At 50.6% G+C, this 142,967-nt stretch overlaps 3 protein-coding genes across 5 annotated transcripts; all 3 read left to right on the top strand.

Moving 5' to 3' along the window:
• Positions 1-39,976: 39,976 nt before the first annotated feature.
• LOC136581168 (olfactomedin-like) lies at positions 39,977-45,090 on the top strand. The gene is made up of 5 exons (XM_066582150.1): positions 39,977-40,021; positions 40,249-40,401; positions 42,349-42,564; positions 43,159-43,318; positions 44,267-45,090. The coding sequence occupies exons 1-5, from the start codon at positions 39,977-39,979 to the stop codon at positions 45,088-45,090; spliced, it is 1,398 nt and encodes a 465-aa protein (XP_066438247.1).
• A 14,093-nt stretch (positions 45,091-59,183) lies between these two features.
• On the top strand, positions 59,184-86,859 carry HNRNPUL1 (heterogeneous nuclear ribonucleoprotein U like 1). Of its 2 annotated transcripts, XM_066582006.1 has the most exons (15): positions 59,184-59,353; positions 65,285-65,428; positions 67,985-68,135; positions 68,765-68,841; positions 73,362-73,501; positions 73,592-73,691; positions 76,589-76,701; positions 78,711-78,977; positions 79,055-79,177; positions 80,757-80,885; positions 80,968-81,136; positions 81,297-81,611; positions 82,309-82,511; positions 82,591-83,004; positions 86,137-86,859. In XM_066582006.1, exons 1-15 carry the CDS (start codon positions 59,278-59,280, stop codon positions 86,296-86,298), a joined length of 2,583 nt encoding a protein of 860 aa, XP_066438103.1. In that variant the 5' UTR covers positions 59,184-59,277; the 3' UTR covers positions 86,299-86,859. The 2 variants fall into 2 exon arrangements, with proteins under 2 accessions (XP_066438103.1, XP_066438104.1); XM_066582007.1 differs by lacking the exon at positions 65,285-65,428.
• An 11,597-nt stretch (positions 86,860-98,456) lies between these two features.
• On the top strand, positions 98,457-122,794 carry CCDC97 (coiled-coil domain containing 97). Of its 2 annotated transcripts, none has more exons than XM_066582004.1 (5): positions 98,457-98,704; positions 99,770-100,267; positions 102,091-102,345; positions 119,820-119,946; positions 121,237-122,794. In XM_066582004.1, the coding sequence occupies exons 1-5, from the start codon at positions 98,617-98,619 to the stop codon at positions 121,373-121,375; spliced, it is 1,107 nt and encodes a 368-aa protein (XP_066438101.1). In that variant the 5' UTR covers positions 98,457-98,616; the 3' UTR covers positions 121,376-122,794. The 2 variants fall into 2 exon arrangements, with proteins under 2 accessions (XP_066438101.1, XP_066438102.1); XM_066582005.1 differs by lacking the exon at positions 98,457-98,704 and adding an exon at positions 98,990-99,100.
• The last annotated feature ends 20,173 nt before the right edge of the window (positions 122,795-142,967 follow it).

Genomic DNA, 142,967 nt, shown 5'->3' with positions numbered 1-142,967 from the left:
CCACTAAATTCACCCAATGTGCCGTCAGGGAGATATAGTGGCCCTGCCCGCCTGTGCTTGTCCACGTGTCCGTTGTTAAGTGGACCTTGCCAGTAACCGCGTTGGTGAGGGCGCGTACAATGTTGCGGGAGACGTGGTCGTGCAGGACTGGGACGGCACATCGGGAAAAGTAGTGGCAACTGGGAACCGAGTAGCGCGGGGCCGCCGCCGATTTATATACTCAGGTGACACCTGATCTCCCCAGCCACTCACTGCAGGGGGGTGGTATAGGGCTTGAACGTCGCAGGGGGAAGTTGTAATGCCTTCCCTGTCTTTCTATTGGCCAGAAAAGCGCGCTAACGTCTCAGAGATGAAAGTGAAAGTAACCCGAACATCGCGTGGTACTCGTCACGAGTAACGAGCATCTCGAACACGCTAATACTCGAACGAGTATCAAGCTCGGACGAGTACGTTCGCTCATCTCTAAAAAATACATGATGTTAATGTGCAGCGTCCGAGAAACAGACCCCAGCTTAGGAGACAATGGGGGTAAATTAGTTCACTTGTCACGCTGGCTCTACCATCTCCCACCCAGAGGGTAACCAGGGACCTGTTCAAGGGACGCGGGCAGACTATATTAAATAGGGAAACCCACAAGTGGATTGCGTTAGTTCTTCTTGTCACTCTTGACACCACCGTTCCTTCGTGGTGAGCTCTCCATGGAATAAATAAGAGCCCACACACAGGGTAGAATTCGAAAGGCCAAAACGGTAACGGTCAGTAAAGCCATTTACTGAGCAACTTGAACGAACACTTCCATAACAGTCCTCTTTACATTCACCAGCAAAATAGTGAGGGTTCAGAACACATGAAGCGACAGGGAGGAAAAATGGGACAAACAGGGTGACTTACACAGGCCTAATTAACTGTGGTTCCCTGGTCCCAGACACCAAATCTTGAAAAACTCCACCAACACTCTACCGGTCCGCTCTCACGGATCTTGCAACACTTTTCACCTCACACCGCTCGGCGGTAAAACTCCACTTGTACTCCATGAAACAGGGAAAGGGGAAGAAGGGGTTCGCAGCATTAAAGGGGTATCCACTCAGCCTCTTCCATCTTCCCTGCACACAGATTGAAGGTGTCTGCGTGCAGCCAGGCCTCTGACATGACTAAACCAAACAGAAAGCTGGCAGGAAATACCTCACTCAAGCACCTTACACCCACATATATATAAAACGAGGTCACATGACATACAAATAGATACTTTCCCAAACATAACCCAGACAGTAGCCCATTCAGTGCTGCAAAGATGCAATACACATCATATTCATACACATAGAAGACAGTGGAAAAACACAGAAACACAAGACTACATAGATCATCCAGAAACTTCCAGAACACATGTGCACATCAACTTCTGTACATTACAAATGCGAGCTTCCAAACTAGAGATGAGCGAACACCAAAATGTTCGGGTGTTCGTTATTCGTAACGAACTTCCCGTGATGCTCGAGGGTTCGTTTCGAACAACGAACCCCATTGAAGTCAATGGGCGACCAGAACATTTTTGTATTTTGCCGATGCTCGCTAAGGTTTTCATGTGTGAAAATCTGGGCAATTCAGGAAAGTGATGGGAATGACACAGTGACGGATAGGGCAGGCGAGGGGCTACATGTTGGGCTGCATCCTAAGTTCACAGGTCCCACTATTAAGCCACAATAGCGGCAAGAGTGGGCCCCCCCCCCCCCTCCCAACAACTTTTACTTCTGAAAAGCGCTCATTAGCATGGCATACCTTTGCTAAGCACCACACTACCTCCAACAAAGCACAATCACTGCCTGCATGACACTCCACTGCCACTTCTCCTGAGTTACATGCTGCCCAACCGCACCCCCTCCCCCCCACAGCGCACACCAAAGTGTCCCTGCGCAGCCTTCAGCTGCCCTCATGCCACACCACGCTCATGTCTATTTAGAATTGCGTCTGCCATGACGAGGGACCGCAGGCATACACTGCAGAGGTTGGCACGGCTAGGCAGCGACCCTCTTTAAAAGTGGCGGAGCGATAGCCCACAATGCTGTACAGAAGCAATGAGAAATAGAATCCTGTGCCACCGCCATCTGGAGCTGCACACGTGGGCATAGCAATGGGGAACCTATGTGCCACACACTATTCATTCTGTCAAGGTGTCTGCATGCCCCAGTCAGACCGGGCTTTTTAATTCATAGACACAGGCAGGTACAACTCCCTATTGTGAAGTCCCTGTCGACCCACAGCATGGGTGGCTCCCTGGAACCCACCGGCGGTACACAAAAATATCCCATTGCATTGCCCAACACAGCTGAGGTAGTAATGTCGTGCGTAATACAGGTGGGCTTCGGCCCACACTGCATGCCCCAGTCAGACTGGGATTCTTTACAAGTGGACACATGTAGGTTTAACTCCCTGTGGACCCACTGCCTGGGTGGGTGCCAGGAAGCCACCGGCGGTACATAGAAATATCCCATTGCATTGCCCAACACAGCTGAGGTAGTAATGTCGTGCGTAATACAGGTGTGCTTCGGCCCACACTGCATGCCCCAGTCAGACTGGGATTCTTTACAAGTGGACACATGTAGGTTTAACTCCCTGTGGACCCACTGCCTGGGTGGGTGCCAGGAAGCCACCGGCGGTACATAGAAATATCCCATTGCATTGCCCAACACAGCTGAGGTAGTAATGTCGTGCGTAATACAGGTGGGCTTCGGCCCACACTGCATGCCCCGGTCAGACGGGTTCTTTAGAAGTGTACAGATGTATTAAAAACTCAGTGTGCACCTACAGCATGGGTGGCTCCCTGGAACCCACCGGCGGTACACAAAAATATCCCATTGCATTGCCCAACACAGCTGAGGTAACGTCAGCTGTAATGCAGGTGGGCTAAAAATTAATTTGATTACACTGTAGGCGAGGGCCCACACAAATTGCTGTATCAACAGTACTAATGTACATCCCAAAAATTGGCCATGGCCAGCCAAGAGGGCAGGTGAAACCCATTAATCGCTTTGGTTAATGTGGCTTAAGTGGTAACTAGGCCTGGAGGCAGCCCAGTGTAACGAAAAATTGGTTCAAGTTAAAGTTCCAATGCTTTTAAGCGCATTGAAACTTATAAAAATTGTTCTGAAAAATTATTTGAGTGAGCCTTGTGGCCCTAAGAAAAATTGCCCGTTCAGCGTGATTACGTGAGGTTTCAGGAGGTGGAGCAGGAGGAGGAGGAGGAGGAATATTAGACACAGATTGATGAAGCAGAAATGTCCCCGTTTTGGATGGTGAGAGAGAACGTAGCTTCCATCCGCGGGTGCAGCCTACGTATTGCTTACGTATCGCTGCTGTCCGCTGGTGGAGAACAGAAGTCTGGGGAAATCCAGCCTTTGTTCATCTTGATGAGTGTTAGCCTGTCGGCACTGTCGGTTGACAAGCGGCTACGCTTATCTGTGATGATTCCCCCAGCCGCACTAAACACCCTCTCCGACAACACGCTAGCCGCAGGACAAGCAAGCACCTCAAGGGCATACAGGGCTAGTTCAGGCCACGTGTCCAGCTTCGACACCCAGTAGTTGTAGGGGGCAGAGGCGTCACCAAGGATGGTCGTGCGATCCGCTACGTACTCCCTCACCATCCTTTTGCAGTGCTCCCGCCGACTCAGCCGTGACTGGGGAGCGGTGACACAGTCTTGGTGGGGAGCCATAAAGCTGGCCAGGCCCTTAAAGACTGTTGCACTGCCTGGGATGTACATGCTGCTCGATCTACGCACATCCCCTGCAACATGGCCCTCGGAACTGCGCCTTCTGCCACTAGCGCTGTCGGCTGGGAATTTTACCATCAGCTTGTCCGCAAGGGTCCTGTGGTATAGCAACACTCTCGAACCCCTTTCCTCTTCGGGAATCAGAGTGGGCAGGTTCTCCTTATACCGTGGATCGAGCAGTGTGTACACCCAGTAATCCGTCGTGGCCAGAATGCGTGCAACGCGAGGGTCACGAGAAAGGCATCCTAACATGAAGTCAGCCATGTGTGCCAGGGTACCTGTACGCAACACATGGCTGTCTTCACTAGGAAGATCACTTTCAGGATCCTCCTCCTCCTCCTCCTCCTCCTCAGGCCATACACGCTGAAAGGATGACAGGCAATCAGCCGGTGTACCGTCAGCAGCGGGCCAAGCTGTCTCTTCCCCCTCCTCCTCATCCTCCTCATGCTCCTCCTCCTCCTCCTGTACGCGCTGAGAAATAGACAGGAGGGTGCCCTGACTATCCAGCGGCATACTGTCTTCCCCCGCCCCCGTTTCCGAGCGCAAAGCAGCTGCCTTTATGGTTTGCAGGGAATTTCTCAAGATGCATAGCAGAGGAATGGTGACGCTAATGATTGTAGCATCGCCGCTCACCACCTGGGTAGACTCCTCAAAATTACCAAGGACATGGCAGATGTCTGCCAACCAGGCCCACTCTTCTGAAAGGAATTGAGGAGGCTGACTCCCACTGCGCCGCCCATGTTGGAGTTGGTATTCGACTATAGCTCTCCGTTGTTCATAGAGCCTGGCCAACATGTGGAGCGTAGAGTTCCACCGTGTGGGCACGTCGCACAGCAGTCGGTGCACTGGCAGCTTAAAGTGATGTTGCAGGGTGCGCAGGGTGGCAGCGTCCGTGTGGGACTTGCGGAAATGTGCGCAGAGCCGGCGCGCCTTTACGAGCAGGTCTGACAAGCGTGGGTAGCTTTTCAGAAACCGCTGAACCACCAAATTAAAGACGTGGGCCAGGCATGGCACGTGCGTGAGGCTGCCAAGCTGCAGAGCCGCCACCAGGTTACGGCCGTTGTCACACACGACCATGCCCGGTTGGAGGCTCAGCGGCGCAAGCCAGCGGTCGGTCTGCTGTGTCAGACCCTGCAGCAGTTCGTGGGCCGTGTGCCTCTTATCGCCTAAGCTGAGTAGTTTCAGCACGGCCTGCTGACGCTTGCCCACCGCTGTGCTGCCACACCGCGCGACACCGACTGCTGGCGACATGCTGCTGCTAACACATCTTGATTGTGAGACAGAGGAGGAGGAGGAGGAGGAGGGTGCTTTAGTGGAGGAAGCATACACCTCCGCAGATACCAGCACCGAGCTGGGGCCCGCAATTCTGGGGGTGGGTAGGACGTGAGCGGTCCCAGGCTCTGACTCTGTCCCAGCCTCCACTAAATTCACCCAATGTGCCGTCAGGGAGATGTAGTGGCCCTGCCCGCCTGTGCTTGTCCACGTGTCCGTAGTTAAGTGGACCGTGGCAGTAACCGCGTTGGTGAGGGCGCGCACAATGTTGCGGGAGACGTGGTCGTGCAGGGCTGGGACGGCACATCGGGAAAAGTAGTGGCGACTGGGAACTGAGTAGCGCGGGGCCGCCGCCTCCATGATACTTTTGAAGGACTCCGTTTCCACAACCCTATACGGCAGCATCTCAAGGCTGATGAATTTTGCGATGCGGACGGTTAACGTTTGAGCGTGCGGGTGCGTGGCGGCGTACTTGCGCTTGCGCTCGAACACTTGCGCAAGCGACGGCTGAACGGTGCGCTGAACTACACTGCTGGATGGGGCCGAGGACAGCGGAGATGAGGGTGTGGGTGCAGGCCATGAGGCGGTAGTGCCTGTGTCCTGAGAGGGGGGTTGCATCTCAGTGGCAGGTTGGGGCACAGGGGGAGAGGCAGGGGTGCAAACCGGAGACGGTGAACGGCCTTTGTCCCACCTTGCGGGGTGCTTGGCCATCATATGTCTGCGCATGGTGGTGGTGGTGAGGCTGTTGGTGTTGGCTCCCCGGCTGAGCTTTGCGCGACAAAGGTTGCACACCACTGTTCGTCGGTCGTCAGGCGTCTCTGTGAAAAACTGCCAGACCTTAGAGCACCTCGGCCTACGCAGGGTGGCATGGCGCGAGGGGGCGCTTTGGGAAACACTTGGTGGATTATTCGGTCTGGCCCTGCCTCTACCCCTGGCCACCGCACTGCCTCTTGCAACCTGCCCTGCTGATGCCCTTGACTCCCCCTCTGAAGACCTGTCCTCCTGAGTAAGCGTTGCACACCAGGTGGGGTCAGTCACCTCATCGTCCTGCTGCTCTTCCTCCGAATCCTCTGTGCGCTGCTCCCTGGGACTTACTGCCCTTACTACTACCTCACTGCAAGACAACTGTGTCTGATCGTCATCATCCTCCTCACCCACAGAAAGTTGTTGAGACAGTTGGCGGAAGTCCCCAGCCTCTTCCCCCGGACCCCGGGAACTTTCGAATGGTTGGGCATCAGTGACGATAAACTCCTCTGGTGGGAGAGGAACCGCTGCTGCCCAATCTAAGCAGGGGCCCGAGAACAGTTCCTGGGAGTGTTCCCGCTCCTGAGCAGGTGTCATTGTAGTGGACTGAGGAGGCTGGGAGGAAGGAGGAGCAGCAGACAGAGGATTCGGATTGGCAGCAGTGGACGGCGCAGAACTGCGGGTAGACGATAGGTTGCTCGAAGCACTTTCTGCCATCCAGGACAGGACCTGCTCACACTGCTCATTTTCTAATAACCGTCTCCCGCGTGGACCCATTAATTGGGCGATGAATGTGGGGACGCCAGAAACGTGCCTCTCTCCTAATCGCGCAGCAGACAGCTGCGACACACCTGGATCAGGAGCTTGGCCTGTGCCCACACCCTCACTTGGCCCTCCGCGTCCTCGGCCACGTCCACGTCCACGTCCTCTAGGCTTACCCCTACCCCTCAGCATGCTGTATTACCAGTGATTAGATTTCCCAGGCAGGAAATAAATTGGCGCAAGACTGCAGGCCAAATATAATTTTTGCCCTTTTTGGAAAACGAAAGGCCCCACTGCCTCTAGTGAATGAATTATCTAAGTTTAATAACTGTGCTGTGTCCCTGCTTATGTGTCACAGAACGTGAGGGTAGCAGAGTTATTATAACTCTTGGAGAGCAGGTATTTTTTTTCCCAATTAAGGAAAGCAAATGGCGAACCCAGCAGTAAAGCGTAGCTGGGTGCGTATGATTTAGCAATGTTTTTCACGCAGCTCACACGTCTACACAGGCGTAAGGACGGACACAGGCTGGACAAATAGATTTGTTTTCAGTTTTTTCCCACCAACAGGCAGCACTGCGTATATTCAATGAACCTGCGAAGTTTAATAACTGCGCTGTGTCCCTGCTTATGTGTCACAGAACGTGAGGGTAGCAGAGTTATTATAACTCTTGGAGAGCAGGTATTTTTTTTTCCCAATTAAGGAAAGCAAATGGCGAACCCAGCAGTAAAGCGTAGCTGGCTGCGTATGATTTAGCAATGTTTTTCACGCAGCTCACACGTCTACACAGGCGTAAGGACGGACACAGGCTGGACAAATAGATTTGTTTTCAGTTTTTTCCCACCAACAGGCAGCACTGCGTATATTCAATGAACCTGCGAAGTTTAATAACTGCGCTGTGTCCCTGCTTATGTGTCACAGAACGTGAGGGTAGCAGAGTTATTATAACTCTTGGAGAGCAGGTATTTTTTTTTCCCAATTAAGGAAAGCAAATGGCGAACCCAGCAGTAAAGCGTAGCTGGCTGCGTATGATTTAGCAATGTTTTTCACGCAGCTCACACGTCTACACAGGCGTAAGGACGGACACAGGCTGGACAAATAGATTTGTTTTCAGTTTTTTCCCACCAACAGGCAGCACTGCGTATATTCAATGAACCTGCGAAGTTTAATAACTGCGCTGTGTCCCTGCTTATGTGTCACAGAACGTGAGGGTAGCAGAGTTATTATAACTCTTGGAGAGCAGGTATTTTTTTTTCCCAATTAAGGAAAGCAAATGGCGAACCCAGCAGTAAAGCGTAGCTGGCTGCGTATGATTTAGCAATGTTTTTCACGCAGCTCACACGTCTACACAGGCGTAAGGACGGACACAGGCTGGACAAATAGATTTGTTTTCAGTTTTTTCCCACCAACAGGCAGCACTGCGTATATTCTATGAATAATAACTGTGTTGTGGCCCTGCCTATACAATTCTTTCCCTGCAGTATCAATGGAGGGTGCAATGCTCTGCAGAGGCGATTTTGAGAAGCCCAAAAAAAATGCAGCACAGCCAACAGCAGCCTGGACAGTACTGCACACGGATAAATATGGCCCTAGAAAGGACCGTTGAGGTTCTTGAAGGCTACACTCACTCCTAACACTCTCCCTGCCTATGCAGCACTTCTGTCCCTAATGCCAGGTGCAACGGTCTGCAGAGGCGATTTTGAGAAAGAAAAAAAAATCCCACTGCTAACAGCAGCCAACACACAGCTATCAGTGGCCCTAATAAGGACCTTTGGGGGGTCTTGAAGCCTACACTAACTACCAATTCTTTCCCTACAGCAGCTCCGGTATAAACAGCACTGTCCCTCATCTAACTCACACCGCATCTGAGGCGAGCCGCGGGAGGGGCCGACTTTTATATTAGGCGAACACCTGATCTCGCCAGCCACTCACAGCAGGGGGGTGGTATAGGGCTTAAACGTTGCAGGGGGAAGTTGTAATGCCTTCCCTGTCTTTCAATTGGCCAGAAAAGCGCGCTAACGTCTCAGGGAAGGAAGTGAAAGTAACCAGAACACCGCATGGTGTTCGTCACGAATAACGAACATCCCGAACACCCTAATATTCGCACGAATATCAAGCTCGGACGAACGCGTTCGCTCATCTCTATTCCAAACCAATGCAGGGTTCTTCTTCAGGCTTGAAGGGGTTCTGTCAGCAAAAAAAAAAAAATTTATACTCACCTGTGCCTTACCGGGCCGTTCACCAGGAACCTGTTGCCAAAGTGCAAGATTCCGCCACTGCTTCGACCACTGCCGGACGGCAAGTACTGCCGCCTGGGTCAGTGGTCGACGCGTCACTTGTGACGCATCGCCCACTGATTGGCCTGACCACGTGTAACCTCTAACGTCCTTGGAGAGTCAATGGCGAGTGTGCATGTGTCCCCCTTCCCGATGTGCTTGCACACTCGCCGCCGACTCTCCGAGGATGTCAGAGGTTAGATGCAGTCAGGCCGGTGTCAGCGCGCAGGAGCCTTTGGGAGATGACCCCTCATGCAACAGTTAAACAAGGGGGGGAACACATACAATGGGATTGGGCAAGTTTACTTTTTTTTTAAACTTTTTTCTTTCATCAGGTTAGATTGTACAGGGATGCAGGGCCCTACTTAAAAAGTGATTTTGCTGACAGAACCCCTTTAAACCTAAAATTATCATTAAACATAATAGATTTGGGCCTAATGGTTCCTGGGAGTACTTGGGGGTCAATAACCTCAATAGACCTCTAGTGTTCTTAAACTATGGAGGATTGTGTCTAAGATGTGTTTCTACAGATTGTTCTCACATAAGGTGTCATATTCCCAAGTTCATGATATAAACTCCCTATCAGGTGGTGATTTCCTGCTCAGTGTCTCAATATCTATCAGCTAATCATCCTTATATAACGGCTGAACAATGGGATGTTTGGTCTACAGCTGAAGAATTATGTTACAGAATATATCCGGCTAATGGACAGATGGAATTCTAGGAAGAGAGATAGGTTCGGACAAAGGCAGAAAGAGGAGCCAAATCATACTGTAAGCATACAAAAAAGAAAGTATTCATAAAACATGTCGCAATAGAGCCTACGGTGTTCTCACCCAAAGGGGTAGCAAATCGGACACAACTAAGGTGCCATCGCAATGAAATTAAAGGATATGTCCACATCTAAGATGAAAAAAAGCAACCTTGCAAAAAGTCTTGATTAACCCCTAAAGGACCAGGTGCTTTGGTCCTAAGAGAGCAGACACTCTTTAGGGATTTTACCCATGTGGTGGTTTTACTGCCCTATTTTGTTTTCTTCAAAATTATTTTTACTGCATTTTTTCCCAAGACATAAAGGGCTAAGTTTTATATCTCTTTTTTACTGACTTTTTTTCCGTTTTATTGTGGGTAAAAAAAAGGATTTTTTTAAAAATTATAATTGTTTATTTTTAAAATGAGTATATTTATGCTAAAATAAAGTATGGGAATGTGTCTCTCATTTTGTTCTGGACTTTTTGGTATATAATAAGTTTGTATAGTTTTGGATTACAGAGCACAAGTGGGGACGGTTTGGTTGGCATCATCGGTGGGTGATTTCCTTTTTTATATAATTATATTTGAATTTTATTCTGTAACTTTTTTTTACTTATTTTTGTAACTATTTTTTTAGCATCCTATGATGTTCCCCATGATGTCATATAAGACCTCTTGCATTTATTTCCGTTGCATTTTTTTCCCACTGTAGCTGGGGCATCCATGGGAGCCAACGTTACAGGGGAAAACTTTCCCCTATAGTGACAATGTATAGTCACTGTCAATGTATAGTCACTTAAAGAGCTGATCAGGGTCTGCTATGAGCCTGTAGTTCTGCTGTAACAGTTACGTGATCGCCGGGGTGTATAGCAGAAGTAAAACTTCCACTTTCTCTCTTCAGTACATAGCACTCATTAAGTGCTGTGTAGCCTGGAAAGGTTAAAAAAACTGCTTCTTCCTTCTCCTCCTGATCTGACAGCCAAGGACCCGACCTGCTCCTCCTTGATTGCAGGAGCAGGAGCCTTACTACTGCTACCGTCTGGGCTTAAAGCCCAGGACCGTGCTTGGTCCTTAAGAGCTTAAAAATATACAACCATTTTCTGAAAAAAAATTACAAATGTTAAGCGAACTTTACAAATGATTAACCAGAGGTTATGTCACTAGCTAAGAAATGAAACATTTAGTTAGCACAAAAAAATAATGCACCTCTAATAAATTAGAATTAAGTGTCGATCTGTTGGCAGATTCAGAGGAAGACAGCAACTGGGTAGCAGTAAAACTGTTCTTCCAGATATCTCTCCCAATTGAAAAGGCGGGCTCTTTTTATGTCTCCCATGTCTACTGAGAGAACATTGTAGCATATTCTTACAAGGGAGCGAGACGTAGGGAGAGAGTTGGAAAGCACCTTGCCTAACGTATAAGGGATCGTCGTCTTTTGAAGATGAGAAGACCTCAAAAAAGAGCGAATTTGTAAGTATTTGAAAAAGTCTTCTGGAGGAATTGTAAATTTCTCTATGAGGACTGAGAAAGGGAGAAGCGTGTCTCCCTGCATGAGGTTGTTAATGTAGACAATCCCTTTACTAGTCCAAGTGTTTGTGCGTCGGTCTGGGATACAGTATTCGAGGATTCCTAGTGGTAATTTAATTATGGTTTTCCTGAAGTGATGACTAGTCCTCTGAGCCAACAGATCCCACAATTGGAGGGATGCGTGCATAAGCAGGGACAACAGGTGGATGTCTAAGAAGGGAGACAAAGAAGGATGTAGAAAGCTTAGCACAGAGGGTAAGAGCAGAGATTTTAAGAGGCTTATTATCATTCGATTGAGTTTCTATTTAAGTCCAACCAGAATTTGTGGTACCACTTAACCATGCCTGAGTCTAATTTATAGAAGTGGTCTGGACTACAAATTGGGTGCCTTCAGAGCCCGCTGTCTCCTATTAGGAAAGAGTATAGAGGAAGCAATCCTCAGCCTCTTTCCCTTCCATATAAAATCCAACAGTTGTTTTTGAAATTTTGAAATCCCTGAGCAGGGCACAGGAAAAGACATTGTGGTATAGGATTGTTGGCAGAATCAACATTTTATATAGCACTACCCGACCTATCCATGAGGGTTCTGTTTTCGCAAGGGTCCCAAGCTCCTCAACGATATTGGAATCCGAGAGAATTAATAGGACATCGTCTGCAAATACCCTTGATATTAATGTTTAATCTAACAGATTCGGCAAACGGTTCCATAACTAAAGTGAACAATAGAGGGAACAAGGGGCATCCCTGGCATGTCCCATTTGTGATTTGAACAGTTTTTAAGATGGCTCTGTCAACGAGGACATTAGCAGAGGGGAAGTTATATAGGGCCTGTATAGACCTGAGAATATGGCCTCAGATGCCAAATGTATTTATTGTAGCAAGAGCAAAGTCCCACCGAAACCTATCATAGGCCTTCTCTGTGTCAAGGGCCAGAAGCAAAGAAGCAATTTGACTATAACCTGCCTTTGCCATAAGGTTAAGCACTTGTCTTTTTCCGTCAGACGCCTGCCTCCAGTTCGTAAATCCCACCTGGTCACTGAGAATAATGTGTGGAAGCACACTGAGGAGTCGCTGAGCTAATAGTTTTTGATAGATTTTTGTATCGCAATGAAGAAGCGATTTGGGCTTGAAGTTTGCTGGAGAATTTTAGGGATTTTCCAGTTTGGGGTATAGTGATTATAGTAGCACGAAGCATGTCTTCTGGCAGTTTTCCACAAGAGATTGCTTTGTTAAAAGCTTCAGATAAGTAAGGTACCAAGACAAAAGAGAAGTCTTCATAATATTCATCTGCAAATCTGTGAGGCCCTGGAGATTTATAGGCCATTAGGGATACCTCCGAAGGGAAGACAGGGGCACTGAGAGCGCTGTGTTGATCCTCTGTTATGGAAAGGAGGTTTATTTCCTGAGGCAGCTATTGATGAGATCGATGTTGGGTTAAGGGGGGTGACGTCATCTTTAAGATTGTATAACTTGGAATAAGCTAAATTGATCAGCAATGTCCTGGGGGTGTCATAACTTTACCTCTGAGTCATCGGGTTTAAATAGGAAAGGAATTTTTTATATAACAGCGCTGTTTATATATTTTGGCCATCATCTTCGAAGCCTTGTTAAAAGATGTAAAGTAAGTAGAGATGAGCGAGCACCAAAATGCTCGGGTGCTCGTTACTCGAGCCAAACTTTTCGTAATGCTCGAAAGCTCGTTTCGAGTAACCAACCCCATTGAAGTCAATGGGAGACTTGATTTTTCAAGGTGACCCATGCTCTGCATAGGGGAGGGTGTGTGATTCACCTGAAAACATCAGAAAGTGATGGAAACACCACAGAATCGGATAGGGAACGTCAGGGGCAGCATGCATGGATGCATCTAAGGGCTCCCAGGTCACACTATTAAGCCAAATTGTGGGCAAGAGCCTGGTGGTCACCCCCCTAACAATTTACTTGGGCCAGACCATAATCAGCAAGGCACATGCGCTGGCACATCTTAGCTAAGCACCACACTAGCTGCAACCAAGGCCAATCACTGCCTGCGGGTGACACCGCTGCCTCTTCTCCTACGTTACATGCTGGCATTGCTGTCCAATCCCCCCAGGATGCAGGCAGGAGCCTGTGTCCACAGTGTACTGAATTTTTTCCTAGCGCAGCGTCCAGCTGTCCCCACCCCAAACACACCCCTTCACCTACTCAGTAGTCCACAGTGTACTGAAAATTTTCCCTGCACAGCCTTCAGCTGCCCTCATGCCACACACTCGCTTGATAGCCACACCACCCTCATGTCTATTTATAAGTGCATCTGCGATGAGGAAGAACCGGAGGCACACACTGCAGAGGGTTGGCAGGGCCAGGCAGCGACCCTCTTTGAAATTGTGGGCGATAGCCCACAATGCTGATGAGAATTGCTGATAAATTAACATATGATCAGAATTCCAATCCCCTGCCACCTTCATGACAAAATTTCATGAGCCACAAACACTTCTTTCTCCCCTGTCCTCCTGCACATACATGGCCTCTGACACATCCAATACACCTTTGGAATCGTGTCACCCCCAGGCATCCTGTTGTCCTATCCAGCCGAACTGACGAAGGGGTTCTTCCCCGAAACGCGTATTCTATTGCTGGTTTTTAATTTGTGAAAAAATAAAAAAGAAGTGCTTTCACCATCACACATTGGACTTTGATCTACATCTTCTAGTAGCTTAGAGGGTTGCGCCTCCATACCAGTACTTTTCACATCCTTTTCTATAAAACTGGCAAAGGCCTTGGAGAGTGTTCCCTTGCCTGCGCTGGACATGCTGTCTGTTCCCTTCGTCTCCCCTGCTAGTTGGCCCTCTGAACTACGTCATCTACCGTAGTATTGTCAGATGGGAAATTGAGTATCAGCTTTTCCACCAGGGCCTTGTGGTATTGCATCACTCTCATAGTCTTTCTCTCTACGGGAATGAGAGTGGAAGGGTTCTCCTTATACCGTGGGTCAAGAAGGGTGAACACCCAGTAATCCGTGTTGGCCAGAATGCATCTAATGCGAGGGTCACGGGAAAGGTAGCCTAATATGAAGTCAGCCATGTGTGCCAGAGTTCCAGTATGCAACACATCGCTGTCCTCACTAGGAGGATGACTTTCATGATCCTCCTCCTCCGCCCATACATGCTGAACAGATGTGAGGGGAGTAGCATGGGTCCCCTTTGCAGTGTGGGCAGCAGTCTCTTTCCCCTCCTCCTCCTCCTCCTCCAATACATGCTGAGAAACAGGCGTGAAGGTGGTCTGGCTATCAAGCGACATACTGTCATCCCCCTTTTCCTGTTCTATCTGCAAAGCATCAGCCTTAATGCTTAGCAGCGACCTTCTCAGCAGGCAAAGCAGCGGGATGGTTACGCTGACAATGGCCACATCACCACTTACCATTTGTGTTGACTCCTCAAAGTTTCCTAACACCTGACAGATGTCAGACATCCATGCCCACTCCTCTGTGAAGAAGTGCGAAGGCTGACTACCACTCCGACGGGCATGTTGCAGCTGGTATTCAACAATGGCTCTACGCTGCTCATAAACCCTGGCCAACACGTGTAAAGTTGAATTCCAGCGCGTTGGCATATCGCACAACAGTCGGTGAACTGGCAGCTGGAAGCACTGTTGAAGTGTTCTGAGGGTGGAAGCATCTGTGGTGGACTTTCTGAAATGTGCGCACACACGACGCACCTTGCTGAGCAGCTCAGACGAATTTGGGTAGTTTTTAAGAAAGCGCTGAACCACCAGATTGAACACGTGGGCCAGGCATGGCACGTGTGTTAGTCTGCGAAGCTGCAGAGCTGCCACCAGGTTACGCCCATTATCACACACGACCATGCCTGGTTGGAGGTTCAGCGGCGAAAGTCACAGATCTGTCTGCTCCATCAAACCCCCGTAACTGCTCTTGGGCAGTGTGCCTCTTGTCACCTAAGCTCAGGAGTTTCAGCTTGGCCTGTTGACGCTTCCCCACGGCAGTGCTGCAGTGCCTCGAGCTACCGACTGAAGGCGACGTGCTCACAGATGGTAATTGAGAGGAGTAGAAGGTGGCATAATAAGCCGGAGAAACCATGACCAAGGTAGGACCTGCAATCCTCGGTGTGGGAAGCACGTGAGCGGACCCAGAGTCAGACTCAGTCCCAGCCTCCACCAGGTTAACCCAATGTGCCGTCAGTGAGATGTAGTGTCCCTGCCCACCAGCACTTGTCCACATGTCTGTGGTTAAGCGGACCTTCCCAGTAACTGCGTACAGTGAAAATGAGTACAGTCTTGTTATATAGTGCGGATTGACAGGACACACACTTGGGCCTATTATGCAAATGCTTTAAGCCAAAAACAAATTGAAAAAATGAAAAAAGAGAGGAGTTTTGTTAGTTCCTATCTAGTCTGTGTACACCAGTAGCAGTATACTGTATAGAACCGGTAACAGTGTGCAGTATACAGCCGGGATGCTTGAGAATGCTTTGTGCGCACTACTGGTCCCAGGCAGCCAAACTGATGATGCACAAAAGTGGATTTGTAGTCCTAAAAAGGACTGTTGGGTTCTTTGAAGATGGATCCCTGCCTAACCGCTCCTTCTAACCTACACTAACGCTCCCCCTCATTCACAGCAGCTCTGTCCCTCAGCTAATCCAGCTTCCATGTGAGACGAGCATCGGGTGACCCGAGTTTTTATGATCCTAGGTCACCTGATCCGGTCAGCCAATCACTGCCCGTCGGACAGCCACGGGGAACCCCCCTCCCGTGCTGGACTTACCACCACCGATCGCCGCCTGCATCCTCCCGGTAAGTCCAACCTCGGTCGATTGCGGCGCTTTGGCGCCGCTACCACGTGCGCCCCCGCTGCGCCTCTGTCCCTTGCGCTGCGACCGCGCCAAAAGGTTCCCGCCACTTCTCCTGCCACCGGGACTCCCACCTCTTCCCCCCTTCTTCGCGGCTGGACTCGGGCTCAGCCTGGCAGGGGGAAGCCTTCTTCTAACGGGTCTTCCGCGGGGCTCCAGGGCGGCTGCCGGCTCCGGGGGGTTTCTCTCGGCCCCCGCTTCACCTGATGATGCAGCACTGACTTCTGCGGCCATTTGCAGCAGCCATTGCGGTCCTTGGCTGGCCACCGCTTCCTTTATCAGTAGCATCAGCTGCTCCATGCGGAACTTCTGTCTTGGGACTTGCACCGGCTTCTGTCTTGGGACTTGCACCGGCTTCTGTCTTGGGACTTGCACCGGCGTCTGTCTTGGGACTTGCACCGACTTCTGTCTTGGGACTTGCACCGACTTCTGTCTTGGGACTTGCACCGACTTCTGTTTTGGGACTTGCCGGGTCTTCACTTGACTGCGGGATCTTCCGTCTTGGGACTGCCGGGTCTTCAATCCTCCATTTGCAGGGTCTTGGGTTTTGTATCCTGAGGCTTGCAGGTTAAAATCCTGGATTTTGCAGGGCCTGGGTCCGTCCGTCTTCTCCCTTCTTCTTCTCCTCGTGGACTGCCGACTCCTCCCCTTCCTCTCTCTGTTTCCTCTACTCGAAAAACCCCTCCCCCGGTCGCTTCTTCTATTAACCCTTGCTATATCCTCTCGCCCCCCAGTCACTAGCCCCTTCCCTATGCGGTCTGTTGCTTCCTATACCATCTGCTCTAGGCTAGAGATCTGTTGGAGGAGGCCATTTATTTGCAGTTGTTTTTTTCCGCTTATGTTGTGAGCTGAGTTTAATCAGAATATCCCACATGAAAGCTTTGTGGGCATTCCATGTAGAAAAAATGTCCGTGTCTGAAAAATATTCGATCAATGCTTCTTCTATCAGTTTTTTCTATTGAGGGATTCTCATGAAGAATATGTTTTTTCTCCAAATGTTTGTTGTTTTTGTGAAGTTATCTAAAGAGAGATTAAGGAAACTGGGGAAATAGTCTGGCCATGTTGTAGTGCTGATTTCCGAGGGTAAGGTCACAAAAAAAGGGTCCACCTATCAACTAGAAAGAGATCAATCTGGGAGAAGAATATATGACAAAGGGAATAACAAGTGAATTCCCTAGAAGAAGAGTTAAGGCTCCCACATGTGTCATAGACAGCCTTTTTATGGAGCCATGGTGCAAGAACTGGGGAGGTCCTATTAAGTTAGCTAGCGGACTAAAGCTGTTTGTCTGGTATGATATTAAAGTCTCTGCAAATTCTAAGTTTTCCGCTATGGGCTTTGTGAATTTTTTTGATGGTTGTGTTAAGGAAAGCGATTTGGGATGAGTTTGGGGCATAAACATTTCCTAGGGTCATTTGGATGTCGTTAATTGAGCCTGATAGAATGATGGATCTATAATTTGCTCAGAGAGGGCAAAGTTAATGTTGTCTCTAAATGCAGTCAAGACCCCAGCCCTGTTTCCATTGGCATACAATAAAAAGATTCTGGGTAAATTCTTGTGGGAGAAATTATGGCATGAAGAGGATACAAAGTGCATCTCTTGGAGGCGTATGATATCAACCCCATTGTGAAACGTGTCCCTCCAGACTGAGGATCTCTTAAATTATGAATTTAGCTCTTTTGCATTGAGAGAACATATTTTAGGAGACATGTAAAATATGGAAAAGGACCACAACTATAGTGGAACCCCAGAGCACTGCCCACTCTTAAATGGATATAAGGAGAAAAAAGAACAGGTCATTTTTAAATGAACATAACTGGCCATGAATGTCATAGAAATAGATATTCTGAAAAACTTTCCATATGCACAATGACCTGCAGGAGAGGAAACTTAGTGAGAGCAACAGAATGTACAACCGTATTAGCAGAAATCACAACCTGCTCAACATGGTCGGAAAAAAGAGTTTGACTGACGAAGGGTAATCCTCCACACTGAATTAGAATTTGTAAAAGTCTCTGTGCGGCGCTGAAGACCGTATCCTATCCTGAGGCATGTTGGCAGTGGTTTTTGCTCGTTAGTTATGCAGATTTTTTAGGATGTATAAATCCGATGCCGAGAGTATTTTTGCACCCTCTTCTGAAATCTTATTATTAAGGCAGATAGAAGAGGCGCCAAACCGCATTGAAGTAATTAATATGGGGGACTTTAATTATCCAGATATAATATGGGAAGACGAAACCTGCAAATCTCACAAAGGTGATAAGTTCCTGAGAACAATTAAAGATAACTACCTTACCCAACTAGAGGGAGGGCCACTCTGGACTTACTATTAACTAACAAACCAGACAGAATAATGGGGGTACAGGTTGAGGGGCACTTGGGGAACAGTGACCACAATATAATCAACTTCCAGCTGTCATTCAATAAGAAGCCTTATCAGGGAGCGACAAAAAAACTAAACTCTGGTTTTGATTAGTTCAGAACTACTATCGGTAACATTAATTGGGACAACATCCTCATAAATATCAGTACAGAGGACAAATGGGAGGAGTTTAAAAACATCCTAATCACCTCATGTGAGCTGTTCATACCCTTTAAAAATAAAGGAACTACAAGTAGAAGGAAACCAATGTGGCTCAATAAGACAGTAAGGGGGACAATAAACGGAAAAATGAAAACGTTTAAACTACTAAAACAAGAAGGCAGCGAAGAAGCGCTAAAATCGTACAGGGAAAAAAAAATATATGCAAAGATAAGATCAAAATTGCCAAGGAGGAGGCAGAAAGACTGATCGCCAAAGAGAGCAAAAACAACCCGAAACTATGCTTCAATTATATAAACAGTAAAAGGATTTGCACTGAGAGCGCTGGCCCTTTAACAAATAATGCAGGAGGAATCATCGAAGATGATGGAGGGAAGGCAAATCTATTAAATAGTTTCTTTTCAAGTGTATTCACGAGAGAAAAAAAATGTCACTCGAGATGCTGGGGCAAAAAACGTATCCCCCACTAAATATTGCATTCCTAACACAGGAGGAAGTGCAGAGTCGGTGAAAGAGGATTAAATTTGATAAATCGCTGGGCCCAGATGGAATACACCCAAGGGTTCTAAGGGAACTAAGTGATGTGATAGCTATACCGCTATTTCTTATATTTATGGGCACTATCGAGACCGGGGTTGTACCACTGGATTGGCACACTGCCAATGTGATTCCAATATACAAAAAAGGGTCCAAAAGTGAGCCTGGTAACTACAGGCCGGTAAGTTTCACTTAAATAATTGGAAAAATATTCAAGGGGTATCTGAGAGACGCCATTCTAGAATACCTCAAGGAAAACAACTGTATAACTCCTCACCAGCACGAGTTCATGAAGGGTCGATCATGTCAGACCAATCTGATCAGCTTCTACCATGAAGTAAGCTCTAGGCTGGACCTGGGAGAATCTATTGATCTTGTATATCTGGACTTCTCTAAAGCATTTGACACCGTGCCGCATAATAGGCTGATATACAAAATGAGAAGCTCGGACTGGGCGAAAACGTGTGTAAGTGGGTAAAGAACTGGCTCAGAGATAGAAAGCAGAGGGTGGTAATAAATAGTTTATACTCTGATTGGGCAACCGTCACTAGTGGGGGCCACAGGATTCAGTATTAGGCCCCATTCTGTTCAATATATTTATCAACGACCTGATAGAGGGGCTGCACAGCAAAATATCAATATTTGCAGATGATACAAAATTATACAAGACAATTAATACAACGGAGGACAATGTGCGGCTACAAAAAGACCGAGATAAGCCGGGGGCTTGGGCAGAAAAATGCCAAATGAACTTCATTGTTGATAAATGTAAGGTTATGCACATGGGCAGGAGAAACAGATGTCACCAATATTCACTTAATGGGGTACCACTGAGGAAAAGTGATATGGAAAAAGACCTGGGGGTACTAGTGGAGTGTAAACTTAACTGGAGCAATCAATGCCAGTCAGCTGCTGCAAAAGCTAATAAAGTCTTGGGGTGCAGTAAAAGAGGTATAGGGGCGAGGGGCGAGAACATTATCCTCCCACTATATAAGGCACTTGTCAGGCCCCACATGGAATACTGCGCACAGTTCTGGTCACCGGGGCTCTGGAAAGATGTTGCAGTGCTTGAGGGGGTTCAAAGAAGGGCAACTAAACTAATACATGGAATGAGGGGACTGGAATACCCAGAGAGGCACCAAAACTGGGATTATTCACCCTGGAAAAAAGACAGCTAAGAGGCGACCAAATAACATGTATAAATACATGAGGGGACGATACAAGGATCTCTGCCAGGATCTGTTTACACCCAGGACTGCGACGGTAACAAGAGGGCATCCGCTACGTCTAAAAGAAAGCAGGTTTCATCACCAACACTGAAGGGGGTTCTTTACAGTAGGAGCAGTGAGACAGTGGAACTCTCTGCCTGAGGACGTGGTGATGGCATAGGGGAGTGTAAGAGGGACTAGATGTCTTTCTAGAGCGCTATGATATTATGCGATAAAGGCATTAGGTGATCAGCGGGATTGTTGATTTGGGTTTTACAGACAGGTAGGAACTATCAAACGTTGATCCAGGGATTATTCTGCCTCATTGGGGTCTTTTGCCTTCTTCTGGATGTGTTACCATGCGGCGGCTGCGAGTCCTCCCGGGGCGGCCGGGCGCTGGGTCCCGCGGTCAGGGCGCGTCCTCCCGGCTTGTTGTCCGGCTGCGTGGGTAGCTGGTCGGCATGGTGTGCACGCTCGTGGGTCCGGGCGGCACGGCAAGCGCGCGCCTGTGATTGCGGATCCATGCATGAGTTCCGTATTTTAGATTCTGCTGGGAGGTGGCGCCCCCTCTCTCCACCCCTGGGTGGAGGCTTCTGTTTATGTGTCTGGCAGTGAGGTGCATTCACTGCCAGTTATTGGTTTCTGTCAGCGTGTTTGCATCCTGCCTCTGTCAGTCTCCTGTTTGTCAGCTTGTTTGCTCGTTCTGCCAGTTCCATCTGCCTCGGTCTGTGGTTATATACTGTTGGGTTAGTTCATCTGCCCTTTCTGTCGGTATTCTACCCTGTTCCATCTTGGTACACCAGTCCTCCCTCTCGGTCCCTAGTGAGTGCCGCCCAGTTGCCCGCCTGGGGTTAGCCAGGAGTGGAAGCAACAAGGCAAGTACAGGGGTTGCGGGTAAGTTCTAGGGCAACCCAGGCTGGCGTATCATCGGGTAGGATACCGTAACATAATAACTGGACCTTAAAAGCACCCAGCGGGGCTTGTTTTTGCTCTCCAATGGAGGCCGTGAGTAACCTCGCAAGTCAGTTGCAGGGTTTAGTGGGCGTAATCCAAGACCTGTCTGGTCATATGGTGGCCCAGAAGCAGCGGCAGTATGTGCATGTTTCTGCCGAACCTTCCATCCCTGAAGTGTTTTCCGGGGAGAAGTAATTTTTTTATTTTTCAGCAGGCATGTAGACTATATTTCCGGGTGCGGCCCGGATCCTCCGGCTCAGAGTCTCAGAAGGTGGGATTGATTATGTCCCTACTGCGGGGTCCCCCCCAGACAAGGGCCTACTCCTTACCCGAGAGTTCGGCTTGCCTGCAGTCTGTTGATTAGTTTTTTCGGGAACTAGCAGGTATTTTTGATGAGCCGGACCAGGCGGGGTTAGCAGTATCTCATCTCATGGTGTTACGTCAGGGGCAGCAGTGTGCTGAAGACTATTGCTCCAAGTTTAGACAGTATGCCGGTGAAACCTCCTAGAACGATGGTGCCCTCAAGGATGTGTTTTTGTTGGGCCTTTCTGATGCTGCCAAGGATCTACTTCTTTCCCATCCCGCTCCCGCAACACTTAGTGAGACGATGGAATTGGCAGTAAGAGCTGACAGGAGGCTGAGATCTAGACAAAAGGAACGACAAGCCTGTAAAACTAGGGAGTCCTGCAGACCTGCTCCTACTTCTCCCATGCCAACTCCAGGGGCCGAGCCTATGGAAGTGGACCAGCTAAGTCCCAAGGAACGGCAACGGTTCCAGATGACTCACCGTCTTTGCCTCTACTGTGGGGAAACTGGACATCGGGTAGCAACCTGTCCACAGAAGCAACAGCAACATCAGTCTGAACCAGCGGAAAACTACAGATCCTAGGTGATTGTCGGGAGGATCGCCTAGGATCACAGATACTCCCTAAGTTGTTGGTGCCTTGTCAGGTTCCGGGATTTTATTCGGTCTGGTCAAGCTCTTATTGATTCGGGTGCTGCCACCAATCTGATTAATATAAATTTTGTCAGACCCCTGATAACCGAATTCTCCACGCTAAAGTCCCCCATACACTTTACCAGTATTGATTCAACTCCTCTGTCCGCAGGTGTTGTCCAATGGAGGACTCCCATTCTACAGTTCACTGTGGGTGTTCTCCCTTCTAAGAATCTGTTCTTCCTGGTTATGGAAATGATGTCGGTTGATGTGGTGCTTGGTATGCCCTGGTTGGCACTGTGCACAACCCCCAATTTGATTGGTCCACCCGGGAATTAACACATTGGGGGTCATCCTGTCATAGTCACTTAACTACTATATCCATGTGCTCAGCAGATACCGTGCGTCCCGGAGTATTTGTCTGATTTTCAGGACGTATTCTCCAAGAAACTGTCTGAGACTTTGCCTCCACATAGGGAGTGGGACTGTGGTATTGATTTGATTCCCGACAGTCCCATCCCTAAGGGAGCCATTTTCAATTTGTCGGGGCGTGAGCATGAAGCCCTTAAGTTCTATATCTCAGAGTCTCTGGCCAAACGACATATCCGGCCGTCCAGGTCCCCTGCCGGAGCAGGTCTCTTCTTTGTAGAGTAGAAGGATGGGACATTGAGGCCTTGTGTGGATTATCGGGCTCCGAAAAAAATCACAGTGAAGAACCAGTGCTCCTTGCCTCTGATTCCGGACTTGTTGAGTCAGGTGGCAGGGGCCCACTGGTTTTCCAAACTGGACTTAAGGGGGGGTCTTACAATTTAATTTGCATTTGAGAAGGAGATGAATGGAAGACGGCGTTCAACACCCCGTTAGGACATTTTAAATGTCTGGTTATGCCCTTCGGACTCTTTAACATGCCCACTGTGTTTTAGGGGTTTATGAACGCGGTCTTCCACGACTTCTTGGGGGTGTTTCTGGTCATATGTCTTGATGACATTCTGGTGTACTCCCAAGACTGAGATTCACATGTGCGGCACTTGAGGTTGGTTCTGACCCGTTTGCGCGAGTACCAACTTTTTGTCAAGTTGGAGAAATGTACATTTGGTACCAAACAAGTATCTTTCCTGAGTTATGTGATTTCACCCATGGAGATTCAGATGGAGTCTGATAAAGTAGCAGCAATCTCCCAATGGGGCAGACCAATTAACCTTAAGACTCTCCAGCGGTTTTTGGGTTTTGCAAATTTTTACCGAAAGTTCATTAAGAATTACTCAGTTATTGCTCAACCCTTGACCGATCTTACTAAGAAAGGGTCCAACTTTATAAGATGGTCGTCTGAGGCCCTAGAGGCTTTTAGTCGTCTAAAGAGAGCATTTACTGCTGCCCTGGTGGTAGTACAGCCGGACACACGGTAACCATTTTTCGCTGAGGTAGGAGCAGGAGCTGTGTTGTCTCAGGAAGTCAGTGGGAGATCTGGGTATTGCCCATGTGCGTTCTTTTCACGGAAGTTTAGCTCGGCAGAACATAACTATGACGTGGGTAACCGCAAGTTACTGGCGATCAAATGGGCCCTTGAAGAGTGCTGACAACATCTTGAGGGGGCTAGACACCCAATTACCGTGTATACCGATCACAAAAACTTGGTATATCTCGCCAATGCTAAAAGAGTCACCGCTCGTCAAGCCAGGTGGGCGTTGTTTTTCGCCAGGTTTAATTTTGTCGTGACTTATATTCTGGGAGAGAAGAATGTGAACGCGGACGCCCTGTCACGGAGTTTCGGGTCGCTAGAAAGTGAGACAGTTACTCCTGAGAATATCTTGGCACCTGGGGTGGTGGTGGCAGCTGTAGAAACTAACCTCGTCCCTCAACTACAGAACTGCCAGCAGGACACTCCTTCGGGGGGGCCAGAGGGCAGATGGTTTGTGCCAAAGACCTTGCATCTCAGAGTCATTGAAGAGTCTCACTCCTCTGTTCTCGGAGGCCATCCGGGGGTTCAGGGGACTCTGGATCTTTGTTCTAGACACTACTGGTGGCCAGGCATGTCTTGGGAGATCCGCGACTTTGTTAAGGGATGCTCTGTCTGTGCACGCAATAAAATTCGTCGGCGTCCTACGGAGGGGTACCTGAGACCGCTACCGGTACCTTCTCACCCGTGGTCGCAGGTATCGGTAGATTTTATCACCGACCTACCGGAATCTCAGAAGTTCACCACTATTTTAGTGGTTGTCGATCAGTTCTCGAAGATGGCACATTTCGTAGTGTTAAAGAAGCTACCTTTGGCAATAGAATTTTCTAGGATCTTTGTAAAAGAAATAATTCGTCTACATGGGGTTCCCGAGAACATTGCATCTGATCGCGGGGTTCAGTTTGTTTCGCAGTTTTGGCGTGCCTTCTGCAGAAACCTGGGAACGTCGCTTTCCTTCTCATCAGCCTTCCACCCGCAGACTAATGGTCAGACGGAGCAGAAGAACCAGGATTTAGTGCAATATTTACGGTTGTTTGCTAGCGAGAAGGCTCATCAGTGGGCAGAGTTCCTGCCGTTGGCAGAGTTTGCGCTAAGCAACCGTACTTGTTCTTCCACTGGGGTATCTCCATTCTTTTGTATATGGGCAGCATCCTCACTTCCTTACACCGATTCCTACTCCGTCTGTCTGTCCTGCAGCTGATGTCGCCACAGATACGCTGCAGGGAGTATGGAAAGAAGTACAGAAAAACGTGAAAGCAACGGGGACTCGTATGCAGTTGCATAGTGGGAGGTGTCTGCTAGTGTCTGGACCTTACAGCGTAGGGCAGAAGGTATACCTGTCTTCTAAAAATCTCAAATTAAAGGTCCCGTCTTTGAAGCTGGCCCCGCGTTACATGGGGCCCTTTGTTGTCACACGTGAATGCTCTCGCCTATGAACTGGACTTGCCAGCTGCATGGAGGGTTCACAGGGTCTTTATTGAAACCTTTTGTCTGTCTCAGTCGGCAGTCAGCCCCGCCTCACACTTCTGTAGCTTTTAACCAAATATATGTATACCTTTTAAAGCCTCGCTACACTTTTGAAAACACATGTCATAATCTTGGTGTTCGGGTGTGTTGAGATGTGGGTGGCTTTTAGGTGAGGCTTAGTAGCTCTTGGGTTCCTGAAAAGTTAGTTTATACTATGTACTACAGGTTGAGAACGTGGTTTCTAGATCTCCAAGATGGTGGCTTTCATTGAAGTCAAGTTTGAGGAAGAGTAAGTGGATGGGAAAGTAATGTGATATAAGCCTAAGAGGTTCGAAGTGGTATTTCCACCATATAAAGGGATGGCTAGCACTAGGATATGTTATCACTTTATAATTGTGGGGTGCGACCTTTGGGACTGCCACTTATCTTGAGAATGGAGGGGCCTCCACTGATCACAAAGTTCTCTCCTATCCTAAGGATAGGGAATACCTTTCTATCTTGGTATGCATAGTGCCTTTAGATTGGGCCACGCTGCAGTTCTCTGCACAGCAGGTGCCTGGAAGATTGCTGCAGAAACAGTGAAGAGGTTGTAGAGTGAAAGGGGTTATCCTGTCAGCAGCTGCCAGGATACACTGGGGTTGGAGCAGAAGCACTGCTCCGACCCCTGTGTAGTGGCCAACACTTGTAATTGCAAGCACAGATTTCATTGAATTCAGTGGGAGCTATGCCTGCAATTACAAGTGCAGTGTTTCTGCTCCAACCCCAATGAATCCCTTTAAAGTTGCATTGCGGACCCTTTATTCTCAGGATTGGTTGGGGTCCCAGAGGTTGGACCTTCACAGATCATAAAGAGATGGCATATCCTAGCTAAATACCCTACTTTACACAGTAAAACAGGGATACCCCTTTAGCTTTAAAGGGATTTTCCAGGCAAATGCTATTGTAGACCTATTCTTAGGATAGGTCATCAATAGTTGATCAGCTGAGGACTGCTGTTTGGGACCCCAGCTGATCAGCACCGTCTCTCAGCTCCACAACACATGGAGAACAGAGCCGTAGCAGATTGTAGTGGCCAGCGATGGTAATTGCAGGCGCAGCTCTCATTAAAATCAATGACGGTTTGAACTGCAATCATCATTGTCGGCCACTACATAGTGACCAGAGTGTTCTGCTCCGTACCCTGTGCTGTGGCGCTGGGACTGTGTGCCCAAAGAGCTGATCAGCTGGGGTCCCGAGCGGTTGACCCCAGATGATCAATTATTGATGACCTATCATGAGCATAAATCATCAATAGTATTTGCCTGGAAACCCCTTTAATGTTTTCTCAAAATTGTATGATGCTGAAACCCTATGACAACACTTCTAGAGGAGTGAGTGCAAGAAAAAGATCCAGCGCTCATAAGGAGAAAGGGTAACAAACCAAAATGAAAGATGACTTACTTCAGAGGGAAGTCCCATATTCCTTGAGCCCCCCCTTATTTGGAAATTGGGGGCAGTGGACAAATACGGGGGTCCTGAGGAATATGAGACCACTTGTCTATTCATGGATTCCTTCATGACCTCTGGCGCTTTATTCCGGAGGCTCTCCATATCTTGTGGACGTACCTGGATACGTAAGGATTAAGGTTTTTTATCGCCTCTGGGACGTTCTTGGGCTTAGCGGTCGGCCTGAAACCTTTGGGTGTGACAGCTAATGCCAGGTGAGTCCCTTTTGTATATTACGCTTACAATAAACAATTGACCACCTCCCAAAGTGCTGTCCCTAACTACACGTTTCTCTTCCCAAAGTGCTGTCCCTAACTACTCGTTTCTCTTCCTAAAGTGCTGTCCCTAACTACTCGTTTCTCTTCCCAAAGTGCTGTCCCTAACTACTCATTTCTCTTCCCAAAGTGCTGTCCCTAACTACTCATTTCTCTTCCCAAAGTGCTGTCCCTAACTACTCATTTCTCTTCCCAAAGTGCTGTCCCTAACTACTCATTTCTCTTCCCAAAGTGCTGTCCCTAACTACTCGTTTCTCTTTCCAAAGTGCTGTCCCTAACTACTCGTTTCTCTTTTATGCTTCTGGAGGAGAAGAAATGTAGAGTATGTAGAGTCCTAAGCTTTTACTCACGAAGTTGCGAGTTCAATCCCCGCCTGGGTCAGGTAACCAGCTCAAGGTTGACTCAGTCTTCCATCCTTCCGAGGTCAGTAAAATGAGTACCCAGCTTGCTGGGGGGTAAAGATGACTGGGGAAGGCAATGGCAAACCACCCCGCAAAAACAGTCTGCCAATAAAAAGTCACCCTAGGAGTCAGTCATGATTCGGTGATTGCACCAGGGGACTTTACCTTTTACCCATGCAGAGGTACAGTAGGGTCCCATAGACTTCTATGGGGTCTACTTTATGGATTTATAGCACTCTAAGGGTATATGTAACCATACATAAGCAAAACTGTAACAAATTGATGAAGGATGGTAAACCTAATCCCAAATATGCAAAATCCAAAAACAGCCCAATGTACAGAACAATAGTCGCTGTGGGTATATAATACGGTACTGATAAGCCCGTGACATTATGTGCTGCAATCTCTGACATTATCACCATACACCCGTAATCCTATTTTCTACACACAGGACATTGATACGCGCTTACTGCACCCTGTAATCATCCCCAGAACATCATTTTAGGATCAAGATAAGAGCTGCAATGAAGCAAGAGGAAGGGAGATGGGAGTATGCTGGGGGCTCGGCGTATATAAGCCCCAGCAGTGCGCACCTAACCACTGTCCACCTATCCTAAAGGAAGATGTACCTGTGCCTTCTGACACTCGCTCTGCTGCACGGCGCTGCTGGATTTGTGAGTAGATGAATTCTTTGTTAATCAGCCCTTCTTAGAGCAATGCTGGGCATCTCCATATTACCAACAGTCCCCACAGCTACATAGATCTCATTTATGGCACACAGCCAGAAAACAGCTGCCCTTTGTACAGAGCCAACATAAGGATTTCCGAAAGGCGCACGAGCCGTCTGTTGTACCTGCGGACGCATCCATCTGCATTAGGGCTTAATACCTCCATAGAGTCCAACAGAGACGATACGGCAATGCACCAGTGCAGAAACGCTGCAGAAGAGAGGTTGTGCAACTTTACACTTCTCTCTGAGCTTCTATAAAGCGGACGGGTTTAGCGGGAGAGGCAGGGCCTTCACAGAATGGAGATTCACTCTCATTTATACCACTGGAGTATATAGCTGGGGTAAATAAGAGCGCAGATCTTCACCTGCCAACAGCAAAGATTTCAATTTCTGGCAAACAGATAGCCAAAGATGTGGAAAATGTATTAAAGGCATGTGCATTTTCATCACTTCAGCGCATCGTGTGGTGCAGAGTGTCAAGGCAGCAGGATGCAGTCCTAAGCTCTCGCTCACGACCTGAAGGTTGCACGTTCAATCCCCACTGGTTCAGGTAGCCACTGCAAGGTTGGCTCCTTCTGAGGTCAGTAAAACAAGTACCCATCTTGGTGGGGAGTAATAAATACATTATCTGAAAGCGCTGTGGAATAAGTTGGCCTATACAAATAACAAGGTTTATATTTTGATTTGTGACTGCCGTATGAACCGCCGGTCTAAGTAAATCTGCCCGGTACAAGAAGAATCAAACTCTGATTGTTAGGAGGATAGATTAGGAAATCTGATTAGCAGAGAGTGTCGGACCTAAGACGGCGTGTAGTGCAGGGATAACAGGGTGATGCGGGTCGGTGGGTCACCCAGTACGATGTGGCAATGTTTAGCTGGTGGGGGCGCTCTGAAGTGTGCTGACATACCCAGTACTGCTGTATATTGTAGCATGTTCATGTATGGTGAGAAGGGAAATGTCCACTGGGATCGGGATTCCCTTTAGGTGTTCTTGGATATTGTAGTAAAAATGCTTTACCCTATATGTAAAGGATACATAAGGAACATACGTGCTCGTATAATGACAACGTAACGTCATGTGACCCTGAACCCATACTGGATCTGTAACATACCTGCCTACAGTCCTGGCTTTTGGGAGACTGACCCCTGAACTAGAAAGAGTGCGGGCTTATTGAAAAGATGATACAAGAGCTGCTTCTTATATCACTTAGGGGTAGGACTAAAACTATCCCACCATTTGGGTTTCAGCTACTATGAAGGGGTTAAGCCGAGGTTATCCCCTATCCAACCCCTGGGAGCGACACCAACCTCCAGAACGCTGCAGCTCCATTCACTTCAATTATAGTACGGGGAATTGCTGGACTCTCACACGTGACAATTTGTGGTGCTCCCATTGCAATGAATGGAGCAGCAAGCACATGCACAACCACTGCTTCATGCATGCGGGGGCGTCCAGGACCCCTGCTTGGTGCGGCTCTCAGCAGTTAGACTCCCACCAATTAGAAAGTTATCCCATGGTTAGGAGATTAGTTTATAACTTTGCACAGCCCCTTTAAGATGGGTCATATCTTCTTTATCATGGCATGTTTAATTCTTTAAAGTCCCTCAAAGGAATATGTCCAGGCAATAACAGTGGCGATGTCTATAGGGGCAGGAGGTTGCATTAGTCCTATATAGGAGTGAAAAACAGGTCTGCTAATACTGTTTTTCTGCAGAAGGAGATCACGACATACAGATTATTTCAGCTACCATTGAGTTAAATACAGACCAAATAAACCCATAAACAGCTCCCCCTAGTGGGGAAGGGATTAGTGATCAGTGGGATTCTGACTAATGGACTAGTGCATTGCTGCTCCACTAATCCCTATGGGACCGACGCCGATAGAGGAGAGCTGTACTCAGCTATTTCCAGCAGCCCCATAGATTGGAATAGATCGGTAGCACACATGCTTGGCCACCACTCTGTTCATGCTTGGCCACCACCCTCATTTTCATGTTCGGAGCAGATCCCTATTCCCTATTCTGTTCATAGTAGATGCGTTAAACTTGCCACCGCCCCTTTAAGTCAATAGCTGTGTGATGGGAAATGAAAAAATGAACTGCAAACAAGAAAACTGGAGCTGTGACCCTGTAAAGTTAGTGAATTAGCATGCAGTAATTACAACAATGTACGGTACTCAGCAAAGGCCGCCTGCAGACGAGCGGATTTCCCGCGGGATTTCCGCCGCTCAAAGCCTGCATAGGATTGCGTTAGCAATCCTATGCAGACGGCCGCGGTTTAGCCACGCGAAATGTCGCGCGGCAAACAAACCGCGGCATGTCCTATTTTTGTGCGGGGCTCGCAGAGCCTCGCACAGAAACGTCACTCACGCAGCCGGCGCTGAAAGAGCCGGGGCCGCCGGGCGCGGGTGAGTACGCGCTCATCCCTGCAGGCGCTCGGGTCGGGTCCCGCGGCGAGAATTCTCGCCGCCGGATCTGACCCACTCGTCTGCAGGCGGCCTTAGGCAGGTGTGGAGAAAATGCTGCAAAGTCCGAACGCTTTTAGAAAACGAAGTGTTAATAGTTTACTTGTGTCAATTAACAAAATGCAAAGTGAATGAATAAAAGAGAAATCTAAATCGCATCAGGATTTGGTGTGAGTGCCCTCTGCCTTCAAAATTGCATCAGTTCTAGGTATATTTGCACACAATTTTTGAAGGAACTCGGCAGGGAGGTTGTTCCAGACATCTTGGAGAACTAACCACAGATCTTCTGTGGATGTCGGCTCGCTCAAATCCTTCTGTCTGTTCACATAGTCCCAGACAGATTAGATGATGCTGAGATGAAGGCTTTGCAGGGCCTTACCATTACTTCCAGGACTCCTTGTTCTTACTTACGCCGAGTTCTTAATGACATTGGCTGCATTATTGGGGTTGTTATCTTGCTGCAGAATAAAATTTGGAACTAATAAGACGCCTTCTATTTTTCAAAAATTCGTACTTTGCAGCATTTATTTCAGACCAACCTATTGCCTTGGCACAGCACTGCACATTTAGCAGAGTCCTGACTGCAACATGGGGCCATTGGGACTTTTGCTATAGGGCCATATGATGTTTTTTCTGTATGCCTCTGCTCTCTAACAAGGGGCAGAATCAGGAGGCGGTCTTCTCAGGATCCCTGTAAGTCCCAACTACATGGTCAGGCTGGACTTCATGCTGTATATGTATTACACTCTGACTAGTGACTCTTACTTAGCAGCTTCCTGGCTCATTGGAGGTCCCCCCCCCCCCCATGGTGTCCATATTAATCCAATGACTCTATAATGAATAATTCTATAAGCAGAAGCCCAAATATGTTCCTAACAGAGAGCATGGCCGACAAGAGTCTGCCGCATCACTATGCTTTTGTGGCGCTGCAGCAGAGCCAACTACAGTGGAGTAGCAGAGTTGTACATCATAGATCTACTGTGATTACAATCATATCTACAGCAAGCTTTACTGCAAGACAAGGAGCCTGTGACTTGGAAGCCCAGCAGAGAAACATCAAGCAACCTCTGGAAACAGACGAGCAACTTCACATCCGTCACCCAAAGATAGTTCAACAATATGGCTGACTGCAAGAAGAAAGAAAGGGACATGCATGGTACGTACCTGCCCAAACGATAGCATGTTGCAATGCACAGTGATACTGATTATTTCTGCACACTTCCAGCCATGTGATCTGTAACAATGTTCAATCATAGATTCTGGTAAGAATAATCTAGAACAGGATTTAGCTAAATGAACAAATTTACCAACGTGGATGTGATTGGAAGTGCTAGGAAATACTCAGGATGGCTATGACCTTATACCAGCATGCCCATTGAAAGCAGTCAAGATGATCTTCTGATATTTAATAAGATCCTCTTGGTCTTAGAAAGCACTTAGGGCCCTTTGGCACAGCCAAATTACCGGGCATGGATGTTTCTCAGTAGATCGTTGACCCTTTATACAGCCTGATGATCGGGCAAACAAGCATTTGTATATCACCCAGTGGGAACGGGGAGAGGGACAGCTGACCGACACAAGCTCTATGGGGGGGAAGGATCGTAGCAATGATAAGTGCAGTCCCAATTCCAAAAAAGTTGGAATACTGTGTAAAATGTAACTCAATGTAAAGAAAAAAACAAATGCAAAGCTTTGGAAATCTCACATAAGTATATTTTATTCAACATCGAACAGAAGCTGAAAGGGAAACATTTTTCTATTTCATTTTTTTAAAAATCACTTATTTAGAAACTGATGGCAGCAACACATCTCAGGGACGCTGGCCGGGCCCATGTCTGCCACTGTGCAGCATGTCTGGGAAGTGAGGAGACAATGGCTGGAGTCTTGGGAGAGGAACGTCGTCCCATTCTTGTCTGATGTGGGATTCTAGCCGCTCCACGTTCCTCGGTCGTCTTTGCCAGATTTTTTGTTTCATAGTGCTCAAATTGTTTTCTGCTGGTGAAAGCTCTGGCCGGCAGGCGGCCGCTTCAGCGCCCGGACTCTTCTTCTGCAATGCCATGCTGCTGTGATGGATGCAGGATGGGGTTTAGCATCGTCCTGCTGAAATATGCAAGGTGTTCCCTGAAGGAGTCGTTGTCTGGATGGGAGAATCTGTTATACTAAAATCTCTATATACTGCTCAGCATTGATAGTGCTTTACAAGATGTGTAAGATGCCCATGCCATAGGCGCTAATGCAACCCCATACGATCAGTGATGCAGGCTTTTGACTGTGCGCTGATAAGAAGCTAGATGGGCTCCGTCCTCTTGAGTCCGCAGGACACGGCATCCGAGGGTTCCAAAATGAATTTCTAATTTTGACTCATCTGACCTCGGAATAGTTTTCCATTTTTCCTCAGTCTATTTTAAATGAGCTTTGGCCCAGAGAAGACGCCGGCATCCCTGGATTGTGTTGATATGTGGCTTCTTCTTTGCATGATGCAGCTTTAACTTACATTTGTGGATTCCCCGTGAACTGTGTTCACAGACAATGATTTCTGGAAGTATTCCTGAGCCCATTACAGAATCACGGCTGTTTTCAATGCAGTGCGACCTGACGGCCTGTTGATTTCAAGGACCCGATATTGATCATTAGCCTTGCCCCTTGTGCACATGAATTTTTCAGGATTCTCTGGATCTTTTGATATATTTTATACTGTGGATGCTGGGATATTCAAAGTCTTCATGATTTTGCCTCAAGGAAACTTTTTTTCTGAAATTGTTCCACAACTTTTAGATGCAGTTTTTCACAGACTGGTGAACCTCCGACCATCTCTGCTTCTGAGACTCTGCCATGCTACCATGCTCTTTTTATACACAGTCGTGTAACATAGTAGACAACTGACCCTCCAGCTGTTTTTCATTAGTACCACTGACTTGTCCAGCCTTTCGTTACGCCTGTCCCACTTTTGTGAGATGTGCTGCTGCCATCAATTGATAAATGAATTCTTTTTTTAAATGAAATTGAAAAACGTCTCCCTTTCCCCCTTTGATATGTTCTGTGTGGAGCCGGAGGATACTCGGCTAAGGCACTACTCGCTCATCTCTAGTTCTGTGTTCTCACATTTTACATAGCATCCCAACTTTTTCAAATTGTGGTTGTAAATCAGTGGGGGAGCAGGACTCCCAGGCTTTCTCTATGAGTTGGCAGAGGAAGCAGGGTCAGCAGTCTTTATCCAAAAGTGGGTAAGGGAAGCAGACGTCACAGGTTTTCTATATATATATAAGTCCTGGCTACAATTAAACAGCTTTCTACATTGAAATACTGAATTTAATCAGACAACTATATACCCCCAAGCTCCGCATTGCCCCCTCTGTCCTCCACTTCTCTCAGAAAGGAATCCTGACAGCACTACTGTAATGTGATAATTAGACAAAGGCCGGCTGCACACAACCAGATTTGCATTGCGGAATCCAGAGAGGGCATCTGCCTCCGGGTTCTGCAGCAAATACCTCCTATAGCATTCTTCACGAGTGGAAATCAATTGCGAGAAACAACTGCAGCATGCTCTATTTTTGAGCGGATTCCACTCAGACAGCTTCCATTGTAGACAATGGAAGCCATCCGACCCTCAGCCTGTCCACAATTAACATTACGGAAAGGTCACTGGACCAGCATCATTGCCTAGCGATGGCACAGGAAAATCTGCACTGCGCATGTCCGACGGCGAGCCGTCCAGACCATCCATGACTACAGGTACGCAGGGTCGCCGGCCGCGGTCAGGGCTGGATTGTCCTGTGGGATTCCGCATGCAGCATCCAGCTCCGCCGTGTGCAGGCAGCTTGTTGACAGTTTCCAGGTAGCAGCAGGAATGTTCTTTACATTCCACAAGTAAATATTAGCTTAAACAGTAAAATTAGAAACAAATAATGAGGATATGTCACAAAACGCTAGAGTAAATGAAAATCAAGGTGGCGCTTCACGTTAAGGTGTGGCCACAGGGGGGATTTCTGCACCGTGGTATCATCCACAGTGAATCCACAACACAAGACACTTGTGGTACCTGCAGATTTTGCTCTGGGACTCCCCAGGCTTTGCTGCTACTGTAACCGCTGTGAGTTTTTCATTTCCAGCTCTGCTTATCTCCCAATATCATTGCAATCCTCCACATGAATTTCCCTTTTTTCCTCTTCCCTACTTGCAGAGAATCGGCCATCAGGACTCGGACACCGGCCAGCAGTCTGTGGGCTGGAACATTGCATTCGACAAGCTGCCTCCGAACATACGACACAAGGCCCTGATGTGAACTGATTAGATTTGTCTTTTGCCGTATGGATGTAACACTGTATAACATGTAGTGGAATGTGAGAATGGGTTCCATTACTGGGATGTTGGCAGTTTCTATGGAGGATATGATGACTATTTGTGTTAAAGTGACATCAAGACATAAGCTTGTCAATAGAAAGAACAAACGGGCAAAATGAGAGGTTGGTCTTGAAGCGAATTCAAGGCGACATCCGCTATTGCTTCCTGTTGTCACTTTAGTAAAACACGCTGCCAAAACCAAAGTGATCATGTTATATCTCTGCAAGTAATAGAAATCAAACTTTGGCCGGGGATCTTCTTTAAATGAATTGCATTAATAGCAGTTCCCAGACCTAGTACTATCACAGTATACACATGCATTGTCCCCATTCATTCTTATATATGGCACGCTCTGTGCACCATGAATGGCTGTTTATCTGCAGTCCTTACGCCTTCTGTTACAAAGGGCATGCGGATACTCGACGTGGAAGCCGCGCCATTGACTAGGCTAAATCTGTGTGCTTAAACAGGTGAAAACCTACGTCAGACATTCATAGCAACCACATACATTTCTGCCATGGATTTTCACTTGAATCCACATTGGACTTTGTGTGAACACAGCCAAAAATAAGATGATAAACCCCTAAAAGGGTCTTACAGGACTCCAACACTCATGAGCTATCCTTGGGATAAGTCATCAATATCAGATCGGTGAGGGTTTCTCACACTGATCCGCTGTTTGACATGGCCGTGGCGCCTAGGTCAGCACCGCGCTCTTTACTGCAGACCAGGTACAGTACCGTACATTTCGCAGTGGCGGTGTGAAGTATAGCAGCTCAATCCCATTTACTTGAATGGGACTAAGCGGCTCCCAGGCCATATGACAAATGAATATGACATCACTAGTCGGAGAAGAGGCCGCGGGGTTCATCCAACCACCAACATCTCTTCAAGCAGCTGATTGGCAGCGGCCCTGAGGGGCACATCCCTACCAAGGATAGCTCATCAATATTGGAGTCCTAGGAAATCCCTTTAAGGCAATTAGAGCAAAATAAATCCATATGCAGCTAGCTGTCCTTGGTGGTGGCTGTCAGTCTTAGTGGGAGACTTGCCAATTCCGTCTGATTTCACAAGTTCTCCCTTACTTCAGGAGATAAGGCATTGTATCCATAGCAACCAGTCTGATCTAATGACTGAGATGACAGAATTACACCAGTTTGGTGCCAACTTTACAATTCCAGTCCAAGTGCCGTTAAACTTTCCCGTAGAGTCTATTACAATATCCTCTATTTTATCTGAACCCATTGTATCAGTCAATGCTCTGTACTCCGTGTTACATCCTTCCACAGACGTTACCTGATGAAAGGGTGGCGGGGAAACCACAGCAGTGTTCAAAATCCTTCGGATTCTGCATCGGACAGTGAGGTGTCCTCCGAAGAGTTAGAGCCCAAAATAACAGCATGCCGATGGCTGGTGAGAAGGCTATGGATCTAGAATGCAATAGCAATGATTAACCATCAAATAGAATTAATCCACAGGAGAAGAGCAATAACTACATTGCATTACGTCTACTGATCCTAAGTTACAGCTTGGATTATACTCCAGAGCTGCATTCACAATTCTGTTGGCTGCTACTGAGAATTTCATCCACTTATGGAAACAGCAGCTCATAGACTTAGTTCCCAGCTATCAGCTGTGTCTGACCATGCTGGAGCTGGACTAAACTGATGCCATGTTGGTGCACTTTTGGCACCTATTTGATGTCTGGCCATTGCCAGAAAACTATAGGATCAGTTCTGGCCTCAGTTTCCCTCTGATGTTTCACTGCAGTGCTGGAGGGGTAGACACAAGGCAGAGGATCTGGGGTCTGGCCTTACTCTGCTGGACTCGGACCTCTAAGGATTGCCCTTTATTTAAATGGCTGCATGTAATACTACACTTCGCCTGTAGTGGCCGCTGCAGGAAACATAAGCAGCCCAAAGCAACCTATCTTGTTAAGATCCACGATTTGTTTGGGATCTGAGAAGCAGGATTGATGGCGATCAGCAGTTCACCTTGGCAGCCCTCATGTTAGGAGGGTTGCATGTGACGATTGTGGGGAGGGATGTCCAGGATTAGTACAATGGGTCTGCTTTTCCAGAAACAACACGGCTTGTGCCCGCGGCTCGGTCCATTATTTCAGCGCATGTCCTTCAGCCGCGATGAGCTGTAATCCCGCACACGGCCCATGGACACAAGCGGCGCTGCTCCCAGAAAAAAAGAGAATATTCTTTAACTAATCCTGGACCATCCTGTTGGGCGCGTTCCCACGCAGCCGAATGTCAGCCACAAGTCCGCACAGTGCAATGTACGTGGGGGGTTAACAATCCCCATTCACTCAGAAACCAATCTGCAGTGGGGGATAGTCCGGCCGCGGATCTTCAAATCCGCATCATATATCTGTTGTGGAAAGGCCAAGGACAATCCCCACGGAAGTCACCCATCGCAACGCGTGAACTGCTGATGAGAAGGCACCCCGAGCTCGGCACGGGGATTATGGTGCAGATGTACAGTGGCACATGGCCGGATTGGAATTGCAGGAATCTGCGAACGACCCCACAATGGACGACCCGCAGTATACACATAGCCGCATCCATTTCGCGAATGGGTTTAATATCGCAGCATGTTCTATCTTTCTGCAGAAACCACGTAGACAGCTTCCATTGAAGTCAATGGAAGCCGTCTGAGCCGCGGCCCGTCTGCAACTGACATAGTGACGGCGTGGAAAAACTAAGATTTGAAAAAAGAAAAAAAGTGTACTGTCCATGACTGACAGCGAGTGTCTGCGGTCATCTGCATGACCGACAGCGAGTGTCCGCGGTCATCTGCATGACCGACAGCGAGCGTCCGCGGTCATCTGCATGAGCGACAGTGAGCGTCCGCGGTCATCTGCATGACCGACAGTGAGCGTCCGCGGTCATCTGCATGACCGACAGCGAGCGTCCGCGGTCATCTGCATGACCGACAGTGAGCGTCCGCAGTCATCTGCATGACCGACAGTGAGCGTCCGCGGTCATCTGCATGACCGACAGCGAGCGTCCGCGGTCATCTGCATGACCAACAGCGAGCGTCCGCGGTCATCTCCATGACCGACAGAAAGCGTCCATGGTCATCTGCATGACCGACAGTGAGCGTCCGCGGTCATCTGCATGACCGACAGAAAGCGTCCGCGGTCATCTCCATGACCGACAGCGAGCGTCCGCAGTCATCTGCATGACCGACAGTGAGCGTCCGCGGTCATCTGCATGACCGACAGAGAGTGTCCGCAGTCATCTGCATGACCGACAGAAAGCGTCCGCGGTCATCTGCATGACCGACAGAGAGCGTCCACGGTCATCTGCATGACCGACAGAGAGCGTCCACGGTCATCTGCATGACCGACAGAAAGCATCCATGGTCATCTGCATGACCGACAGCGAGCGTCCGCAGTCATCTGCATGACCGACAGAAAGCGTCCACGGTCATCTGCATGACCGACAGAGAGCGTCCACGGTCATCTGCATGACCGACAGTGAGCGTCCGCGGTCATCTGCATGACCGACAGAGAGCGTCCACGGTCATCTGCATGACCGACAGAGAGCGTCCACGGTCATCTGCATGACCGACAGCGAGTGTCCGCAGTCATCTGCATGACCGACAGCGAGCGTCCGCGGTCATCTGCATGACCGACAGCGAGTGTCTGTTGTCATGCACAATACAGAAAAGGGAAGGTACGCGGGGTCGCTGTCCACGGTCAGAGCCGGATTCTGCTGTGGGCTCCAGCATGCGGACTCAAACCCGGTCGTGATCGGCCGGCCTGTGTGATCTTACCCTTTAGGAGGATTTCTCTTATTACTGCATTTATAAAGGAAATGTGACTTTAAAGCTGTGGCTCCGCAGCATTTGTATATATGGCTTCCATTCTGTCAGTCATTTCCAGTGTTTCATGTTTGCTTTAGTTTATTTAGTAAATACACCTGAAATGTGCAAAATATCAGATCTGTGTGCTGCAATACCAAATGTGAATAAAGTTACAAAGTACAGCACAATGTGTGGGGTATTATCTATATCTATCTATCTATCTCCTATCTATGTTCTATCTATCTATCTATCCATCTATCTATCAATCTCCTATCTATCAATCTATCTATCTATCTATCTATCTATCTCCTATCTATCTATCATCTATCTATCTATCTATCTATCTCCTATCTATCTATCATCTATCTATCTATCTATCTATCTATCTCCTATCTATCTCCTATCTATCTATCTATCTATCTCCTATCTATCTCCTATCTATCTATCCATCTATCTATCTATCTATCTCCTATCTATCTATCTATCTATCTATCTATCTATCCCCTATCTCTCTATCTCCTATCTATCTATCCCCTATCTCTCTATCTCCTATCTATCTATCTATCTATCTATCCATCTATCTATCTATCCCCTATCCATCTATCTATCTATCTCCTATCTCCTATCTATCTATCTATCTATCTATCTCCTATCTATCTATCTTATATCTATCTATCTCCTATCTATCTATCCATCTATCTATCTATCCCCTATCCATCTATCTATCTATCTATCTATCTATCTATCTATCTATCTATCTATCTATCTATCTATCTATCTCCTATCTATCTATCTTATATCTATCTATCTCCTATCTATCTATCCATCTATCTATCTATCCCCTATCCATCTATCTATCTATCTCTCTCCTATCTATCTCCTATCTATCTATCTATCTCTCTCCTATCTATCTCCTATCTATCTATCTATCTATCTATCTCCTATCTATCTCCTATCTATCTATCTATCTATCTATCTATCTATCTATCTATCTATCTATCTCCTATCTATCTCCTATCTATCTATCTATCTCCTATCTATCTCCTATCTATCTATCTATCTATCTATCTATCTATCTCCTATCTATCTCCTATCTATCTATCTATCTATCTATCTATCTATCTATCTATCTATCTATCTATCTATCTCCTATCTATCTATCTATCTATCTATCTATCTATCTATCTATCTATCTATCTATCTATCTATCTATCTATCTATCTATCTATCTATCTATCTCCTATCTATCTCATATCTCAAAGAAGTGGTTAAATATCAGTATAGACGTCATGGGAAGATCATATAGAAGCCCCAATAAGTCCTTCTGCTGGTTTCAGACAAGCATATTGTAACTCGTCCGTAAAACAGATCCATAAAATACGCTCACCTGAAAGCGAACTAATACTCCATAGTCTTCCATGTGCAATGAAGAAACTGGGCAGACGAGGCTGGCAGAGATGAAGGTATGACTGGCAGCTAATTCTCAAACACATACATGTTAGCGAGGGTCATTAAGGCTGAGATCATCAATCCTATATTGCAGGGTTTTCCATGTGAAGGTCCAATACGAGTCAATGGAAGCAGCAGATCTCTTTGGTCATATGGAGGCTCGCTGCATTGTCTGCTCTTAGTGATATGCTGCAGTCTGTACACTCATTTAATGTAAACCTCTGTTGGTTTTTATTCACAGGTGAATCGAAATTTTACAGGGAGGGTAAGCGAAGGTGACCACTGTGTATGTGAAGTCCTCCTGCCAGATAGCACCTTCCCGGCCAAGAGGGTTGGTGCCCTAGAGGATGAGACTCAGCATCTGATCAACCGGGTGGAGGATGAAATGCAGAAGGTGAGCATGAACTTTCCTGAAGTTGGGCTACAGTAGCACTGTGGTGCCAGTGGCAGTTGGCTGTGCAGTTACAGGCCCGCTGGATTGGTTGGGCTTACCTCAGTTAGCTGGTTTGTGTCTCTCCTCCATGGTGGGCACTGATGTAAAATATAGCTCCAACTCGGGTTCAGGCCACACTGGGTCCACTAGAAGCTTGGTCTGGAAGAGGACCCGGACGCACGGAAAGGACTAGTAGGGAGACTGAGAAGTCGTATAAGTAACCAAAATGTAACAGTTTTATTGCGCTGATGACGATAACAGTCTTAGGCTGCGTTTACACGGCTGTAAATGACCGCAGTGGGACCACACGGAAACTTTGCGAGTTTTCCATGGCAGAAAGGCAGCTTCAAAACTCGGGCCGTCTGTAGCGAGTTTTGAAGCGGCTTCACCGCCTGTATTACGCTACTGCCATCTCTTCCCATATAGAGGGGGTAGCGTGCAGCGGGAACGGTGATAAAATTGACATGCTGTGGCTTTGAATTCTGCACGGCATGTCAGCTTCATCGCGGCTTGGCCACAACGGACTGTCCGCAGCGTGTGGATGAGAGTTTTGCAAATGTCATCCACTTTGCTGCTAAGGCTCGGGTTTAAGATTGCTGGCTGAATTTCTGTGTGGAAAGTCTGCATGGAAATTCCGCGGCAATTCCGCCCTGTGTGAACCCAGCCTTAAAGAGGTACTCCAGAGTTAGAAAAACATGGCTGCTTTCTTCCAAGCACAGCGCCATCCTTGTCCACAGTGTCATGTGTGGTATTGCAGCTCCGCTCCATCGAAGCTGCAATACCAGACAAAACCTACAGACAAGGGTGGAGCTGTGTTTGGAAGAAAGCAGTCATGTTTTAGTAGCCCTGGAGTACGCCATTAACACCGAAAGTTTGGGTTTGTCTGGATCTGTTTATACGGTAGGCTCGACGGGGAAGCAAGCGGAGGAGTCAGTAAATCTAACTATTCGGATGTCCTGGTTTCATGGTAGCGCCTCTCAATGGCTTTCTCAGTCTGTAGGTCCTGTAGTGGCTCACAGGAGTTACTGCTCATTACCACAGCCCTATCAGACTGACGTCCCTTTTTCGGCACGCCTAAATCTCTCCTCTTCTTTTGTTCCTGTCCCTTCTTAAAGACACAGCAACAATGAAATAACAAGTACCATGTAAACGACTATAGACAAACCTCCATGACAGTACGCCTGGTGACCTGTGCAGTGGTAACGTCTGCTTCACATCTGCATTGAAGGTATTCTCCAGAGCCTCCATTGCAGATTCCATCAAAATACAGGACATATAGCGCAGTATACAGCGCTATTTCTTCTTTCTGGTAAATGGGAGACACCAAGTAAGAAACCCAACAAATCTCATTAGAGTCAATGGGGTTGATGAGGCACCTACAGTGTCTGCCATATGACAGCTCCAGCACTGCCACTATTCATTGGTCTGTTCCTATAACAGAGCTGAACGACAAAAGTCCTAATGGTGTCCTAGCACCAATGTGAATGAAGCCTCACCATGGTGGGCACACTCATGAGTTCTCCACTCTATGCCAAACGTCTTCATGGAGCAACTATGAGGAATAGCCGAAAGGTGGGATCCCTTTGATGTGATCATAGTGTGAGTACTGTCTGCTAATGAAACCATTACTAGTGCTGGGCACCAAGGTTGACACCGCTGAATGTTCTTGGGGCTAGAATCAGTATTGCCAGCGTAACAAAAATTGGGGGATAATGTGGCACTGAGACGTGAATGCCAATTAGCACAAATGTTTGTCCCAGTCACGTAGGCTGGACTTCCACGGAACGGACATTGATGGCCTGGGTTAAGGATAGACCACCAATGTTATAGTCTCGCAGAACCCCTGTAATTATATTGTCTATCATGTAAAAAGTACTTCAAACTTTCCTCCATTTCATATTTCTGTAGATACAAGAGCAGAACATCAGACTGGACTACTGTATAGAGAAACTCATGAACCTAACCAAGAGAGTGGAAAGGTTGGAGAAGATGCGTCCCGATGAACTAACAGAGATTAACTTTGAAGCTCTAAAGAAGGAGATCAAAGAGATGGAGAAAACCATCATGCAGCTGAGAGGCAAAGTCGGTGGAAACAATGCTCATGTGGAAAGTCTGTATGATGAGGTACATCCCATCTGCATCTAACAGTAACTATGCTTGGTGTCCATAAACATTCAATGGAGTAGAGGTCAATACTATGCTGTTCACTTGGGGGACTCAGACTGCTGTTCTTGTGATTACTGGGGGCCCCAGCGGTTGGAACCCCAGTGATCACACATGTCACCTATACTGTGGACAAGTGATAAATGCATTTAGTAGGAAAATCCCTTAATTGGGATTTTCTGGGACTTTGATATTAGTGGCCTACCCTGAGGATAGACCATCGATATCACATCGGTGGAGGTCCAACTCGCGATACACCCTAGCAATCAGTTAATTGAAAGGGGCTGTGGTGCTCGCTGGTTGCTTGCTCAAAATTTATTTGTAGCGGTTGTGTTGGGTATTACAGCTGCCCCATTCACTTGAATTGCAATACCAAACACTGCCACTACAAAATATATGGTGCTACAGATGGTAAACAATGTGGCCCCTTCAATCAGCTGATCGGTGAGGGTTCCAAGGATTTGACCCATAGCTATCAGATATTCATGGACCATCCTAAGGGTAACTCCCAAAAGCCCTTTTCTGGAGTAATGTTTTCATTAATTTGTTCTCTAGGTAAAGAATATCTCAAAGACAGTTGGACAGCTGGAAAGTCTTGACAAGAACAATGTCCTCAAAGCCCATAGGGATATGGAGAGTCTGAGGAAACGTCTTGTAGATTGTCAACAAGATATGAAGATGAAGCCTCAATCTACAGTACCTACAGTACCACTTGGTGAGTTGGTCATCATATACCCAAAATGAGAAGTCCTGTGGGATGATTACTTAGTGCAGAATTTACATCTCAGGAATCTGAATACATAAAGCTCCCCCTCACAAGATTTTGTTCACCCAGTGTAAATGTAGCATTGACCAGGCTAGGACTTCATGCATACCCATACTATTAACAGAGACTGTATGTAGTGCAATTAAAAAGGATTATCCCAACTGAATAACCTAAGCCCACTGGCGATCAGCTGATCGACTGAAACTAGCTGTACATTTATCCTGCAGTGGCCACTGCAGGAAAAATGTGGTATTACATGTGCTCATTCAACTCAGGCGTACTAATGAATGATCTGTTATTAAGAGCTTTACACGGCCCACTGATCGGGCAAGAACATCTGTTTGTCTGATCACTGGGCCATGTGAAGGTGCCACCAAGCCCCTGATGAATGAGCAAACGCTTGGTCATATCGTGATCGCATCTTTCATGTGGCAACACAACTACCTGTGGGAACAAACTATCTGCTACTGACAACAACGAAAGAGTATGAGGTATGACTGATGACATGGACAATTATTCGTCCCCTACACTATCTGCATTGGCCGATGTGAAGGCCAGGTAAACCATCTCGATGATTGGTGTTAGTTACACCGCTCAGATTGGGCCTCAGAAAAGGACCTTTAGAGTTTACATCACAGAACTGCACTATATTCAAGTATCGAATGAAAACAACATATTCCTCTGAACTACAATCCCCCCGAACACCGCACAGCAAATATTCTTTCTTGAATGGTTACCCATGGAAATCAACCCTGCCAGTGATATTTCGGCACATCCAGCACCCTCAACAACATTGTATTATACAGGGTGTCATGAATACCCCCAAACACACACAAATAAAAAGCCACAAATATCATTGGCCTAAGTCTAATTACAGTATCTTATTTCTCTTTGAAGGATCTTGTCAGCACCGTGGCTTATCATCTATCAGCAAACCCAACCTTCTGCAACTTAACTGGAAGGGAGTCGGGTTCAAGGCTGGAGCATGGGGTAAGGATTCAGCATGGAACACCACTAAGAAGTCAATGTACTGGGTTGGAGCTCTCAATCCTGATGGCCGAATTCTAGAGTCCATACGTGTTTACTCATCCCTAAATGACATCCAGCTGTACAAGAACTCCTTCGACCTGCCCCTCTCTGTGCTCATCAAGAACAAATGGAATCATACTCTGGCCGCTCAAGGTGCAGGAGTCATCGTCTACAACAACAACCTCTACTACAACTGCTACAACAGTCGTGATTTATGCAGAGTCAGCCTGAGCACTGGGGTCTACCAGAGAAAGCCTCTACCCAATGCTGCATTTAACAACCAGTACTCCTACGCTGGAGTCTCCTTCCAAGACATAGACTTTGCTTCTGATGAGAAGGGTCTCTGGGTGATATACACCACAACTGAAGCTAAAGGAGTAATGATGGTAGGTAAGGTCAATGTTGCCACCATGACGGTGGATAAGGCCTGGATGACCACACGGATGAAGCCTGAAGTGACCAATACTTTCATGATGTGCGGAGTCCTGTATGCCACTCGCTCTGTAAGCACAATGACTGAGGAAATCTTCTACATGTTTGACACCAAGACTGGAAAGGGAGAGCAGATAAGCTTCATGATGGAAAAGATGACCGAGAAGGTGCAAAGTCTGAGCTATAACTCCAATGATCGCAAGCTTTACATGTTTAATGATGGCTACCTGGTGCACTATGATATGATGATCAAGCCTTGAGCTCTCTCATATGTCCGTCGTCTCTCCTAATAGAGCTCTTAGGTTCTTGTCTCCATTCTTATTGACTAAATCTTCCTTGATTGTAATCAATATCCCCAAATATCAAGGTCTGTTGTGGCCTTTGGGATATATTCTCCACCTTTCCTGTTATAGGCACAATACAGCAACAGCTTTTGGCCTTCATCCATCAAATTGGTCAACTAGGTTCTATACCGATATGTGCCACCACATACACTCATGACACATAATCATATGTACTGCATGGTCTTCTGTACCACGAGCATACACCCTGTCAGCAGAATAAATAATGTCAGAGGTAAACATCCTGCCAGCAGCATACATACTATCAGCAGAATACATCCTGCCAGCAGAACATGTAATATCAACAGCATACATACTGTCAGCAGCACATATACTGTCAGCAGCACATATACTGTCAGCAGTACACATACTGTTAAGAGTACACATCCTGTCAGCAGCAAACATACTTTCAGCAGCACACATACTGTCAGCAGACTATGTACTTTCAGCACTACACATCCTGTCAGCAGCACATATACTGTCAGCAGCACACATACTTTCAGCAGCACATATACTGTCAGCAGACTATGTACTTTCAGCACTACACATCCTGTCAGCAGCACACATACTTTCAGCACTACACATCCTGTCAGCAGCACACATACTTTCAGCACTACACATCCTGTCAGCAGCACACATACTATCAGCAGCACATATACTGTCAGCAGACTATGTACTTTCAGCACTACACATCCTGTCAGCAGCACACATACTTTCAGCACTACACATCCTGTCAGCAGCACACATACTATCAGCAGCACATATACTGTCAGCAGACTATGTACTTTCAGCACTACACATCCTGTCAGCAGCACACATACTTTCAGCACTACACATCCTGTCAGCAGCACACATACTTTCAGCAGCACATATACTGTCAGCAGCACACATACTTTCAGCACTACACATCCTGCCATCAGTTGAGCATACGTTTATCACTTTATCTTTGTTCTGTCTCCATCTTGTGTCTTCTTGTCCTGCACTTCCTTGCCACCTCGTCAAATCATTTAGAGGATTGCTGGGAAAAAAGTGTGAAATTAATCAGTCACCTTGATATTTGTTCAAATGCAAATGATTTAAAAGTGAATACGAAATCATAAACTGTGGATTTTTTCATGATCACAAGTGAAAAATAAACTACATAAACAATAAAAGGCTTGTCTCGTTGCAATGTGCCTGCAGTAGTGGGGCTGCTCCTATGCGGGGTCACATGATCCGAATTGATGAGTTTATACCCCCAGTGCCTGACACTGCTATTACATCTCCAGCTCCAACTCTGAAGGACCAGAACGATTGTGCAAATGATCTGGATGAGACTTGAATTCTACATCATATTATTACCAGTGGAAATGCTTCCTACTGACCACAAGCATTACTGTTATATCACAAATAAACCACTAGAGGGCGCTCTTGTTCACTATTTCTACTTGTCATCACTACTAGTAGGATAACATTATGCTGGTTGTTGCAAAATAGCAAGCTTTACTTACTCCACATCAATTCCTGACAATTTTCAAGATTTCTGCTTGCTGCGATACAATAGAAACCATCATTGTTTCCATCCAGCGGACAACAATCAGTCCTGGTCATACGCTACACGCTCATCTGTCTGACTCGTTACGATTGTCAGAGCTGTGTCCCTTTAAAATGCTGATCAAGCTCTTAGAACTGGACAGCAGAATGGTGCAGTGCTACTGACTCTACCCCCATTGTTTGCGCCATTCTTTAGCTCACCCGCAGGCTGCATCAGGCCGTGGACAATGAATCCTCATAAAATTTACTCAAGAGATCCTACAAAATAGGAAATGCTCAGAGACGTTCTTCAGGCCGATACTGTTGCTCTCCTAGCCTCAGGATAGGTCATCAATAGTTAATCCCCTGGGACCCGCTGCTCGGGATCCACGATGATCAGCTGATCGCCTGGCCCACTGTCACTTCAATGTGTCGGATGTCATCATCAGGGTCGGAGGCGTCATTGAGGGCTTCACTACCACTGAAATCAATGGGAGTGCCACCTTCTTTTACTCCAACATGTCCAACCCCGGTGTCAGAGCCAGAAGTACCAGAGCTGACACTGATTTCAATGCCAGTGAAACCCTCTACGGTGCTTCTGCCTTCAACCACCAATGACAATGTCTGGATCCACTGCACTGACAGTGGGCCATGTGGTCAGCTGGTTGCTGGGGATCCCCAGCGAATAACTATTGATGACCTATTCTGAGGATAGGTCAGCAACAATATTTGCCTGGAAAACCCCTTTAAGTCGATCAATGGTCTGTCACAGGTTAATAAAGGCGGATCTTGTCTCTTCTGTACCTCAATGCTAAATCTAAATCCAGGGCCACCCCCAATGAGTTGAAGAATTGTTGTATGTGACATTCCATTATGGTCCTTATAGACTGGCTGGGGTATTAGCCCAATAACCCTTCATGAGTCAACAATGTGATGCAGCAGCCAAACAGGCAAACACAATTGTGGGATGTATTAAGAGAACCATAGAGTCTAGATCACATGAGGTCATTATCCCCTCTACTCCTCCTTAGTCAGACCTCATCTGAAATACTGGGTCCAGTTCTGGGCACCCCACTTTATACAAGACTGACAAACTGGAGCAAGTTCAGAGAAGAGTTACTGCAACACCCCAGAGGGGTACCCCGGACACTTGACAAACATGACGAGCTGGGAGGGTTAAGTGTTGGCTTGTCACGGCGGCACTCACAAGACTCTGGTTCCTGAGCGACATCACGCAGCCAAGGCCAGAGCAGGGAATTGCAGGCTACCTTCGACACCCCTAGAATAGGGAATGCCAATAAACAGAACGATGGGGGTAGTAGTTGCCAAGGGTGACTCCACCGTTCCCACACACCGGTATGCTACACGGCAGAGAATGAACACAGACACTGGTGAATAGTACTTTGGGTCCCCAGGAATAGTTAGGGCCCGGTATAAACTTTACTTGGAGTAACTTTGGCTAAGGGGGTAGGGGTCACTCCACAGACACTCTGGCAGCAATTATTTACTTTAAGGATTAGCACTCCACACTGGAGACGCATGGGTGTGACTTAGTAGCGTACTTCTACACGGTGATCCTAACTTTGGACGGCCACATAGGAAAAACTTGTGGGTCTGAATTGGTACCTCTGCATTGGGTCTCTCTATACAGAATTACCTAGGAGTGCTCTACGTTTTGGGGCTCACTCCACTCACATCCAGACTGCAGTCACTATGGGATATCTCTCCTTCTCCTCCATCTTCACCACAAGGAAGCTGAAGGTGCTTCCATGTGGCTCTGTGTTAGACTCTCTCACGTTGAAGGCAAGATGGAAGCTCCTTTTACCGCTCTCAATCATTACTATTTGTACCTTCACTTATACCACATTACATGACAGACTGATACATTTACATGCAGGCAATGATTTTATGGGAGTTAACCTCTCAAGTGCCGCAGCTGTGCAACACACACCCTGGAAATGACAGGACAGGCTTGCACAGTGCATCTAATAATAAAAATAATCTATAATAATCTTTATTTATACAGCGCCAACATATTCCGCAGCGCTCACAATACAGGGGAAATAACACAAGACAACGGCTACATGATGTAATCAGCTGATGGAAACAATAGGGGTGAGGGTCCTGCTCCAACCAGCTTACATAGTACAGATAATGGGGGGATACAGAAGGTAAAGGGCTGGAGATGTGTACGGTATGGCGGGGCGGAGATGTGCACGGTATGGCAGGGTAGAGATGTGTACGGTATGGCGGGGTGGAGAGTGGGGGATGCTTAAAACACAGACAATGGTGGCAGAATCGGTATGACTGCAGGTGCCGGTTGATTACGGCTATCAGAAGCTGCAGTTGGTAGGTCAGGGAGCATGTTATCAGGCGGAGTACCGAGGGGTTTGGTTTAGGGGATATGGTAGTCCTCCCTGAAGAGGTGGGTTTTTAGAGCACGCCTGAAGTTTAGTGTGTCAGAGATTGTGCGGATATTTTTTGGTAGTGCGTTCCTGAGCACGGGTGCTGCTCTAGAGAAGTCTTGGAGGCGGGAATGAGAGGTTCGAATTAAAGGGGCGCTCAGTCTGATTTCATTAGCAGAGCGGAGGTTGCGGGCTGGGTGATGGATTGAGATGAGGGATACAATGTAAGGGGCGCTGCACTGTGGAGGGCTTTATGGATGAAGGTAGTGAGTTTAAATTGAATTCTGTATTTAACGGGCAGCCAGTGCAGTGACTGGCACAGGGCAGAGGTGTCCGAGTAACGGCTGGACAGGAAGATGAGCCTGGCTGCCGCATTCAGGATGGATTGGAGGGGGTAGAGTCTGGTGCGGGGGAGGCCGATCAGCAGCGAGTTGCAATAATCAAGCCGTGAGTGGATGAGGGCAACAGTAAGCATTTTTAGCGTGTCCACAGTGAGAAAAGAGCGAATTCTAGCGATGTTTTTTAGGTGCAGCTGGCAGGTTTGGGCAAGAGATTGGATGTAGTGGGTAAAGAAGAGATCAGAATCGAATATGACCCAAAGTCAGTTGGCATGTTGTCTGGGAGTTATGGTGGTGCCACACACAGAGATGGAGATGTCAGGATGAGGTCGGTTAGTGGAGGGTGGAAATACCAGTAAGTCAGTTTTAGAGAGGTTTAGTTTTAGGTAGAGAGAGGACATGGTGTTAGAGACAGCGGACAGACAGTCGGTGATGTTCTGGAGGAATGTTGCTGTGATATCCCAGGAGGAGGTGTATAACTGGGCATCATCAGCATAAAGATGGTACTAGAAACCAAATTTCCTGATGGTCTGTCCAATGGGGACTGTGTAGATGGAGAAGAGGAGGGGGCCGAGGACCAAGGGGAGGTAGAGCCAGCAAAGCAGACACTGAAGGAGTGGTCGGCTAGGTAGGAGGAGAACCAGGAGAGGGCAGTGTCCTTTAGTCCAATGGAGCGAAGCATAGTGAGGAGATGTTTATTGTCGACAGTGTCGAATGCTGCAGAGAGGTCGAGGAGGATCAGTAGGGAATAGTCGCCCTTCGATTTGGCAGTCAGGAGGTCGTTTGACACTTTAGCCAGGGCGGTTTCTGTTGAGTGTTGGGGACGGAAGTCGGACTGTAGGGGGTCAAAAAGAGAGTTTTCTGAGAGATAACTTATAAGGCGAGAGTTAACCAGGCGTTCTAGTAGTTTGGAGATGAAAGGGAGGTTTGAGATGGGTCGATAGTTGGCAGCATCGGTCGAGTCAAGAGTTGGTTTCTTTAGCAGCGGGGAAATGATAACGTGTTTAAATGAGGAGGGAAAAATGCCAGAGGTCAGAGAAAGATTGAATATAGTAGTGAGGTGGGGGATGACAACTGGGGAGAGGGAATGCAGGAGGTGTAAGGGAAGAGGGTCACTAGCGCAGGTGGTGGGGCGAGTGAAGAAGAGCAGTCTGGAGACTTCTTCCTCTGACGTTGATCTAAGTACAGAGAGTGAACAGGAGCTAGATGCAGTACTGACAAGACTAGGGTCAGGGCTAGTCTGGGATTGGGAGGTTATTTCCTGCCGGATGTCATCAATTTTCTTTTTGAAGTACGCAGCCAGCTCTTCGGCACTGAGATCCGTCACCGGGGGCTGTGGTTTTGGGCTGAGAAGGCAGTGAAAAGTGTCAAAGAGTCTTTTAGCGTTATGGGATAGGACAAACAGGTATGACATTTATGGAGGGGACCAGGATGATGTGCTAGGCCACTACATTACCAAGATAGTGAGCGGTCTGCAAATCATGTCCTATGAGGAACGGGTAAAGGATCTGGGAATGTTTAGCAGAAGAGAAGGCTGAGAGGAGACTTAATAGCTGTCTACAAATATCTGAAGGGCTGTCACAGTGCAGAGGGATCAGCCCTATTCTCATCTGCACAAGGAAAGACTAGAAGCAATGGGATGAAACTGAAAGGGAGGAGACACAGATTAGATATTAGACAGTGAGGGGGATCAATGAGTGGAACAGGTTGCCACGGGAGGTGGGGAGTTCTCCTTCAATGGAAGTGTTCAAACAAAGGCTGGACAAATATCTGTCTGGGATGATTTAGTGATCCTGCCCTGAGCAGGGGGTTAGACCTGATGACCATGGAGATCCCTTCCAGCTCTACCATTCTAGGATTCAATATAAGTGCTGTTCTAAACGCCGATTGGCATTCGTTTCATTTTCCATGGCATGGGCCAAGAATCGGCTTATGTGGACAAACAATCGTAATCATGATCACTCGCCCCCATAAGCTGACTTAACATTTCCCCCTTCACACAGGTAGATGTACAGCCAATCAGCTCACTAAAACAGAACAATTAGCCAACGAATGAGCAGTCGCTTGTTTATGGCTCGTTATTAGTCCTTTTACACTGCCTGAGCGAATTAGTGTTCAGAGGAACGTTTGGCCCAATTACTGTCTCATGTAAAAAAAGGACTGTTAATTAGGATCAACATATCATATAAAACATAGTTGTTAACTTTTTAAAAACTACTTTCAGGGAGAGTCTAGATGCGGCATGTAGCTTTTTCGTACATTAACTAAGCCCTAAAATATTGCCCTTGAAGAAACACAGATCCCATGATCGGCGCCTGTCAAAGCGCACCCTATTATAGCTCTAGTAAAAGAGGGGTAGGTGCTGGCTCATGTAGAGATGTCTGATATTAGTTAGTTAGTTATCTCGCTTGGACGACGAGGGCCCGTAGCGCCGATCTAGAATGACCACGACCGAGAGCATTGTTCCATTCGGTGTTGATGTCGGAGGAGGTACCGTTGCCTATCTGTTGCACCCACAAGTGCTGCGGACGACCAGGGGCCCTCCGCCATCTGGCAGGGGGCTGTCTCTCGATTTTCCTAGCAATTGCTGCGGTTAGAGCACCGTGGGCGAGATAGCTTCTGACAAGCGTGCAACATGACCAAAAAATGCAAGTCGTCTCCTTGTTATTGTTTTTGTGATTGAGTCAAGCCCCGTGCCTGTATCTCACTGTTTCTGATGAAGTCAGACCAACGAACACAGAGAATCTGGCATTGGCATCGCATGTGGAAGGACTCCAGACGCTCAGTGGTTTGCGACAGCATGGTCCAGGTCTTTGAGCCGTACAATAATATTGGCATAACGCAGGTCTGGTAGAATCGGATCTTGGTCCTGGGTGTTATGTTCTGCCTCCACCAGAGGTTATCCAGGGACCTCATCGCCGAGGCTCCCACCGCTATTCTCCACAGGATGTCTGGAAGCGCTCTCCCATCTGTGTGCTGAACGCTTCCGAGGTACATAAACTCACTGACAGCACCAACTCTCTGGCCGTTTACGTCTAGGTCCGGAGGGACTGCGCCGGCTCCTAGATTCTGCAGCTTGGTTTATTGCCAGGAGATGTGAAGCCCAAGACAGGACGCCTCAAAATCGAACTGTTCCAGTGAGTGTCTCAGATTATTAGATGTGACATCCAAGAGTGCAACATCGTCGGCGTAGTCCAGGTCGGTGAAGTGGTACTCCGGAAGAGTGACCCCATTACATTGGACAATATGCTGAAGAATCCAGTCCATAGCCCTGCAGAAGAGTGCAGGAGACAAGACGCAACCTTGTCAAACACCAGGCAAGGTCTCAAAACTAGCAGAGGCTGAACCGTTGATACGGACTTTGGCGGATGTGCCCTGATGCATGTCTTTTAGTAGGTTTAGACTGGATGTGGGTACGCCAAAGCCACGCAAGGCCTTCCGGAGGGCTTCTCTGTAGACAGAGTTGAATGCCGCCTTGAGATCGACATACGCGACGAGGAGCTGTTTGTTAAATTCTCTATGTATCTCTGAGAGGAGCCTAAGAGTATGGCATCCATGGTGGAGCGGCCTGCAGTGAAGACTGACTGCTGGGGTTTCCGTTTGGAGGTCACTAGTGGTTGCATACTTGAGAGTAGAACGTGTGCGAAGACCTTGCCGGGAACCCAGAGGAGCGTTATCGGCCTGTAGATAGTGCATGTTGTGGAATGCCATCTGAGCTGGCGGCGCGTCCGTATCTAATTTTCTGATTAACAGAATGGACCTCTTCCCGTGACGGCGCATCCGTAGGCACAGAATGGTCATTCACAGCAACGGATGCGAGGTCATTGAGGTCATGGCACAGGTTTTCCTGTGGATGGTTTAGGGCGGATGGGAAATGTTCACGCCTGCGTTGAAGTGTCTCGTCATGGTTGGTACAAGGGCTGCCATCAGGTTTGTGGATTGGCGTATGCCGGTTGGTCCCTGAGGACCCTCGGATTCTGGCAACTGCTCCGTATGCTGCTCTTAGATTGTTTGACTGCAGACCTTCCTCAGCTTCATCAGCCAGAGCATTATAGTACCGCTCCCTGTCTTTCTTGGGCTTTCCCCTAGAACAAGCCCTTCAGCCTCTTATATTCCACTTGGTCGTCTTTAAGGCAGGCTTTCACCTTTGCTTCAAGGACCTGCATAGTGTCGTCCGTTAACCAAAGCTGCCTACGGAGACGCCGGTATCCAAGAATGGTCTTCGCGGTTTCACGGATAGCGTTTCTTGTGACATTCCAAGCAGCCGCTAGTTCATCTGGGAGATTGCCCAGAACGTGGAACCGGTTTTCGATTGCGATATTGTATTGACATTCAAGTGCTGGATTTTCCCTCAGGGAGTCAACATTTAACGAAGGTTGTGATCTGGTCTTATGGGGCGGACGGAGTGGAACTGCTATATCGGCAACAAGCAAACGGTGGTCTGTGTTTGCTGTATACTCAACACGATTTGACAGAATTGCGATGACGAATACATATATGGTCCAGTTCCTTTTTTGTACGGCCATCGTTGGATATCTATGAATGCTACAGCTCTGTAACTGATTTATGAGAGGGCGAAGGATCAGTGCCACTCCCTGGGTGTGGTCTGAGCCACCGGAGTATAATATGGTGGCGCTATTAATCTTGCGCTGGTCATGATGCAGTAGACGAGCTTCGGTGATGACGGCTACAGTGATGTTATATCTAGCCAGTTCGTTAATGAGTGCCACCTGGAAACCAGTCCCATTCAAAGTAAGGACATTCCATGTGGCAAAGCGGGTGACTGAACACGTCTGTTTTTGGGACCCAGTGATCAACCTTCATCCAGAAAGGGCCATCCCGAACTGAGCTTTTGGCTCGTTCTTTCATGTGTGCACTGTGAGGTGCTGGTTGGCAACGGGAACTCGGGTTGTCAGGGGCTCTAACCCTGGTGCTTGAAGTGCTAGCCATTGTTTTTTGATTGGGAGTAGAGATGAGCGAGCATATTCGCTAAGGGCAATTGCTCGAGCGAGCATTGCCCTTAGCGAGTACCTGCCCGCTTGAAAAAAAAGGTTCGGGTGCCGGCGCGGGGGAGCGGTGAGTTGCGGCAGTCAGCAGATGGGAGCGGGGGGAGAGAGAGATCTCCCCTCCGTTCCTCCCCGCTCTCCCCCGCAGCTCCCTGCCCGCCGCCGGCACCCGAACCTTTTCTCTTGAGCGGGCAGGTACTCGCTAAGGGCAATGCTTGCTCATCACTAATTGGGAGTTCATGGATACTGCGTCGCCTTGGGACAGACGGCGACGGGAAGTGCAGTAATGAGCCCCATTTCACAAGTGTATTGGTACTAGGCCTTTCACTGTTGCATGCTGTTGCCGTTTGCCTCGACTAGGAGGTGTATCCGCCTTCAGCAAGGAAGGAACCGCTGCTGCCCGGCCTTCAACAGAGCCTCGTTAGCCAGCCGAATTCGAGGTTCCTGACTGGCCTTCACGGCTACCGTAGCAGCCACAGTGCTTCACCCTGCCAGGCAGTCCCCTGCTTGACTGTTGCCTGTCTCCCAAGTATAAAACGACATTTGTTTAGACAAGACTTAGGTCTTATTGTTGAATATCCACTATAAGTGCCAGTGCTAACTTCTCTCGCACTATAACAGATCGGACCAGCAGCATCGTCATCGCCAGGGATGGCAGCAGGACTCTTCCACTCTTTTACAAGAGGTGTGCCTTGACAAGGTGGGCGTAAAACTATCTGAGGCTCTCTAATGAGCACCTCTCTGGTAATGCCCACAAAGCGCTATATCTTCTCTTCTTTTACATGGAGTGCCCCTATCAACAGTGTTAGATAGTGTACCGCCATGAGCAGTGCCACAATAAATCATGAATAGTCCCAGAGAGCCCCTATAAACAGTGCCAGAGAACCCCCCATGGGTAGAGACATCATTATTAGTCGCTGCGAGCCCCCATAAATGGAAATATAGCACCTTGAGAATACTCCCATGAAAAGTGACAGGAGGCCCATACAGGGAGCCAAAGTGTTCCCATAAATAATGCAGGAGAGGCCTATGAACAGTGCGAGACAGCCCCATGGAAAGTAGTACCCATTGGCGTCTGGTGTACTGCTTGCGTGGTAATCCCTGGGATTTAGAGGGATATTCCCATCTCGGGACCCCCAGTCCAATGTACTATTAATATGAAAGTAAAGCACTCCCCCATTTACATGAAAGTAAAGCACTCCCCCCATTACATGAAAGTAAAGCACTCCCCCATTACATTAAAGTAATGTACTCCCCCATTTACATGACAGTAATGCACTCCCCCCATTACATGAAAGTAAAGTACTCCCCCCATTACATGAAACTAAAGCACTCCCCCCATTACATGAAACTAAAGCACTCCCCCCATTACATTAAAGTAAAGCACTCCCCCATTACATGAAAGTAAAGCACTCCCCCCTATTACATGAAAGTAATGCACTCCCCGATTACATGAAAGTAAAGCACTCCCCCATTACATTAAAGTAAAGCACTCCCCCCATTACATTAAAGTAAAGCACTCCCCCATTACATGAAAGTAATGCACTCCCCGATTACATGAAAGTAAAGCACTCCCCCATTACATGAAAGTAAAGCACTCCCCCCATTACATGAAGTAAAGCACTCCCCATTACATGAAGTAAAGCACTCCCCCATTATATGAAGTAAAGCACTCCCCCCATTACATGAAGTAAAGCACTCCCCCATTATATGAAGTAAAGAACTCACCCCATTATATGAAGTAAAGCACTCCCCCCCATTACATGAAAGTAAAGCACTCCCCCATTATATGAAGTAAAGCACTCCCCCCATTACATAAAGTAAAGTGCTCCCCCCATTATATGAAGTAAAGCACTCCCCCCATTACATGAAGTAAAGCACTCCCCCCTATTATATGAAGTAAAGCACTCCCCCCATTATATGAAGTAAAGCACTCCCCCCATTACATGAAGTAAAGCACTCCCCCATTATATGAAGTAAAGCACTCCCCCCATTACATGAAGTAAAGCACTCCCCCATTACATGAAGGAAAGCACTCCCCCCATTACATGAAGTAAAGCACTCCCCCATTATATGAAGTAAAGAACTCACCCCATTATATGAAGTAAAGCACTCCCCCCATTACATGAAAGTAAAGCACTCCCCCATTATATGAAGTAAAGCACTCCCCCCATTACATAAAGTAAAGTGCTCCCCCCATTATATGAAGTAAAGCACTCCCCCCATTACATGAAGTAAAGCACTCCCCCTATTATATGAAGTAAAGCACTTCCCCCATTATATGAAGTAAAGCACTCCCCCCATTATATGAAGTAAAGCACTCCCCCATTACATGAAGTAAAGCACTCCCCCATTATATGAAGTAAAGCACTCCCCCCATTATATGAAGTAAAGCACTCCCCCCATTACATGAAAGTAAAGCACTCCCCCCATTACATTAAAGTAAAGCACTCCCCCATTACATGAAAGTAATGCACTCCCCGATTACATGAAAGTAAAGCACTCCCCCATTACATGAAAGTAAAGCACTCCCCCCATTACATGAAGTAAAGCACTCCCCATTACATGAAGTAAAGCACTCCCCCATTATATGAAGTAAAGCACTCCCCCCATTACATGAAGTAAAGCACTCCCCCATTATATGAAGTAAAGAACTCACCCCATTATATGAAGTAAAGCACTCCCCCCCATTACATGAAAGTAAAGCACTCCCCCATTATATGAAGTAAAGCACTCCCCCCATTACATAAAGTAAAGTGCTCCCCCCATTATATGAAGTAAAGCACTCCCCCCATTACATGAAGTAAAGCACTCCCCCCTATTATATGAAGTAAAGCACTCCCCCCATTATATGAAGTAAAGCACTCCCCCCATTACATGAAGTAAAGCACTCCCCCATTATATGAAGTAAAGCACTCCCCCCATTACATGAAGTAAAGCACTCCCCCATTACATGAAGGAAAGCACTCCCCCCATTACATGAAGTAAAGCACTCCCCCATTATATGAAGTAAAGAACTCACCCCATTATATGAAGTAAAGCACTCCCCCCATTACATGAAAGTAAAGCACTCCCCCATTATATGAAGTAAAGCACTCCCCCCATTACATAAAGTAAAGTGCTCCCCCCATTATATGAAGTAAAGCACTCCCCCCATTACATGAAGTAAAGCACTCCCCCTATTATATGAAGTAAAGCACTTCCCCCATTATATGAAGTAAAGCACTCCCCCCATTATATGAAGTAAAGCACTCCCCCATTACATGAAGTAAAGCACTCCCCCATTATATGAAGTAAAGCACTCCCCCCATTATATGAAGTAAAGCACTCCCCCTATTACATGAAGTAAAGCACTCCCCCCATTACATGAAAGTAAAGCACTCCCCCCATTACATGAAGTAAAGCACTCCCCCATTATATGAAGTAAAGCACTCCCCCCATTACATGAAGTAAAGCACTCCCCCCCATTACATGAAAGTAAAGCACTCCCCCCATTACATGAAGTAAAGCACTCCCCCCATTACATGCCGTTTCATAAATGCCCCCTTCTCTTGAAGAGCTGTAGTGTTCTCTCACGTTATTGACTTATCGTTGTGGGGGGCACCCAGTCACCTCTACTACCTGCGGATCCTGAACATGTGAACACGCCCGTGGGCCGGCTTCTCACAAGCGCTTGCGCATTTGTGTCTGCATGAGCGCCGCGCATTTGTGTCTGCATGAGCGCCGCGCATTTGTGTCTGCATGAGCGCCGTGCATTTGCAGAGCAAGCTCTTTTGCGTGCATCACCGTATTTAACTGTTCCTTCTCCGTGAGCAATTGTGCCCCCAAAAAATCCACACCAATGCGCCGGCTATTGAAATGGCTAATTAGTCTAATGAGTTCCGGATGTGTTCCTGTGTAATTACCCAGCGTGTCATCATCTCCTAGCGGATTGCGTGCGTATTTGCGCACCCCCACTGACTTCTATGGTGACTTTTACTGCGCAAATGGAAAGTGCGCAGAATATGTGCAGGAAAAACACGTACGCCAGGAAAGCTGCTGAAATCAAGGGGTTCGGTTCACTGCGGATGTCGTGCAAAGTAGAGGACGGCGAGGTTCAGGCCAGAGCAGCCCCAAGGCGGAGGCCACAGGTTCGATTACCGCCACAGAAAATGAAGGAAGCAGCAAAAATATTCTAAAAATGTGGGGCCCTCTTTCTGCATTCCACACAAATCAGACTGAAATGTGGAACGCGTGAGACCCCAGTGTGTAACCAACATGTAAAAACATCCACAATGGATATGCTACAAAATGTCGGTGATTCCTGTCAGACTGATGGGGAAATGGTGCAGACCACTGCTCCTCCCATGCATGTTATCTATGGTAAACAAACTGGGTCTAAATTCATTAATTCCCATAATTACAATGTGTTTTTATTTTTAGTAATTGTGAATACTGTTAATTTCACCCTCATTATATAACAGCACCGAGATGGATTATACTGAGAGTACCAAGATGGCTGAAATTCACAATGTCCTGAGCGGCGCACGAAGCACGCAACGTCTTGGGTGGACAAAGATGGCCGCACGTTACTAGTCTTTCCGGGCGTTGTCATAGGAGACGGTCGTTCTTAATTTGATTGGTGGATTTTACTCCCGCCTATGTAATAGTAACCAATCAGCGAATTCAGAGGCTCAAGTTTAGGGATTTGATTGGTTGGATTTGCGGCCACGCTGTAATTTGTCATCAGAGGGCGGTGCTGCGGAGGGGACGGCGAAGAGAGAGTTGTGGGGGGAGTGTGGTGCCGCCATTTTGTCCGCCCTCCTGTGATACCCGCGCTGCTGGCATCTGAGCGGAGAGAAGAGGATGGGGGATCACTTCCATCGAGGCGGATACCCACCCGGACCGCCCAGGGATTTCCGTAGGGACGGGGAAGGCAGATGTAAGGCGGCCATGGCTGATGGTTCTGTAAGGCGTCTATGGAGGATGGGGAGGACAATGCCGGGCTGGGATGTCTGTGGACAGCTATGCCGCAGTCCGTTTTGCCCCTGTTCACACGGGTATGGTGCGGTTGGCGGTGTCACATGACCGCGGGCGCAGGCCGCCACATTGCTGTGAGCGAAGGTTAGAGGCCGGTCCGGTGGTGGTCCGATGGCGCCCGCGTCTTAAAGGGGTTGTCCGGCTGAGCTGAGGGCGGCTTGTCATCAATCGCTGACCTGTGAGGGTTCGCTGCTCAGGATCCTCGCCAATGGCTGATTCCCGGCATCGCGGATGGAGCTGAGGGCGCTGTCCGGACTGCTGTGGCCCAGTCTGGTACTGCAGGCATGGAGTGCTGCCGTCACCAACTACTGAAGGCCTCCCTTAAGGATAAGTAAAGGCCCTGGACATCCCCTTTAAGAGCCCCGAGTCCCCGTCTAATACTAGTCCCCGTTGTCACGCCGGAGGTCCCTATGGCCGCTGAATGGGGGAGGGGGGGGAGTGAAGATCCGCTTACAAGATGGCGGTGCGATTGGCGCTTGTTGATGCGGCCTTCACAGAGGTGATTCCGGCTGCGTGGGGACATGGAGATAATCCCCCTACGGGGTCGCCAGGAGATAATCCCCCCCACGGGGTCGCCATGAGATAATCCCCCCCACGGGGTCGCCATGAGATAATCCCCCCCTACGGGGTCGCCATGAGATAATCCCCCCCTACGGGGTCGCCATGAGATAATCCCCCCCTACGGGGTCGCCATGAGATAATCCCCCCCTACGGGGTCGCCATGAGATAATCCCCCCCACGGGGTCGCCATGAGATAATCCCCCCCCACGGGGTCGCCATGAGATAATCCCCCCCCACGGGGTCGCCATGAGATAATCCCCCCCACGGGGTCGCCATGAGATAATCCCCCCCACGGGGTCGCCATGAGATAATCCCCCCCCTACGGGGTCGCCATGAGATAATCCCCCCCCTACGGGGTCGCCATGAGATAATCCCCCCCCTACGGGGTCGCCATGAGATAATCCCCCCCTACGGGGTCGCCATGAGATAATCCCCCCCACGGGGTCGCCATGAGATAATCCCCCCCACGGGGTCGCCATGAGATAATCCCCCCCACGGGGTCGCCATGAGATAATCCCCCCCCACGGGGTCGCCATGAGATAATCCCCCCCCACGGGGTCGCCATGAGATAATCCCCCCCACGGGGTCGCCATGAGATAATCCCCCCCACGGGGTCGCCATGAGATAATCCCCCCCACGGGGTCGCCATGAGATAATCCCCCCTACGGGGTCGCCATGAGATAATCCCCCCTACGGGGTCGCCATGAGATAATCCCCCCACGGGGTCGCCATTGTTGGCTCCGGCTGGCCATGAACGTTCTCGGTCTGTATACAAGGCCCTTTTGGTTTCGGGACACGACCTGCCCAGGACCGCAGCGGGACGCTATCGGCAGCGGGCTGTGAAGACTTGTTCGGGGCGGCGGGGCGTTCCAAGCATCTTGGCCACCTATACTCTGCTCTGATTGGCCGGCACTGATCACATGAGCAGCACTGGCCAATGACAGATCAGATCTGAACACGACCTCTGCACTATGGGCAATAAGGTAGTCTAAAGATGGCGGGGGCCACCAGAAAACGGGCCCCTGAACCAGCGGACCTGGGTGACGGCCAACAACATGCACCCCCGGTATTACACCCCTTCGGGTACAGAGCTTTCTCCTGAGACCAGAGGGGGGCTTTAAAGCGACTCTCCGGTCCTGGCAAACCAAGATGTCTACCGCTGTGGGTCGGGGCGGGCCCCTCTTGGTCTGTCTGGACCGGGGAGTCGCTGGCGGCACCGTAAGCGGGGATATAGCGCTGCTGCTGGCGGCGCCAGGGCGTCCGGGGGAAGTGCTTCTGCCAGTCAGAGAGCGGGCATCTTGGACGTCCAGGAGGGGCTGCCCATAAAATACCCCCCGGGGTTACGCTGCGCCCCTGTGACTGAGCCCTGGGGGGCTTTCAGACTGAACGACGATCGCTGACATGAGTGAAAGCCAACTGTTGGGTCTGATCGCGAGCCGACGGCGAATGGGGCTCATTCTCATATCGTTCATTCACTTCCTGCAGGCACCGCGGGCTCATTCACTTACACGGGGACTGAAGGGTAAACGAGCCAACGCTGCATCTGCCGCTCTAAACGGGCGGCACGAGTGCGAATGAGTTAGCGGGCACAAACGGGAATCGGCTCGTCTAAAAGGGCCCCGACTGCGGGAAGACCAGCGAGCTCGGCTCTGTCCGCCGGCCATTACTGGCTTCTGCAAGGCAGCCGCCCCGATCCCACTGAACCCCACGTACCGAGGTCCCCTGAGGGCTGTGCCTTCATTTACACACAACTGGCACTATGGGTCGTGTGCCACCTACCTGGGCTCTGGATATTAAAGGGGATGGAAACTACTGATGGCGTGTCTGGAGGACAGGTCGTCAATAGTAAATTGGCAAGGGTCCACCCCCCAGGCTCTCTGGTGTGCTGGTGCACGGAGCTGATCTCTACAGGAAGCAGACAACTCCGGTCACACTGCAGTGGCCAGACTAGGTATTACATGTGAAGTTCCTGGTCACTTCAATGGGAGCGTTACCTGGAATACAAGCCTGCCGTGCTATGCACTTCCTGCAGCTCCATGCAGGGGCACGCTGGTCGTTGGGGGTCCCAGGCAGCAGAGCCGGCTATGTGCTTCCTGCAGCTCCGTGCAGGGGCACGCTGGTCGTTGGGGGTCCCAGGCAGCAGAGCCGGCTATGTGCTTCCTGCAGCTCCGTGCAGGGGCACGCTGGTCGTTGGGGGTCCCAGGCAGCAGAGCCGGCTATGTGCTTCCTGCAGCTCCGTGCAGGGGCACGCTGGTCGTTGGGGGTCCCAGGCAGCAGAGCCGGCTATGTGCTTCCTGCAGCTCCGTGCAGGGGCACGCTGGTCGTTGGGGGTCCCAGGCAGCAGAGCCGGCTATGTGCTTCCTGCAGCTCCGTGCAGGGGCACACTGGTCGTTGGGGGTCCCAGGCAGCAGAGCCGGCTATGTGCTTCCTGCAGCTCCGTGCAGGGGCACGCTGGTCGTTGGGGTCCCAGGCAGCAGAGCCGGCTATGTGCTTCCTGCAGCTCCGTGCAGGGGCACGCTGGTCGTTGGGGGTCCCAGGCAGCAGAGCCGGCTATGTGCTTCCTGCAGCTCCGTGCAGGGGCACGCTGGTCGTTGGGGGTCCCAGGCAGCAGAGCCGGCTATGTGCTTGCTGCAGCTCCGTGCAGGGGCACGCTGGTCGTTGGGGGTCCCAGGCAGCAGAGCCGGCTATGTGCTTCCTGCAGCTCCGTGCAGGGGCACGCTGGTCGTTGGGGGTCCCAGGCAGCAGAGCCGGCTATGTGCTTCCTGCAGCTCCGTGCAGGGGCACGCTGGTCGTTGGGGGTCCCAGGCAGCAGAGCCGGCTATGTGCTTGCTGCAGCTCCGTGCAGGGGCACGCTGGTCGTTGGGGGTCCCAGGCAGCAGAGCCGGCTATGTGCTTGCTGCAGCTCCGTGCAGGGGCACGCTGGTCGTTGGGGGTCCCAGGCAGCAGAGCCGGCTATGTGCTTCCTGCAGCTCCGTGCGGGGGCACGCTGGTCGTTGGGGGTCCCAGGCAGCAGAGCCGGCTATGTGCTTGCTGCAGCTCCGTGCAGGGGCACGCTGGTCGTTGGGGGTCCCAGGCAGCAGAGCCGGCTATGTGCTTGCTGCAGCTCCGTGCAGGGGCACGCTGGTCGTTGGGGGTCCCAGGCAGCAGAGACCGCTATGTGCTTGCTGCAGCTCCGTGCGGGGGCACGCTGGTCGTTGGGGGTCCCAGGCAGCAGAGCCCGCTATGTGCTTGCTGCAGCTCCGTGCAGGGGCACACTGGTCGTTGGGGGTCCCAGACAGCAGAGCCGGCTATGTGCTTCCTGCAGCTCCGTGCGGGGGCACACTGGTCGTTGGGGGTCCCAGACAGCAGAGCCGGCTATGTGCTTGCTGCAGCTCCGTGCAGGGGCAGGCTGGTCGTTGGGGTCCCAGGCAGCAGAGCCGGCTATGTGCTTGCTGCAGCTCCGTGCAGGGGCACGCTGGTCGTTGGGGGTCCCAGACAGCAGAGTCGGCTATGTGCTTGCTGCAGCTCCGTGCAGGGGCACGCTGGTCGTTGGGGGTCCCAGGCAGCAGAGACCGCTATGTGCTTGCTGCAGCTCCGTGCGGGGGCACACTGGTCGTTGGGGTCCCAGGTAGCAGAGCCGGCTATGTGCTTGCTGCAGCTCCGTGCAGGGGCACGCTGGTCGTTGGGGGTCCCAGGCAGCAGAGCCGGCTATGTGCTTGCTGCAGCTCCGTGCAGGGGCACGCTGGTCGTTGGGGGTCCCAGGCAGCAGAGACCGCTATGTGCTTGCTGCAGCTCCGTGCAGGGGCACGCTGGTCGTTGGGGGTCCCAGGCAGCAGAGCCGGCTATGTGCTTCCTGCAGCTCCGTGCAGGGGCACACTGGTCGTTGGGGGTCCCAGGCAGCAGAGCCGGCTATGTGCTTGCAGCTCCGTGCAGGGGCACGCTGGTCGTTGGGGGTCCCAGGCAGCAGAGCCGGCTATGTGCTTGCTGCAGCTCCGTGCAGGGGCACGCTGGTCGTTGGGGGTCCCAGGCAGCAGAGCCGGGTATGTGCTTCCTGCAGCTCCGTGCGGGGGCACGCTGGTCGTTGGGGGTCCCAGGCAGCAGAGCCGGCTATGTGCTTGCTGCAGCTCCGTGCAGGGGCACGCTGGTCGTTGGGGGTCCCAGGCAGCAGAGACCGCTATGTGCTTGCTGCAGCTCCGTGCGGGGGCACGCTGGTCGTTGGGGGTCCCAGGCAGCAGAGCCCGCTATGTGCTTGCTGCAGCTCCGTGCAGGGGCACACTGGTCGTTGGGGGTCCCAGACAGCAGAGCCGGCTATGTGCTTGCTGCAGCTCCGTGCGGGGGCACACTGGTCGTTGGGGGTCCCAGACAGCAGAGCCGGCTATGTGCTTGCTGCAGCTCCGTGCAGGGGCAGGCTGGTCGTTGGGGTCCCAGGCAGCAGAGCCGGCTATGTGCTTGCTGCAGCTCCGTGCAGGGGCACGCTGGTCGTTGGGGGTCCCAGACAGCAGAGTCGGCTATGTGCTTGCTGCAGCTCCGTGCAGGGGCACGCTGGTCGTTGGGGGTCCCAGGCAGCAGAGCCGGCTATGTGCTTGCTGCAGCTCCGTGCAGGGGCACGCTGGTCGTTGGGGGTCCCAGGCAGCAGAGCCGGCTATGTGCTTGCTGCAGCTCCGTGCAGGGGCACGCTGGTCGTTGGGGGTCCCAGGCAGCAGAGCCGGCTATGTGCTTGCTGCAGCTCCGTGCAGGGGCACGCTGGTCGTTGGGGGTCCCAGGCAGCAGAGCCGGCTATGTGCTTGCTGCAGCTCCGTGCAGGGGCACGCTGGTCTTGGGGGTCCCAGGCAGCAGAGACCGCTATGTGCTTGCTGCAGCTCCGTGCGGGGGCACACTGGTCGTTGGGGTCCCAGGTAGCAGAGCCGGCTATGTGCTTGCTGCAGCTCCGTGCAGGGGCACGCTGGTCGTTGGGGGTCCCAGGCAGCAGAGACCGCTATGTGCTTGCTGCAGCTCCGTGCAGGGGCAGGCTGGTCGTTGGGGGTCCCAGGCAGCAGAGACCGCTATGTGCTTGCTGCAGCTCCGTGCGGGGGCACGCTGGTCGTTGGGGGTCCCAGGCAGCAGAGCCCGCTATGTGCTTGCTGCAGCTCCGTGCAGGGGCACACTGGTCGTTGGGGGTCCCAGGCAGCAGAGACCCTGCGGATCTGTCACTAATCCTCTGGACATCCCCCTTAAGGCTGTAACGTTGGCCGCTGACAGATTTGCTGCATTGGATCCGAATCTCTAAAAACCGGTTTGTCTGTTTTTTTGACAGATTATGGACAACATGCACAAGATCATTACGGCCCCCCAGGCGGAGGTTACCCACCCCCTCCCAGACAGGATCCAGTTAAACAAGAGCGAGACCCATTTTATGACCGGCGACCCATGGATCCCGTTCCTCCTGCGCATAATATGGGTAAGGCGTTAGTGACTTCTGCCGTTTCTTCCCACCGGTGTCCCGTCCGGTGGATACATCCTCAGCGGACGGGGAGGAGGTGGGGCGCCAGCTTCATTCCTATAGAAATCAAGGGGAGCGGCTGCACAGCTACCCCACTTTTTGCCCAGGGTGCCACTAACAAGAGGTGGGGTAGCAGCACTTTAAGGGGTGCGGAGCCGGCGCCCCCACTTCCTCCCCTGACAACATCCGGCCTTCTGCATGGGGATCCCTAGCGGTGGCCCCGGCCCTGATGACCTATCCAGACGGTTATTCCCATCTTGGCATTTCAGAGCTACGATGGGAGCGGCTGCTATAGTTACTGGTAGCTTTGGATACAGCCGAGCGCCCGCTGCAGCGCTGTTTCCGTGACTACCATTGAAGTGAATGGGAGCTATGGACCCGGCATAGCAGAGCGCACTGCGCTGCTTCCGTAACTCGCGGAGGCGTGCTACGCTGTGGACTTGGGTTTCACAAACAGCGCTGAAGCGCTCGGCTTTTTCCGAGGTGGGAGCGCCCCTTTAAGGGCTATTGACTCCATGCAGCGGCCGGTGTATATTGTGGGGTGGCCAGCCTGACCCCCCTGGCTCTAGCCTGCGGCATGTGGATGAGGCTTCTGAAAGTCATTACTGGTGGAGATTTTGAGTGTTGGGAAGGTAAAGCGGTATAGAAGTGTCCGGCAGCCCTGCGGAGGCCGAAGACACCAAGTGGGCGAGTCATCAGGAGATTTATGCCAGCTCGCAGCTTTCTGCCCCACCGGCCATTCCTGACCAGCCGGTGTGGACCGACGCACTATGCCAGGTCGGAGCTGTGCGGCTCTCTATACATTGGCTGCTCCATCAGCAGTAAGCCCTCCGGTGACATGCCGCTGGTAATCTATTCCCCGGTGGGTATATGCGCGCACCGCTGATTACATTGCAGAAATTCGTGCGACTGTCTGCATTCCACCAGCTGCGGGTGTATGCGGCGGGCGTTCGGTCCTTCCTGCACATGTGGATACACCCGAACACCAACAGCTGAGCTCTCTGCCGCCATGTTACATCTCTACACTCCTATGGGGGAGCCGTGGACTATATACACCTGTTCTGTGAGGTCATGGAGCACCCGCAGCCTTTTCTAGGGTCCTACTGGACTTCCATACATTTCGGATTTCAAAGTTGTGTCCCGCTGAATTGCGTAAGAATCCTATAGAAGGTCTGCAACGTACAGCGGTGATCTCTGCTGCCGGGTGTGGGCAGTGTATACGGACTGCATGGCTGCTCTATTAGAGACCCCCATCTAGGGCACGTTGGACCTCCTTTGGCCTTCAGACCTGCAGCAATTTGTTGTGTAGATTTCATTAGGTGTTGAAATCACTTTTCTGAGAATATCGGCCCCTGCGGACAGGCAGCTGCTTGTACTTGATGCAAGTTAGATGGAGGTGCTGACAGGAAGGGGTCATCAATGCATGCCGATTGTGCCAAATTCTGACCTAACAGAAATCTGGATTCATCTGAGCAGGCGATGTTTTTTACTGCTTGGTGATCCCATTTTTGCACTCTTTTGCCCGCTGGAGTCTCGTCTGTCTTTCCCTTAGACAGCAGTGGTTGTCTTCTGTCATAGCGCATCTGTGCTAAGGAACGGCGAGTTGTACCTTCGGATGCATTGGTTGGAGCCTGCTACAGTTTGACTGTGCAGCGCTTGTGTGTTAGAACCATTCCTGACATCCCCCTCTGACTCCTTTCATCAACAAGCTGTTTATGTCCACAGGATCCCCTTTGCTGGATGTTAGCCTCGATCGTGCCATCCCCATATACTCTTTACACCACTGGGTTAGCAGTGAAGCCCCGGCTAGTCTAACACCGATGGCCAGGCCGTGTTGGAAGTGAAACTGATCCACAGCAAACTTGCCTGTGATTTTGTGCTGCACTTCGCTGTCACGTCTGATGCCTAAACCGGCTCCAACCATTAAGGGCCGGGTCTCGGAAGTCGCCGTTCAGTGTAGATGTCTTCCTTTGCCATGTGTCGTTGAGGGTGCTGGTGGGCTCTCTGGATATGCTGTCCCGCTCTTTGGGACTGATGAGACAGACGGGCCGTTGCTGTTAGGAGACAGAAGTTATAAAAAAGTGCAAACTGTTACCGGAGGGGAAACAAGATGTCAGCGTTGTTCAGATGAGTAGTGAAAAGCTGCAAAACAGCCCCAGGAGCGTCCAGGGGTACAGCATCTCATCCCCTTCATGCTAGCTATTGTGGGGGTCGAGGTGTAGAGCCCCCCACTGATCACTGATGGCATATTCCAGCTTTGTGCCATCTGACTTGGTGGGGTACCACTTCTGCATGCTCGCAGTATATGGAATAGCTTATAGTCTACTTGGCATTGGATCGGTCATTCCGGATGTATCTTCTGGGTGGGGGCATAACAAAGGGTCTAATGGAGCAGCTAGTTGGGTGGTCTGGGCCTGGAGCATGTCCGTGTGTCACAGGTCTGCTGGGGTAACAAAGGTTGGTTTCCAGTTTCTGTCAAGTCTTTAATACGGTAACTTTCTATGTTTTCTGCAGCTATAAAAACTGAATTTAAGCAGGAGGAGCCGGATCCTCCTGGTCCGAGGGGTCCCAGCGCTGGAGGTCCTCCACAGTCCCTCCAGAATCGTAAAAGGCCGTTTGATGACCGAGGCGGCAGAGGCTACTACGAGCATCGAGAGGACCGCAGGTACGTGGATTGTAGAAGGAAATGAGTAGTTCTGGACCAGTAATCCCAAATGATCTGCCCCCCAGATGCCCAGTCACCGCAGACTGAAGTTGGTGAGAACTAATTACTTCCTCCAAACAGTAGTTCACCGGGTAGTATTCAGCAATGGCCTTAGCTGACCGCCATGAGACGGATAGGGGTCTGCCATGTTGCATAAGATCTTTCCCCACAAGTGACCTTTTCATGAAGCGATGTCTGCAGACAGTTTCTCACCTGGACTCGCTGAATATGTCCGGCTGCTCCGACTGCAGCCGCCAATATGCCTTAAAATGGGCCTCAGCTTTGGCGACACGATCGTGCACCAGACGATCTACTCCTATCCTGTATGGCGGACGTCACTCTATGTAATGCCACTGATTCCCAACCGTATTGGCATGGATCCACAGCGGATTGCAGCGTTTATATTGAAGTGGTGACCGGCGCCGGTTCTCACCTCACTTATGGATTTGCTGTAGACTGTTTCTGCTGTGACAAATCCGCAAAATATTTGCTACCAATGCCCCCTCCTCCCCCACACCCCGCCCCAGGTCTCCACCTCCGGTAATGTAACTTTAATACCCTGCTCTAGTTCTGACATCTCTGTTGTGCAGGGCAAAGTCCCCGCAGGGTCGTGGTGGAGATGATGAGGATGAACCTTTTGATGAAGACTTTGTCGTCCTGGATAACTGTAAGTAAACATTCGCTATGTGCATCCATTGTGTAAAATGACTGCAAACCTTTTCTGTGTTGCTAATAGAAAAATGTAGTCCCCCCCCCCCCCCCCCCGTCCCCCCCCCCATGAGCCCCCCATCGCTCCTGAGAACGTTGGTCCCATTTCCCCATCATCGCTGCACGCTTGCTGCACCCCCTGCAGTGAAGAGATTGAACGGAGTGACAGTCGCACAAGTATTTTGCTGCTTCACTCATTTTCTGTGGGACTTCCAAGATAGTTGAGCAGCAAGCGCTTGGATATTTCCATCAGCCACATTGAAATGAATGGCGCGCCGACCACGTATGCTCAGCCAGCGCTCCGTTCCATGTGATGCCACTGGAAGGGGAGAAGCATCACCGCAGTGATGAGAACAGGGATCACAAGACCAACATTCTTAAGATCAGTGAGGATCTTAGCAGTGAGACCCCCACCAAGTTATCACCTATCCCTATACGAGGATCAGTCATCCAAAGTTAAAGGCAGTAAAAAAGACACTCCATGCGAAAGCCCAAGATTCCTCTGCCACTGCACCAAATCATCCTTTTGAGGTGACCGTGCCTTCTACCCCCCCCCCCCTTTGCTTTATCCTGGGTTAGTAGGGCCTCATCCAATTGGGTGAAACGACTGCACCGCGGCATCTGGTGCCCCCCAACTTCTCTGTTTATTATTACAAGCTAGTGGGCCCCCCTCCTCAGTGTTTGCTGGGGCCACGTGTCGAAAAAAGGGAGCACTTGTTCCCGCCTTAGGACATGCCACGGGCACTCTCTGCTCCTGAGGCATGTCCTCAGCAAATTCTGAAGAAAAGGCTCACTAGCCTCGAAATGCTTATGTGTACTGTATGACCCTCTTACATTGCCCCCTGTGGTGTGTACCTTTCTTCAAGGCATGGCACATACAGCCCCTCCTCACCACTTCCCTTCAGCACCATGGGGCCTGACATTTGTCCTAGATGCATTGCAATTCTCTCCCTTCAAGCCCTTGCATGAGATCTCCCCCATCTGCCTATCATCTTGGAAGGTCGCCTTCCCGGTAGACATTGCTTCAATCCACCACGTCTCTGACCTCGACGCCCTATGTAGATCCCCCTTTCTGGTGTTCTGCCCTCTTCTGCCCTTTCTCCCCAAGGTGGTTTCCTCTTTCCACCTCCAACGAGGACCTCGTTCTGCCCTCCCTCTGTCCGGAGTCTTCACACCCTCCGGCACTTTGTCTTCACACCCTCCGGCACTTTGTCTTCACACCCTCCGGCACTTTGTCTTCACACCCTCCGGCACTTTGTCTTCACACCCTCCGGCACTTTGTCTTCACACCCTCCGGCACTTTGTCTTCACACCCTCCGGCACTTTGTCTTCACACCCTCCGGCACTTTGTCTTCACACCCTCCGGCACTTTGTCTTCACACCCTCCGGCACTTTGTCTTCACACCCTCCGGCACTTTGTCTTCACACCCTCCGGCACTTTGTCTTCACACCCTCCGGCACTTTGTCTTCACACCCTCCGGCACTTTGTCTTCACACCCTCCGGCACTTTGTCTTCACACCCTCCGGCACTTTGTCTTCACACCCTCCGGCACTTTGTCTTCACACCCTCCGGCACTTTGTCTTCACACCCTCCGGCACTTTGTCTTCACACCCTCCGGCACTTTGTCTTCACACCCTCCGGCACTTTGTCTTCACACCCTCCGGCACTTTGTCTTCACACCCTCCGGCACTTTGTCTTCACACCCTCCGGCACTTTGTCTTCACACCCTCCGGCACTTTGTCTTCACACCCTCCGGCACTTTGTCTTCACACCCTCCGGCACTTTGTCTTCACACCCTCCGGCACTTTGTCTTCACACCCTCCGGCACTTTGTCTTCACACCCTCCGGCACTTTGTCTTCACACCCTCCGGCACTTTGTCTTCACACCCTCCGGCACTTTGTCTTCACACCCTCCGGCACTTTGTCTTCACACCCTCCGGCACTTTGTCTTCACACCCTCCGGCACTTTGTCTTCACACCCTCCGGCACTTTGTCTTCACACCCTCCGGCACTTTGTCTTCACACCCTCCGGCACTTTGTCTTCACACCCTCCGGCACTTTGTCTTCACACCCTCCGGCACTTTGTCTTCACACCCTCCGGCACTTTGTCTTCACACCCTCCGGCACTTTGTCTTCACACCCTCTGGCACTTTGTCTTCACACCCTCTGGCACTTTGTCTTCACACCCTCTGGCACTTTGTCTTCACACCCTCTGGCACTTTGTCTTCACACCCTCTGGCACTTTGTCTTCACACCCTCTGGCACTTTGTCTTCACACCCTCTGGCACTTTGTCTTCACACCCTCTGGCACTTTGTCTTCACACCCTCCGGCACTTTGTCTTCACACCCTCCGGCACTTTGTCTTCACACCCTCCGGCACTTTGTCTTCACACCCTCCGGCACTTTGTCTTCACACCCTCCGGCACTTTGTCTTCACACCCTCCGGCACTTTGTCTTCACACCCTCCGGCACTTTGTCTTCACACCCTCCGGCACTTTGTCTTCACACCCTCCGGCACTTTGTCTTCACTCGCTCGATGTAGTGTGCGCACTGAGGATCTGTCTCTCGCACAGAATCCCTCCAGCGTTCTGATTTACTGTTCGTCACAGATGGCCCCCGTAGAAGTCTGGTGGTCTCTAAGTCAACAGTCGTCTGCTGGATCAGGTTGGCGATCAAGGAGCCCTTCTGCTCCAAGGGCAGGGCTTCACCCTATTTAGGTCACGGCCCATTCCACTGGAGCAGTGGGTGCATCCTGGGTGATGTCCCATAATGCTTTGCTCTTCAGGTTACTGGGTGCATATGTTTGCATCTTCTGAGGCTGCTCTTGGTCACAGGATTCTGGATCGCATCACAAGTATTTCTGAGCCACCCCTAGTGACACTTCTGGACGTCCCGCGGCCTTTCCTGTATTCCCCAATAACACAGCTGAGAAAATAGCATTTTTAGTTACCATAAAATCCTTTTCTCATCCTCTCATTTGTTTGGGGGGACTAGTTGTTTCTCTGTTCTTCCCCCTTTACTGCTTTATTCTAGTTCATGTTTCCAGTTAGCCTTCGGGTTCTTACTCTCCTATTGCTTGCATAGAAATTGATTTAGCTTAGTGGCTGCAGGAGGGGTATAGCTGTTATCATAGAATGGTAGAGTTGGAAGGAACCTGCAGGGTCATCTGGTCCAACCCCCTGCTCAGTGCAGGATCACTAAATCATCCCAGACAGATGTCTGTACAGCCTCTGAGGACTTCCATTGAAGGAGAACTCCCCACCTCCCGTGGCAACCTGTTCCACTCATTGATCCCCCTCACTGTCTAATATCTAATCTGTGTCTCCTGTCTTTCAGTTTCATCCCATTGCTTCTAGTCTTTCCTTGTACAGATGAGAATAGGGCTGATCCCTCTGCACTGTGACAGCCCTTCAGATATTTGTAGACCGCTATTAAGTCTCCTCTCAGCCTTCTCTTCTGCTAAACATTCCCAGATCCTTTACCCGTTCCTCATAGGACATGATTTGCAGACCGCTCACCATCTTGGTAACTCTTCTCTGAACTTGCTCCAGTTTGTCGGTCTTGTATAAAGTGGGGTGCCCAGAACTGGACCCAGTATTCCAGATGAGGTCTAAGGAAGAGTAGAGGGGATAATGACCTCACGGGATATAGACTCTGTGCTTCTCTTAATACATCCCAGAATTGTGTTTGCCTTTTTGGCTGCTGCATCACATTGTTGACTCATGTTCAGTCTATGATCTATTAGTATACCCAAGTCTTCCTCACATGTGCTGCTGCTTAGCCCAATTCCTCCCATTCTGTGTTTTCTTCATTTTTCTTGCCCAGATGTAGGACTTTGCATTTCTCCCTATTAAACACCATTCTGTTAGTCGCCGCCCACTACAAGCTTTGCTAGATCTTTTTGAATCCTCTCCCTCTCTTCCCTAGTTAGCTATCCCTCCTAGCGTTGTGTCTCCAGCATATTTCAATAGTTTCCCCTCAATTGCCTCCTCCGGATCAGTTATAAAAATGTTGAACCCCACCGTGTCCAGGATAAAGTCTTGTATCCCAATAGGAGGGGTAACTCTTCTTTTGCTTAGTGCCGCCTCCTAGTGGCAGTAACTAGACTCGTGTCCCCCAATGAACAGACGCAAAAAGGATTTTACTTTGACTAACAAAACGATCCTGTTTCTCTCAGTAGCCGCACACGCAGAGGACTACTTTAGGTAGTCCTGGATTTTCATGAGCTGCAGGCTAGTCCTGGTTACCCTGCCCTTCAACCACTAATTGACTGTTACTATGCATAGAGAGCTGTCAGTCATTGGCTGGAGGAGGGGTGGGTGTGGCCATCCAGCAGCTCATGAATATGCAGGACTAGTTCTGTGTCCGCCGGCTACTAATAGGTGACACAGCAGACCGTTGTACCTGGCGGGGCAGCCACTACCTGATGGTGCTCCAGTGAGGGGCGACAGACTCCATTAAGTCCTGGTCTTTTCCAGATAACTGCGACCTGCACTTCAAGCTAAGCAAAGACCGCAATACAGGCTTCCCGCTGACCACGGAGGGATTCGCCTACCTCTGGTCTGGAGGCCGGGCTACACATGGGGTGAAGAGGGGACGGGTGTGTTTTGAGATAAAGGTGAGACTAGCTGGTAAGATTCCCCCAAATCCCCACTTGTCTCCGGCTGATGTTATCATTCATCATAATAGAGTTCTGTCATCTTTTCAGATTAAGGAAGAAATTGCTGTGGGCCATCTCCCAGCCAGCGAGCCGGATCCGCACGTCGTGCGTGTTGGGTGGTCCCTGGACTCTTGTGGTACACAGTTAGGTGAGTGATGGAAGTTGGACTCTACTGGACCTTGAAGTCTGTCTGCAGCGGGGTTGGCGGTTGTTGCCGCGCTGCGGCTTCTGTAGTATTTCTGGGTGTTTCTGCCCCCCTTTCCTTCCCTGTAAAGGACCGATATCATGTTATGCCTAGTACAGGGCTTTGCACGACACAAGGATTGACAGTACATCAAAGACAACCTGTACGGCCCTACACTTGGCAGAACTTGGTGTATCGGTGATGTATGGAGGCTTCCTTTTAAAGATCTATTCTGACATCCATTTCAGGCATAATCCCAAAGGGAACGACCGCCCTGCTGGATCGACCGCCCTTCTCCCTGTTAAGACTAGTGCTGCCTGACTGTTTCTGTACAACAGGGGTCTCTCCTCAAAGATTTCGTCGGTGGGGCTCCCACCTGCGACTATGTATTCTGACAAAGGAACATTTGTTTGAAGTGTGACTAGACTTTTCTGAATTTATGACATGTCAGAAGTTTTAATCAATGGGGGTCCTGGTTCTGAGACCCCGCCAATCACTAGAACGAGCAGAAGCACTCAGCTGAGCTCTGTGATCACAGCAATGGATGGGCTCTCTAAACTTTCTATGGAACACCTACCCCTCTCCGAGCAGGGACTGAAGCGGCGCAATAGGCGCAGTGTTCATTCTAGCGATCGGTGGGGATCTCGGCTCCCGGACCCCACTGAACAATTCTTCTCACATATCACTACAATGTCAGAAGTTTCTAAAAAGTTTAATTACACTTTAAAGGGTTTGTCCTATGAAAGACAAGAGCCTTCGGAGCCATCAGCTGAACGTCCCAGGTGCCGCTCCTGGCAAAATCTGATTTTTCTGCAAGAAACAATGAACTGCCAGCCATTAAGGGGATATTACAGGACTACCATTAAGAAGACTGGCCATCCTTGAAATGCAAAGACCTCCCAGTCAGCTAGAATGGGAGCTGTTCTTGCAGCTTATAGAGGAGGGTCCCAATTGCAGGACTCCATTCTATGGTGTTCTAATAGACTATATGAGCAGACATTGAGGCAGATTTACTATTGCAAATGTGCCAGTCTGAAAAAAGGGGTGCAACTTCATGATAAAGGGGCCGCGGCAATGCGGGGTGCGACCTCATGATAAAGGGGCCGCGGCAATGCGGGGTGCGACCTCATGATAAAGGGGCCGTGGCAATGCGGGGTGCGACCTCATGATAAAGGGGCCGCGGCAATGCGGGGTGCGACCTCATGATAAAGGGGCCGCGGCAATGCGGGGTGCGACCTCATGATAAAGGGGCCGCGGCAATGCGGGGTGCGACCTCATGATAAAGGGGCCGCGGCAATGCGGGGTGCGACCTCATGATAAAGGGGCCGCGGCAGTGCGGGGTGCGACCTCATGATAAAGGGGCCGCGGCAATGCGGGGTGCGACCTCATGATAAAGGGGCCGCGGCAATGCGGGGTGCGACCTCATGATAAAGGGGCCGCGGCAGTGCGGGGTGCGACCTCATGATAAAGGGGCCGCGGCAGTGCGGGGTGCGACCTCATGATAAAGGGGCCGCGGCAGTGCGGGGTGCGACCTCATGATAAAGGGGCCGCGGCAGTGCGGGGTGCGACCTCATGATAAAGGGGCCGCGGCAGTGCGGGGTGCGACCTCATGATAAAGGGGCCGCGGCAGTGCGGGGTGCGACCTCATGATAAAGGGGCCGCGGCAGTGCGGGGTGCGACCTCATGATAAAGGGGCCGCGGCAGTGCGGGGTGCGACCTCATGATAAAGGGGCCGCGGCAGTGCGGGGTGCGACCTCATGATAAAGGGGCCGCGGCAATGCGGGGTGCGACCTCATGAAAAAGGGGCCGCGGCAATGCGGGGTGCGACCTCATGAAAAAGTGGCCGCGGCAATGCGGGGTGCGACCTCATGAAAAAGTGGCCGCGGCAATGCGGGGTGCGACCTCATGATAAAGGGGCCGCGGCAGTGCGGGGTGCGACCTCATGATAAAGGGGCCGCGGCAGTGCGGGGTGCGACCTCATGATAAAGGGGCCGCGGCAATGCGGGGTGCGACCTCATGATAAAGGGGCCGCGGCAATGCGGGGTGCGACCTCATGATAAAGGGGCCGCGGCAATGCGGGGTGCGACCTCATGATAAAGGGGCCGCGGCAATGCGGGGTGCGACCTCATGATAAAGGGGCCGCGGCAGTGCGGGGTGCGACCTCATGATAAAGGGGCCGCGGCAGTGCGGGGTGCGACCTCATGATAAAGGGGCCGCGGCAATGTGGGAAGGGATGTAGCCTAAAGGTGAATTTTCACACACAATTTGGGACAAAATCTGTCAAACTCTAGTCTAACTTTCTAGCACCTATTAGTGATGTGACAGATCGATCACCCAGCATGAGTCATTGCAATAAACCTGGCGCATTTTTAAGACTGATGGTGCGTTTAGACACAAAGATGATTGCTCAAAAGATGGCTTTTGAGCGATGATTTTTGCATAAGCCTACTTGGTACTAATGCCTACTAGTACCAATTAGTAGTGTGTGAGCCGCGGGGAGCGGTATTCAGGGAACAGACCATCCGCTGTTCTCTGAATACATTCCCTTTGTTCTGCCGCGGGGCTGACAGCTGAGACAGTGTAATCAGCGCTCCCCGGGAAGAACACGGCATGCAGTCCGTCTTATCAGCTGTTCTGAGCGATGGATTTCATGCCAAACTGAAATCTATCATTCGGCAGAGAAGTGAAAGATGGGCACATTTACACGCAACGATTATCACTCAAAAGATGGCCGTGGAGCGATAATCGTTGGGCCTAATTGGGCCTTGAGGTTGCACTATGACTATATTAGACAGTATTAGTAACTTCGCCCCATCGTTGTCTTGTACTTTCTTCGTAACGTATTTCTTCTCCATTTGCAGGAGAGGAGATGTTTTCTTATGGCTTTGGGGGTACAGCAAAGAAATCTACCAATAGCAAGTTTGATGACTACGGAGATACCTTCGCAGAGAATGATGTCGTCGGCTGCTTCATCGTATGTGTTTTGGGGATAGCCTCCATCTTTGCACGCTATAGACATTGCAGTATTGCGCGGCGTTCTACTATCTGACCGTAATTGGTAATAAGCTGGGATGGAAACATCACAATAACAGTCGCTCTAGAGGTGGCCCTGCCCATTAGATTGACGCCGCCTGAGTCCGGCTGTTCGCCTTACTTGTATGCCAGTGTTCCGACTCTCCCGATAACATGTTTGGGGAAGGATGGAGCATGTTGGATATGAATATAGCCAATCCGGTGGTTACAAAGGTAGATAAGCCTCTACTAGAGGAGTCCGGCAGCGGCATCCTTTATTCTACCTTTGGGACACATACATGTTCTTCCAAGCGCAGTGTGCGTATGTATGGGGGAGTGGAGAGGAACGGTGTAGACGGACATGGACCTACGGTGTTAGAATTTGACTTTTCTGGGTGCTTTTATTTATTTGACATGGGCCAGTTTCAGGCCTTGACATGTCCATTAGTGATAGAACGAGTATTATTTGTAGTACCAGTGTTTCTGGTAGCGCAGTGCACCACTTACTAATATAATACATAGTTAAAGGGATTGTTTCAGCATTGGACAACGGTTGACAATTAGATGAAGGCTGGACCGGTGTTGGCGGCATTCGCACTGGAGATGACATCATCACGTTCAGGAGATGTGAAGGACGATGCTGCAATGCTGTTCAATATACACCACTAACTATGTATACGTGTACATTTGTGAGGTGGGATTTATTGGAGTCTCCTCACAGGTGTGCAGCTGTCTGACAACCAGCTACAAACTGCCCGACTGAGGACTGCTGTATCCATAGCAACTGAGGCCAGAGGGGTTTGTGGGGGATGTAGTCCGTCCATAATCCCTCATTCTGTGCACAAGGGTAAAGGACCTGTGATGACGTCACTGTTATGTGATCAGGGGCGGAGCTAAGTACCGGATTACACGATGGTGGCATCATCACGGGTGCTGTCAGGCTCTGCATGTAACTCGCACAGCACACACGGACTCGCGTGGTCGTTAGCACTTTGACAAGTCGACAATCTTTTAACTGCAATACGTATTTTTAGTGACCTCCGTATTGGGCTTAAACCTGCACAGACATCTTGGCTGAGTACAGACAGCCAGGCTCCTGCTGTAATAGCCAGTAGCCAACTGAGAAACCTCCGATCCTGGCAGTCAATGGCAACTGCAGCATGTAAGCAGATGACAGGGCTAGGGGGGTCCTTCTGTGGCCCATCGGCACCGCACAATGCGGTCACAATGTATCAGTGGGTGCCCATGGAAGCCTGACCAAGGCCTCTGTCTGCCATTTAACTCGGCCTGTTGGGCTCTGCTTCCTGGCCCCACGTTGTGGCCAGAACGGATGTCTGTAATGAGTCGCAGGAAGTGTATTAGGAGGCCTCTCTCCCACTGACTTCAATGGGAGTGGAGCTAATTAGTACAGTTCCTCCGCAATCGCTGATGACTGACAGCGGGCCGGACCCAGAGCAGCAGACTACTGATGACCAATATAGAGGATCAGTTGTGAAAGCCTGGAATACAGCATTGGTCTTCTCTAGCGGGGACACTGGTTAGTCCATGTAGGAGAGGGGCGGGCGTTCAGATACTGGAGCAGGACCGCAGCAAGCAGTGCCTTCCAGTACTAATACACAGTGTGCGTCAGGTAGTCTGAGAAGCCGTGCGGCCATGTCTGTCCAGGCCGGGAGGGTCTGTAAATACATCTGACACGGCTCGCACACGTATGATGCTTCTCTACATTGGGATCTAGGACAGACCTACACTTGTGGGTAAGGTGCTTGCGTGTTCTAACAAATGAGTGGAAAGTAGAGTTTCTGCGTTATTGCTCGAGAATGGGGGGTGACAACTCCTTCCGGGTGCCCGCACGTGCCCGCTCTAGTGGCTGGCCGGCACGCTGTTGGCAGAGGGCGTCATTTTGCTTTCAGTAGATACTTTTTTGCTTTTTGTCTATTTTACCTTTTAACTTGGGTTTGTTTCTCTCTGCAGGATTTTGAAGCTCGTGGCGACATTGAGATATCCTTCTCCAAGAACGGGCGATATTTGGGCACAGCCTTCCGTGTCAGCAGGGGTTCTGTGGGCAATCAGGCTTTTTTCCCGCATATTTTAGTAAAGAACTGCTGCGTTGAATTTAATTTTGGCCAAAGAGTGGAACCTTTCAGCAGCTGCCCCCCGGGGTTTACCTTCATACAGCACGTGCCCCACTTCGAAAGAATACGAGGAACAGAGCCCCCCAAGAACAAAGCGGAGTGTGAGGTGAGTGTGGCGTGTTCATTGCCTCCCAACCCGTGAAGAACCCCTGGGAACTGTGACTATTCCTGTATTCTTCCCAGATCTTAATGATGGTGGGACTGCCAGGAGCCGGTAAGACCACATGGGCCGTGAAGCACGCGGCAGCGAACCCAGGGAAGAAATATAACATCCTTGGGACCAATGCCATTATGGAGAAGATGAGGGTAAGAAGCAGAAGCTTCCAGAAGCTCGTCGGTCTTGTTTTCACTTTCCGCAAAGAGCATAAAAATGTTTTACTTTGGAGTCCGTAGTTGGGGGACATTTCTCCTTGTGAAGATCACCACACGGGTGGAGGGGGTCTTTTATAGCCATGCAATGCTCCCTGGGAAAAACTGAGTGATGGACTAATCCTCCACAGCACCCCCTATTGGAAGTATAAGCTCTCAAGGGCAGGGACCTCCAAAAAGCTGTATGTGCATGGGTATTCTGGCTTGGATCACATCCTTAGTCCTCTTGGTAAGCCCTTGACTCATAAGGTACCTGCCAATAGGTGGCGCTGTGTGGGGATTATCAGGGATTCTAGAGCATTATAGCTATAGAGACGTATATAAAAGTTGCTTTCTAAGGGTACAACACATTCACAGATCTGCTCTAAAATCTGGCCATGGCCTTGTGGCTGAGGGATAGGGGGTCCGGTGCCCTGACAGTCAGTGATTGGACCCCCACCAACATTTATAACCTATTCAGAGGACGGCTGTTAAACGCTTCCGTCTGGAGTTCCCCTTTAACCATCGGATTACCTGGGTTGATTCTCAGAGCCAGCCCCTTCACAGATTGCAGCTACTATGGGGTTTCGCTTCGAACACCCCAGCAAACAACGGAAGTCGCTGTCTGCTAAATATTTTTCTGGAGGAAGCTAGTATTCCACGCAGTTCTGGAAACGAATAGCTGATTTACAGTAATAAGTCGACGACTGGAGTCTCAGACAGACGCGGTTTTGGAGGTGTTCTATTTAGGCTCTCCAGTAGGGGCACAACCTTCATGATATTGATACACTATGCTGGGGTATATTGACAGGGGGGGGTATCTTTGTGAGTCCACATTTATCGAAACACTTCAGCGAAAACACTTTTTCCCATCCTTGCACCCCTCACCTGATTTCCTGTTCCACTCTGGAGGTCTCCTTGATATATTTCAGTTGCTTTCATGCTGGGCAGCCTCCTTGCTTACAGTCTGATACTTATCAGGCATCATCTTGATGCTGAGATTTCTGGTTTCCCTTTTACTATTCTGTGCTATGAATCCCATGATGCATCAGCTCAGCATTTCATGAGCAACTAGAGACTGTACCATCTCTGCTGCAGAGAGAACACTGCCATTACATTATGTATACACCTAAATAAGCTACATCTTTTAAGTAAACAGGAGGATGATGTTTGATCTCCTCTATTATAACTGTGTGACAGCAGCTGTGTGATCATCCTAACCAGGACAGAAACTGCTTAGAGGGAGATGCAGACACCGCTAGTATCCATCACCCAGATGATGCGTCAACTAAAAAACTGACTAGTTTGAAAACACACAAACCCAAGTAATTCGGAGTTGACCATAATTGACATTGCATGACCCACCTGAGGGCAGAGTCCAGGAACCTCAGATAGAAAGGAATACCTAACCAAGGTAGTACTAGCCTCATATATATATCTCTCACTGGAGTGGAACTTTAAATAAGTTTGACTATATGGAATAGTAAATAAGGTAATATGGCGACTTCTTAGATTAATTTGGATCCTAAATTTGCAGGTAATGGGTCTTCGGAGGCAGCGTAATTATGCCGGCCGTTGGGATGTTCTCATTCAGCAAGCCACAAAATGCTTAAACCAGCTTATTCAGATAGCAGCCCGTAAGAAACGCAACTACATCCTTGACCAGGTAAGAGGGAGGGCCGGGGCTGTGGGGATGACGGTGGACCGCTAAGATCCTGCTTTAGTAATAAGTGCTTGTCTTTCCTCAGACAAATGTCTACGCCACAGCCCAACGCAGGAAGATGCGACCATTTGATGGCTTTCATCGCAAGGCTGTTATAATTTGCCCCACAGATGACGACCTTCGGGACCGCATTGTAAAACGCACAGACGAGGAAGGGAAGGACGTTCCCGATCATGCGGTGCTAGAAATGAAAGGTGATTTGTGGATCTACTGCGTCTGAAGCTATACTCGCATGGCTACACAAGGACGACTGATCTGGTTGAAGAACCCTGTAGACGGCAGAGCAATGACCGTTTTACTTGCCTAATATCTCCAGTCCTCCGTGTAACAATGTTAACTCCTATCTCTCCACAGCAAATTTTAGTCTGCCAGAACCAGGAGATTTCCTGGAGGAGGTAATCTATATTGAGCTGCAGAAGGAGGAGGCAGAGAAGCTGATCAGCCTATATAACGATGAAGGAAAGAAGGCAGGGCAACCCCCGGAGAAGAAATTCCGAGGCCGCGGTGGAGGACCCCCAGGTGGTGGTGGAGTAGGCCGAGGAGAAGCACCACGTGGTGAATTTCAGCGATTTGATAACCGGGGGGGATCTTCTGGTGGAAGAGGAGGATTTCAAGGTCGAGGTGGTAACTCTGGATACAGCAGAGGAGGTGGTCCTGGAGGCGGAGGTTGTGAGTATTGTTAGTTTTTGGAAACTCATGATTAGACGGATGTTAGTGTGCATTTGGGCAGTTTTAAAACTTTAATAACTCAGACAAGCAGTTATAAGCTGTATGTAGAAAGGACCTGCTAGCTAATAAAGTCCTGTGATCACAGCAGCATCAGCAATGATTCAGATAGTTAGAGGGTAGTTTTACACAGGACAACTGTCAGCTGAAAAAGCTCTGACTAACAATTTCAGTGATCGTTGTTCCCATGTGAACATAGGACCCTATAGATACTATATGAGACCTCATTGACTAGTCTGTTCATTTCTACTCATTGAAACAAAGCGACTAGTGAGCGACTTCTCGCTCAATGTAAGCGGGGAGTCCTTTATCTCTGAACGACGTTTTTCAGACCCAGGTTATTGCCTCTGACAGTGGGTCTTACCGCACCCCATCATTGTGATGGGTGGAATAGTGCAGACAGCACTCGAAAATCGTTTGAGCGCGTGTCTGCCAGGCCCCGTTGAAGTCAATGGGAGCGTTATACCGCAGCAAATACTGTATGTGTCCTTGGTCTCAACCATGTAATATAAAGAATCTCGAGTCTGGTTTGAATGGTTCTTCTTGCCTGCTTGAATACAGGATCTAGAACGATTTGCAGTGTTCTCTTGTAGCGATGCATACTGTTTAGTTTGACTTTATTGTCCATTTCGTGATGCAGCATTTAACCGTGGAGGGAACAACTCTCAAAGCCGGTGGTCTGGGAACTCGCAGGACAATGGCTCAGAAAATCGAAGTGGCTATGGTTCTGATAGCCAAGCACACAGCTACAGTCCTGCAGGCAGCCGAGGTGGTGGCTATGGTGGTGGTGCAGCATCAAACCCCCCTCCTCTTAGTTCACCTACTAGCTATGGTCAAGGACAGGTATGTATACTTCTAGTTCTGCCACACTAATGCCATGCAGCAGGTCTTTCATTCATGGTCTTCGTATGTTTCTCAACAGTCAAACTTTGGACAAGGAGGTTACGGTGGTACTGGAGGATATGGCCAAGGTGGAAGTTATGGCTCTGGAAGTGGTGGAAATTATGGACAAAGTGGAGGAAGCGGTGCTGGCTACAACCAGGGAGGAGGAAGTGGCAGTGGCTACGGCCAGGGAGGTGCAGGTGGCTATAACCAGGGTGGAGGTGGTGCTTACAGCCAGAGTCCTGCAAGCAGCGGTGGCTACAGCCAAGCAAGTGGAGGATACAACCAAGGCGCTTCTGGAGGTGCATACAGCAGTCAAAGCTACAATAGTAATCCAAGCTACGGTGGTGGAGTACAAGGCTACAGTCAAGGATATAATCAGTCTCTGCCTCAGAGCGCCGCCTCTCAGTCATCTTATAGTCAGGGGGGCTATAGTCAACAGTACCAGCAGCCGGTAAGTAGGTCCATGTGCCTTGGTCATAGAGATTGGCTGTTGTACTGCTCGTCTTTGCAGTCTAGGCTTGTTTCCACATATACAATGCATTTGGAAAGTCATGAGACCCTTTCACTTCCTTCACATTTGGTTATTTTGTGGCCATCATATTGCACTCAATACCCCATAATGACAAAGGAAATTGTAATGTTTGAAATCTTTGTACGTTTTTTTTTTTTTTTAAACTTCCATTTTGCACTGATAGACGTATTTAGACACCTAAAATTTAGCTCTGGGCCTCCCATTTCTCTCTTGATCATCTTTTTGAGATGTTTCTACACCTTTATTGGAGTCACCTGTGGTAAATCTAGTTGATTTGATTCCATTTTAAAAGGCACGCTCCTGTCTATGTAAAGTGTCACAGCTCACAATGCATATCAGAGCCAAAACCAAAGCATGAGGAGGAAAGAACTGCCTGTAGAGCTCCGACAGGTTTCTGTAACCTTCCCCATATATATGCCTCCACACAATCCTTTCTACTGCACTGAAGGTTCCCAAGAGCACCGCGGCCTCTATAATAAATGGAAGAAGTTTGGAACAACCAGGACTTTTCCTACAGCTGACCAACCCACCAAAGTAATTAAGGAAGAAGGGCCTTGGTAAGAACCCAGTGGTCACTCTGGCTGCGTCAAAGACTCTGTCTGCAGAATGGAGAAACTTCCAGAAGGTCAACCATCACTGCAGCACTAGTCTGACTTATGGCAGAGTGGCCAGAATGAAGCCTCTCCTCAGTAAGAGACTCGTCAAAGCCCCTCTGGAGTTTGTGGACTGTGAGACACTAGATTTCCTGGTGTGAGGGAACCAAGATTTACCGCTTTGGCCTCAATTCTAAGCGTTCTATCTAGAGGAAAGCGGGCACGGCTCATCACCCGCCCAATACCATTCCAACTGTGAAGCATGGTGGTGGCAGCATCCTGCTAAACTGGTCAGGGTTGATGGAAAGTACAGCGATGTATGCTTAATAAAACCTTGATCCAAAGCAGAAAGGACCTCAGACTGGGCAGAAGGTTCACCTTCCAAGGAGGCAATGACCCTACGCACACAGCCAAGACAACACAAGGGTGGCTAAGGGACAACTCTGAACGTCCTTGAGTGACCCAACTGAACATCTCTGGAGAGACCTGATAATGGCCGCCCACTGATGGCCTCCATCCAACCCGATAGAGCTTGAGGGGATCTGCCAAAAAGAATGGCAGAAAATCCCCAACTCCCAAGTGTGCCTTGTGGCATCATACCAGAGAAGACTAGGGGTTGGAATCGCTGCTAAAGGTGTCTTCAACTAAGGCTTGGGGACGGGGCACAAGGCCACAAGATAACAAAATGTAAAGGAAGTGAAGGGTCTGAAGACCTCCCGAATGTGTTGTAAGTCACTCTCTGTAGTTAGTTTTTTGCCCTTTTGCTCAATTATTACATATTCTGATTACCGGACCATGACGAGTTCTGCCTAATAAGGTATTATGTATGCCTTTACCAATACATACTGAGAAGCTGATGGGCCAACACTTGGTACAGCCGTGTTCACGTGTGTTTGGGTATTCCATTTTATGGTTCTCTTGAGGGAGCAGAAGCGCCAACTGGGAGTGAATCTAGTTGGACAGAAACTAACGGACCCCCGTTGACTACAGTGGAGTCCAGCGGGCTTCCATCGTGCCCCCCAGCATGTTTCCAAACCATGCACAAGGATCGTATGTGGTTTCTGCACACAGATGTGACCAAAGCCCAACGGGCATAATGCTTGGCTTCACTATTATAGGGTGTCAGTTCCTGTAACTAAACCTATGAGCACATAGGAACTGACACGCTGAGTCTGGGGAGATGTGTAAACTGGCATTCCCGGCTGTTCCTTGCTGCTTGATGTATCCACGGACTACTTGGTGAGCACATAAAATGAGCTAGTCCTCCCTTCTGTGCACGCACATGTAAAGGTAGTCCCGCGGGTGCATGAGGCAGCTGCTCTGACAGCCTGCAGTGGGAATGGGCGTATATAAGGGCTAATTCAGACGGGGGTACGTGTACTTGGGCACACCACCCATCCAGTGGCACACGTGTGCGGGCCGATCTCATGAACCGTGCACACTGCATCTCCAATTGTCCGTAAAAAATGGACACTTATAGAACAGGATGGAATTATTTGTTTTCTATATTTTCACACAGACCATTCGTGACAAGTCCCGCATGTGTCCGGCCTCAAAGCCGTAAAGGGTCTGTGTCCACGGAATACACAGCCCGAATATTTCCATGTCTGAATAGGCCCTACGACTGGCATCAGCAGGTCTGCTCCTATAAGCCCACCAGTTTACCCTGTGGGGCCCCTGGGAGTGGACAGTCCCTCGTTAAGGCCTCATGCCCACGGCCGTACCGGTATAACGCTGCAGGTCTCTCCACAGCGTCTTACCAGTGTTTGTAAATGCCGGCAGAGTGTACTGCGCATGCGTATCGCACATAGTCATGCGCCGTGTGACTTTTTAAAAAAAGTTCCCGCTACGTTTCATAGTGGGGCATGAGTATGAAAATGCCGCCCATGGGCAATGTATTGCATTATGGGCAGTGTTTGCATGCGCCGCCTCTACAAACGTATAAGGCTGACACGGCCGAGCATCGCACCCGTAATGAAGAACTGTAGATACAGATCCAGTAAGGCCCGATAGAAGTGGTATATACTACAACAGGGACTGGATTAAGGTGTTGTCATCACTAGGCCATCTAGACTTAAAAGCAGAACGCCTTTTAAAAAACTTTTGCTGTCAGTGACACATCGAGCGTTTCGATCGGTGAGGGTCTGGGTGCCGGGACGCCCTCTGATGGTGAGATGAAGGGGCTGCAGTGCCGTGTCTCTTCACCTGTCGGCTCCTCTCAGCAGCTGAAGACTGACAGGTAAACCTCTGTAGACATCTATGCGTCAGTATCCAGCTGCCAGGTGGAGCCAGCAGGCACCGCCGACAGCCGAAGGGCGCAGGTGAGTACTGCAGCCCATTCATATCGGGGATCAGTGGGGGTCTCTGCTCCCGGACCTCACTGATCGTGTCCGACCGTGTCAGCGCAGTTACTGTCAATGCGTTCTGTCGGTAATTCTTATATATTTTTACCCTCTAGTATGGAAATCAGCCGTGGAGCCAGTACCAAGGACAGGCACCCGCTCCGAATCCTGGCCAACCGCAAGGTCAAGGTGGTCAGTGGAGCCAGTGGAACTACGGAGCGGGCAGCAGCAGCAGCGGCGGGTATGAGCAGCCCAGCAGATACGGAGGGGCCCCGTGAGATTCTACAGAAGTGACATTTGTTTTGGTTTCACGCCAGGACGGACTGCGATCCTCAACCACATTGGACTAAACTTCCTACTTTTCTGATTTCTGAAACCGATTTGCGACCAGCCGTGCCCGGTCTAAGGAGCCGCGGTCCGTTAGCGCCGAGTACAGTATACATGTATATTACAGTCAATATTATCCCTTTTAGCTAGTAATGTCCATTTAGAAGTCAGTAAAACAAGCCCGCCCCTTTCAGCTTGCATTCCACGCCCCATGAACCACGCCCACATTCGTCTGACCGAGACCCTTTACGTTTTAACGTGTTTAGTTTTTACCCTTCTTGTCTATTTCATTGTCTGCATGTCCCGATGAGACGGCTGGCCCCTGGGCTCACACTTCGGCTTCCTTTTTGTTATTTTATTGTAGAATATTAATGTTTTATGGATCCGGTGGCCCGCCCCGCCCCGCCCCGTCCGAGTTACGTTGCACAATTCTGTGTTACAGACATTTGTTTTTGTTTTTTTTTTATTAATTTGGATGGGAGTGAGTATTGAATTTTGGAAAAAACCACAAACGTGTTCTGTCTTTAATTCATGCGTGCCGTGGGGGAGGAGCGGTGCTGACGCACCTATAGGCCAGCGGAGGCCAAACTGTCATTATGGGATGTGGCCCTTGCCTTACGTGCCGGGGCCCGCATGCAGGACGTCTTTCCATGAACCCTCCATTAATTCATCTCCCTTTACACGGAGCAGTCAGTGTGCAGATAGTCGCTCAGAGAGCTTCTACACGAGCGATGATTGCTCATAAAGGGATCTCCATGCAGTTTGGTTCCCGATCCGTTCCAGTACGAAGCGCTGTGACTGCAGCAGACTACTTCTGATCAACCAGCGCCTTTTTTTTTTTTTTTTTTTTTAATGCTAAAGTGAAAGTGACTTCTCACTCGGCAGCGGGCCGGCGGCCATGTTTACACTGAAGGTAGTTTTGAATGTGCTACTATTCAGCTGCTGCTGGCTCCGGCTTGTATTCGCAGTCATTGTTACAAGGCCTGATAAAAGGTGAGACATTGACCTGCAGGAGTGCTGCCGTCTAGTAAATGGCGCTGCAGAGGCATCGCTCCATCTACCCATTTGCATGCATTTCCCAGAGGAGCATGCATGGCCTTATAAGTCTTCACGCCTTATAGGTGCTCAACCCAATGGCCCGTTTACACGTAACAATTACCACTCAAAACTTGTTCCAACTAGCGAATTTGAGTAATAATCGTTCAGTGTAAATGGGAAGAAATGGCTGTTCGTTCACTTGTCGTTACCACGGACTTACAGTCAGCATAAAAACTATGGCTGGCCTCTCGTTACGTGTAAAGGCTGCCTGCTCAGCGCTGAACGTAGAAAGTGAAGCCCACGACCCAGCAGGAAGTCCTTCAGTCTAAAGACTCTGCACAAGTGCTACCTTACCAGTTACCTCTGTAAACCCTGCCTGATCTTCAGTTGATACCGTTTACCATCCTCTACCTCTTGCTACACTATTTACACGGGCTACAAGTAGTCTGCAGATCTAGTATTTCCTTGCAGCTGACTCATCATCGCCCTCCAATCTCATTTAGGGTAAGGACACAGTCCCAATTCCAACAATCCTATGGATTTGCCCCAAGGGCCCATGATGACTTTTGACATGAAGATTGCAGTGCCACACTGCAACTATTTGTCAATGACCTCATGCTGTGCCCTAATGCAACGGCTACATGGGGCGCAAAGAATCCCAAACTTGTATGTTTGGTAACATTTCACATGTGACTTTGCCATCTAAGACTGTGATGCAAATTCTGTGTGACTACAACTTGTCTGCTATTAGATGTTTGACAGCCAACTTGCAGTGCTACATCGAGTTCTCCGAAACTTATTGGTCGTGCGACCAACCACACAGCCCTAGAACCAAGTCTATTTGTCTCCAATGGGTTCCTTCAGGCTACCAAGCATCGCTCGTGTGAAAGAACCCATTGGAGACCCTGGGCCTCACATACATGCGACTTGTAGCCCGTGTGGAACAGGCCTAACTCTTAACTTCTATAAGCATTCTGATACGAGTGCCAGGGAGGGCCTGTTCACATTGCTGCAGGCTTTCCGACACGACACAAAAGAGCAGCACTGAATGGACCCATCTGATTTTAATAGGGTTAATCCAGCTTCCGTCACGCCCGCCACAATTTTCCTGAACATATCCTGGAATTTAACTGAAATCTGTGACTAAGGTTCTGAACATTGTGTCGGCAAACTTTACTGTATTTGCTACTGCAGCTAAAAAGCACTAGAAATTAGACTCATCTGTGTCATTGGGGGTCACTGCAAGACCTGGGGTATAGCTGCTGCCACTAGAAGGCGGACACTAGAGGAAGTTAGTCCCTCCTACCAGCTATACTCGTCCTTCAGCTACTGAGCTGAATCAGTTTTAGCTTGGTGTCCGTAGGAGGCAGACCTTCTGCTCAGCAGGTCTTCTCTGCTTCTATTATCTTTTACTTTTTTTCCCCTCTAGGTGGGAGTTGGGGTTGGTCTAACTGCCCTGATTGATCCCAAATGGGGAGGGCAAACAGTGCTACATCAGACACACCGTTATCCCTTCCTCCAAGAAGACAAAATGGAACTAACCACTCTGCTTCTCACCAGCCATGGAGTCACCTAAGATGCCTGCCTGCTCCCCCATATTCAGCAATCTCTTGCCTCTTCAGTGACAGTCGCTGAAACGGAGACTCTGCTGGGGCTGCCGAAGTGAAGAGGACGAAGATAAGGTGAGTTAACGGAATTGGGGGAAGTATGGAGCAATCGCACCTCACTTTCCACACTCGTCGCCTTCCTTTCCTCTCAATACCCCATTTGACTGCATTTTTTTGCCCCCAGTCAGGTATTTACCTGCCCATCTCCACTCCTTTCTCTATGGCTTCAACATCTGTTGTTGCCCTCCACCATGGCCCGTCGCCTCCAGCAGCCCCCTGGTCTACTAGCATGGCACCTCTGTCCTGGATGGAGGGCTCCACACCTCTCTGTACCTTAGTGCTGCACCCCGCACCTCTGCTGGGTTTGCACTGCTGTTCTGCATCCTGTCTGCTGCGCTCTCATGATTTGTGGTCGGGAGGCGGAGGGGGGAGACTTATGGGAATCACAACACTGATACGGATGGAGTTGGAGCTCTCACTAGCCGGCTAGGACATCCTCTGGCCCGACTGACTCCTCTTATTCAGTCCCCGACTTGTAGGCTTATACAGACCACAATAGGAGGCGGGACTTGCTGTCGGTGCGCTGGAGGACGTGGAATTTCCTCCCCCTTGTTTTGCAATGCTATAAGATCTGCCACATCCAGTTCCACCTTCTTGGCCCTCGGATCGTCTCTTCTCACGGCAGCCCTTCATGAAGGGATGTACAGCGGCGTTACCCAGATCCCGCTTGCGGCAGCCTCCTGCAACAGAGTCTCCAGCAGCACCCACAGCAGCTTCTGAGGTTTCTGGTCTACTGCCGGTCCAGGTAGGCTCTGTCCTAGAGGAGTTTTGACCTTGCCATCTCTCCATCGTACAGGCCCTGCATATAAAGGCATGGCAACCTCTGAGACAGGAATCGACTAATAGTCACTGTATAGCCAGTCACAGCCCCCTGTATGGTTAACTATAGAGCAAGTCTGATTGGACTGGGCCCCTGCCGTTCCAGAATATACTAGCAACCTGATTCACCTTTACCCCCTTGTATTAGCTGTAGCAGTAGTTCCTGCGGCAGAGAATGTCCATAACGAGGGGTAGCATAGCTTACTGTGGTCGATACCATTATCCCAATGAGAGCTAGAGGCCAGTTGCCCCCCACCCCTTTCCTGCCTAAGTCTATCTTGGGGCTGGCGCACCCCATATTAGGAAGCACCCGGTGCCTCAACTGTAGTGGGCAAGCTCCCTCTTTTGACAGCTTCCCACCACTAGGGTTGCCACCCGGCCAGTATTTTTTCTGTCAGGCCGGTGCCTGTGTGTGTATGTGTGTGTGTGTGTGTATGTGTGTGTGTGTGTGTGTGTGTATATATATATATATATATATATATATATATATATATATACATACACACATTTTTTTTTTTTTATTACAGGCCAGTATTTTCAGAGCTTGCACTGCCCCCTAGCGGCGGTTACTCTTCTCCGGCAGGGGAAACACAGACCTGCAGAGCCGACAGCTTCCAGGGCCTCCAATGATGCCATGTCATGTGATACATTGTGTGGGAGGAGTCAGGGATCACATGACCACGGGGGGCTAAGTAAATGTAGGACTCTGTAGCTGTGTGTGCCTGCGTGTCAGGATGGATGGATGTGGAACTGTGGGGTTATGGATGGAGTGAGTGAGTGCAGCTGTGTGTGTGGTGTGTGTGTGAGGGTCAGGATGGATATAGTGGAGCTGTGTGTGTGGTGTGTGTGTGAGGGTCAGGATTGATGCAGTGGAGCGGTGTGTGTGTGGGGGGTCAGGATGGATGTAACGGAGCTGTGTGTGTGGGGGGAGGGGGGTCAGGATGGATGTAGCAGAGCTGTGTGTGTGTGGGGGTCAGGATGGATGTAGTGGAGCCGTGTGTGGGGGGGGGTTAGGATGGATGTAGCGGAGCTGTGTGTGTGTGTGTGTGTGTGTGTGTGTGTGTGTGGGGTTAGGATGGATGTAGCGGAGCTGTGTGTGTGTGGGGGGGGGGTTAGGATGGATGTAGCGGAGCTGTGTGTGTGGGGGGGGGTTAGGATGGATGTAGCGGAGCTGTGTGTGTGGGGGGGTTAGGATGGATGTAGCGGAGCTGTGTGTGTGGGGGGGTCAGGATGGATGTAGCTGAGCTGTGTGTGTGGGGGTCAGGATGGATGTAGCTGAGCTGTGTGTGTGGGGGTCAGGATGGATGTAGCGGAGCTGTGTGTGTGGGGGTCAGGATGGATGTAGCGGAGCTGTGTGTGGGGGGGGGGGGTCAGGATGGATGTAGCAGAGCTGTGTGGGGGGGGGGGGGTCAGGATGGATGTAGTGGAGCCGTGTGGGGGGGGTTAGGATGGATGTAGCGGAGCTGTGTGTGTGTGTGGGGGGGGGTTAGGATGGATGTAGCAGAGCTGTGTGTGGGGGGGGGGTAGGATGGATGTAGCGGAGCTGTGTGTGTGGGGGTCAGGATGGATGTAGCGGAGCTGTGTGGGGGGGGTCAGGATGGATGTAGCGGAGCTGTGTGTGTGGGTCAGGATGGATGTAGCGGAGCTGTGTGTGTGGGGGTCAGGATGGATGTAGCGGAGCTGTATGTGTGGTGTGTGGGGGGTCAGGATGGATGTAGCGGAGTTGTGTGTGTGATGTCTGGGGATCAGGATGGATGTAGTGGAGTTGTGTGTGTGATGTCTGGGGATCAGGATGGATGCAGCGGAGTTGTGTGTGTGATGTCTGGGGATCAGGATGGATGCAGCGGAGTTGTGTGTGATGTCTGGGGATCAGGATGGATGCAGCGGAGTTGTGTGTGTGATGTCTGGGCATCAGGATGGATGCAGTGGAGTTGTGTGTGTGATGTCTGGGGATCAGGATGGATGCAGCGGAGTTGTGTGTGTGATGTCTGGGCATCAGGATGGATGCAGTGGAGTTGTGTGTGTGATGTCTGGGGATCAGGGTGGATGTAGTGGAGTTGTGTGTGTGATGTCTGGGGATCAGGGTGGATGTAGTGGAGTTGTGTGTGTGATGTATGGAGATCAGAATGAATGTAGCAGAGCTGTGTGTGATGTATGGAGATCAGGATGAATGTAGTAGAGCTGTGTGTGATGTGTGGAGATCAGGATGGATGTAGCAGAGCTGTGTGTGATGTGTGGAGATCAGGATGGATGTAGTAGAGCTGTGTGTGATGTCTGTGGATCAGGATCGATGTAGTGGAAATGTGTGTGAGATGTCTGGGGATCAAGATGGATGTAGTGGAGTTGTGTGTGTGATGTATGGAGATCAGGATGAATGTAGCAGAGCTCTGTGTGATGTATGGAGATCAGGATGAATGTAGTAGAGCTGTGTGTGATGTGTGGAGATCAGGATGGATGTAGCAGAGCTGTGTGTGATGTGTGGAGATCAGGATGGATGTAGTAGAGCTGTGTGTGATGTCTGTGGATCAGGATCGATGTAGTGGAAATGTGTGTGAGATGTCTGGGGATCAAGATGGATGTAGTGGAGTTGTGTGTGTGCGCGCGATGTGTCGGGGTAAGATGGATGTCCGGTCGGCCCTGCAGTGACAGTTTCGGGACCTGAGGTGGAGAGCAGAGGTATGCACCATGTACTGCATATAATCTTGTATACGTTATAGCAGCTGTACATATAATTACATATATGACATATCTACCTTACATCAACATCACTGTATACAGGGGAGGTATATCTCCTAGATATAGTGATATGGACCATGCGGGTATAACCTGGGTATTTCATGTATGTAATTATATATGTGTAGATTGTCTGTGAGCGTCTGCAGCGTGTTCTCGCGAGTAGATGACATGTGATTCACACTAAACAGCATCTACTCGCGAGAACACGCTGGCCTGGATCCTGCACATGCGCACAGCCGCTGGGTGGGATCCAGGAGACAAAGGAGGAAAACAATGCTGTGATAAGCCACGCCCCCACCACGCCCCCTTTTTAACCTTGCCCGGTATGTTTTCGTGACAAAGGTGGCAACCCTTCCCACCAGCCAGAGTCCCACTTATGTCTGCTGGGGTTTTATTGGGTGATGCGCAGGAACTAGTCCTACTTACCAACAGGTTCCATTCCCGCAGCCTGGTCGTATGTCTGTTTGGGGGGGGGGGGGGGGGGGGGGGTATGGAGGGGATCGGCAGTTGATCGCGCTCCATACAATGCGAATGCCAGCTGGTTCTTACAGTCAGCAACAGCCCCGATAAGCCACCGCTCATTGGAGCTGTTAACCCTTTAAATGCCTCTGTCAATTCTGACAGCAGTATTTAAATCCCCTGACTGATGTTCAGGGATCCCGCACGGCCCCTCCCAATAAGATCGCAGGTTGCCATGGCAGCCGGGGGCCTTCTGAAAGGCCCCAGGGGCCGCCATTGCAGATTGCCTATCAAGCTGTACCTATGGCATGGTTTGATAGAAGGCCTGTCCCATCGCTGACAACTGTGTTTGTATAGAGCGAAGTTCATAAATCAAACGTTGGCAAGTGGGGGCCTGTCTGTGCGTGAGATCCCAGAGCTTACCCCGCCACACTGAGGACAGAATAAAGTTAGAGGGCTTTGAATGCGGCGATGCCAAAATATATATATTGTGCAAAAGTGGAGAAACCTAAATAAAAACCATGAGCGATGAGCGGGCATCCTCAGTAAGGGCAGATACTTCAGCGAGAGTCGTCCTTTTCGAGTACCTGCCCGCTCGTCAGAAAAGATTCGGGTGCCGGCGGGGGAGGGGGCAGATCTATACCGCAAAAATGAGTAAGTTATATAACATATGTACTGCCAAACTGTGCCAACACGAACTAGAGCTCGCCAAGCAGCAGAGCGGCCTTCATGCGCCATGGGGGGGAGGGGGAGGGGGGGGGGGGGGGGGCTGGAAAGCCAAAAATAACCTTGTAATTTGCAACCGTTAAACATCCCTCGTGCCCTCCACAAGAACGCCGACCGGAGCTGAAGAACGGTGGGCACCCCAGCCTCCTGGCCACAATCCAGCTGCACTCCCCTAGGGCCCTCCACGCAGGCAGATCGCCCCCCGAAGGTTCTCGGGCACAGCCAGGATAGGACAGGCTGCGCTTATGTTCACCCGGGCCGTCGGCCATACACCGGGGTGAACGGGCCCTTCGGGATCATCTGGACGGTGCGACTTAGGAGTCAAAAATCACCTCTGGGATTTGCTACAAGAGGGCGGCAATCCAGCGGAAACTTTATAAGAGTTGACCAAAGTTTGTGGCGGCTGCGCTGCGGACATTGCTGCTAAGGACGGATGCTGTGATGGCAACCCTCAGGAAATGCAGTCTCAATCCGTAAGCCCGAGCGTAGGGCGCGCTCACACGTCCGCTGGGGCCGTCCGCCACAATCCCATCTCTGCTCCGCTCTTGAAGCACAGAAACTAAATTAAACCACAAATAAGCGTTTCCATTTCCCCCATTGAAGTCAACGGGCTTTAGAAAAAATGGCGGCTCTCGGTTCGCTTCGCTTCCGTTATTTAAATGAACGCATAAAGCTGCAGAGCGCGGATCTGTGCGGGTGAAACAAACGAACGGAAGCAAACGGGAAGCTTTCCGCTTTTCAGAAAACACATTGAAATTGAATTGAAACAATCTGCGGGAGCGCGGCGTGCGAGCGAATGAAGCGCAATGTACCAGCGGGAGCGCGGCGTGCGAGCGAATGAAGCGCAATGTACCAGCGGGAGCGCGGCGTGCGAGCGATTGAAGCGCAATGTACCAGCGGGAGCGCGGCGTGCGAGCGAATGAAGCGCAATGTACCAGCGGAATGAGTGCGGCCGCGGGCGAATGAAGCGCAATGTACCAGCGGGAGCGCAGCGTGCGAGCGAATGAAGCGCAATGTACCAGCGGGAGCGCGGCGTGCGAGCGAATGAAGCGCAATGTACCAGCGGGAGCGCGGCGTGCGAGCGAATGAAGCGCAATGTACCAGCGGGAGCGCGGCGTGCGAGCGATTGAAGCGCAATGTACCAGCGGGAGCGCGGCGTGCGAGCGAATGAAGCGCAATGTACCAGCGGAATGAGTGCGGCCGCGGGCGAATGAAGCGCAATGTACCAGCGGGAGCGCAGCGTGCGAGCGAATGAAGCGCAATGTACCAGCGGGAGCGCGGCGTGCGAGCGAATGAAGCGCAATGTACCAGCGGGAGCGCGGCGTGCGAGCGATTGAAGCGCAATGTACCAGCGGGAGCGCGGCGTGCGAGCGAATGAAGCGCAATGTACCAGCGGAATGAGTGCGGCCGCGGGCGAATGAAGCGCAATGTACCAGCGGGAGCGCAGCGTGCGAGCGAATGAAGCGCAATGTACCAGCGGGGAGCGCGGCGTGCGAGCGAATGAAGCGCAATGTACCAGCGGAATGAGTGCGGCTGCGGGCGAATGAAGCGCAATGTACCAGCGGGAGCGCAGCGTGTGAGCGAATGAAGCGCAATGTACCAGCGGGAGCGCGGCGTGCGAGCGAATGAAGCGCAATGTACCAGCGGGAGCGCAGCGTGCGAGCGAATGAAGCGCAATGTACCAGCGGGAGCGCGGCGTGCGAGCGAATGAAGCGCAATGTACCAGCGGGAGTGCGGCGTGCGAGCGAATGAAGCGCAATGTACCAGCGGGAGCGCGGCGAGCGAGCGAATGAAGCGCAATGTAACAGCGGGAGCGCGGCGTGCGAGCGAATGAAGCGCAATTTACCAGCGGGAGCGCGGCGTGCGAGCGAATGAAGCGCAATGTACCAGCGGAATGAGTGCGGCGTGCGAGCGAATGAAGCGCAATGTACCAGCGGGAGCGCGGCGTGCGAGCGAATGAAGCGCAATGTACCAGCGGGAGCGCGGCGTGCGAGCGAATGAAGCGCAATGTACCAGCGGGAGCGCAGCGTGCGAGCGAATGAAGCGCAATGTACCAGCGGGAGCGCAGCGTGCGAGCGAATGAAGCGCAATGTACCAGCGGAATGAGTGCGGCCGCGGGCGAATGAAGCGCAATGTACCAGCGGAATGAGTGCGGCCGCGGGCGATACGAAAGCCCCCATTAAATGACGTCAGCAGCAGGATTCCCCCATTTAAGGTCGCTCTCACATGACCGGATATGAATTGTGGAATCGGCGCTCGCCGCCCGCTCGGATGATCCGCCGCGTTCCGCACACACTACAAACATACAGCAGTCACATATTGCAGCTTCTGCGAGTGGCAATAAAACGTTCTATTTTTGCGCGGATTCCTCGTGGGCGTCTTCCATTGAAGTCATCGGCATCCGTCCAACCCACGGCCCATCTGCAATCGACATTACGGACAGGCTGCGGGTACCGGCGTCATCGCCTAGAAATGGCGCTGAAAATACGAATGTAACAAATCTCCACTGCGCACGACCGTGGTTGAGCGTCCGCGGTCATCCGTGACAATTCAGGTATGCGGGATCGCCGGCCGCGGTCACAGACGGGTTTCCGTGGACGGCACGCCCAGACGGGTCCCATGAAGTGCCCAATTCACTGCCATGAGAATAAGCTCATATTGATTCAAGCTGCCGTGCTCCGTAACCGCGGCCGGTCACCGACTAGTTTGACAACCCTGCCTGCCGGCCGCGGGGCGGCTAAAACAATGGTTTGCTGTTAAATTTAAACCAAAAATAAATTGTTTTCCTTGAAATTGCCCATTTCCATCAAAATCCACAGTCGGGCCTCCTGTCCACGGGCGAATTGTCACTGCGTTCCCGGCGGCGATTATCCGGCCGTGACGAACGCAGCGCACCCTTTCGTTGCTATGGAGAGCGCAGCCCCCGTCCACGAGCGGAGGATGATAGTGATTCGCCGTTCGCAGGATGCCACGACTCTCCACGGTGAGACAGGCTGGCAGATAGGCTCACCCCGGAGATCCCTCTGTCGGTTCCTGGGCGGCGGCTCACCACCGCGGGATTTCACCACGGCCGTGGACAGGCAGCCTTAGCGGTGCAGCCCCTCTGCCCGGTGAGGTCCCTAAGGGCCTCTTTAATATACAGTAGCAGAAACCCTGCGGACCCCTACAGGATGCTGAAAGTCGGGTGGAGAATCCTATCCGGTCACCAAGAGAGTTACGCCGCCACTTATGAATACTCCAAAGTGGCGAGAGGAGGGGTGGAGCAATGGCCGAGCAGCCAATCAGATTGCAGCTCTCATTTCCCAGAAGCACTTGCAGGCAACCTGATTTGTTGCTATGGGCAGCTGCTCCTCCTTTCTTCCCCCCCTTCTGGGCATACAGCTTCCAGCATTGGGGTTTGTATGGAGAGCCGATGCCGCTCCATACCGGGCAGGTGCCAGCTGCTTCTGATAGCGCCAACGATGATCACGGCTGGTAACCCTTTAAATGCCCCAAGTCGAGTTTGTGGCTCCTAAAGGCCCCCGCGATAAGTTTGCAAGGTGCCGTTCGGTTGCCATGGTAGCCAGGGGTCTTCTGTAAGCCCCCAGGGTGTAATGTAATACTGTGCGAGCGATCAGATGATTGGAGGTTCACGTCCCTCCGGGGACTAAAAAAACGTGATAATAAATAAAGAGGAGCAGAAAAAAAACCCCATATTTATAATAAAAGAATAAACCCGTATTTGGGGTGGCTGCACCCATTAGAGGTACGGGCCAATGCCCACGGGCGGAATGCCACTGCGGGAAAGAAACTGCCATCAATGGAAACCGGCCATCAAGCTGCAGCGGTGGCAGCACAGGGCGTCACGTGATTGGGCCCGCCGCCGGCCGTGTCATCGCTGTACTGCCCATGTCTGCCGGCTCACCAGACGGGGAGTGTGGGGTCTTTGGGGCGCCGTGCCGGACCCCGCTGCAGTATTCCGTGGGCAGAGCCTGGCACGGCCGCGGGCGGGAGGCTTAACGCGTGATTGGGCCCGCCGCCGGCCGTGTCATCGCTGTACTGCCCATGTCTGCCGGCTCACCAGACGGGGAGTGTGGGGTCTTTGGGGCGCCGTGCCGGACCCCGCTGCAGTATTCCGTGGGCAGAGCCTGGCACGGCCGCGGGCGGGAGGCTTAACGCGTGATTGGGCCCGCCGCCGGCCGTGTCATCGCTGTACTGCCCATGTCTGCCGGCTCACCAGACGGGGAGTGTGGGGTCTTTGGGGCGCCGTGCCGGACCCCGCTGCAGTATTCCGTGGGCAGAGCCTGGCACGGCCGCGGGCGGGAGGCTTAACGCGTGATTGGGCCCGCCGCCGGCCGTGTCATCGCTGTACTGCCCATGTCTGCCGGCTCACCAGACGGGGAGTGTGGGGTCTTTGGGGCGCCGGGCCGGACCCCGCTGCAGTATTCCGTGGGCAGAGCCTGGCACGGCCGCGGGCGGGAGGCTTAACGCGGGATTTTTCCCACATGATGAGTCAGACGTCACCAAGAAAAGTGTAATAAAAAGTCATATAAACTCCACAGCGGAAAACGGCGAATCACCGGCAGGAGGCGCGGACGGGGGCGGTCGGGTGTACCATAAAGTACAACGTAACAGACCCGAATGCTCGCCGCGCTGTCCTGCTTGGAAGCGTAATAAAGCGATGGCGCTTCCGCCGCAGTGCGAACGCCCTGAAAACAATCCCCTACAAGGGGGAAAGATTGCATATTTTCGCATTTCACTCCACTTAGAAAGTTGTAAACGGTTTTCAGTCCATTATAGAGATCACATAGAACCAATGAAGCACACGAGCCGCAAGAAACCGCCATGGCGAAGGACGAAGAAGAGTCAGGAACGGACCGAAGGGGGAGGGCGAAACCTGAAGGGGTTAACATCACGGGGAATGCTGCTTATGGTAAGTTTCTGCAATAGATCTGTATATACCAACAGGATAATGTATAATTAGATACAACTGTGATGTGACCCGTAAAGGGGCGGGGCTTAGACATAACTGAGACGTCACCCGTAAAGGGGCGGGGCATACGGCCTACACGTAATCTATAATGGCTTCATGACACAAGGACATGAACGGCGCAACCCCGACGTCTGAGCACCCGGGTACAAGAAGAAACGGGAGGAATTAGGAGGCGCCGGCTCGGCTCGTACCGCCGCTTGTGGGTGTAGTAAGATGGCTGCTGGAGCACTTCCGGTTGGCGCGGCGCAACATCCGGGAGAAGCAACATGGCAGCTTCCAGTCCTGTCAGTCAGGAGTCACCGGGGAAATCGGCGTGCGAGGCGGAGGAGGAGGACCGTAAGTCGTGGGCTGGAAGCAGCAGCAGTGTGTGACGCTATGGGGGGCTGCCATGTGGTACCCAGAGGGGCGCTGATAACAGGCTGGCTCTCCGCCCCCGTGAGGCGCGCCCGCGGTCCCTTCTGTGATACAGACTTACATTTTTGGCGTATTGCCGCCTAATTGATTTTTTTCATGGTTTTAATGGGGTACGGGGTGTTTGGGGGTTTATGCTTTAATATCTAATATCTGAAACATTTCAGCCGCTCTTTTCTGTCTCCGTCCTTATATACCGCAGTACTTCAGTATTGCCTGACAGTGACTTCAGTGTTGCCCATAAGCCCTGCCGCGGCGGGGGGCCTTCATTGGCGGCGCCTCGTTGGTTACCTGCTGCGGTCGGAGCGTTGTGGTGAGTGGCTGTCAGCTGCCTCCACACCCCCCCCCCCCCTCCCCCTCCCCCTCCCCCTCCCTCTTGGCGACTACATACCTGCGGCGGGGGGCCTTCACTGGCGGCGTCTCGTTGGTTACCTGCTGCGGTCGGAGCGTTGTGGCAGTGGTCAGTGGCTGTCAGCTGCCTCCACCCCCCCCCCCATTGGTGACTACATACCTGCGGCGGGGGGGGGGGCGGGTCAGACTCGCTACATCTACAGATCCAGGAAGAGCACCAACAATTGTTTGTTACTCCCTCAGATGCCGGATCGGCCCCTGCGGGGGACGTCCACAAGAAGCCAGACGATGACCAACCCGTCTGCGACGATGAGATGGACACTTATATGGACGATGGCAAGGTGCTGGCCAAGGCGTTGAAAGTGGCCCGCAAACTGGGCAGCCGCGAAGACCCCATAAGTGAGGCCCCTCCGGCTCTGGACAACGGCACTCTGCTAGATATGTTCAAGGAGATCAGCTCAAGCCAAGTGGCGATCCGCAGCCAGCAGATGGGCGAGCCCGAGTTCAGCCAGGAGCAGAAGATGGCCATGCTGCTGGACCTGTACACCAACAAACCGCTCGTCTTCCTGGAGCGCTTCCGGAAGGTTCTGAAAGAAGAACATCTTGAGTGCTTCAGCCACTTATCAGGGGACTACACTGCTGACTTCTACTTCAAGGAGATCCGCAAAGACTCGCTCAAGAAAGTCCATCATACGAGGGTCCGGAACAAGAGGTACGCAGCCCTCCAGCAGCTGATCTCAGGTAGGACATTCTCAGAAGGTGGTCTTCACCATCACAGGTTAGTCGAGGGTTCTTGTTGTGGGTATCCCCAGTCTTGCAAGGAGGTCTTCAGGCAAACGTTGGGACCCTTCACAACCATCCGCCTCCTATATTCCTTGCAGTGGCGTCTGTATGAGGATTACACTGCACCCTTGTACATGTCTGGGCTGTGTCCTATGGAGCCGCGGGGACTCTGCCTGTACTACAGGGGTCTCTGCAATGTCCTAGCCAGGGGGCTTTTCTGAATATTAAAAAAAAAAATTAGCAAGGGGCAGATGAGCGGCTAAAATAAAGAAGAAAAAATGTACTTGCCCCATACTATGTCCCCCGGCTCCAGTCTGGTCCAATGCCGAAAGCCGCTCCCTGGATCATGTGCTGTTCGTTGCAGACGTGACTGCTGAGGACAGGGATTGGTTGCAGTGGTCACATGAACAGTGAATGGCGCATGACCAATGCAGCATGGCAGTTGGAGGCTTTAATATGCCCTTTGGGTCTTCAGCTACGGTGGCCTGTGAGGCTCTATAATACACTGCAATACTGAAGTAGAACAGTCTATTATAAGAATGATAAAGGTTATTGAAGTCCCCTAGGGGGAGAAGAGGAAAGCCTAAATAATCCGAACGCCTCCTTTCTTGTTTACTATGCAAGAATATTACAAAGTTACAAATCTGGTAATCGCCGCATTCGTAATAATCCAGAGAAAAATGTTGTACGCTCTTTCACCTGCACGGTGCGCGCCATTGGTGGTGACATGATCGTACCGACCCGCAGAATGAATCTATGATCTGTATGGCTGGCCGGAATCCGTTTGGTCATTTTGCCTCTAGGAAAAAATGGAGTAAAAAGCAATAAAACTTATGTGGTTCCAAAAAAATAGCGTAAATGAAGACCAGAGCTCCTCCCACAATAAATCGCGGCCGGCGGCACACGACCAAGTGTGAATAGCAGAATCCGTGCGGACGATCCGCAGTATTCCGCACCAGTTCAACCCATGGAGCATCCACATGTCCGCTCACACGATCGAACAGCAACAGCCCATTCGCAGAGGAAAAATCGCAGCATGCTCTATTTTCATGCGGCTCCTGGGAAGTCAATGGAAGCCCTGCGGCCCTTCTGCAGCTCGCATTGTAGTAAGGTCGCAGGACCCGCGTCATCGTCTAGTGACGGCGTGGGAAAATCTGTACTGCGCATGTCTGAGCTCGCCGGCCGGTCCATCCGCAGTCCAGCAGGCCGCCGGCTCACCACAAGCAATGACGGGTATCTCATTTTGGAAAAAGTTTTGGTTCTGAAATGCTGCAGTGAAAAAAAAAGAAAAAGGAGTTGTTCATTGCGGTGCAGACCGGCGCGTCACGAAGGGGTCTTCACGTTATTTACAATTCACAAGATTAATAGTTAAAAAAAACAGAAAAATCCTTAAAATATTTTCACTATTTGGTTTTAATTAGTAAATATGATGTAGGCGATACGTATCCTTTTAGAGGGCTCGTATCCACAGGATAGCGGGTAACCTTATGGTGGGTGGGAGTCGCTGGGATCAATCCGGAAGGTTCCCGCATGAATGGAGCAGTCGAACCCCACTGATCATAGTTATCCCCCGTCCTGTGGATGCAAGAGACCCTTCTGGACACAACCCCCTTTAATTCTCCCTTCACCTGACTGCATAGGGTCACTAGGGACTTGTTATTTGTATAGCGCAGCACTTTTCGGGTAACTTACATATTGTGTTTGCTGTCCGGAGGGGCGGCGGACCCTCTCGCCTGGTGTCTTATTACCGATAAGTAATCCCGTTGTTTTCCTCTCCATAGCCGGAGAATACTTCAGCGATGAGCAGATGCGAGATCGGGACCCCCTGATGTATGAGCACTACGTGGGCCGGTACCAGAGCGAGGAGGAGATCATGTCACAGAACAGTCGGGACATGGCCGAGGCAACCTCTCTATCGGATGTTCTCCTGAACTCCTGCGCGGAGCAGTCGCTGCAGCGAAGGCTGGAAGCCCAGCGGGAGATGGAGCAGTGCTGTGAAGAGGAGGAGGAGGAGAGCGACGACAGTGCAGAGGAAGGTCCGTCACCTTCACCTCCCAGCCTGGCCACTATTGTAATTCACATGTGGGCTATCTTAAAGGGGTTTGTCCCGGACTACAGAAAGGGGTCTGCTGACTACCCAGATCGGTGTTGTGTGTTCATGGGCTGCGTCTGGCATTATATCTCATCCCCGGACAAGTGAATGGAGGTGAACAGCGATACCAGAAGCATCTCATGGACAAACGTGACGCTGGTTTGCAAACGGCAGACCCGTTTTTCTAATCGTAGACAAACCCCTTCAAGGATTTTTACAAATTGGTGTTTGCTAAATACATTTATTTCATGAAGCTCCCATTATGCTTCAGGATGGGGGACAGAGTTCGTATTCCCCATGTCGCCCCTTGCTGAGTATGCACTATTCTGAGGCTCCGACCTCGACTACCAGCGTCAGTCCTAGATTGGTGCCCTCACCTTCTTTTTGTGACTGGTCATGTGAGCGTGATGGGCACGGTGGTGGGCTGTAGTGCTGGTCGGGTGCTGCAGAGCGCCAACATTGTTATGCCAATGGTGCCCTGGAAGCTTCACTTGTAGGACTGCGTGGGAAGGAACACACTGAGCGATGCTGCTCGCCATCGCTACGGGAGGATGACGGAGATAGGGAAAATAAGAGGGGTGTAGCTGGGAAGGGTGTGCGCCATGTGTGTAACACTTGTAGCCAGTACGAGTGGGCACTGTAACGGGGTTTTTCAGGTTTGACGATCACCAACCTGTGACTTACGGCACTCAGGGGCAGACTGCAAGGTCAACTTATATCCAGCCCCCTGGATCCAGCACTTGTGCAAGATGGGGCATGCTAGCCCTGCAGGGTGCAATTTGGTCCCCAACACATTTGGCTGCAACCGCTGACCATTTCTGATAGGTCAGTTATGGATTTGGGGTTATGGATCGCTTAAAGCGTCAAAACTTTATTTAGTCAGATTCCTTAACGTTTTATTCTAATGCTTGGGTAAACCTGTACGAAGGGCGAGGAGCGCCAAATACACGTAAAACAGCCTGAAAACAAATAGGAATAGAAGATACCGGCCTGTGAAGCTGTCAGATAGTCCTGGGGCGAGGAGCACGCCGAAAGGTGGGCAGTCCTGAATTTAGATGCAACTCCTGCGTCTGCCAATGGGGGAGAAGATCCCCCTTCAGTTTTAAAGTCCCTCCCGGTTCCGCCTCTGCCGTCTTCCTTATGACATCACCGAAGGCTGGCTAAGTAGATGCGCAGATCTTCCAGATGGAAGCCCGATTCAATATTCCGTTTTTATTTCCCTAGGAGGCAGTCCATTAGGGGAGCTATGAGCTATGGCCGCCATGCTTCATCTACCAGACGTGATATGTGCAGGGCTATTAGCAGGTGTGCGATTCCACGAGCCCTGGGATTGCTGGGTTATGTTCGGACAACGCTCCCAGTCCCAGAGATATACCCGGTGTCTGGAAAAAGTTCTTTGAGTTTTCAAAATCCCAGTTATGAATTTCCCCTTTGAATAGTAACAGTTCCCCATGCTACGAAGTCTGGGTGTGTGAATTCGAGACAGGATGGGAGACAATGGTGGAGAGGGACGCCAGGAACAACCTGGACCAAAGATCCTCAGCCAGGTGCAAATGAACATGCAGGTGAATCTTGGGACAGGACACTCGCCCCAACACCTGACAGGATTCATGTGTCTTAGGCTTCATTCACACGGGTGCAACAATTTTCGGCCGGTTGAGTCACGACCCCAGCGTGGCCAAAAACCACGTGAACAAGAGCCAGCCGTCACCAAGTCATAGCTGCATCTCCTGTTTATGCACCCATTCAGATGGCCTGGGTCCAGCAAGTATACGCCGAGCCCGGGATACCGCCGCTGCCATAGACTTCTACGGGAGCCTATGAGAGCTGCCCCCTCCTATTGCAGACAGCCGGCAAGGGGCAGAGAGGAGGAGGAAGGAGTTTAGCAGTCAGGCTTCTCCAGCAGCTGTCATTGGCTCCCATAGGAGTCTATGGCAGCGGCCGCCGTATTCTGGCTGAAGATAGTTCCAGAACTTTTCTGGCCGTCGTAAAAACGTCCGACTGAAATGCGCTCTGTATGCGCTATACTTGCCGGCTCTTTTTACACTGGGGAATACTCCCATCTGCACTGATGCATTAGATGGGCAGCGTGTATCAGCTGGCCGTGAAACCATGGCCAATATACTCTTGTCTGAAAGAGCCCTTAGAGAGCTTTTCCCCAGGTTCTGGTGGAAGATAACAGAGAGAGAATAGCTTACACGCAAAAAAAAAAGGTGTGTGGTGGTCTACCAGTATCATGTCATCACACGAGTGCTTGACGACCTTGGCTGTGTGGCTCAAGTTAGACCAGGGCGATATATTCCCCCTGAGGTTCTTTAGTGGATAGCTCAAATATCACTGCCAGCGGCCATATTGACAATATAGTAATACAAAGCTGCACAAGGGCAGATACAAACACCGCTATACGGAGGAGCATAGCACAGCTCTCGGCCTCTCTGGTGCGGCACTTGGTGCAGGTAGTATTTCAGAAAACCCTTCTTTGGAGGTCCTTGCCCTAAGCTTACTCCTCCTTCCCTGAAATCGTTTTTAAGGACCTTCAACTTTGTCATTGGTGCCAATATGTACCATGACCGCTGGATCCCCACCAGCTCCTCCCAGTGATCTGTCAACCCGATCCATGATGTGCCGAACTCGAGCGCCAGGAAGACAACTATCTGTCCCCCTAATAATTGAGTCTCCCACTACCAGGACCTGCCTAGCCGGCCCTGCGCTCCTATTCCCCTTCTTACTGGAGCAGACATTCCCCTGTAATGACATCCCCCCTCATCTGCCAACTTTGCCAACTTGTTGGGTTGTGCCAGTTCAGGACCAGCCTCCCTGGGTTTCTTCCGTCTACCCCTCCTCCTAACTGTCACCCAGCTAGCTGCCTGCTCATCCTACTCTCCCAAACTACCCTCCACCCCCACATCTACCCCAGCGAGTGCCCGCTCAGTGACCAGCAAACTCCTTGCCATGGTGCCAATGGATCTCAGTGTTGCAAGCTGCTCATTTAGATCCAGGATCTGGGCTTCCAAATGGGCACCACGCTCACATCTGGTACAGCAGTGTGCGCCCTCCAACGGCTGGTCAAGGACGGCATACATGGCACAAGATGTACACTGGGGAGTATTGTCAGTCAGGGAGCTCCTTGTAAATGGATGGAAACCACGTGACTGACACAAGTGAAGACGAGCAGGAACTGGATATGTGGGTCTAAAGTCCCCGAATCTGAAGTCCTTCATCTTAAGTCACACATTTAAGACTAAACTCTTCATACACCCCCCCCCCCCCCTCCCCCTCGTACGCTCGCTGTTATCTTTGCTTTAACCCCTTAGTGACCAAGCCTGTTTGCGCCTTAATGACCAGGCCAAATTTTGCAAATCTGACACGTGTCAATTTAACATGGAAAAACACCAGAAAGGTTTTGCATATCCAAGCGATTCTGACATTGTTTTTTCGCCACATGTTGTGCTTCATTTAGGCGGAAAAAATAGACCGATAGAAATTGTGTTTATTTATTAAAAGCGCCAAAATTGGGAAAATTTTGAAAAAATCGTCATTTTTTCACATTTCCAACTGCAATATCTTAAATATGTGCAAACATAATATAGAAATTTTTGCTAAGATTTATATTTCCACCCGTTTACTTTATTTTGGGCGCACATTGGAAAAACTTTCGTTTTTTTTTAAACTATTTAGGAGACGTACAAATTTAACATTACTTTTTAGCATTTTGAGGAACACTTTGTTTTCCTATACCAAGCCGAGATTGGAAAGGCTCATGAGTGTCAGAATAATAGATGCCCCCCCCAAATGACCTCATTTTAAAAACTACACCCCTTAGTGTATTCACTGAGGGGTCAGGAGTATTTTGGCCCCACAGTTTTTTTTCAGGAATTAATTCAATTTAGAGGAGAAAAAGTAAAATTTCATATTTTTGCAAATCTGTCATTTTAAAGACATATATTTTTTTCCTATAGTTTACATGAAAATCAGGATTTACACCCCAAAATGGATACCCCTATTTCTCCCGTGTTCAGAAATATACCCATTGTGGCCCTATTGTTATATCTGAGTCCACAACGGGGCCAAAATGAAAGGAGTAGTCAGTGTCTTTCAAAACAGAAATTTTGCTTGAAGTCCTTTTAGGCCCCATAGCACACATGTAGAGTTCTTGAGCGCCCAAAACCATAGAAAACCCCCACAAATGACCCCATTTTGAAAACTAGACCCCTTAAGAAATTTATCTAGGGGTGTACTGCATATTTTGACCCCACAGTTTTTGAATGAATTCAAACCAAGCAAAAGGAAAAAATTGTGATTTTCGTTTTTTTGGCAATTCTGTCATTTTAAAAACAGCTTTTTTTGTACAGCACACATATGAAGGAAGACTTGCACCCAAAAATGGATACCCCTGTTTGTCCCGTGTTCAGAGACATACCCATTGTGGCCCTAATCTTATGTCTGGATACACAACGGAGCCCAAAATGAAAGGAGCGACCGGTGGCTTTCGGAACACAAATTTTGCTTGAAGTCCTTTTAGGCCCCATTGCCCACTTGTAGAGTTCTTGAGCGCCAAAACCATAGAGAACCCCCACAAATGACCCCATTTTGAAAACTAGACTCCTTAACGAATTTATCTAGGGGTGTACTGCGCATTTTGACCCCACAGTTTTTGAATAAATTCAAGCAAAGCAAAAGGAAAAAATTGTGATTTTTGTTTTTTTGGCAATTCTGTCATTTTAAAAAAAGCTTTTTTTGTACAGCACACATATGAAGGAAGACTTACACCCCAAAATGGATACCCCTGTTTGTGCTGTTTTCAGAAATATACCCATTGTGGCCCTAATCTTATGTCCGCATGCACAACGGGGCCCAAAATAAAAGGAGTAATTGGTGGCTTTCAGAACATAGATTTTGCTTGAAGTCCTTTTAGGCCCCATTGCCCACTTGTAGAGTTCTTGAGCGCCCAAAACCATATAGAACCCCCACAAATGACCCCATTTTGAAAACTAGACCCCTTAACGAATTTATCTAGGGGTGGACTGTGTATTTTGACCCCACAGTTTTTGAATAAATTTAAGCAAAGCAAAAGGAAAAAAATAGGATTTTCATTTTTTGGGCTATTGTGTCAATTTAAAAACAGTTTTTTTTGTACAGCACACATATAAATGAAGGCTTTCACCCCAAAATGGATACCCCTGTTTGTCCCGTGTTCAGAAACATACCCATTGTGGCCCTAATAGACTTACAGGACCCATGGCTAGGCCTACAATGAAAGGAATACCCGTTGGATTTCAGGGTACCACTGAATAAATTTCAGGCCCCATTGCCCACTTGTAGAGCCATTGAGCGGCCAAAACTATAAAGAACCCCCACAAATGACCCCATTTTGAAAACTAGACCCCTTAACGAATTCATCTAGGGGTGTGCTGCGTATTTTGACCCCACAGTATTTGAATGAATCTAAGCAAAGCAGAAGGAAAAAGTTACGATTTTCAATTTTTTTGGCAATTTTTTCAATTTAAAAACAGTTTTTTTGTACAGTGCACATAGGAATGAAGACGTTCACCCCAAAATGGATACCCCCGTTTGTCCCGAGTTCAGAAACATACCCATTGTGGCCCTAATCTACTTACAGGACGCATGGCAAGGCCTATAAAGGACGGAACACCTGTTGGATTTTAGGGCACAACTGAATAAATTCCAGGCCCCATTGCTTATTTGTACAGAATAAAGATTGACTCCCTAAAAATTCCCCCCCTCCCCCTCCGCGCCCTTTTTGGCGTTCGCAAATCTTAGATAAAAGTAAAAATGTGAACTGTGTAGTATTTCCGAAGACAGGGGTAATTACGGAGGCTGGTTGGAATGGGCCCATGGGGCAATAAAACCGAGTATCCCTCCCCCCCCCCCCCCTCCTCTCATGCTTTTTGGGGGTATTTCATGACCTCAGTGGCGGGTATGGGGTGTAAAAAGTGGTGTTCCGTGAGTCTCCGTAAGCTTGATGAGGTGCAGCGGTCTCACACAGAAGGCGCTCAACAAGCTGCTCCTGGAACTGCATGTAGGCGAGCGTTCCCGGGGCTTCTTGTAAAATACGTATTACAGGTAGCGGTCTGAATAACGCCGGGCTCACGCGGGTGCAGGCGGAATCCGCTTGCGGAGGCCCACAGCGGATCCCATCTGTGAGCCCGGCTGTGACCCTGCGTACGGCTGCGTAATGTACTGCGCATAACTGCGTACTCACACAGTCGGTCATGCACAGTACACCTTTGTTTGTATTTCCCGCACCATCGCTTAGCGATGACACGGATACCCGTAGCCCTTATACAATGTAGTTGCGTATGGACTGCGGGTATATCCATGACCATGGAGCACAATGGGCTCTATGTTGCGGATATCCGTGGTAAAATATAACCTGCTGCGTTCTCTTTTCTGCGAGTGGATTACGCAATTCTGACCCACTAATGTGAGCGGAATTGTGTAATCCAATGCGATTGATCTGCGTATTACCACGGATCAGACGCATGCGGAATCCGTCATTCCTATCCGGTCATGTGAGACCGGCCAAAGGTAGATCACTACCTTTTTATCACGTGACCGGGGACCGCTCAACGAGGCCACCCGTCACTGCTCCAAGCTCTCTGTGACCGTTGGTCGCTGGGAGCAAGGAGATTTTAAGTTTCCTGGGCTCCCAGGCTCCTGCGCATGTGTCCGGCTTTTTGCCGGCAATCGCATGTGCAGAATTCGGGAAGGTCCACGGAGGAGGATCGCGTCGGGGTTCAAATACGCAGGCCTCCGGTAAAAAGTTTAATCTCCTCTCACCGATCGCATCAGTGAGGGGAGATGAAACTTCAAATTTTTTTTTTACTTTTACGTGATCGGCATTATTGGATAATGGCGAACACGTGATCAGGAACCGCTCACCGCGGACCCCCGTTAAATCTCCATGCTCTTGGCTACGTTTTGTAGCCAGGAGCAGGGAGAATTTAAATTATCCTGGCAATCCACAGCTTTTGCGCATGCGTCCGCCATTTTGGCGACGGGCGCGTGTGCAGAAGCTGTGGTAAGGTCCGCGGATAAATCTGGGGGCCTTAGGTACGTACTTTCATCCTCCCTCACGGATATGATCCATGAGGGGAGATGAAACGTACGCTTTTTAAACTTTTAAAAACTTTTAAAAACTTTTTTTTTTTTTTTTTTTAACTTTTTTACACTTTTTTTTCACTTTACATGATCACTGTCATCCATTGGATAGCAGTGATCATGTCCCCGGTATAATCTCTCTGCTCCTAGCTACACATGGCAGCCAGAAGCAGAGGGATTTTAAATTTCCCGGGGCTCGAGCCCGTCTGTGCACGCGCCCGATGTCAATCATCGGGCGCGCATGCGCAGACGGGGATTCGGGTCCCGGGACATCGGGACACCGCTGAGGACTGGGGGTGAGTATTTTCACCTCCCCTCATGGATCCGATCCATGAGGGGAGGTGAAACTGACTTTTTTAAAACTTTTTTTTTAACTTTTTCGCGATCGCCGCTAACCATTGGATAACGGCGATCGCGGTACCGGGGACCGCTCACCGCAGTCCCCGCTGACATCTCCTGCCTCCCGGCTACCTACAGGAGCCGGGAGCCAGGAGATTTTAAATCTCCCGCGCCGCCGGGCCTTCTGCGCATGCGGCTGACGTAATGCCGCCTGGCGCGCACGCGCAGAAGACCGGCTCCGGGCCCCGGAGCGGCAGGAGAGCGGGGAGCAGCGTGCCAGACCTCGGTGATCCGATCCATCAGAGCAGCTGAATCTTTAACTTTTATGTCCTTTTATTTACTTTTTTTGCGATCGGCGCTATCCATTGCATAGCGCCGATCGCAATGCCGGGGGGGGGTGTCCGAACAGCCCGGGATGACAGCTCCATGCTGTCAGCTACCTGCGGACACCGACAGCATGGAGCTGTCACGTCCACAGCCCGAGGGGCACTATTCTCTGCAGGAAGCATGTTTTTACATCCTCAGAGAATAGAGCCCACTTCGGGAGGACGTAAAAACACTATGGGCTGGTCGTTAAGGGGTTAATAGCTCCCAACAGGAGTAACTCCTCCAGTAAAACCGCTGTTGGAGGCTCATCGGGTGGGAGAATGGGGGGGTCCGGGGAGCGTTTGTTTCATACTCGCTGGGTAGGAGAATGGGGGGGTCCGGGGAGCGTTTGTTTCATACTCTCTGGGTGGGAGAATGGGGGGGTCCGGGGAGCGTTTGTTTCATGCTCGCTGGGTGGGAGAATGGGGGGTCCGGGGAGCGTTTGTTTCATGCTCGCTGGGTGGGAGAATGGGGGGGGGGGGGTCCGGGGAGCGTTTGTTTCATACTCGCTGGGTGGGAGAATGGGGGGGTCCGGGGAGCGTTTGTTTCATGCTCGCTGGGTGGGAGAATGGGGGGGTCCGGGGAGCGTTTGTTTCATGCTCGCTGGGTGGGAGAATGGGGGGGGGGGGTCCGGGGAGCGTTTGTTTCATGCTCATCAGGTGGGAGAATGGGGGGGTCCGGGGAGCGTTTTTCATGCTCGTTGGGTGGGAGAATGGGGGGGGGGGGGGGTCCGGGGAGCGTTTTTCATGCTTGTTGGGTGGGAGAATGGGGGGGGGGGTCCGGGGAGCGTTTGTTTCATGCTCGCTGGGTGGGAGAATGGGGGGGGGGGGGTCCGGGGAGCGTTTGTTTCATGCTCGCTGGGTGGGAGAATGGGGGGGTCCGGGGAGCGTTTGTTTCATGCTCGCTGGGTGGGAGAATGGGGGGGGGGTCCGGGGAGCGTTTGTTTCATACTCTCTGGGTGGGAGAATGGGGGGGTCCGGGGAGCGTTTGTTTCATGCTCGCTGGGTGGGAGAATGGGGGGGGGGGGGGTCCGGGGAGCGTTTGTTTCATGCTCGCTGGGTGGGAGAATGGGGGGGGGGGTCCGGGGAGCGTTTGTTTCATACTCGCTGGGTGGGAGAATGGGGGGGTCCGGGGAGCGTTTGTTTCATGCTCGCTGGGTGGGAGAATGGGGGGGGGGGGGTCCGGGGAGCGTTTGTTTCATGCTCGCTGGGTGGGAGAATGGGGGGGGGGGGGTCCGGGGAGCGTTTGTTTCATACTCGCTGGGTGGGAGAATGGGGGGGTCCGGGGAGCGTTTGTTTCATGCTCGCTGGGTGGGAGAATGGGGGGGTCCGGGGAGCGTTTGTTTCATGCTCGCTGGGTGGGAGAATGGGGGGGGGGGGGTCCGGGGAGCGTTTGTTTCATGCTCATCAGGTGGCAGAATGGGGGGGTCCGGGGAGCGTTTTTCATGCTCGTTGGGTGGGAGAATGGGGGGGGTCCGGGGAGCGTTTGTTTCATGCTCGTTGGGTGGGAGAATGGGGGGGGTCCGGGGAGCGTTTGTTTCATGCTCGCTGGGTGGGAGAATGGGGGGGCGGGGGTCCGGGGAGCGTTTGTTTCATGCTCATCAGGTGGGAGAATGGGGGGGTCCAGGGAGCGTTTGTTTCATGCTCGCTGGGTAGGAGAATGGGGGGGTCCAGGGAGCGTTTGTTTCATGCTCGCTGGGTAGGAGAATGGGGGGGTCCGGGGAGCGTTTGTTTCATGCTCGCTGGGTAGGAGAATGGGGGGGTCCGGGGAGCGTTTGTTTCATGCTCGCTGGGTAGGAGAATGGGGGGGTCCGGGGAGCGTTTGTTTCATGCTCGCTGGGTGGGAGAATGGGGGGGGGGGGGGTCCGGGGAGCGTTTGTTTCATACTCGCTGGGTGGGAGAATGGGGGGGTCCGGGGAGCGTTTGTTTCATGCTCGTTGGGTAGGAGAATGGGGGGGTCCGGGGAGCGTTTGTTTCATGCTCGCTGGGTAGGAGAATGGGGGGGTCCGGGGAGCGTTTGTTTCATGCTCGTTGGGTGGGAGAATGGGGGGGGGGGTCCGGGGAGCGTTTGTTTCATGCTCGCTGGGTGGGAGAATGGGGGGGGTCCGGGGAGCGTTTGTTTCATGCTCGTTGGGTAGGAGAATGGGGGGGGTCCGGGGAGCGTTTGTTTCATGCTCGCTGGGTAGGAGAATGGGGGGGTCCGGGGAGCGTTTGTTTCATGCTCGTTGGGTGGGAGAATGGGGGGGGGGGGGGTCCGGGGAGCGTTTGTTTCATGCTCGTTGGGTGGGAGAATGGGGGGTCCGGGGAGCGTTTGTTTCATACTCGCTGGGTGGGAGAATGGGGGGGTCCGGGGAGCGTTTGTTTCATGCTCGCTGGGTGGGAGAATGGGGGGGTCCGGGGAGCGTTTGTTTCATGCTCGCTGGGTGGGAGAATGGGGGGGTCCGGGGAGCGTTTGTTTCATGCTCGCTGGGTGGGAGAATGGGGGGGTCCGGGGAGCGTTTGTTTCATGCTCGCTGGGTGGGAGAATGGGGGGGTCCGGGGAGCGTTTGTTTCATGCTCGCTGGGTGGGAGAATGGGGGGGTCCGGGGAGCGTTTGTTTCATGCTCGCTGGGTGGGAGAATGGGGGGGTCCGGGGAGCGTTTGTTTCATGCTCGCTGGGTGGGAGAATGGGGGGGGGGGTCCGGGGAGCGTTTGTTTCATGCTCATCAGGTGGGAGAATGGGGGGGTCCGGGGAGCGTTTTTCATGCTCGTTGGGTGGGAGAATGGGGGGGGGGGGGGTCCGGGGAGCGTTTTTCATGCTTGTTGGGTGGGAGAATGGGGGGGGGGTCCGGGGAGCGTTTGTTTCATGCTCGCTGGGTGGGAGAATGGGGGGGGGGGGGTCCGGGGAGCGTTTGTTTCATGCTCGCTGGGTGGGAGAATGGGGGGGTCCGGGGAGCGTTTGTTTCATGCTCGCTGGGTGGGAGAATGGGGGGGGGGGTCCGGGGAGCGTTTGTTTCATACTCTCTGGGTGGGAGAATGGGGGGGTCCGGGGAGCGTTTGTTTCATGCTCGCTGGGTGGGAGAATGGGGGGGGGGGGGGTCCGGGGAGCGTTTGTTTCATGCTCGCTGGGTGGGAGAATGGGGGGGGGGGTCCGGGGAGCGTTTGTTTCATACTCGCTGGGTGGGAGAATGGGGGGGTCCGGGGAGCGTTTGTTTCATGCTCGCTGGGTGGGAGAATGGAGGGGGTCCGGGGAGCGTTTGTTTCATGCTCGCTGGGTGGGAGAATGGGGGGGGGGGGTCCGGGGAGCGTTTGTTTCATACTCGCTGGGTGGGAGAATGGGGGGGTCCGGGGAGCGTTTGTTTCATGCTCGCTGGGTGGGAGAATGGGGGGGTCCGGGGAGCGTTTGTTTCATGCTCGCTGGGTGGGAGAATGGGGGGGGGGGGGGTCCGGGGAGCGTTTGTTTCATGCTCATCAGGTGGCAGAATGGGGGGGTCCGGGGAGCGTTTTTCATGCTCGTTGGGTGGGAGAATGGGGGGGGTCCGGGGAGCGTTTGTTTCATGCTCGTTGGGTGGGAGAATGGGGGGGGTCCGGGGAGCGTTTGTTTCATGCTCGCTGGGTGGGAGAATGGGGGGGCGGGGGTCCGGGGAGCGTTTGTTTCATGCTCATCAGGTGGGAGAATGGGGGGGTCCAGGGAGCGTTTGTTTCATGCTCGCTGGGTAGGAGAATGGGGGGGTCCAGGGAGCGTTTGTTTCATGCTCGCTGGGTAGGAGAATGGGGGGGTCCGGGGAGCGTTTGTTTCATGCTCGCTGGGTAGGAGAATGGGGGGGTCCGGGGAGCGTTTGTTTCATGCTCGCTGGGTAGGAGAATGGGGGGGTCCGGGGAGCGTTTGTTTCATGCTCGCTGGGTAGGAGAATGGGGGGGTCCGGGGAGCGTTTGTTTCATGCTCGCTGGGTAGGAGAATGGGGGGGTCCGGGGAGCGTTTGTTTCATGCTCGCTGGGTGGGAGAATGGGGGGGGGGGGGGTCCGGGGAGCGTTTGTTTCATACTCGCTGGGTGGGAGAATGGGGGGGTCCGGGGAGCGTTTGTTTCATGCTCGTTGGGTAGGAGAATGGGGGGGTCCGGGGAGCGTTTGTTTCATGCTCGCTGGGTAGGAGAATGGGGGGGTCCGGGGAGCGTTTGTTTCATGCTCGTTGGGTGGGAGAATGGGGGGGGGGGTCCGGGGAGCGTTTGTTTCATGCTCGCTGGGTGGGAGAATGGGGGGGGTCCGGGGAGCGTTTGTTTCATGCTCGTTGGGTAGGAGAATGGGGGGGGTCCGGGGAGCGTTTGTTTCATGCTCGCTGGGTAGGAGAATGGGGGGGTCCGGGGAGCGTTTGTTTCATGCTCGTTGGGTGGGAGAATGGGGGGGGGGGGGGTCCGGGGAGCGTTTGTTTCATGCTCGTTGGGTGGGAGAATGGGGGGTCCGGGGAGCGTTTGTTTCATACTCGCTGGGTGGGAGAATGGGGGGGTCCGGGGAGCGTTTGTTTCATGCTCGCTGGGTGGGAGAATGGGGGGGTCCGGGGAGCGTTTGTTTCATGCTCGCTGGGTGGGAGAATGGGGGGGTCCGGGGAGCGTTTGTTTCATGCTCGCTGGGTGGGAGAATGGGGGGGTCCGGGGAGCGTTTGTTTCATGCTCGCTGGGTGGGAGAATGGGGGGGTCCGGGGAGCGTTTGTTTCATGCTCGCTGGGTGGGAGAATGGGGGGGTCCGGGGAGCGTTTGTTTCATGCTCGCTGGGTGGGAGAATGGGGGGGGGGGTCCGGGGAGCGTTTGTTTCATGCTCATCAGGTGGGAGAATGGGGGGGTCCGGGGAGCGTTTTTCATGCTCGTTGGGTGGGAGAATGGGGGGGGGGGGTCCGGGGAGCGTTTTTCATGCTTGTTGGGTGGGAGAATGGGGGGGGGGGTCCGGGGAGCGTTTGTTTCATGCTCGCTGGGTGGGAGAATGGGGGGGGGGGGTCCGGGGAGCGTTTGTTTCATGCTCGCTGGGTGGGAGAATGGGGGGGTCCGGGGAGCGTTTGTTTCATGCTCGCTGGGTGGGAGAATGGGGGGGGGGTCCGGGGAGCGTTTGTTTCATACTCTCTGGGTGGGAGAATGGGGGGGTCCGGGGAGCGTTTGTTTCATGCTCGCTGGGTGGGAGAATGGGGGGGGGGGGGGTCCGGGGAGCGTTTGTTTCATGCTCGCTGGGTGGGAGAATGGGGGGGGGGGTCCGGGGAGCGTTTGTTTCATACTCGCTGGGTGGGAGAATGGGGGGGTCCGGGGAGCGTTTGTTTCATGCTCGCTGGGTGGGAGAATGGAGGGGGTCCGGGGAGCGTTTGTTTCATACTCGCTGGGTGGGAGAATGGGGGGGTCCGGGGAGCGTTTGTTTCATGCTCGCTGGGTGGGAGAATGGGGGGGGGGGGGTCCGGGGAGCGTTTGTTTCATGCTCATCAGGTGGCAGAATGGGGGGGTCCGGGGAGCGTTTGTTTCATGCTCGCTGGGTGGGAGAATGGGGGGGTCCGGGGAGCGTTTGTTTCATGCTCGCTGGGTGGGAGAATGGGGGGGTCCGGGGAGCGTTTGTTTCATGCTCGCTGGGTGGGAGAATGGGGGGGTCCGGGGAGCGTTTGTTTCATGCTCGTTGGGTGGGAGAATGGGGGGGGTCCGGGGAGCGTTTGTTTCATGCTCGCTGGGTGGGAGAATGGGGGGGCGGGGGTCCGGGGAGCGTTTGTTTCATGCTCATCAGGTGGGAGAATGGGGGGGTCCAGGGAGCGTTTGTTTCATGCTCGTTGGGTGGGAGAATGGGGGGGTCCGGGGAGCGTTTGTTTCATGCTCGTTGGGTGGGAGAATGGGGGGGGTCCGGGGAGCGTTTGTTTCATGCTCGTTGGGTGGGAGAATGGGGGGGGTCCGGGGAGCGTTTGTTTCATGCTCGCTGGGTGGGAGAATGGGGGGGCGGGGGTCCGGGGAGCGTTTGTTTCATGCTCATCAGGTGGGAGAATGGGGGGGTCCAGGGAGCGTTTGTTTCATGCTCGCTGGGTAGGAGAATGGGGGGGTCCAGGGAGCGTTTGTTTCATGCTCGCTGGGTAGGAGAATGGGGGGGTCCGGGGAGCGTTTGTTTCATGCTCGCTGGGTAGGAGAATGGGGGGGTCCGGGGAGCGTTTGTTTCATGCTCGCTGGGTAGGAGAATGGGGGGGTCCGGGGAGCGTTTGTTTCATGCTCGCTGGGTAGGAGAATGGGGGGGTCCGGGGAGCGTTTGTTTCATGCTCGCTGGGTAGGAGAATGGGGGGGTCCGGGGAGCGTTTGTTTCATGCTCGCTGGGTGGGAGAATGGGGGGGGGGGGGTCCGGGGAGCGTTTGTTTCATACTCGCTGGGTGGGAGAATGGGGGGGTCCGGGGAGCGTTTGTTTCATGCTCGTTGGGTAGGAGAATGGGGGGGTCCGGGGAGCGTTTGTTTCATGCTCGCTGGGTAGGAGAATGGGGGGGTCCGGGGAGCGTTTGTTTCATGCTCGTTGGGTGGGAGAATGGGGGGGGGGGGGTCCGGGGAGCGTTTGTTTCATGCTCGCTGGGTGGGAGAATGGGGGGGGTCCGGGGAGCGTTTGTTTCATGCTCGTTGGGTAGGAGAATGGGGGGGGTCCGGGGAGCGTTTGTTTCATGCTCGCTGGGTAGGAGAATGGGGGGGTCCGGGGAGCGTTTGTTTCATGCTCGTTGGGTGGGAGAATGGGGGGGGGGGGGGTCCGGGGAGCGTTTGTTTCATGCTCGTTGGGTGGGAGAATGGGGGGTCCGGGGAGCGTTTGTTTCATGCTCGCTGGGTGGGAGAATGGGGGGGTCCGGGGAGCGTTTGTTTCATGCTCGCTGGGTGGGAGAATGGGGGGGTCCGGGGAGCGTTTGTTTCATGCTCGCTGGGTGGGAGAATGGGGGGGTCCGGGGAGCGTTTGTTTCATGCTCGCTGGGTGGGAGAATGGGGGGGTCCGGGGAGCGTTTGTTTCATGCTCGCTGGGTGGGAGAATGGGGGGGTCCGGGGAGCGTTTGTTTCATGCTCGCTGGGTGGGAGAATGGGGGGGTCCGGGGAGCGTTTGTTTCATGCTCGCTGGGTGGGAGAATGGGGGGGTCCGGGGAGCGTTTGTTTCATGCTCGCTGGGTGGGAGAATGGGGGGGGGGGTCCGGGGAGCGTTTGTTTCATGCTCATCAGGTGGGAGAATGGGGGGGTCCGGGGAGCGTTTTTCATGCTCGTTGGGTGGGAGAATGGGGGGGGGGGGGGTCCGGGGAGCGTTTTTCATGCTTGTTGGGTGGGAGAATGGGGGGGGGGGTCCGGGGAGCGTTTGTTTCATGCTCGCTGGGTGGGAGAATGGGGGGGGGGGGTCCGGGGAGCGTTTGTTTCATGCTCGCTGGGTGGGAGAATGGGGGGGTCCGGGGAGCGTTTGTTTCATGCTCGCTGGGTGGGAGAATGGGGGGGGGGTCCGGGGAGCGTTTGTTTCATACTCTCTGGGTGGGAGAATGGGGGGGTCCGGGGAGCGTTTGTTTCATGCTCGCTGGGTGGGAGAATGGGGGGGGGGGGGGGTCCGGGGAGCGTTTGTTTCATGCTCGCTGGGTGGGAGAATGGGGGGGGGGGTCCGGGGAGCGTTTGTTTCATACTCGCTGGGTGGGAGAATGGGGGGGTCCGGGGAGCGTTTGTTTCATGCTCGCTGGGTGGGAGAATGGAGGGGGTCCGGGGAGCGTTTGTTTCATACTCGCTGGGTGGGAGAATGGGGGGGTCCGGGGAGCGTTTGTTTCATGCTCGCTGGGTGGGAGAATGGGGGGGTCCGGGGAGCGTTTGTTTCATGCTCGCTGGGTGGGAGAATGGGGGGGGGGGGTCCGGGGAGCGTTTGTTTCATGCTCATCAGGTGGCAGAATGGGGGGGTCCGGGGAGCGTTTGTTTCATGCTCGCTGGGTGGGAGAATGGGGGGGTCCGGGGAGCGTTTGTTTCATGCTCGCTGGGTGGGAGAATGGGGGGGTCCGGGGAGCGTTTGTTTCATGCTCGCTGGGTGGGAGAATGGGGGGGTCCGGGGAGCGTTTGTTTCATGCTCGCTGGGTGGGAGAATGGGGGGGTCCGGGGAGCGTTTGTTTCATGCTCGCTGGGTGGGAGAATGGGGGGGTCCGGGGAGCGTTTGTTTCATGCTCGCTGGGTGGGAGAATGGGGGGGTCCGGGGAGCGTTTGTTTCATGCTCGCTGGGTGGGAGAATGGGGGGGTCCGGGGAGCGTTTGTTTCATGCTCGCTGGGTGGGAGAATGGGGGGGTCCGGGGAGCGTTTGTTTCATGCTCGCTGGGTGGGAGAATGGGGGGGTCCGGGGAGCGTTTGTTTCATGCTCGCTGGGTGGGAGAATGGGGGGGTCCGGGGAGCGTTTGTTTCATGCTCGCTGGGTGGGAGAATGGGGGGGTCCGGGGAGCGTTTGTTTCATGCTCGCTGGGTGGGAGAATGGGGGGGTCCGGGGAGCGTTTGTTTCATGCTCGCTGGGTGCCCCGTTCCAGCGTTGTGTCCCCATGCAGACAGCGCAACTCTCTTTTTGTTTAATAAATTTTTATTGAATTTTAACATTAAGGCGTAAATGATATTGAACCTAAGCAGAGCACTCATGGCTCCATGAATATTATTGCCATAAATTTCCAATCAAACAGAGATGCGTTTTGCTTGAAATTTGTCATCTCGCAAACAGTGACATATACAAAGACAGGGGTTTGGGACCAGGGAGGGAGGGAAGAGCGGGAAGGGGGGGGGGGGGGGGGGAATCCAGGTATTGGGTTCGGTGGTATAGAGGCCAACCTTGATCGTTTGGTTCTATATGCAAGAACCTGTTTGCAGCCATCTGGTGAATAAGGGTGTCTCCCGAATATCTATCCACAACGCCCAGGTCTTATAGAAATTATCGTGACCCTGGGGGTCATCGGTTAGCCTCAGTCTCTCCATCCGGGCTATTTCATCCATTGCCCCCACCCACGCCTGCCTGGGAACCTCCCTGTCCTGCTTCCAGAACCTAGGGATTGATAGACGGGTTGCTAAAAGGAAGAACTTTAAGAGGCCTTTTTTGAGGGACAGGGTGTTGGGGGCAATTGACAAAAGCGCCAGCTCCGGTGTCAAATCCAGAGTCTCCCTGCACGTACTCTCGTACAGGTTTTTCATTTGGTGCCAGATGGGCGCTACCATGGGGAGCGCGACTCTTTTTCAGACAGCTCTGTACGAGCGTCCTCCCATTCATACCCCCCTGGACACCCAATGAGTATGATCTGCAGCTCCCCAGACTCCCTGCCCCTTTACCTCATGGTCTCGTAGATGATGACAGGTTCCCTTTAAAGGGGCAGTATCGTATCCTTGAACTATAACCCTTCTCTTGGGTAACGGTCCTGTGCATGTTTGTGGCTTAGACCCCTCTGAGCAGAATGTCTTCAGCAGTAATACTGCCCCCTTATGGACAAGAACACGGGTAGGAGATGTTCTCTACCCAGCTGGGCTCTCCCTGTACTTCTATTGTACTTTCTGAAGCAGTATATATGTATATGTAGATATGTATTAAAGGAGCGTTGCACCTGCTGTCTCTGGGTTTCCTGCTTTACTTACTGGGTCCTTTTCTCCTCCAGAGTCTGAGCTGCAATCTGATGAAGAGCGAGAGGTGGACAGCGAGGAGCGGGCGCTGATGAGGGACGAGTTCGTCAGCCGCATGCATCAGAGGTTTTTGGATGGAAAAGATCGAGATTTTAACTACAGGTCAGTGAGGTTTCATGTCTGCAGACGGCGCGGGGGAAAACTTATCAGAATTGCCAACCAATTAGGGAAAATTTGTCTATTAGAGGTTGTGTACTGACAGAGCGCCCCCTGCTGGAGGGCCATTTACATGTGACGATTATCGCTAAAAATTAGCTCAAATGAATGAAAATGCAAAAAAATTGTTTACTATTCATTTCCCGGTATCGGTGACTTTGTCAGCTTCTAACCCATCGCAGGATCACGGGATTCTCTGTGCGTGTAAACGCTCCACACATAGAAGGTAAAGCGCTGAGCAAGAAGCCCACGATCCAGGGGTGAACTCTGCCTGTCTAAACGCTCTGCACGAGCGCTAATGACTAGTGATGAGCGAGCGTACTCGGTAAAGCACTACTCGTCCGAGTAATGTGCTTTTTTCCGAGTACCTCCCCGCTCGTCCTGAAAGATTCGGGGAGCGCCGCGGAGCGGGGAGCTGCAGGGGAGAGCGGGGAGGAACGGAGGGGAGATCTCTCTCTCCTTCTCTCCCGCCCGCTCTCCCCTGCTCCCCGCCGCAACTCACCTGTCAGCAGCGGCGCTCCCCGAATCTTTCAGGAGGAGCGGGGAGGTACTCGGATAAAGCACATTACTCGGACGAGTAGTGCTTATCTGAGTACGTTCGCTCATCTCTACTAATGACCCCAGCGGTGACCTCGGCACTTGTGCAGTCGTTTGAGGACTCTCCTTGCAGTTTCCATACCTCCCATTGGGTTATATAGACTGGCTCCACACTTCGTAAACTCTTCTCCACCATGGGCCTGCTGTGCGGACTGATAGTTGGATGGCTGTAATAACAATCAGCAGTCGGACCACCTCTGGGGTATTCCCATCTGAGATGTTTATGGCATATAGAGAATATGCCATAAAAGTCTGATAGGTGTGGGACCCGCATGGAGTTCTGGGCCCAACTGAGCGCAGCTCAACGCGTTGGTAAAACTTATGGAAACGGCCGTTCTGTAACTCCCATAGAAACAAAATGGAGTTCTGATAATAGCGCAGCCCACTCAGCGGTTTCTGTAACTCTTGTGCATTCCTGCCAACTGCATTCAGCCGAACCGGGGGTGGGGGTGGTTATAGGTGCCGGTCCATGTCTGGGACCCACACCTATCAGACTTTCATGGCCTATCCTGTGGGTCCGCCATGACTGTCTCAGATGGGAATACCCCTTTAACGCTGGGTAAATGAAGAATGCCCACAGCTGGAACATCCCGTCTTTCCTTTCATTAATCTCGTATTTCTGCTGTGTTTCTCTGGCAGTGAAGTCGATGATAACCCGGACTTTGATAACTTGGACATTGTCAATCGGGATGAAGAGGAACGTTACTTCGACGACGATGATGAGGGTATAGATGAGATGGAAGCAGAAGAGGAACATAGGGTAAAGGGACAGCAGTGAGTGATTATCCTACATCTCTTAAATGTTCTGTGGACCCCAAACCGTGTGCATCACTGGGATGGCCACTAGATGGCAGCAGATATCTAGTCGTGCTTATTGGCAGTCCCATACAAGCGGAGGCGTTCTCCCAATATCGGACTTTCCACTAAAAAACATGTTTTTGTTACATCCACAAAAGTCTGGAAATGCCCTGAAGACAATTTATGAACTGAGAGGGTGATAAAACAAATGCCAGCTTACAGCATTGTACAAACGACCTGCGGATGACGCCGTTCCATGTATGTTTGTACTTTATGTTCTGTTGTATTGTATGTTCCAAACCGTGTCCGAGATGGTCACATATAAAGTAAAAGCGGGCTGCAACAAGGCGAGGCGACAACCTGCTTCCTCTGGTGCCTCTGTGAGAAAACCACGTACTTCTGAAGAAACAAAGGAGCAGTTTAAAGGTTGCTGTGAGAAGTAACATTCTGAAGGTCTCTTCTTGTTCCCTCGAGGTTTGTTTGGGGCAGCTGAGTGACAACCCAAGTGAGCGTAAGACTAACATGTCACTTATCAGTTCATAGTTTGGATGACTCAGAATGCTCTAGCGAATAGACTGCGGGCGGTAGGTGTGTATATAGGGATCCTTCAGGTTAGTCCTTGTTTTCACCCGGAGTGGACAAACTTTTTGGCAAGATTCACAATACTGGGTTTTTGTTTGCAACATCCAGCCCCCCGGCGTTCTCCAGGTAAGGTGTCGTGTATGGCTCAGTATTGGGGCAGCAGTTGATCTGTTTCTGGAGTTATTTTAATATCTTCCCCAGTGGTCACAAGGTTGTATCATGATGTTTTACTCAGTAGTAGTGATGGAACTGAGGTATGTGGTACAAAGTGCTTCAGGCCACTGTATCACACAGGAGAATAGCTTTTAGTTAGGTGACTCCTCTCTCGCTATGGCCTCTAAGCCCCATCCCACCCACCCTCATCTGACTGCAGTCATCTGAACCCACCAGCTGCCGTGTATACGGGTCTGCTGACATTTCCCCAACTGATTATGTCAGGTAGAAAGAAGGATTGGGCACGTTGAATTGCAACACCTGATCTTTTTTGTCTCTCCTGGAAATGAGTTGCTTCCCAGCTGCCTGGCAGTGGATTTTTTTTTTCAGCTAACCAAGCATTGGTGTGTGTAGGGGAGGTGGGGGAAGGCTATTGAAGGTATATGGGCACCTTTCGGGTCGGTTCTCATTAGGATTAACTTCTATAATAAACGTACATGAAAACCTGCATACGAATGTAGACCACCTTAGGCATACCTCCATGATATTAAACGGATCGCCACACCTTTCTACACCTTTAAGCCTCTTTTTACATTTACAAAGTAGGCATTTTTTTCACTGCAAACTATTTTTTTTCTTAATAAAGTTTTGTATTTGAACACTTTTTTTTTTTCTCTCCCCATTTGATAGCAAACAACGCAGCCGTTAAACACACAGCCGTATCTTTCCACTAACTGTGATGTGAACAAGTAGATGGTTTTTGTGGGACGGAAAAGTGTAGTAGAGGACGCGTTATCACCCCACGAAGAAAAGTTCACACCATGAAGCCATACATTGTTCTACTTCGTGTGTGTGTGTGTGTGTGTGTGTGTGTGTGTGTATGTGTATATATGTATATATATATATATATATATATATATATATATATATATATATATATATATATATATATATAATGTGTGATTCACAGATGCTTCAGCCCTATTATGAAGAGTCCTGAAGGGCTCATTCACATGAGCGTGGTACTCCTCGCAGCCCTTTCGCTGTGCTGGCAGAAGAGCCGTCAGACGGCGTCCGGGCTGCGCTGCACAGGCCTGGGATTATGACGGCACGGCCATGCGCAGTGTGACTTCTTAAGAAAACATCCCCTGCGTTAAACGCTGTCCTTCTGCAAGCATTGCAGTACGTATGAAACGCGCAGAAATGGAGCCTGCTGCGATTTATTACGCCTGCGTTTTTATACGGATCTCCCCTCGCAGCTCCAACGCAGGTGTGAAGGGAAGAATGAAAGCCCACAGACTCCATTCACAGGCGTGTTACACACGGGAGATACATGTATGTAATACGCGGTGACAGTCCGCCGGTGTGAATGAGCCCTAAGGGCGCCCACCCACTGGCGTTTGCGATTTTCGTGCGTGAAAAACGCGGCGTTTTTCCCGCGTTTTTCGCTGCGTTTTTTGCCGCGTTTTCGCGGCTTTTCCATTAATTTCCATTGACTTTAATGGGTGCATTAGGAGAAAAATAAGGACACATGGGTGCCAGTGGGTGGGCGCCCTAAGGGCAGACCTTGCTATCCTGCCCTGTAACCTCCAGCATACGCCCTGCTCATGCCCGCTGTATCCAGTAGCAGGACACCAGTGACATTGCATTATAGCCGGATCATCTATCCTCAAGTGGCGACTTACCACTAATCTGTCTGTAGACATTAGGAACAGATGGCAGCAAGTGGCATCTGAAGTCTGGAGTTGACTCCTGGCACAGAACCGTCCCTGTCTGCGTTTGGGCTGCTGAATGGAGTCCTCTGTAAATCCTTCCAGTCACTGATGCTACATGAATACCGGCAGGCGGAGGATTAGGTGTCCTGGCAGCGGGCGGCTCAGCAGTTCCTGATCGCTGGTACTCTCATTTGTGTAACGCTGGTCAGCTGCGGTTCTACAGACGGGACGTGGGCATTTGTGGTGCACCTAGTGGGCCGCATTCATCACAGCAACCAATCAGAGCGCAGCTTTCATTTTACCACAGCAGTATAAGAAGTGAAAGCTGATCTGTGATTGGTTGCTATGGGCAACAGAGTTTTGATAAATGAGTACAGTACAGACAGTTGCCTTTGTGCATGTACACCGATCAGCCACGCCATATGAAGAATAACACTGACTATCTCATGATGATGCCTGCGGGCGCGGGGACAGATTAGGCAACAAGTGATCAGTCCGATCTTAATGCTCACGATGTACATTTACGTCATGGAGGATCGGGGTTCAATCTATACAATGCAAGGTGTAGGGCAGTTGCCATGGCAGCCGGGGGCCTTCTGAAAGCTGGCAGGGCTGCAATCGCACATTGCCTATAAAGCCATGCCTGTGGCCGTGGCTCGATAGTCTGCCTTCAGATTGCGGTATAATGTAATACTAGGGTATTCCATTATACTACAGGAGCAATCAATGTTTGATCACAAGTTCAAGTCCCCTATGAGGACTCTAAAAATGTAAAAAAAACCTTTTTATTAACTAATAAAAGTAAAAGTTAATAAGTTAAAAAAATGCCCCAAATTTATAATAAAAATTAAAAACAAAAACATTTGTATTCCTGCGTCTGGAAAAGTCCATTTTTTCCAGCTGTACTTTATTTTTTACGAATAGTACAGTGAATACATATAGCCGCGCCGCACACGCACTTGCCAATAAGTTAGTTGTGTCATTTTTGCTGCAATGTGTCCCGGTAGAAACCAGGACCCCCCCCCCCCCCCAAGATGGCAAAATTGTGTTTTGTTTTTATTTTTTCTTCCATTTCACTCCAACTTATGATGATTTTTGGAAGCCTGCACTGTGGGCCCGAATTCCTATAACAGCGGTCAAAAGTCCAAAAAATCAAGTTTCCTAAATGGCGCGGATAACTGTGTTAATGAAGATGAGGGAGGCGTCTGTGCCGATGGGCGGAGTCCGGGTGTTCCCGCTCACCACTCGTCTCAGGTCGCATCTTGTTCTTATATTTCGGATTGTGAATTTGCTGTTTTCAGTCTCCGTTTTGCGCGAGCGCGGTGTAATACGGTTATCTACGTTTTATGGATAATTAGTGATTACTGTAAATAGTTCATTAAGGGGTTTCAGAGTTCTGGTTATTAGTTTTATTAAAGTTATCCGTTTTTACAAACTAGGGTGTAAGTGGAGCTAAAAGTAAGAGCGCCTTCACTATGGATGCTTGTCCTTCCACCAGACCTCCCCGTTCTGGACTCGGCCGGCGTTCTATCTTCATTATAACACCCGCTTGTATGTGTAGAGAAGGATCCCGCATGATGCCGAGTTATAATATACGGTCTCCGATAATGGCGAGTGTTACAACGTACCGATGCGTATCTGTCTGCGCCGCGCTCAGCATTAGGCATTGTAGGACTTTACATAATATATTTACGCAACATTATAACCTAACGAGATCTGTAAGGCATTAACCCCTTCCCTCCCCATGACGTAAGGGTACATCATGGCAGGGTGGTACTTCCCGCAAAATGACGTACCCTTACGTCATAGGGATAGGGCCAGATCATGACCGATCTCACACTATCCCGCAGTGGGAGCCAGCTGTCACTAGTAGCCAGCCTTCTGCTGCGATAGCGGGTGGCATCGGAAATGCGCCCCCTGCTGTTAACCCCTTTCCTGCCGCGATCTAAGTAGATCGCGGCAGGGAAAGGGTTCACAGAGCCAGGCTGGGTGCTATGAGAACAGGGCACCAGATACCGGCGTCCTGTATTGCCATTGCCTATGATCACTGTAATAAGCGATAAGGCATGGCAGGAGAGAAGCCTTATTGTAGCGATCATCGGTGCTGCAGTGTAAGTCCCCATGGCATATAGGCATCTGTATCACGGACGTGTGCCAATACACGGGTCTGAACTGGCCACACGGTTCATCAGTGATAACGGAGCCATAGTCCATGGAGGGGTACTCTCTGCCTCTCGTGTTCTCATCCGTCTTTGTTGGGGAGAGTCGCACAAGCAATGTGCAGGGTCCGTGTAGAGGAGGCAGATCGGGGGTCCGTGTAGATGAGGCAGATCGGGGGTCCGTGTAGATGAGGCAGATCGGGGGTCCGTGTAGATGAGGCAGATCGGCGGTCCGTGTAGATGAGGCAGATCGGGGGTCCGTGAAGAGGAGGCAGATCGGGGGTCCGTGAAGAGGAGGCAGATCGGCGGTCCGTGTAGAGGAGGCAGATCGGCGGTCCGTGTAGAGGAGGCAGATCGGCGGTCCGTGTAGAGGAGGCAGATCGGGGGTCCGTGTAGATGAGGCAGATCGGCTGTCCGTGTAGATGAGGCAGATCGGGGGTCCGTGTAGATGAGGCAGATCGGGGGTCCGTGAAGATGAGGCAGATCGGGGGTCCGTGAAGATGAGGCAGATCGGAGGTCCGTGTAGAGGAGGCAGATCGGAGGTCCGTGTAGAGGAGGCAGATCGGGGGTCCGTGTAGAGGAGGCAGATCGGGGGTCCGTGTAGAGGAGGCAGTGCGGGGGACCGTGTAGAGGAGGCAGATCGGGGGTACGTGAAGATGAGGCAGATCGGGGGTCCGTGTAGAGGAGGCAGATCGGGGGTCCGTGTAGAGGAGGCAGATCGGGGGTCCGTGAAGACGAGGCAGATCGGAGGTCCGTGTAGAGGAGGCAGATCGGAGGTCCGTGTAGAGGAGGCAGATCGGAGGTCCGTGTAGACGAGGCAGATCGGGGGTCCGTGTAGACGAGGCAGATCGGGGGTCCGTGTAGACGAGGCAGTGCGGGGGACCGTGTAGACGAGGCAGATCGGCGGTCCGTGTAGACGAGGCAGATCGGCGGTCCGTGTAGACGAGGCAGTGCGGGGGACCGTGTAGACGAGGCTGATCGGCGGTCCGTGTAGACGAGGCAGTGCGCGCGGTCCGTGTAGACGAGGCAGTGCGGGGGACCGTGTAGACGAGGCAGATTGGGGGTCCGTGTAGATGAGGCAGTGCGGGGGACCGTGTAGACGAGGCAGATCGGGGGTCCGTGTAGATGAGGCAGTGCGGGAGGCCGTGTGACGTGCCCATGTTTATTGGGTGTAGCTTGCCTGCGACGGTCTGCAAAGCGTTAATACACTACAGATTTGGTCAGTACTTTACATCAGCATTTTGACCCCAGGACCGGATCCTGAACGCTGGCAAAATACAATGGAAGGCATTAGAGCCTCATTCACATTGGCGTATTTGAGCTGAACGCTTATTGATTTGCATTGGAGTATTCAGACATGCAATTTTCATGTGTGTAAAAAACATGGCAGCGTGTCCTATGGGGGAGGGGAATAGCCGTTTATAGTCAATAAGATCATGTAAATACGCAGGAAATCAGTGGGAAAATGTAATGACTGCGTGTCAAAGGACCAGCAATAAACAGTTTACACACAGTTTGACTGCATCTACCCGTGGGTTCGCCCGAAGACTCCTCTTCTTTGCACCCACTCCTCATGTTGGCTTTGGGTGAGTATTTGGTATCAGTATTTCCATCTGCAATATGTGAATAAGGCCCAACGAAAGTGAAAGAAAAGAGTCCGTAATAGCCAGGCTTATGCCAAGACAAGTGAGCTTGTAGAACCGTCTATTACAGGAGTTGTCACAAGTTCTCCTGTATTCAGAGGAGGCCACTGACGCCATATTCACTTTCATTGGGATAATGGGCCGCCCATTCTTGAGATCGTAGAGATCTTGGGGTGAGACCCCACCAATCGACAAGCTATTTAAGCCCGTTCTGCGGAGTGTGATGTGCATGGTCCGCCATGTCCTGGTGTGGCACCGGATGCCCTTAGTTTGGATGTGCTGGATGACCTGCATCGCTTTCATTCATCCTAGTGAGATCCAAAAGTTGAAAGCAGAAGCAGATCTGTGGGACTGTGCTGCCCCCCGCCCCCCCCCCCCCCCCCCAGTATGGAGCACATGGTTTCTGGTAATGCAGATGAATAATAAGACCAGCTCTCTTTATACTCTTTTTCTCATACGCCCTACAGTGCCCCCAACACAGTTGGCATCATCCTTGGTGAGTCACTAAGGTCTAATTAGCGACAGATGGAGCTTCACCCCCTAGCTCCCTACCCTTCCTAGTAAACAGACAACAGGATGCGGCTCCCAAATGACTTCTCACCTCTGCAAATGCAGAGCAGCCCAACTTCCCCATATACTTAAGCTTCTGTATATTGTGCCCACTAAAGCTGCCCCAAATTAGATGGCACTCAGGCAAAGTGACCGACCTAAAGGCCCATTCAGACACAACGATTATCACTCTTTTGAGCGATAATCGTTGTGTGTAGCTGCACTGCCATCCTGCAGTTTTCATTATTGCCGTCGCTCATCGTTGTCTTTCAGGGCTCACACCTACTGGCGTTATATTCTCTCTTGCGCTGCGAAAGCAAGTGAAAACCCCACGCTGGAACATCGCCAGTGTTATCAATGGGGCCAGCGGCAGCAGCGCTAGCCCCATTGAAAACATAGGGAGAATACCGCGGACTTCTGCCACAGCTGTGACTGCTGTGGCAGACGTCTACCATGCTATCCAATTGCTTTCAATGGAACTGACGCTGCTGCCGGTCCCATTGAAAGCAGTGGTTTGTGGCAACCCCTGTAGTATGAATTTCGAGGAAGGGCTTGAGATATAAGCCCTTCCCTGAAAATCATCATTAACTGGTTAAAAAATTTTTTTCTCACCTCTCCACCGCTCAGGCGCATCCTCCGGCTGGCTCCCCGACACTGCTGGCCAGCACTTTCAGCAGGCAGGGATTTAAAAATACCCGCCTCCTGAAAGCGCTGTGCTGATTGGCTCAGCACTCAGCCAATTACAGCTAGTGCTTAGCTATTCGTTCAACTGGACCTTAGAGGACTGGCAATATGTGGTATGGTCAGATGAGTCACCGAAGCCAATTGTTTTGGGCTGATGGTAGGGTTTGTGTGTGTTGCCGACCCCATGAAGTCATGGACCCCAGTTGGCAACAAGGCACAGTGCAGGCTGGTGGTGGTTCCATACTGGTGTGGGGTGTTTCTCATGGCATTGGTTGGGTCCACTGGTCCACCTAAACACGTCATTGACCTGTGCGCGCTACGTGTCACTGCCTGGTGACCGTTTGCAGCCCTTAATGCACTTTATATACCCCCACAATAATGAGATATTCCAGCAGGATAATAAAACGTGTCATTGGGCCCACATTGTCCAGAATTGGTTCGAGGAGCATTCTGGAGAGCTCCTATGAGTTGTGTGGCCTGCACGTTTGCCCAGCCTGAGCCCAATCAGGCATTTATTGGGAATGTTGGCGAGGTCCCGAGACCTGGCAGCTACAAATACCACAAAGCTGTGGGTGGCTATCTATGCAATATGCCTCAACATCACTCCAGACGCCTTCTATCCACTTGTGGAACCAATGCCACATCGAGTTGCTGAACCTCACCGGGTTCGAGGAGGTCCTACATGATAGTTTCTGTTTCATGGTTTCTGGCATGTCTGTGTATATAATTTCTTTCTAATACAAACGCTTCAAAGGGTCCACTGCTTTAGACAGTTTCTACTTGTTATAAGGATCCCTTGACAATAGCTTCTTACCAAATTTACCCCTACTGGTACTTTCAGTGATCAGCTGTAACCTGTTGGGAAACCTAGTAGGAAGTGTTCAGTTTCTCTGTAGTGCCTCCACAGGAATAATGAGGCATTACACCGTGCCCATTCAAATCTTTGGGTTGCCTGTGTAATACGGAACAGGACAGGTCCTCCAAAGCGAGAGTCTCTCCTTGTAACTGGCAAAGAGATGGGAGTCCTGAAGAGAGGATTCTCCTCCATTACCTCCAAATAGGGTATATGAATTGTTTTTAATAAACGGAGAACCCCTCTGAGGAAAGCCCCCTTGTCCGTCCTCTTACACAGACAGCAGGGCACAAGCCTCTCTGCATTCAGACGGAAGGCAGGCTATCACTTGTAAATACATGGGTACAGTAGCACAGCGGGAGCTGTATACACAGTAGAAGAATATTTTCCTGGCGTGCCAAGCTGGCTTTGTGGTTTAGCTGTGTTATTACACTGGCATGTTACGCTAAATATAATTCTGACTAAGAGGCGGATTCTGTCTGTGCCCGTACGTGATCATTACAGCCTGGCACCTTTACCCCAACCAGTCCAACCTGCTATTCACAAACTTAGAGGCTCTCATGTTATCAACCCTGACTTTCCTTCCAAAGTATATCCTTCTATGGACACTGCTCCACCAATACAACCTGATTTACTGGGGTCTTCCTTCACAATGATCTCTCGAGGGGACTTTCTGTAGCACTGCACTTCTTAGATGGTCATCTTCATCTCTAGGGCTAGGTAGTATTTTCTCAGTTGAGGTCACTATAGAGGCATCAGACTTGGCAGCGTTGCTCCTCTCCCTGCCAGTAAGTAACCAGTGGGTATTTGTGGGCAGCTTCTGAGAAATGTGGGCACGAGACATAAGAAGGTTACTGGGTGCGACGTCTCCCGGCCATAGCTGGAATTAAACAGTGCAATCATTTGATATCCTGCAGTCCAAGACGGGCCTTTCAGTTCAGTCTGAGGTTTTTAGAGTTCCCTCTGATTTTTTTTTTATAAACCTGGTGGAATGGAAAGACTCCAGAACCGCAATGCAAAGTCCCCGGTGTGTATGTGCTGATCTATATGGGGAGCGGAAGCATCTGCAGACGAGGGTGCAGCAGTGTCTGTGCAGGAGGGGATTGCTTATTTCTTCACTCATCCATTAAATTCCTGGTTGGCTTGTCCAACTTTTTGCAGCGGGATCGCCCTGTCATCTGATTTATGGCGCAGACAGGCAACTTTGGGAGGCTATTCTTGGGGTGCTCTTATCAGCGGGGTTTGATTTTTGACCCCTGTCTATGTTTATTAGGGGAGCTTTACAGGGAATGACCAGGATCTGAAAAATCACTTGAAAGGGCGAATGCAAACGAGACTCGTTGTTCGTAAACATGGTCACCAACAGGGTCATGAGCATCCGTTCTCATACTAGTGGCGACCTTTCAGCCAATCCAACAGTAGTCATCTGGTGTAAAGCAGTCATTCATATTGCCAATGAACTGGATAGAGATTCCCCGGACGGACACATTTTTAGAGAACAATTAAGGAACAGGAAGTGCTTCTGTGTAAAAGACTTAAACAACTGTTGTTTGTGTGCCTCAGCGACTTTCTGAGCAACTATCTGAATAATGAGAAGTCTTAAGAGTCCGATCATTCCACCTCCCTCCTTCATGGAGACTAACAAAGATACGAGTGTTTGGGTGAGAACTACCACCAAAACCTCCTTTGACGAGCCGTTAGATGTCCACGACCAGAATGTTGGGTTCTTCGATGGGACCACTGCGAAGAAGCCCAGAGACGTCTCTGCTCCCATAATTACTACTTCACATCAAGTCGGAGAACCTCCAGAATTATTTACGTACGCAGATGTGAAAGACATTCGCTTTTTATAAACTTTGCGGAGGGTTGACTTTAGGCCACAGAAGTAGATTATCACATAAATGACAGGGATTGCCTAGTCCAACATTGTTTTGGCATCTTCTCAATCTACATCTGACCGTCTTGAGGCGTGATCATGTCTGTCCACAAAGTACTTGGGGTTCTCTTACTGTGCCGTTTCTTATGACTCCTGTCTTGCCCTCTTTGCTTCCTTCTCACATCGTCTTCATTGCTGACCGTCTTGCTGCTGACCTGTCCATCTCTGCCCGTTGCCTTCATGCCCCATTCTGTGTCTTGCTTCCATTTCTCTCACTACTTGTTGCTTCGACTGTTTAGATTTCCATGTAAAATGTTCATTCTGTTCTTCAGTCGAAAATACCTGCATGCTGGATCCATCAAACCACAATCACCAGTGGCGTTTTATAGGAAGCATTGACTGCCGCGGGGTCCGCCGGGTTCTGTCATGTCTAGCAGAATACGCCACTTAGAAACCTCAAACAGAAATGGGACCCGTTAACTTCATGCCCCTCTGGGTGTTGCTTTCCCCGTCTGCTTCTTGCCTTAATGTCCCTCTCTGTGTGTTACCTACCTGATTCTGCTTCTTGTTTTTATGTCCCCCTCTCTCTGTGTTACCTACCTGATTCTGCTTCTTGTCTTTATGTCCCCCTCGCCGTGTTACCTACCTGATTCTGCTTCTTGTCTTAATGTCCCTCTCTGTGTGTTACCTACCTGATTCTGCTTCTTGTCTTTATGTATCTCTGTGTGTTACCTACCTGATTCTGCTTCTTGTCTTTATGTCCCCCTTGCTGTTACCTACCTGATTCTGCTTCTTGTCTTTATGTCCCCCTCACTGCGTTACCTACCTGATTCTGCTTCTTGTCTTTATGTCCCCCTCGCTGTGTTACCTACCTGATTCTGCTTCTTGTCTTTATGTATCTCTGTGTGTTACCTACCTGATTCTGCTTCTTGTCTCTATGTCCCCTGCTCTGTTACCTACCTGATTCTGCTTCTTGTCTTTATGTCCCCCTTGCTGTGTTACCTACCTGATTCTGCTTCTTGTCTTTATGTCCCCCTCACTGCGTTACCTACCTGATTCTGCTTCTTGTCTCTATGTCCCCCTTGCTGTGTTACCTACCTGATTCTGCTTCTTGTCTTTATGTCCCCCTTGCTGTGTTACCTACCTGATTCTGCTTCTTGTCTTTATGTCCCCCTCACTGCGTTACCTACCTGATTCTGCTTCTTGTCTCTATGTCCCCCTTGCTGTGTTACCTACCTGATTCTGCTTCTTGTCTTTATGTCGCCCTCACTGCGTTACCTACCTTATTCTGCTTCTTGTCTCTATGTCCCCCTTGCTGTGTTACCTACCTGATTCTGCTTCTTGTCTCTATGTCCCCTGCTCTGTTACCTACCTGATTCTGCTTCTTGTCTTTATGTCCCCCTTGCTGTGTTACCTACCTGATTCTGCTTCTTGTCTTTATGTCGCCCTCACTGCGTTACCTACCTGATTCTGCTTCTTGTCTCTATGTCCCCCTTGCTGTGTTACCTACCTGATTCTGCTTCTTGTCTTTATGTCCCCCTCTCTCTGTGTTACCTACCTGATTCTGTTTCTTTTCTTTATGTCCCTCTCTCTGTGTTACCTCCCTGATTCTGCTTCTTGTCTTTATGTCCCCCTCGCTGTGTTACCTCCCTGATTCTGCTTCTTGTCTTTATGTCCCCCTCGCTGTGTTACCTACCTGATTCTGCTTCTTGTCTTTATGTCCCCCTTGCTGTTACCTACCTGATTCTGCTTCTTGTCTTTATGTCCCCCTCACTGCGTTACCTACCTGATTCTGCTTCTTGTCTTTATGTCCCCCTCTCTCTGTGTTACCTACCTGATTCTGCTTCTTGTCTTTATGTATCTCTGTGTGTTACCTACCTGATTCTGCTTCTTGTCTCTATGTCCCCTGCTCTGTTACCTACCTGATTCTGCTTCTTGTCTTTATGTCCCCCTTGCTGTGTTACCTACCTGATTCTGCTTCTTGTCTTTATGTCCCCCTCACTGCGTTACCTACCTGATTCTGCTTCTTGTCTTTATGTCCCCCTCGCTGTGTTACCTACCTGATTCTGCTTCTTGTCTTTATGTCCCCCTTGCTGTTACCTACCTGATTCTGCTTCTTGTCTTTATGTCCCCCTCACTGCGTTACCTACCTGATTCTGCTTCTTGTCTTTATGTCCCCCTCACTGCGTTACCTACCTGATTCTGCTTCTTGTCTTTATGTCCCCCTCGCTGTGTTACCTACCTGATTCTGCTTCTTGTCTTTATGTATCTGTGTGTTACCTACCTGATTCTGCTTCTTGTCTCTATGTCCCCTGCTCTGTTACCTACCTGATTCTGCTTCTTGTCTTTATGTCCCCCTTGCTGTGTTACCTACCTGATTCTGCTTCTTGTCTTTATGTCGCCCTCACTGCGTTACCTACCTGATTCTGCTTCTTGTCTCTATGTCCCCCTTGCTGTGTTACCTACCTGATTCTGCTTCTTGTCTTTATGTCCCCCTCGCTGTGTTACCTACCTGATTCTGCGCCTTGTCTTTATGTCCCCCTCTCTCTGTGTTACCTACCTGATTCTGTTTCTTTTCTTTATGTCCCTCTCTCTGTGTTACCTCCCTGATTCTGCTTCTTGTCTTTATGTCCCCCTCGCTGTGTTACCTCCCTGATTCTGCTTCTTGTCTTTATGTCCCCCTCGCTGTTACCTACCTGATTCTGCTTCTTGTCTTTATGTCCCCCTTGCTGTTACCTACCTGATTCTGCTTCTTGTCTTTATGTCCCCCTCACTGCGTTACCTACCTGATTCTGCTTCTTGTCTTTATGTCCCCCTCGCTGTGTTACCTACCTGATTCTGCTTCTTGTCTTTATGTATCTCTGTGTGTTACCTACCTGATTCTGCTTCTTGTCTCTATGTCCCCTGCTCTGTTACCTACCTGATTCTGCTTCTTGTCTTTATGTCCCCCTTGCTGTGTTACCTACCTGATTCTGCTTCTTGTCTTTATGTCCCCCTCACTGCGTTACCTACCTGATTCTGCTTCTTGTCTCTATGTCCCCCTTGCTGTGTTACCTACCTGATTCTGCTTCTTGTCTTTATGTCCCCCTCGCTGTGTTACCTACCTGATTCTGCGCCTTGTCTTTATGTCCCCCTCTCTCTGTGTTACCTACCTGATTCTGTTTCTTTTCTTTATGTCCCTCTCTCTGTGTTACCTACCTGATTCTGCTTCTTGTCTCTGTCCCCTGCTCTGTTACCTACCTGATTCTGCTTCTTGTCTTTATGTCCCCCTTGCTGTGTTACCTACCTGATTCTGCTTCTTGTCTTTATGTCCCCCGCTCTGTGTTACCTACCTGATTCTGCTTCTTGTCTTTATGTCCCCCTCACTGCGTTACCTACCTGATTCTGCTTCTTGTCTTTATGTCCCTCTCTGTGTGTTACCTTCCTGATTCTGCTTCTTGTCTTTATGTCCCCCTCGCCGTGTTACCTACCTGATTCTGCTTCTTGTCTTTATGTCCCCCTCGCTGTGTTACCTACCTGATTCTGCTTCTTGTCTTTATGTCCCCCTCGCCGTGTTACCTACCTGATTCTGCTCCTTGTCTTTATGTCCCCCTCGCTGTGTTACCTACCTGATTCTGCTCCTTGTCTTTATGTCCCCCTCTCTCTGTGTTACCTACCTGATTCTGCTTCTTGTCTTTATCTCCCCCTCGCTGTGTTACCTCCCTGATTCTGCTTCTTGTCTTTATGTCCCTCTCTCTGTGTTACCCACCTGATTCTGCTTCTTGTCTTTATGTCCCCCTCGCTGTGTTACCTACCTGATTCTGCTCCTTGTCTTTATGTCCCCCTCTCTCTGTGTTACCTACCTGATTCTGCTCCTTGTCTTTATGTCCCCCTCGCTGTGTTACCTACCTGATTCTGCTTCTTGTCTTTATGTCCCCCTCGCCGTGTTACCTACCTGATTCTGCTTCTTGTCTTTATCTCCCCCTCGCTGTGTTACCTCCCTGATTCTGCTTCTTGTCTTTATGTCCCTCTCTGTGTGTTACCTACCTGATTCTGCTCCTTGTCTTTATGTCCCCCTCGCTGTGTTACCTACCTGATTCTGCTCCTTGTCTTTATGTCCCCCTCGCTGTGTTACCTACCTGATTCTGCTTCTTGTCTTTATGTCCCCCTCGCTGTGTTACCTACCTGATTCTGCTTCTTGTCTTTATGTCCCTCTCTGTGTGTTACCTACCTGATTCTGCTTCTTGTTTTTATGTCCCCCTCTCTCTGTGTTACCTACCTGATTCTGCTTCTTGTCTTTATGTCCCCCTCGCCGTGTTACCTACCTGATTCTGCTTCTTGTCTTTATCTCCCCCTCGCTGTGTTACCTCCCTGATTCTGCTTCTTGTCTTTATGTCCCTCTCTGTGTGTTACCTACCTGATTCTGCTCCTTGTCTTTATGTCCCCCTCGCTGTGTTACCTACCTGATTCTGCTCCTTGTCTTTATGTCCCCCTCGCTGTGTTACCTACCTGATTCTGCTTCTTGTCTTTATGTCCCCCTCGCTGTGTTACCTTCCTGATTCTGCTTCTTGTCTTCATGTCCCCCTCCCTGTGTGTTACCTAAATACAGTATCTTACCAAAAGTAATTGGCACCTGAGCAAGAGTCAGTGGTAGTGTTTATTTACATATGTTAATAGTAAGTGGGTTCTCCCTTTGACCTAAGGATATCAGATACTCCCCAGGGTATGCTTTCTACAAACATCTGATACACTTCAGCTAGTATTTCCTTCTATTCATCCTGTGAATATCTGCCAAGGTCTCTTAAAGAAGATTGACCCAGTTCATATTTCCTGACCAGACGTTCCAGTTTGTCCTGAAGATGTTCAGTAGGTTCAGGTCGGACTCTGTGCAGCCGGTCCAATCGTGGAACATCTATATCCTCAAACCAACATAAACCAGCGCTGGATGTGTGACGAGGCGCGTTGTCTGGTTGTAAGTATGGCCGACCATTCCCAGAGTATTACCACATTGTCAGCAGCACATTACTGTCTACAATGTCAGGGTCACCTCCGTGTTCATGGTTCTTGTCACTACAACCAACGGACTGAGACCATGACGGAAGCCCTGCTGTACTTAGCTGTTGGCACAATACACTCAGGTAAAAGGCATTCCCCAGGCAACCTCCACACCCTGGTATGTCTGTCTGATTTGAGCATGGAGTGGGCATATTCGTCAATTGCCCAGCTGTCCAGTGATGATGCTCCTTGCACTATTGTAGATGGGCTACTGCATCTTCTTTGAAAGAACTCGCCAGATGTTTGCAGGATGAATGGAGGGAAATGCCAGCTGAAGTTACAAAAAAGGCCCCACTAAGTATTATTATATGTAAATAAATACTACTTCTGATTCTTGCTCAGGTGTCCAATTACTTTTGGTAGGACGGTGTATCTACTTGCCTCGCTCATTCTGTATTTTGCCTCATCAGTGTACCGTCTTTTCTGTGTTCTTGTCTGTCCCCCTTTCCCTTTTCGCCTTTCCCAGTATTTCCTTCTACCTTGTACCCACATTCCCTTGTCCCTGCCATGCTCACCCCACTTCTGCTCCTCGCTTGCCCTTGTGGCATGATGAATGGGCTGAGACATACATGACATCTGGTATCAGGAGCCGGAGCTAACGACGCTGGGAACTATGAACACTTTAGTTGTAAAACCTCTCGGTCCGCGGTGATCAGATGGAAAGTGTAATGCCATGTCTCCAATCTGTGCTTTAATGCTTTGGCTATGGATGTCTCCTTTGTGGGTTATAAGGTTTCCTGGGATTCTGCGGTCTCGTGCAGATCCATTGCACAGCGCTCAGCAATGTTCCCCTGCATAGCCTGAGTCAGTCCGTGCACAGCTGAGTCACTCCAAGTGTCATGCACGAAGCAATAAGGTCCCATGGGTTGCCTTGTCCATTAACACACAACTGAGCTAATGCAAACCTGTCCTCGCTCGAGCGATGAAGTCACTCTGCAGTATGTGCCACCACTGTAACGGCTGTGGAAACCTAACACAGGGTTAATGTTTCTATGTTCGGAATATCTCTTATTATCCGCCCACACCCAACCAGCCACTACATATGATATTACCCTGAGAATCCAGAACATATTCCCCCACACCTCCGTACCCCCCTTCTCTGCCCTGGGGTGGGAAATAAGGAATTTTCGGAATCCAAGTTATTTGAAACATCGAGGAAGAATCACCCGAGGGCCCTAATTATATACGTGTATTAATGGGTATTTCTAGAGATGGTTTTTCAGAAGGTTATTAATTACCTTGCGTCCTGACACATCTTGGAGGAGAATAGTTCTGTGATATTGTAAGACCGCAGACAATTGTATAGACGTAGAGTTCATGTCTAAAGGCAACATCCCGATTTAAAGGAGCTGCTGGGATTACAAAGATGGGGCTCTGCTCTGTTCACTTGAATGAAGCTAAGCCGCGATGCCAGTGTGCGGTTAGTGTGGGGATAGTCCCATGTGTCTAATATACTCGATAGAACCACATACAGGTTAAAATCTCAGTTGCCTGGTGCCACCACTAGGGGGAGAGATCTGTAGACAGATTCCATTTATGGCACTAGGAGGTGAATCCAGGTTATCCTCTAAGTCTTTGAACATCATCTTCAACCAAGCTCTTAACAGAGATCTAGAAAAAGATAATTAGCAAGAGGCCCTTTTAATATACAGTAACAAGAAATGAATACTGTGGTTCTGCTGACAGACACTGAATGGATCCTTTAGTAGCGACACCGGCCTTTTCATGATTGGAACATTTCCTTATGGAGACTTTATATATGACTCCAGAGTGCAGCATAAAATCACATGACAAGGATTCCTTGGATCCGTTTCGGTGTTAATCCGCATTAGAATGGATTCATACCAGCTTCTATCGAGGCCCGGTCATCGGTGTTCGGCTAGCCAGAGCCAGGATCTCATCTACTGTCAAACCCTGTGGGGTTTTCGTGTGCAGCGCTGTGAAGAGTATAGTGAGAATGGTGCGATTATGGAAAAACATCCGGCAAAAGGGGATCCTGTGGATGTAAACAATCACCAACAAAACCGGTCAGAGGAGGATGGCAAGAATATTTCTGACGAGGAAGCGGTCCACAGTCAAGCAAATTGTAGCTGAATACAACGTTGGGGCTTCAACTAATGTGTCCGAATGCACAATGGTCATTCCTCGGCACGGATGGGCTATAACAGCAGTTGCCGATGACCTGGTCAGATGAATCCAGATTGGTGTTGCACCATGTTTATGGGAGGGTCAGAATTTGATGCAAGCACCAAGAATCCATGAGCCCTTCCCATCAGGTGTTGACAGTGCAGGCCGGTGGAGATGGAGTAATGGGATGGGGAATGTTTTCTTGGCACAACCTCGGTCTAATAGTCCCGCAGAACATTTTCAACACCTAGTGGAATCTATGCCACAACTAGTTGCTGCAGTTCAGAGCCAAAGGAGGTCCAACTGCTAGATGTATACAAAAAGCACTCTCATCTCGGCTAACAGCTATGTCTCCTAAACCCCATTCAGGTGCATACTTGGCTTGGCAGACCTTGTGTTCTGAATGTAGAGAGGAAAGAAAGCTGCTGCCAGACAGCTCAGGTAGCATCTTATCTCCCCGAGAAGAAAAGGAGCGGGCGGATGAATTCCAGTCACCCAATCCTTATCTTCCTTGACATCTGCCATGGGAGGTGAGCCGGGAGGCCCCTATACACATTAGATGATCGGCCAATATGCCTCTAACATGTATGATGAGCCCAGGATCATATTTGCCAAATGTCCTAACATTTCCTGGAAGAGCAGCCAGTATCCTGCCAAAATACTCCCACCTCCTCCTTCCTGCAGTCATCTTCACTCATATGTGCTGCTGCAGACTACAGCAACACCCAGGAGGGAAGAAGACTGCAGGAAGGAGGAGAGGTGAGTATTTGCAGAGTTTGGTCTGGATCTTTATTTGTTTACTGGTCTAAACCAGGTTCTGTAGTAACTCTTTAAGGACCAACCACTTTAAATTTACGACACTTGGTCCTGGGCTTTAATCCCTGCTGATAGCAGATGTACGGCATGGGATTAAAGGCTCTGCTCCTGCAATCAAGCAGGAGCAGGATGGTTTCTGCTCACCCTAAAACTCACCCTAACCCTACACAACGTTACAGCAGGGCATTATGTAGGTGTTCCCTATCATTGTGCCGGCCAACCCATGTCTCCAACCCATACTTCTGGTGGAGACAAGATACACCAGTACCAAAATTATATAAATAGCCCTATATGTCATGGGAAAAAAATGTAGCTAAGATGATTTTGGTAGCTCTAGAAAACAAAATAGGGCAGTGGAACCACCATATGGGTAAAATCCCTAAAAAGTGTATGGTCCTTTTAGGTACAAAACAGCCTGGTCCTTAAGGGGTTAAAGTGACCCTCCGGTTTCAGAATAAAATTCTGTCCCAGGACCAGAGGGTGAGGGGGGTATATTACCTACAGTTGTTTTTCCCTGCTGTCCACATTGCATTGGTAATGTTAGGCTAATAATGCATATATACTACTCTCTGATTGGCCAGAGCTGCTTATGTGGCTGGCCAATCGGAGAACAGTGCAGAGTGTGCATTAGGTAAGTAGAAAATTGCTGCAACCATCAGAAAAAGGGGCCTGAAATTGCTGGATCGGAGATGGTGGCTGGTAAGAACAATTGCCGGTAATGTATCCTCCTCCTGTCCCAGGACAGAATTTTGTCCCGAAACCAGGGGGTCACTTTATTTTGGAGTGTGATGAATGTACTACATATTTACAAACTTCCATTGTTATCGGCACGTCCTCTTATAAAGGTGCGGAGATACATAGAAGGCCTATAGTTACGCTTCTCCCGGTACGTCTCATCTAACGTTGTGCTCAGCAGCTTCTTAGTTATATCTAATAATAATAATATATCGCCAGTAAGGGCGCCATACGAGCGCCGACGTCTCACCTAGCTCTTCCAGACTCCTGAACGGCAATATAAAGTGCTTCTGCAGTAAAAAGGGGGCAGCAGTTGTGCTTTTACATACGGAGTCTTGGAAACACAGATGGAACCCTCTATTGGAGCAGTAGGAACACAATGTCCTGTCACCACATTCGGGAAACAGAAGAACGCATTAATCAAACCAGCAGGTCTGTGTCACCCCGTGTGAGCGCGAAGAGGGCGGATAGCTCGTGTATGGCTTGTAGAAGGGGCGGATAGCTCTTGTATGGCTTGTAGAAGGGGCGGATAGCTCTTGTATGGCTTGTAGAAGGGGCGGATAGCTCTTGTATGGCTTGCGGAGGGGACGGATAGCTCTTGTATGGCTTGTAGAGGGGACGGATAGCTCTTGTATGTCTTGCGGAGGGGGTGGATAGCTCTTGTATGGCTTGCGGAGTGGACGGATAGCACTTGTATGGCTTGCGGAGGGGGTGGATAGCTCTTGCATGGCTTGTAGAGGGGACGGATAGCTCTTGCATGGCTTGTAGAGGGGACGTATAGCTCGTGTATGGCTTGTAGAGGGGACGTATAGCTCTTGTATGGCTTGCAGAGGGGACGGATAGCTCTTGTATGGCTTGCAGAGGGGACGTATAGCTCTTGTATGGGTTGCAGAGGGGACGGATAGCTCTTGTATGGGTTGCGGAGGGGGCGGATAGTTCTTGTATGTCTTGCGGAGGGGACGTATAGCTCTTGTATGGGTTGCGGAGGGGACAGATAGCTCTTGTATGGCTTGCGGAGGGGGCGGATAGTTCTTGTATGTCTTGCGGAGGGGACGGATAGCTCTTGTATGGGTTGCGGAGGGGACAAATAGCTCTTGTATGGCTTGCGGAGGGGATGGATAGCACTTGTATAGCTTGCGGAGGGGGCGGATAGCTCTTGTATGGCTTGCTGAGGGGACGGATAGCTCTTGTATGGCTTGCGGAGGGGACGGATAGCTCTTGTATGGCTTGCGGAGGGGACGGATAGCTCTTGTATGGCTTGTAGAGGGGACAAATAGCTCTTGTATGGCTTGCAGAGGGGACAAATAGCTCTTGTATGGCTTGCAGAGGGGACGGATAGCTCTTGTATGGCTTGCAGAGGGGACGGATAGCTCTTGTATGGCTTGCAGAGGGGACGTATAGCTCTTGTATGGCTTGCAGAGGGGACGGATAGCTCTTGTATGGCTTGTAGAGGGGACGGATAGCTCTTGTATGGCTTGCGGAGGGGGCGGATAGTTCTTGTATGTCTTGCGGAGGGGACGGATAGCTCTTGTATGGGTTGCGGAGGGGGCGGATAGTTCTTGTATGTCTTGCGGAGGGGACGTATAGCTCTTGTATGGGTTGCGGAGGGGACGGATAGCTCTTGTATGGCTTGCGGAGGGGGCGGATAGTTCTTGTATGTCTTGCGGAGGGGACGGATAGCTCTTGTATGGGTTGCGGAGGGGACGGATAGCACTTGTATGGCTTGCGGAGGGGGCGGATAGCTCTTGTATGGCTTGCTGAGGGGACGGATAGCTCTTGTATGGCTTGCGGAGGGGACGGATAGCTCTTGTATGGCTTGCGGAGGGGGCGGATAGCTCTTGTATGTCTTGCGGAGGGGACGGATAGCTCTTGTATGGCTTGTAGAGGGGACAAATAGCTCTTGTATGGCTTGCAGAGGGGACGGATAGCTCTTGTATGGCTTGTAGAGGGGACAAATAGCTCTTGTATGGCTTGCAGAGGGGACGGATAGCTCTTGTATGGCTTGTAGAGGGGACAAATAGCTCTTGTATGGCTTGCAGAGGGGACGGATAGCACTTGTATGGCTTGCGGAGGGGGGGGATAGCTCTTGTATGGCTTGCTGAGGGGACAGATAGCTCTTGTATGGCTTGCGGAGGGGGCGGATAGCTCTTGTATGGGTTGCAGAGGGGACGGATAGCTCTTGTATGGCTTGCGGAGGGGACGGATAGCTCTTGTATGGCCTGCTGAGGGGACGGATAGCTCTTGTATGGCTTGTAGAGGGAGCGGATAGCTCTTGTATGGCTTGCGGAGTGGACGGATAGCTTTTGTATGGCTTGTGGAGGGGAGGGATAGCTCTTGTATGGCTTGCTGAGGGGACGGATAGCTCTTGTATGGCTTGCTGAGGGGACGGATAGCTCTTGTATGGCTTGCGGAGGGGACGGATAGCTTTTGTATGGCTTGTGGAGGGGAGGGATAGCTCTTGTATGGCTTGCTGAGGGGACGGATAGCTCTTGTATGGCTTGTGGAGGGGACGGATAGCTCTTGTATGGCTTGCAGAGGGGACGCATAGCTCTTGTATGGCTTGCGGAGGGGACGGATAGCTCTTGTATGGCTTGCGGAGGGGGCGGATAGCTGTTGTATGGCTTGCGGAGGGGGCGGATAGCTCTC

The sequence above is a fragment of the Eleutherodactylus coqui genome, chromosome 10 (genome assembly GCF_035609145.1).
Source record: "Eleutherodactylus coqui strain aEleCoq1 chromosome 10, aEleCoq1.hap1, whole genome shotgun sequence".
NCBI lineage: Eukaryota > Metazoa > Chordata > Amphibia > Anura > Eleutherodactylidae > Eleutherodactylus > Eleutherodactylus coqui.
Note: the sequence above shows the minus strand (reverse complement) of the source record. Positions and strands in the feature narration are given on the sequence as shown.

What these genes read in the sequence shown, in the direction of transcription:
- LOC136581168 (XM_066582150.1), top strand. Translation starts at nt 39,977, where the DNA reads ATGTGCAATGAAGAAACTGGGCAGACGAGGCTGGCAGAGATGAAG. An exon ending in TGGAAAGTCTGTATGATGAG is followed by an intron (nt 42,565 to 43,158) that starts GTACATCCCATC and finishes TTTGTTCTCTAG; the next exon opens with GTAAAGAATATCTCAAAGAC. An exon ending in AGTACCTACAGTACCACTTG is followed by an intron (nt 43,319 to 44,266) that starts GTGAGTTGGTCA and finishes TTCTCTTTGAAG; the next exon opens with GATCTTGTCAGCACCGTGGC.
- HNRNPUL1 (XM_066582006.1), top strand. Translation starts at nt 59,278, where the DNA reads ATGGGGGATCACTTCCATCGAGGCGGATACCCACCCGGACCGCCCAGG. An exon ending in TCCTCCTGCGCATAATATGG is followed by an intron (nt 65,429 to 67,984) that starts GTAAGGCGTTAG and finishes TGTTTTCTGCAG; the next exon opens with CTATAAAAACTGAATTTAAG. An exon ending in CTCTTGTGGTACACAGTTAG is followed by an intron (nt 73,692 to 76,588) that starts GTGAGTGATGGA and finishes CTCCATTTGCAG; the next exon opens with GAGAGGAGATGTTTTCTTAT.
- CCDC97 (XM_066582004.1), top strand. Translation starts at nt 98,617, where the DNA reads ATGGCGAAGGACGAAGAAGAGTCAGGAACGGACCGAAGGGGGAGGGCG. An exon ending in CCTCCAGCAGCTGATCTCAG is followed by an intron (nt 100,268 to 102,090) that starts GTAGGACATTCT and finishes TCCTCTCCATAG; the next exon opens with CCGGAGAATACTTCAGCGAT. An exon ending in GATCGAGATTTTAACTACAG is followed by an intron (nt 119,947 to 121,236) that starts GTCAGTGAGGTT and finishes TTTCTCTGGCAG; the next exon opens with TGAAGTCGATGATAACCCGG.